At 31.3% G+C, this 144,179-nt stretch overlaps 11 protein-coding genes, 1 long non-coding RNA gene, 1 other non-coding gene and 3 pseudogenes across 21 annotated transcripts; 9 read left to right on the plus strand and 7 right to left on the minus strand.

Annotated features, from left to right (window-relative positions):
• Positions 1-10,573: 10,573 nt before the first annotated feature.
• LOC137828941 (putative methyltransferase PMT16) lies at positions 10,574-14,509 on the plus strand. Its single transcript, XM_068635709.2, has 6 exons — positions 10,574-11,234; positions 12,750-12,960; positions 13,054-13,342; positions 13,439-13,828; positions 13,943-14,020; positions 14,117-14,509. The coding sequence occupies exons 1-6, from the start codon at positions 10,593-10,595 to the stop codon at positions 14,346-14,348; spliced, it is 1,842 nt and encodes a 613-aa protein (XP_068491810.1). The 5' UTR covers positions 10,574-10,592; the 3' UTR covers positions 14,349-14,509.
• Positions 14,510-18,105: 3,596 nt separating this feature from the next.
• Positions 18,106-22,337, plus strand: LOC137829605 (protein FAR1-RELATED SEQUENCE 5). The gene is made up of 5 exons (XM_068636451.2): positions 18,106-18,592; positions 19,020-21,384; positions 21,580-21,732; positions 21,815-21,874; positions 21,994-22,337. Exons 2-5 carry the CDS (start codon positions 19,027-19,029, stop codon positions 22,075-22,077), a joined length of 2,655 nt encoding a protein of 884 aa, XP_068492552.2. The 5' UTR covers positions 18,106-18,592; positions 19,020-19,026; the 3' UTR covers positions 22,078-22,337.
• Positions 22,338-22,785: 448 nt separating this feature from the next.
• LOC137829609 (uncharacterized) lies at positions 22,786-23,743 on the plus strand. Its single transcript, XR_011084042.2, has 2 exons — positions 22,786-22,893; positions 23,302-23,743. It is a non-coding gene; the product is annotated as an uncharacterized LOC137829609 (long non-coding RNA).
• A 1,539-nt stretch (positions 23,744-25,282) lies between these two features.
• On the plus strand, positions 25,283-29,974 carry LOC137829606 (protein IQ-DOMAIN 23). Of its 2 annotated transcripts, XM_068636452.2 has the most exons (4): positions 25,283-25,929; positions 27,953-28,150; positions 28,486-28,554; positions 29,016-29,974. In XM_068636452.2, exons 1-4 carry the CDS (start codon positions 25,534-25,536, stop codon positions 29,748-29,750), a joined length of 1,398 nt encoding a protein of 465 aa, XP_068492553.1. In that variant the 5' UTR covers positions 25,283-25,533; the 3' UTR covers positions 29,751-29,974. The 2 variants fall into 2 exon arrangements, with proteins under 2 accessions (XP_068492553.1, XP_068492554.1); XM_068636453.2 differs by lacking the exon at positions 28,486-28,554.
• Positions 29,975-31,528: 1,554 nt separating this feature from the next.
• LOC137828624 (Bifunctional inhibitor/lipid-transfer protein/seed storage 2S albumin superfamily protein) lies at positions 31,529-32,262 on the minus strand. Its single transcript, XM_068635271.2, has one exon. The coding sequence runs from the start codon at positions 32,189-32,191 to the stop codon at positions 31,829-31,831; it is 363 nt and encodes a 120-aa protein (XP_068491372.1). The 5' UTR covers positions 32,192-32,262; the 3' UTR covers positions 31,529-31,828.
• A 197-nt stretch (positions 32,263-32,459) lies between these two features.
• On the plus strand, positions 32,460-32,533 carry TRNAV-AAC (transfer RNA valine (anticodon AAC)). The gene has a single exon. It is a non-coding gene; the product is annotated as a tRNA-Val (tRNA).
• Positions 32,534-33,008: 475 nt separating this feature from the next.
• Positions 33,009-36,276, minus strand: LOC137829608 (RHOMBOID-like protein 2). Its single transcript, XM_068636454.2, has 5 exons — positions 35,748-36,276; positions 34,336-34,499; positions 34,005-34,168; positions 33,568-33,818; positions 33,009-33,379 (listed from the first exon to the last, which is right to left on the minus strand). Exons 1-5 carry the CDS (start codon positions 36,038-36,040, stop codon positions 33,262-33,264), a joined length of 990 nt encoding a protein of 329 aa, XP_068492555.1. The 5' UTR covers positions 36,041-36,276; the 3' UTR covers positions 33,009-33,261.
• A 10,736-nt stretch (positions 36,277-47,012) lies between these two features.
• LOC137828030 (syntaxin-132 pseudogene) lies at positions 47,013-49,051 on the plus strand (annotated as a pseudogene).
• On the minus strand, positions 47,776-48,399 carry LOC137828340 (syntaxin-132 pseudogene; annotated as a pseudogene).
• Positions 49,052-58,853: 9,802 nt separating the features above from the next.
• LOC137828106 (homeobox-leucine zipper protein ANTHOCYANINLESS 2) lies at positions 58,854-65,027 on the plus strand. 5 transcript variants are annotated; one of them, XM_068634541.1, is made up of 10 exons: positions 58,854-59,183; positions 60,625-60,842; positions 60,965-61,082; positions 61,182-61,871; positions 62,099-62,200; positions 62,279-62,491; positions 63,401-63,575; positions 63,668-64,035; positions 64,211-64,625; positions 64,716-65,027. In XM_068634541.1, exons 2-9 carry the CDS (start codon positions 60,634-60,636, stop codon positions 64,592-64,594), a joined length of 2,259 nt encoding a protein of 752 aa, XP_068490642.1. In that variant the 5' UTR covers positions 58,854-59,183; positions 60,625-60,633; the 3' UTR covers positions 64,595-64,625; positions 64,716-65,027. The 5 variants fall into 5 exon arrangements, with proteins under 5 accessions (XP_068490642.1, XP_068490639.1, XP_068490640.1 ...); XM_068634537.1 differs by lacking the exon at positions 58,854-59,183 and adding an exon at positions 59,556-60,490; XM_068634538.1 differs by having other exon boundaries at positions 64,211-65,027.
• Positions 65,028-73,757: 8,730 nt separating this feature from the next.
• On the plus strand, positions 73,758-79,129 carry LOC137828029 (E3 ubiquitin-protein ligase XBAT33). Of its 3 annotated transcripts, none has more exons than XM_068634428.2 (10): positions 73,758-74,474; positions 74,596-74,655; positions 75,012-75,083; positions 75,299-75,483; positions 75,909-76,069; positions 76,150-76,208; positions 76,290-76,336; positions 76,421-76,564; positions 77,676-77,767; positions 78,111-79,129. In XM_068634428.2, the coding sequence occupies exons 1-10, from the start codon at positions 74,298-74,300 to the stop codon at positions 78,650-78,652; spliced, it is 1,539 nt and encodes a 512-aa protein (XP_068490529.1). In that variant the 5' UTR covers positions 73,758-74,297; the 3' UTR covers positions 78,653-79,129. The 3 variants fall into 3 exon arrangements, with proteins under 3 accessions (XP_068490529.1, XP_090161050.1, XP_090161051.1); XM_090304924.1 differs by having other exon boundaries at positions 73,843-74,474; positions 78,098-79,129; XM_090304925.1 differs by lacking the exons at positions 73,758-74,474; positions 74,596-74,655; positions 75,012-75,083 and having other exon boundaries at positions 75,344-75,483; positions 75,904-76,069.
• A 17,243-nt stretch (positions 79,130-96,372) lies between these two features.
• Positions 96,373-100,668, plus strand: EMS1 (Leucine-rich repeat transmembrane protein kinase). Its single transcript, XM_068635316.2, has one exon. The coding sequence runs from the start codon at positions 96,570-96,572 to the stop codon at positions 100,440-100,442; it is 3,873 nt and encodes a 1,290-aa protein (XP_068491417.1). The 5' UTR covers positions 96,373-96,569; the 3' UTR covers positions 100,443-100,668.
• Positions 100,669-104,331: 3,663 nt separating this feature from the next.
• LOC150025754 (secreted RxLR effector protein 161 pseudogene) lies at positions 104,332-105,309 on the minus strand (annotated as a pseudogene).
• A 6,863-nt stretch (positions 105,310-112,172) lies between these two features.
• Positions 112,173-113,717, minus strand: LOC137828426 (heat stress transcription factor B-2b). Of its 2 annotated transcripts, XM_068635003.2 has the most exons (3): positions 113,579-113,717; positions 113,173-113,462; positions 112,173-113,089 (listed from the first exon to the last, which is right to left on the minus strand). In XM_068635003.2, exons 2-3 carry the CDS (start codon positions 113,416-113,418, stop codon positions 112,421-112,423), a joined length of 915 nt encoding a protein of 304 aa, XP_068491104.1. In that variant the 5' UTR covers positions 113,419-113,462; positions 113,579-113,717; the 3' UTR covers positions 112,173-112,420. The 2 variants fall into 2 exon arrangements, with proteins under 2 accessions (XP_068491104.1, XP_068491103.1); XM_068635002.2 differs by lacking the exon at positions 113,579-113,717 and having other exon boundaries at positions 113,173-113,554.
• A 14,182-nt stretch (positions 113,718-127,899) lies between these two features.
• Positions 127,900-129,748, minus strand: LOC137828353 (transmembrane protein 161AB protein). Its single transcript, XM_068634883.1, has one exon. It carries the CDS (start codon positions 129,668-129,670, stop codon positions 128,294-128,296), a length of 1,377 nt encoding a protein of 458 aa, XP_068490984.1. The 5' UTR covers positions 129,671-129,748; the 3' UTR covers positions 127,900-128,293.
• Positions 129,749-140,697: 10,949 nt separating this feature from the next.
• On the minus strand, positions 140,698-141,683 carry LOC150025755 (uncharacterized). Its single transcript, XM_090305215.1, has 3 exons — positions 141,369-141,683; positions 141,083-141,171; positions 140,698-140,951 (listed from the first exon to the last, which is right to left on the minus strand). Exons 1-3 carry the CDS (start codon positions 141,592-141,594, stop codon positions 140,871-140,873), a joined length of 396 nt encoding a protein of 131 aa, XP_090161341.1. The 5' UTR covers positions 141,595-141,683; the 3' UTR covers positions 140,698-140,870.
• Positions 141,684-144,179: the final 2,496 nt, after the last annotated feature.

Here is a 144,179-nt window from a genome sequence, read left to right on the forward strand (position 1 = left end):
GTAAACCTCAACATCGGTTAATGGAGTTGGTGGACCACTACCCTCTTGGTGTCCATTAAAGGCTTTTTTCAACCTCTGGTAAGGATGATGGCTTCTAAGAAACCTCTGATGCCGAAGATATACTGTTTTCCTTCCATGTTTCAATTGTTGAGAAGCAGTGTCTTCTTCGCATATTGGACACGCTTTGTGACCCTTAACACTATAACCTGATAAGTTACCATATGCCGGAAAGTCATTGATGGTGCAAAATAACATGGCATGAAGCTTGAAAGTTTCATTAGCAAACCCGTCAAATACTTCAACACCCTGGTCCCACATTAACTTCAAATCTTCAATTAGGGGACTTAGATAAACATCAATATCATCCCTGGTTGTTTCGGACCGGATATCATCATAGACAACATCATGTATTTTCGCTTCATGCACAATCCAGGAGGTAAGTTGTAAATAACTAGTAATACAGGCCATGAACTGTGATTTGTACTCATATTACCAAACGAATTCATTCCGTCTGTAGCTAAACCAAGTCGGATATTTCTTGATTCTTTACCAAACTCTGGAAATTCATCATCAAATTTCTTCCACTAAATAGAATCAACTGGATGTCGGTACATGCCATCACATTTCCTCTCATCTGCATGTTATCTAAGATTCTTAGCATCGTCTGGGTTTGCAAACAAACGCTTCATCCTTGGAATGATGGGAAGATACCACATAACCTTCATTGGGGGTCCATGCTTTTCCATCTCATCAATAGAATCATCATCTTTTTGTTTCAACTTATAACGTGATAACCCACACCTCGGACAACTTTTCAACAATTCAAAATCTTTCCGGTATAATATACAATCATTAGGACATGCATGTATCTTTTTGTACTCCATACCCATTGGACAAAGAATCTTTTTGGCCTCGTAATTACGATTAGGTAGAGTATTTCCCTTTGGAAGCATATCCTTCAATAGCTGGAGCAATTTTGTGAAGCTTTTATCAGTCCATCCGTTTATTGCCTTCAAATTCATCAATCTTAACACCGCCGACAACCGTGTGAAGTTAGTTGATCCAAGATACAAAGGAGTCTCTGCATCTCTTGACATACTTCCATATTCATGCGCTTTTGCAAAACACTCAATTCCCACATCACGAATCATGTCCTCCAATCGATCATCATCTCCATCATCGTGTACTGCTTCATCCATGGTAGAACCCACATATTCTTCAGTTACGGAAACACGTGGTAAATTTAATAATTCACCATGCCATGTCCAAGTTGTATAAGATCGAAGAAACCCATCACATAGCAGGTGTTCCCTCATGATATTCACATCTAGTATCCTTCCATTCAAACAGTTAACGCACGGACACCTGATCTTTGCTCCATCATGACCACTAATAATCGCGTTACGTTGCGCAAATTGTATAAATTCTTCTACTCCCCTTTCGTAATCATCACTTATACGAACAACATTAATCCAACCTCGATCCATTATATATTCTGGAATAGTTAGGATTTTCTAATAATTAGTATTCTATCTCACACATTTTCCGAGGGTCGAACACCCCCGGACTCAATCCAAACACGATAATTCTATTCTAAAAGTAACAACTAACATAACATAAAACTTTTATTAAAACGTAATTAACAACTAACTAAATATATAATATAAATTTAAGAAAATACAAATTATATAATACAAATTGATATATAATAATATATAAATTATAATACACAAAAATATAAATTCAAAATATTAAATAAAAATTCAAAAAAATTTAAATAGAACACCAACCTTTCCGTGAACCAAGGTTGCTGGTGATCGGAGTGGCAGAGGCACGCGACAACGGCGGCGGAAGCCGAAGCGGTGGCGGAGCAACGACAGACCAGCGAAGACCAAATATGAAGGAGCAATTCCAATGGATGTTGTAACCTAAAATGCCAATGCGCCAACAAAAACTAGCAAGGGACGAAAATGTCAATGCCAACGAAAACTAGTAAGGAATGAAAATGCCAATGAAAAGATTCGCGAAACTTACAATGGTGAAAAGGAACGAAAATGCAGAGAAGACGCGAGCGCAAGAACAGTGAAAACGAAGGCCAGAGCGGAGAAGAAAGTGAAAGTGTGAAACTAGAGTGGCGCGCTTCAAATTTTTAGGGTAATTTGATTTACAAATGCGGTTCTAGAGTAAAATCGCATTTGTAAATATAACCGCATTTGTAGATCATTGGCATTGATTTACAAATGCGGTTTTACTCTAGAACCGCATTTGTAAATCAAATTAATTTTAAAAATGTCACCGCGTTTTTAAAAAATACATTTAAGCGCAAACCCGCACTTAATAAGGAGTATTCTTTTAATTTTTTTGCACTAGTGATAATTTTATAGTGAACCTCTCACTCATTTAAGTGCATATTTCCACTCATTTATAAAATTGCAATATAATATTTCCTTGTTGATAGATGCAATAGAATAATATATATATATATATATATATATATATATAAAATTCCAGCAAAACAATCACTGTGATGAGAAACATTATAATGATGGTTGGTAGAAAGTGAATATAGGAATGAGGTGGGACATATAAAAATGAATTATGCTGTAAACAAAATTTTACAACTTAGAGTAAAAAAAGCAAGGAAAATGAAGCAGCAAAGACAAAGTCCAATAAAGTCAATAAACAGAGTAATATTTAATAAAGTAATAAATATAATAATTAATTTTTAATAATTATTTAATAATTAATTTATTAAAATAATAAATTTTGTCAATATAATAATTTATTTATTATTTTGTCTTTTAGTTTCTAACTTATCAATTCATTGATGTTTTTTTCCCTTTAATGCTATTAAAAAAACAAATTTAAAAATATTAATATTTAATATTTAAAATCCAAAGTTTTATTTAAAAGTGAAGTCATCACTATACACGGAAAGAAGAATAAATTTTTTCGAGTCCAATAGCTATCAAAATTCAGCAAGACTTTAGTGTCGGCTATACACAACAAAAAAATTATGTGTCCACATATCCAAGACTAAGCTCACACTTTATTCTAATTTCATTGTTCCCCTACCTAAGTCCTCATTTTATTTCTAATTTTATTGTCTCCCTATCCGCGACTAAGCCTACACTTTATTTCTAATTTCATTATCCATTTCTTCACAGTTAAGCCTACACTTGAGTGAATAAATAATATAAATTATAATTTTGTGTGAGCAACTTATAGACTAGGTCGACGCAAAACCTATTGTGACGCTTATGTGACTGTCTAGCCAACGGCAATTGTGTCCCACACACCCGCCAATTTTTTGCGTCGAGGATATTAGCTTCCAAAGTTTGGTGAACGCAAAGTTCACGCTAATTACATTTTTGTGTCCACTATTTATAACTAGTGTCTACTTTTGACCCATTCTAATAAGCATATTTTTTGTAGTGGAACTCAATATATTATTTTATTGAAAAGGATTAATATGAAGCTCAACCCTCTCAATCAAATGATAGATTGTTAATCATTCATGTCCCTCTAGTTCAAAAACATGTTAGACAACTAGTGAACTAAGTTCCATAAGTTGTTAAAGATTATAATGTAGACCAAGTTGTTAAGGAGGAACAATAAGTCAACATTGGACAACATGTTGAACAACCAGGTGAACTACATGTTCCTCATAAAGGTAATGAGACAACATTAAGAACATCTATTGAAATAAAATTTTTGACAATTCCTAATGATTTTGAAATGTATTTACAAAAATCATATAACATTGGAGTTAAAAATGATCTCATAACTTTTTCGCAAGCCATGAGTTCTAAGGAGACATATTTGTGGTATAATGTTATGAAAGATGAGATATGATTTATGGCATCTAACCAAGTATTGGATCTTGTTGAGTTGCCTAATAATGTAAAATTAATTGGATGTAGATGAGTCTTTAAAACTAAGAAAGACTCACAAGATAACATTGAGAGAAATAAGACAAAACTTGATGTCAAAGGGTTCACTTAGAGAAAATAAACTATACAAAGAAATTTTATCTTGTGTGTAAGTAAGGATGACAATGACAAAGGATGAATGCATGTTTAACAATCTCATCCCCATTACCAAAGTAAAAATTCATCCATATCCTCGTACCCTTACATGATGGATATAAATTTTTTTGTTTCATCCTCATCACCAACAGGGAACAAACATACACATATTAGTGTTCGTACTCGTCCCTTATTATTTCAAATATTAAATATTTTTTATAAAAAAAATCCAAAATAAAAGTAAACATGATATTATCAAGTATTCAATGTCAAAAGAATATACATTTTCTCTTCTCCAATATCAAATATTTAAAAAGAAATTATAATTGTATAAATATCAAATGAGAGTATCAAATAATTATAGAAACGAGTAAAAATGATCAAATGTATAACCTAGAAATAAGTTACAAAACTAAGAATGAAAGAAAAGTTAATATATGTTTTTTAGGTTACAAAATAAACTAGAGACGTTTTAGTAATTTAAAACGAGGGCGGGAATGAGAACAGGGCGAATATGTACATACATATCCTTATCTCCATAATCAGTTTAAAAAGTTGGGTGTTACTCATATCCATACCAATACCAGACAATGCGCGGATTCACCATCAAAATCAAGACGTGTTTGTATAATATCTACAAAGGCAAGTTCATTTGACATCCCTATGTGTAAGAAATATTATTGTTTTTTATTAAGAAAGATTTATTCCCAAATTTGTATTATTTTCAAGGTTCTAGGGAAGAATGGAGATATTTGGACAAAATAAAAATATACAAAGCTAAAAAGAGAAAGTTGGAATGCATCAACACTCACCAAAGCTGCCCAAATTCGCAAAAATCCAAGATGTCACTAGTGGATCTCGCTTGAGCGAGATAGTGCCAGTAACGTTGGACCTTTTTATGTTTTATTCGCCCAAGCAAGCATTAGCGACCAAACGAGAAATCACTTAAGCCCAAGAAAATTAGGTTAAATAGGAGGCTTGAGGCACAACCCTAGTATGCAAGATTGAGAGGAAAGCACCATTGAGTGACTTGTAACACAATTGGGAGAATAGAAGGTGTGGGAAACATTAAAGGATGTTGCCATCAAGGAGAAACATCATGGATCTTCTTTTCATGTCATCCTTGCGTGTAATAATCATCATGAGTGGCTAATTCTACCATTTGGGATTGTGAGTAATCTGTTCAAACTCTTATGTATTAAGGTGATATCTAAATATAATGTTTTGTTCTTAATTGATTATTGGTATTATTGTTTTCCTTCTAATTCTTGATCTAGAATCTTAAATTTGATTTGAAAGTATTTTTAGGGTTCTGACCTAATCAATAATACTTAACTTATTTGAGTGTTATGAATAGACTTGAAATGTTAATTGTTATCAACATCTGAACTGAATACTAAGTTGTTTTTATAAATATGCGAGAAATCGATATTTAGGAAACATCTTTAAAACTTTAAATGCGAGAAATCGATATAAATAAATTTTATACGAACATCAATATCAATCAAAGGACATAATGTTACCATACTAATCAAAATACAAAAGATTTGAAGCAACAAATTCTTTCCATGTTTTCTGATTAATCATTGCCAACACAACAACTTTCAACACACTTGTGGATTCGATATCCGTCCTTTAGGATACATTATTACTTCTGACAACGTAGTGCACTTGCCGTAAAAAGTCATCATTTACATGAAACAACTAGAAGAATTTTTTTTTATAGTAATGGAGATCATTTAGTTTGCAAGCTTAATAAATTCGTATCTGGATTAAAATAAACTCTCGTGGTGGTATTTAAAATATCATAGTTATATCTTAAATTGATTTTTGAAGAAAAACATAATGAATCAATGTATATAAAGGTTAGTAGGAGTAGAATTTGTTTTCTTATTTTAGACGTGGTTGACATCTTTGCTTGCTATAAATGATAAGGGTATGTCATATGAGGAAAAATAGTTTCTCTCAAAGAGTTTTAATACTAAGGTTATATGTCATAGGCATTAAGATCCATATAGAAATAAATAATTTGTCTTAAGAGACCTATATTAAAAAAGTTTGAGGTTTAACATTCAATATTGTTCACCAAGTGTGGCTCTCATTGTGATGGGTGATAAATTTGAATTGAGTTAGTGCTCAACAAATGGCTTAGAGTAAGATCACATAAAAAAAATATATTTAATATGTGTCAACTTTTGAGTGTTTAAAGTTGTTCTAAACTTAATATTGCATTTGCACTTGGAGTTTTGGAAAGATATGCTTATGTATAAATACATTTATGATTGACTACTATAATTCAGAATTTATTTATTGATTGGACTAATACTAAGTTATCTACATTTAGTTATATTTTTATGCTAGTTTGTGGAGTTGTATCTTGGAGTAGTAAAAAACAAAAAATTGATTGTTACTTTCACTTTAGAAGTTGAGTTTATTTCTTTGTTTTGATGTTACCTCTTGTACCGGTATGGCCGAGATGCCGAGGCCTGAGAAGACTTGGCCGAGAGGCCGAGACCTTAGAAGACTTGGCCGAGAGGCCGAGACCTTAGAAGACTTGGCCGAGAGGCCGAGACCTTAGAAGACTTGGCCGAGAGGCCGAGACCTGAGAAGACTTGGCTGAGAGGCCGAGACCTTAGAAGACTTGGCCGAGAGGCCGAGGGGCCGAGACCTTAGAAGACTTGCCCGAGGGGCCGAAACCTTAGAAGACTTGGCCGAGAGGCCGAGACTACTGAGAGGCCGAGACCTTAGAAGACTTGGCCGAGACGACCGAGACCACTGGAACATGGCCGATGGCCGACCCATGCCATGATGATTTGGCCGATGGCCGACCCCTATTACAGTTAACGCTCAAACCAAGATCAGTGAAGCTAATCTATCATTAAGAATTAGGTAATGCAAACCTAAGAGGTGTCCACCTCGATAAATGGGCCCAACAAGGTAGGCCCAAAAGAATAATATAAATAGTACGCATCCCAAGGAGTAAGGTATGTCATTTATCACTCTGAGAGCTGACCACCCGCTTTACTGACTTGAGCGTCGGAGTGCCTTCGCAGGTACCCCCACCATCCGGTGTTCAGCCGAGGCCGAGGGCCGAAGGAGAAGAAGGAGGGCGAAGAGAACCCAAGTTCACTACCCAGTCACCTGACCAACCGAAGGAAGGAGAAGAAGACTTCAATAGTTCTCTAGGTCCCATCTCCCTAGCAGGAACACCTCTGTAAAGAAATATTTATCCCTTTACAACCTCACATGTCGAAGAGTTTTATATTTAAGCTAATATTTATGGATTCAATTGTATGTTATTGAAATTGTATTATATTAACTTTATTATGATATTTATGATTAAGAATAATAAAAATATAAGTTGAAGTAAACACATCTACAACCAAAAGAATGTAAGAAAAATAAAGTGATCATTGAGTACATTACCACGTTGATCATTGTTGATCATTTAACTAAAGCAAGTAGATAATTTTAAGAATCTTGTACACATCTCAGAATTATGTTTATTTTTAGAAATTGTTGAGTTTGATATATTTTTTTTTTTCATTTATCTTTATACATGTATATGTTTATTTATTTTCAGGAATATAATATAATTTTGACAGATGATAAAAATACAGTTTATTCATTAAAAGCTTAAATTGAGAGACTTGATATACTCTGTTACATGGGATAACACTCATTATTAAAAGAATTTGTCATCATGATTCATGTATTTCGTTTCTTGTTAACAATTGAGAAGAGAACATTGTTGAATGTGGTCCATTTTGTCAATTATATTCAACCCATTACCATATAAGACAATATTTCTCAAGTTAAAAATATCTTTTAACATTAAAACTTTATGATGGATAAAGCTTAAAAAAAATCACATATGCTCTATGTTTCATGTTATTAAACATATTATTCTTTTCATCATACAATACCATTGTATAATAGAATAAATATTTAAAAATGAGAAGTGAGTGGACTACAAATTAAAATGACAAGAAATTGTTTATTTTACTGTCATATTAGATCATTTAAATATATTTTCTTACAATTCTTTGAGATGCTTTCATTGTTAGCTAATCATCGTGAAAAATTTAAAACATATATTTAAAATTTGTGTACTTTGTTTTTTTTATTTTTATATACATGAATTTAGTATCTTACTTTTAGATTTGTTGTAAAGTATTATCTCATATTGGCTAGCTTTTTAATGTTTCATTCCATTTTTATCCTCTCGTCACTCTAGGTTTTATTCAAAGAAATATTCTTCATTTTTATGATAGTAATTATTTTTTATTTTAAAAATAATTTCCTCATCTACTACTGTCTTATGTCTTTATTTCAAATTGTATGATGCAGGTTCCAAACTATGTAGCACATATAATGATACATATACTGATACGACACGAACACGGATACGGATACTGAAATATGTATAATTTCTAAAATGTAGGACACAGAAACACGGATCTATATATTGTATAATTATGAATTATATAAATTGACAATAAAGATTTATGTGTACAAGTATGTTTCATATATGTTTTTGGAGGAAAAAGATGTATTTTATAACTGATTCAAGAGGATTTATTTCTTATTTTCATAATCATAATAAAAATTCATACAATAAATTTGAGTTTTACAAAATTAATGTATTTTTTTTAAATTGTGTTAAAATCGTGTTAGAATTGTTAAAAATTCAACAAATATTTTTTGAATTAGATACTTCAGAGATACGTGTGCTATAAGTGTCATACAAGTAGTAGTGTTCAATACGTATATCCGACATCGACACACCATTTAGTAGGAGAAGTGTTCATAGTTTCCGAATGATCCACAAAATGATTAAAAGTGCGTTGTTGTATTAATTAATCAATTCTCTTCTTTAACCAACATTTATGACTCCCCTCTCAACTACCGTTTCAAAGTTATGTAAAATGAGGCAGTCGTATGATGTTTGGTATTAACGAGGATGCATAAAAAAAAATTTATTACTTTTTCCTAAACAATGCCAATGACGCGTTTTATATGAAACTATTAAATTTAATTGGACTTATATGAGATTGTGTGATTTCAGTCACAACACAAACGTATCCATTTCATCCTTTCTTTTAATGTCATTTAAGGTTTTTTTAATAAACTAAAACTATAATACATTTTTTTACTTTAATAAAATCTTACAAAATTTTAATTTTTTCTTTTCACTTCAATATTACAATAATATACAGATATAAACTAATCACAAATTAAGTGGATGATAAAGCTATAATTAACAAAAAAATAATTAATATTATTTCTAACTTAATAACAGTTAATTTTTTAATAAATACTATACTTAAAAAGAAACTAAAGAAGCGTGAGTTACCTATTTTTATTTTTGTGGAGTAATCAGTATTTATCTTTTAACATTAATTTGGAATCGTGGTTAACAAAAATATTAAAAGTAGTAAAACATTTTCTTTCATAAGAGTAAGCATTGATAATTTACATTTTCTTATGTAATAAATGTATTTACATTTTCAGTTTGTACTTAAGATCGATGTTACGAAATATTTTATTTATGTTAAAATAATTAGTTATATTTAATATATACGATACTAATCAATAAAAACTTTCCAAAAAAATATTACGCATAAAGTAATAAAAATCTCAATTTTTATAAACCAACAAGATTTTTCACTAGAATAATTATAGATAATAAATTTTTCCTTAAGAATATTTTTCACTCTAGTATATATATAAATTATCAATTCGATTACTTTCTTCTTCTTCTTTTCAAAAACTATCTTATAAAATGTATATTCCAAAGTGATACCGATTGACTAATAATCTAAAAGAATATTAGTTAGTCTTCCCACAAAAATACTCCCATATTAACCATCTAATTTACCAAACAAGAGTTATCACTTTTCAGTCAATATTTTCTTTATTATTATTTTAAATATCAATTAAAAATATATATATATATATATATATATTAAATTTTAATTTTAATTTGCTTTGAACTCTGATAATTCTGATCCTTCTAATTGTATTTTTACCATTTTAATATTTTAATTTTAAAAAACTAATATTTTTAATATACTTTTAATTATGCTTTGTTTTAGTTCAATTAACTACAAATGTACATGTATACTGTTAAAGTATGAATAAACAAGTGGTCCCAAGTTAAAAATTCTGACAGTGTTCATTCAAAATATCTAATGGTATCAGTGATTTCTTTTAGTAGTATTATGATTAGAAAAAAAATAATTAGTTAAAATATGAAAATTAAAAATTGGACTAAAATATAGATTTTCATTTATTTTAGAGAGTAAAATTGTGAATAAAAAATAAAAAATTTAGATTTAAAAAGGTGAATTTATAATTTAGTCATGAATATATATATAAAAAAAAACTCATAACACATAGGTTCAAAGACAAATATTACCATTTCTCCTCCAAAAAAGAAAGTAAAAAAGAAAGTAATTTTAATAACTGAAGAGATGATCTGAGCTGTCTTGTGTCACACAGAAAGATACATACAAAAAGTGAATGAAATCTTGTTTTTTAGTGAGCTTGCTTGCATTATAAATGCACATCATAACCATCTTCTCTATTACAAGAATCCAAACAGCCATGGCTAATATTGATTCTTCTTCCCCCACCATTTTCAACGTAAGAAAAACGCCAATCTTCGTCCTCATCATTCTTCTCTGCATCGCCTCCTACTTCCTCGCCGCGTACCACCAAGGAGCGCCCCTCCTCACCACCGCCACCACCGCCGCTCTCTCCCTCTCCCTCTCCACACCCTGCGACCACCTCACTGCCGAATATTCTAGAACCTTCCCACGCTGCAGCGCCAACTTCAGCGAGTACACGCCCTGCCAGGATCCTCAACGGTCTCTAGGGTACAAGCGGCACAGAATGATATATCGAGAGAGGCACTGTCCCGAGGAGCCCTTGAAATGTAGGGTTCCTGCCCCTCACGGATATCGAAACCCCTTTCCCTGGCCCGCGAGTAGAGACCGCGCGTGGTTCGCTAACGTCCCCCACCGTGAGCTCACCGTGGAGAAGGCCGTGCAGAACTGGATCCGCTTCGAGGGCGAGCGCTTCGTTTTCCCCGGCGGCGGAACCACCTTCCCCAACGGCGCCGACGCCTACATTGAGGACATCGGAAAGTTGATTAATCTTAGAGACGGCTCCATCAGAACTGCTTTGGACACTGGCTGTGGGGTAATTAACCTTCTCTCACTCTCACTGTTTTCTCCCTAAAAATAATTTTTTAATTTTAATAAATCAATTCAATTAAGATTAACTTTCCTTGTATTTTTTAAAGTAATTATTATAAACATTTATGATTATTAGCCATCTTTTTTATTTTTGGACAATAGCTTCAATTTTGTATAAAGTTACACATGTCCACACAGGTTACATTTGTTAATGGAAATCAAGAAATTCAGATCTTATATACCTATTTTAAATTTCATTTATCTTCATCATACAATTCAACCTATTTATTTAATTTTTTTTATATCGGTTAAGGTCTACCTAATGAATAAAATAATTCATTAGAATATTTTTATACTCTTCTTTATTTTACCCTTCATAATTATTGCATGTTTAAACATACAATAATTAATTTTTTTATAAACACACTTAATAAGACATATTTTTATAAATATTTGATGAACTCGAATAATTCTTTTAGGAAATAGCTTTACAGAATGTGATGCATCATGTAATTAGTAATAAAGAATTTAATTTAGTTTGAGTATTTATTGAGAATAATATTAAAACAGTAAACATCATTATATTAAAAATAGTAAATAACAGATAATCTGAAGAGTTAAAAAAAAGTTTAAGCGTGTACGTTACAAATTGAAATAGGAAATAGGAAATAGGAAATAGGAAAATAGAAAAGGGAGATGACATTTGTTTATATGTGGAGTACGCGTTGATTATTGTGTAAAAGTAAGGCATGTTGACATCACACGTCACAAAATGGAGTTCGTTATAAATTATTTTCAACCAAGGAGTCAAATAAAACCAATTCTAACTGCCTGTCTGCTTCCTTCTCTGTCGATTCTTTTACCTCAACTGTTTGTATTAAATATTAAATTTCTGACCAAACCTTCCACACTTCAGTTTTTTAAGCTGCATTAGTATCTTAAGTTGCACCTCAAAATATATAGTCAATTTTAATTTGAGTTCAGTTGTATTCACCGTTTTCTTTTTATTATTTATTTATTTTAATATTAATAAAAGCTTTAATTTTTAATATTTATTTAATGAATTATTATTGACTATTTTAATTTATACCTAATACATTTTATAGTCAATGTACAAATTTTAAAATTAAAGTTTTCAACTTATAAAACAGTTTCATTGTTTAAATGTGTAAAAAACTTTACATTGACCCGTGAATACAATTTCATTATTGTTTTACTTATCCATGAACTAAGAAAGTAGAAGTCAAAACCAATTGGAAAGAGTTGAGTTGTTTTTGCTTGGTTGTTTTCTTAAAGGGTGGTGATATCTTGATACACACAATAAACATGTATTTTACTTTTTGGATGTGAAGCAAATCTTTTCCTTCTTAAAGGCATATAACAATGCGGCAAAAATGGGTTGGAGCCCATGGTTGTAGTTGACCTATTTTGGTTCTTTAAAAACATTTTAAAATGATAGTATAAATTTTGAAGTGTTACAAGATAATCTTACGCTCTTACTAATGAATATTGTATACAGGTGGCTAGTTGGGGAGCGTATCTTCTATCACGCAATATACTAACATTGTCAATTGCACCAAGGGACACCCATGAAGCACAAGTTCAATTTGCCCTTGAGCGTGGAGTTCCTGCACTCATTGGAATTCTTGCCTCCAAGAGGCTACCTTTCCCTTCAAGAGCTTTTGACATGTCCCATTGCTCTCGCTGCCTCATCCCATGGGCTGAATATGGTATTGTGTAACCACAAACTATATAATATATATTTGAGACCTTGGGCTAAGTCATGACTTGTATTCACTCTTAATTTGGACTTGTTGAAATAGATGGAATTTTTCTCAACGAAGTGGATCGAGTTCTACGCCCTGGCGGGTATTGGATTCTATCTGGGCCACCAATCAACTGGAAGAAATACTGGAAAGGGTGGCAAAGAACAGAGAAGGATTTGAACGAAGAGCAGACCAAAATTGAGGAGGTAGCCAAAAGCCTTTGCTGGAGCAAGCTAGTGGAGAAGGATGATATTGCTATCTGGCAGAAACCCAAAAACCATTTTGATTGTAAGCTTACCCAAAACCGGTCTTTTTGCAGTGCACAAAACGACCCTGACAAAGCCTGGTTAGTTCAACCTCCTTGCACGTGTTCTGCTTACTGTTGACGTGACGTGCCAAGTATTTTTACATTTTCTTTTATAATTATTTTGGTCATCTTCAGGTATACCGATATGCAGACATGTTTGACTCCTGTTCCTGAAGTGTCAAACAAAGAAGAAACTTCGGGTGGGATGGTGGAGGATTGGCCAAAGAGATTAAAATCCATCCCACCAAGGATTTATAGGAGTACCATAGAAGGGGTAACAGATGAAGCCTTTTCAAAAGATTATGAGCTGTGGAAGAAAAGGGTATCATATTATAAGACAGTGAACAAACTACTAGGAACCGGGAGATACCGCAATCTTTTGGATATGAATGCTCACTTGGGTGGATTTGCTGCTGCACTGATTGAGGACCCTGTTTGGGTCATGAATGTGGTTCCTGTTCAGGCTAAGGTTGACACACTTGGATCAATATATGAACGTGGGTTGATTGGAGTATATCATGACTGGTAATTAGCAGAATAATATATCTCTTCACATATATCATGACTGGTATCATTTCTCTTTGCTGAATCTCTCTATATATAATATGCATGAATGAATTTTGTTTGGTTCTCGTGCAGGTGTGAAGCAATGTCTACTTATCCTAGAACTTATGATCTAATTCATGCTGATTCAGTGTTAAGTCTTTACAGTAACAGGTAATATGTTGGTTAAGTTATATTTTTTCAAGACAAAAGTTTAATGTAGATTAAGACAAGACAGTGTAATGCAACTAACGAAATTGTATGTTGTAGATGTGGGTTGGAAGACATTCTGCTAGAAATGGATAGGATTCTTCGACCAGAAGGATGTGTTATCATAAGAGACGATGTTGATATGTTGGTCAAAGTAAAGAGCATTGTGAATGGATTGGAATGGGACAGTATAATTGTAGACCATGAAGATGAGCATCTTAAGAGGGAGAAACTGCTATTTGCTGTGAAGAAGTATTGGACAACTCCACCAGCTTCCGACAACACAAATTAATCATTATTTTTTATTAATCTTTCTCTTTTCTGCTTTTAGTTTCCTTTTTAACTTTTTTAAATTTATTTATTTTTCGTTTTTACTTCTATTTTTTGGGAAGGTAGGTAGGGACACATACAAGTACTTCTTGGCAATGCAAATTGTAACTGTAAACAGCTCAAGTTCGGATTTTGACTATTTTTTTAAAAAAGTGACAAAATATTTTAAAAACCATTCACCATTTACATATTTAAAATTGAGAAATAAAATAATATTTTTGTGATTATTGAAAAAGATTTTTAAAAAAAAAAACTAAATATATGTTATGATTCACTACAAGAGGTGTTCTTCCACCAAAAGGCAGTAGAGTCAGCTGTCTTTAATCCAACACAAAAGTTGTGAGCTGAAATCCCATAAAAAAGCATCAAACCTTCTATTCAAACTTCTCATTATAAATAAATCCTAACAAACATAATATACCCAAAAAGAACATCTAGAACAAGAATTTTCAAAGTCATGATAGGTGTAAAGTCTCTCTTTTATTTTAAAAGTTACACTGAATATATTATATAATTTAATAGGAAAAGACAACCTATTATAATAATATAAGAATACTTTAACTTTAAAAATAAATTAAATATGATTAAAATATTAATTTGTTGGATTGTTGAGTGAATGATTTTCATTGTGTATTAACCTATCAGCACCCAATTTAATGTTTATGAATAATAATAGTTAGACAATAAAATATATGGACAAAAGGAATAATGATATTTTGCCACCAGTAAAAAAATAAAAAATATTCACTTGACACCTTAAAATGACAATATTTTAATTATATTTATTTTAATGACAGTCTTTTTAGGGTCGTCAAATTATTGTTATTCATTTTGTATTTGAAAACATATGTTTTATTTTAAAACAAATTGAATAACTCGTGATACATCTGGTCTATTAAAATTGAAACAAAAAGGTTATGCAAATTTATAATGTTATTTAAGTACAAATTTTTATGTATAATAAATATTTTAAAACTGATATCAGTAATATACTTTATTTAACGATGATGACTGTTAAGAACTATATTTTTCCTTCAATTTATTTATAATTACTAAGATATTATAACTATTATTTTAGTTTATAATTATAAATATTTAAAACATCCAATATTTTCATAAATTTAGATCTGATACCATCCTTTTGATAAAAAAAGTTTTATAAAATAAAAAATTATTAATTTATTATCATAATTTAATTATTATATATAACTTACCTTTAATAAAAACTTTTTTTTTCAATTTTATTCTTTATAATATTAAAGTATAATAGTTGTTTTTCTACATTAATGATTATTTATCATTATATAATAGCATTTGGTAATTTTATCTGATGTCATCTTCTAATTAAACAATTTTATTTTTTAATAAATAATTTTTATTTATTTAATAAAATATATAACTAAATATTTTTTTTTAATTTCAAAATAGATAAACAAATTTTTAAATAATAGCTACATAATATTTTAGTATTATTTTATATATAAATTTATATATATTTATTTAAAAATATTAAAATATTTATTATAATCGATTATGTATTCACTTAATCGATTATAATCAGTTATGAGTTTGGATGCTATTAAAAATTTAATTTACAAAACAATTTCTATTATTTTATTTTTCATAATCTAGATAATTTGTAAGATTTACAGTCCAATGTAAGTTATCAAAATATAACAAAAATTTATAATAAAATAAATTTTGAGAAATAAACTTTTCAACTATCTCTCAAAATTGATAACTAAATTCTAAAAAAAATAAAGAAGAAAAAATCTTTAGAACGAAAATAAATTTATTCTATTTAAAAAATCAAGAGATGGAAAGAGAAATAAGAAAGAGGAAGAAAACCTGGTGCAGAGTCTTCACTTACATCTTCCAATCCATCTTCTTTACATTTACTTCTGAATTTAATTTTAAAATATAAAAATATGAATTCTTATCTATTCCTCAAAATACAGAAGAACAGTAAGTAAACTTAGAATAATTTTTATATAATTCTTTAAAAGCAATTATTTTCACTTTAATAATAAAATATCCTTCTTCAAATTACGAATTTCAATCATCCTTTTCTTTTTTCAACTTATTTTAGACAGTATTTTTTCTAATGTGCTTTAAAATGAACTTGGTTGAATCGGTATGTTAGTTTGTAGATAAATATATTTTCTTCTTCATTCATAAAGTATTCAAATTTTTGTTGATGGATATTATAAAACATAATTAAGGTGATAGTATGTTTCTGTTTAAGGAAATAAATTATGTATAAGAAGGTGGGTGAGATAACCTGGACTTTTTGTGAGTGACCTTGCAGTATTGAACAGGGAAAAAAGTGGAGAAAGGGAGAGAAAAGATTGATCTTTAATTTCCTTTTCATGTAATAGAATACAAATTTAAAGTTTACATTAATATACAAGGGTTTTTCGTTTTTTATATTTAAGTCATATACGGTATAATTTGATTGATTTTTCCTCGTTAATTAAATTTTTTATTTTATAGTAATTTTAAATTAAATTCACATATCATACTTCCTTCTTATTATTTGTTTCTTTCTACAAAACTGTCAAATTTTTGTTTAGTCTACCATTATTTTTTATTTTATATCCTTTGAATTTTTTCTAATCTAATTTTAATTTTTATAATCGTTTTTATTTCTTAGTTTTAGTCCTATGATATTATTATTCAAATAACAGTGTTGCTGATAAAACTTGACATCATATTTTATGATATGGTAAATGATGACATCGTATCAATATCATCTTAACATTTTTTATAACAACAGATTTGGTAGTATGTATACAAAATAAAACGTTTGGAAATATTAAATAAAACAATTACCAAAAATCAAACTCGAATAGATTAGACAAATTATAAATGGTATTTTTTATTACACATTTATTGAATAGAATTTGTATAATTGAATAATATTTTCTTATATATAATATGAGAGAAAAAAATCAAATTACATTTGTATAATTTTAATCAAATAATGATTCAATACCTTTTGATTGAATTACCTTTTTTTACAATCAGAAAATTCATTTCAAATATATTATACATACAAAATTCTATACTAATATAAAATTATTTAATACTTATAAAGATGAAAATCTACCTAGTTCTAAAAACATATTAAAATATAAATAATTTGATAATTTTATTTATATTTAACAAAATAAAAAGTTACATCTATATGAATTGAAAAAAAATCAATTATTAACAACCTGATATTTTTTTTATAAATTTTTTTGTGTTAGCATCATAATGCGGAAAAAAATAACTTTATTTTTTCCATTATATCACTTTAAGATTATTATAAACTATCAACTTAATATTTAATAAAAGTTATACTGATATAATTTAAATATTTAACAAAAGGTATATTAATATTATTATAGTTTTCTGCTATAATAAATATGTAAATGAATTTCTATTTTAATTATGTAAAATATGTAATTTAATGTTTAGATTATTAATTTTTTTTAACAAATTTGTACATAAAAATTATCTTTCTATGTATGCTATATCATTCTAATATTTATATAAATAAACCAATACTTTGTTAAATTATATTTGTTATTGTATTTATTAAATATAGAATATACTTGTTATAAACATGTACTTTTAAATTAATTATGTAAGAATCATTTCAATGATATATTTTAAATGAAAAATACATTCCAAAAAATTAGAATATATATATATATATATATATATGTTTATATGACATATGACATTACGTAGGAAATATACATTTAATTTAAGAAGAGAGGAGATGAGAGAAAATAATGTAAGAAAGTGATATTTCAGAAAAGGGAAAAATAATTTACTTTAGCACATTAGTTATTCTAATTACTCTTAAAAATATTTTAACTGTCACTGTGGGTTTTAACTGTTAGTTTTGTATGAAGAGGATCAGAAGCCTTTCAACAGTAGTCTTCTCCAATCTCCATCTTGTTAGGGTTTGCAGAGTTGCCATTTTCTGTCTTTCTTCGCACTCACAGACTATCTTTTTTCGCAATTATCTCTATTCGAATGCGTCCTACGATTCAACACATCGCAGTTCTTCAATTTGATTGTATCCCAAAGATTATGGACAGTGTCGTGCGTCCATTGCACGATATCTTGTTCCTTTCCATCGATCACTTCCTCTGCCTCCAACCCTAATTCGTCTTACATCCTCGACTACTTTGTTCCTCTCGATAACTACCGGTAAGGTTGTTTGCACTGGAAAACCAATAACTGCATAATGTTTTATGAGCATGATTGATAATAAATTGATATCCAGTAAAAAACCAAAGTGTTCTCCCTTTCTATCTTGACGCACGATAAAGCTCCATTTGATTGTAATTCTCACAGTGGAATGTCATTTTGCGAATTGCAAAGTGAAACTAAGTGGATTTTGAAACAATTATTTGTTGGTTTTGCATGGACTTACTTCTAGCCAATGTTGGGTTTAACTGGTGATCCGTATTTTTTTTTTAGCTAAGCAAAAAATTGAGTTAAAAATAAATTATATATGCATTTTTCACACTCTCATTCAATCAGTATGTGTGAGGTATGGTAAGTTAGTTGACTTTTATAAATGTCTATAAATGCGTTTTAAATTAATTTGCTCCTCTCTCCCAATTTGGTGAAGGTTATCAATGGATGGGGATCGAAAAGAGTTGGGTATTGTGCATGAAGGTAGTTTTGATGTTGAACCTCAGATGTTGAATAACTTGGACTTGAATGTCGAGCAGAACTGTTGTAGTCCAAACATGGCTCATGCTAGTGACAATCAATCCTGTCCTCCTTCAAAAAATGTACTCAGCGCCAATTCTGTATTGGGAATTGGTACAGAATTTGAGTCTGATGATCATGCATACCGATTCTACAACAAGTATGCCAGATTGGTAGGTTTCAATGTTAGAAAAGATTGGATAAACAGGAGTAAGGTGCATGGTCAGGTGGTGTCTAGGAAGTTTACCTGCTCCAAAGAGGGATACCGTAGGAAAGACAAAAGAGATGTCAATGTGAAGAAACATCGGAAGGAAACTAGAACTGGCTGCTTGGCACATATGATAGTCACTCGGCAGCCAAACGGTAGATACCAGGTCACCCATTTTGAAGCACAGCATAATCATGACCATGTAAACCCTAACAATGCTAACGTGTTAAACTTGCTAAATGAATTCAGTGTTGCTCAAGCTGTGGAAGCTGAATCAAACAATAGTTTGGGACCTAAATCAAAGTCAGCATTAGATACGTTGAATAAAAAAATAAGTGCACACGAATCCATTGATCTACTTTCAATGAATTATGATAATTATCTTCATTGTGCAAGGGAAAGAGATATGAAGGAAGGAGAAGCAGGGCGTTTGTTTGGTTACTTCCAAAGGCAGCACTTTGAAAATCCAACATTTTTTTATGCCATACAGCTTGACGTTGATGACAAGGTTAGCAATATTTTTTGGGCTGAGGACAATATGGTGGTGGATTATGATCACTTTGGTGATGTCATTTGTTTGGATACAATTTGCAGAACAAATGAAGATCTTCGGCCATTTGTACAGTTTTTAGGTGTTAACCATCACAAACAAGTGTTAGTATTTGCTGCTGCTTTTTTGTATGATGATTCCATTGAATCATTTAATTGGTTATTTCGAACTTTCATTAATGCAATGTCCGGTAAAAAGCCCAAGGCCATTCTCACAGAACAAGAAGCTGTAATCATTGAAGCAGTCAATACAGTTTTACCTGACACAAACCATTGTACATGTGTATGGCAGTTGTATGAGAACACTTTGAAACACCTCAGCCATGTTGTCAAGGATGCTGAATCTTTTGCAAATGTTCTACGGAGCAGTATTTATGACCCCAAGGATGAGGAAGAATTTACTCATTCTTGGGAGACTATGCTGGAGAGGTATAATCTGCAGCAAAATGAATGGCTGAGATGGATGTATAGAGAAAGAGAGAAATGGGCTGTTGTCTTTGGCCAGAATACATTTTTTGTAGACATCAAAGGCTTTCATTTAGCTGAGATTTTGTCTCATAAGTTTAGAAGTTATCTAAATCCTGACACTGATGTAGTTCAATTTTTTAAGCATTTTGAAAGGGTAGTAGGTGAACAGCGTCATAAAGAAATAGAAGCTGGTGATGAAATGAGCAGGTGTTTGCCAAGGCTAATGGGTAATATGGTTTTGTTGAAGCATGCAAGTAACATTTATACTCCAAGAGCATTTGAAGTATTTCAGCAAGCATATGAGAAGTCTTTAAATGTTATTGTTAATCAACACAGTAGAAATGGATCATTGTTTGAGTACAAAGCAAATACATTTGGGCATAATAGACAATACAGTGTCACCTTCAATTCCTCTGACGACACAGTTGTCTGCAGTTGTATGAAGTTTGACCGTGTTGGATTTCTATGTGGCCACGCGCTTAAAGTTCTTGATCAAAGAAACATAAAAGTAGTTCCATCTCAGTACATCTTAGAGAGATGGACTGGAGATGCAAGGATGGGCAATCTTAGGGAGATTAAGCAATGTAAAATGCAAGATAATCCTAAAAGGGTTCCTGCTAGCTGTTACAAAGATTTGTGCCACAGACTGCTGAAGTGTTCAGCAAGAGCGTCTGAATCGGAGGAAGCCTATCAATTTGCCATGAGGCAACTTGATGAAATGATGGTTGGAGTGGAGAAAATCTTGACACTGAAAGCTGAAGGTCAAGTTATCACCTCACGTAATATTGATGCAGATGCTTCAGAAAGTGAGCCTTCAAAGATCTTTCTGAATGGGCATGTAATTGACGCCCAGGATGAAAGTAACAGCGCAAATGGTGGAAAAGACAGGAGAGCCACGTCAGACAGGGGGCACTTAACAACCATGACATGTAATGGAACTGATTCTGATAGAATTTTGAATGTAGAAGAATCTCCACAAAATACCGTTGTCTGTATTTCGAGCGCCCCCTCCACATATGTTTCATCTCAGCCTGCAGCACCAAATCTCATTCTGCAGGTCATCTTCTATCATTTATCAGATATGACAGTTTATACTGTGATCATGTTATTTATTTACAATTATCAACAAACTCAATGCTCATAACATAACTTTTTAAGATAATAAGTTCTCTCTTTTTATATCTATGAATATACATACATACACACACGCCAAAGAGACTGACATTTATTGATTCTTTCATTTGTGATACAGGGTTTGTACAGTTTTGAAGCCAATCAAGTGGTTCACTGCATGTATGAGCAGACTAATCTTGTTCTGGACAATCAATCTAATTCTAGCATGTTGCAACCGCAAAACATCTTTTCTAACCCACAGGATTCTCCGGGTCAATCTCAACTATTACAGGTGTTTATTTTTCTAGTCATCGAGTGTTTTTATCATATGTGGAATATGCATTTATATAACATTTTAAGAATTTTTTACTCAGGAGCCTATAATCCAGAGCGCATACCTTGAGTCCTTGCCAAGCAATAATCAGATGCGCCAGGTAAACACTTGGTCAAAAACACTCACTACCACCCCCACCCTGAAAAAATAGAAAGATTTTTGGTGGGTAGATTCATGTCAGCTAACTTTTTAAATCTGCTCTGGGTATATTGGTTGCAGGGAATGGATCTTGACATCCAAAATCCACATTCGTCTTCGTTCTTGCTGTATGACCATAGATACAGAAGTTCTGAGTCTGCATGAAGTACAACGGAATAAAATGGTTAAATCATTTTCCTCTAATACTCTTCTGGTTGTATCAATATGTTTTACTGTACAGTGCGGATTGATGCAGTCATTAGCATTGAAAACAGAATCATCCTTCTCTCCTTGTAAATAACCAAACATTTACCATACAATATTGTGTAGCTCATATGAACATTACATAATTGAATGCGATGGGTACACAACTTTTTGGAATGAAAGTTAACATAAATCTACAAATACATCCATATTTTTTGGTAGATAATGCATTCCTTTTTATCGTCTTATTACTTGAAATGAATTATTTTTGCTCTGTTGTTGCTTTTACAAGGAATGCAATTCAAAATATTTCCTTGCTAATCTGAGAAAAACTTTTGGAAGCCCTAGAGATTTTCAGGTTGGCAAGTTGTGCTTGAGAAGATTCTGAAAATTCTTGATACATTTTTGTTTTAAGAAACTTCTGATACACTGTTAAGTTGATATATAATGAGAATAATTATTATTTTCATAGTGAGAAGTATAAATTTAGACTATATAACAAAAATATACAGATGCAAAATATTAAAAGTTAATTGTGATCATATGATCATTTTAAAAAGTTGCATGGCTTTATATTTGTTTATCTTGGTAATCCAGTGTTCTTAGTGGGATAACACTATACTTGGAAATTTTAGTTGCACGATATAGTTATATTACTTGTGGATCTGGATCCTCTCGTTCTCGCTTGTAACATGAGCACATGATTTTGTTATTTTAAGCGATACAAGTTCAACGGTGGGACATTGCGCCGAAATTCGGGACCCTGTCCAAATATAGGTAATTTCGATCATGGACTTGTGTCTTTAGTGATATTTCTTTCATGGAAACCATGATTTTTTCTGATTATTTGTCCCCTCACCCCTTTATCTTTTAGAAATTTGATGTTGGACTCCGATATCCATGTGTCAGTCCCCCCTCCCATAATTTGACGTATGAAAAGTGTATTGATTTTTATATTAATTATTTTTAAAGTTAATGTTATATATATTTTTATATTGATATTGTATAGAAATGTCATTCTTTTTCAATGATTTTACAGTGGTGTGAATTTTGATATGATTTTAATGAATTAATTCATGACCTTTCTGGTGTTGTATTTTCCTGCTTCCACGCATGTGTTAATCTAATTTGACTACTTTTTAGTTCTATGGTACACTACCTTATTTAATTTTGTTGACTTTCCAGGTATAGAATTTCCCTATCGTCAAGCCACATTCATTGACTTCGATGCTTATTGTGTCTTTTTATAGCTTTTCCATTTGCTGACTTTTCATTAATGCACTTAACCAGTATCATAATTAAACGGTGAACTGGTATTTGCAAAATTCAACCTCCATATCGACCATATTAACCAAAATGTCTTGTGATCACGACCTGCATGGCCACATGATCGCCTGAATTTGCTTTGCAAAGAATGTTTTTTTCTTTGATAAAGAACTAAAAAAGATAAACAAAAACAAGGTAGCACCAAGTTGCATGATGGCTTCCCAAGTAGTTGGGAGGTTGGATAATTTTAGAGAAGCAAGATGTTATCATGCCTGTCTCCTTCCTTGAATTGATAGGATAATTATTTGCCAAAACATATATGTTTATGAAGTAGAAAATAAAATACAGATGTACCTTTATATTTATTATTCATGGACCTTTCCTATTTTGGTTAGATTAACTGTTTTAAAGTTTTTTTTTTCTTCATTCGATCAAGTGTCACACAAATAAGTTTTAGCCAATATTTATTCAGAGTGAGCAGAGACAACGATAATTCTTATCCATGTATCTTGTTTAAAACTTACAAGACATCAGAAAATATAAAATAACCTTAGTTTTTTTTTCTTGTTTGAATATATTATATAAATTTTATTAATATCTAGAAGCTTAGAATGGCCATGCTTATACATTAATGCATGTAGATCATTTGACAACCGGCACAGCAATTTTTCTCAAATCACGACATAGGTTTTAGTTTTTTTGTTTGACACTGGGAAATTCTTAACCATATACCAACTTTTTTCTCTCCATTCATTGTCCAAAATGCAAATCTAGATTGATAAAAGAAGAAAAAACTGCAAATTTTTATAAAAAGTATTATTATCCATTTCTACTCTTTTTCTTAAAGAATAGAAATATATTGATAACATTTTTAATTTGTAATGCTAAAAGAATTTGGACTCAACGTTTCAAAATCCTTCATCTTCTTCCACGGTCATACTCAAAAGTTAGCTGGCTAGATTATTAAGATATTAAATTCCACGCGTCTACTATGAATGTACAAGTGAATATACATTAATGTCTCACAGTATTTATATACGATCCCATTCAATAAATACTTCTGTTAGGAATTAAAAACCTTAATATTAGATGGTTAGATACATTTCACAAAAGTAATGAAATCATATGATTCATTCATTCTTAGATACACTCACCTAAATAGTTTTTTTTTTGTACTAGTCTATGAAATCAAACAATGGGTTAAACTTTACCTTTCCCGGTTTATATTTCATTTTAATTTATTTTCTACTATAATATTTTTTTAGTACAATAATTTTACTACGAGATTTCTTACCACTATTAATGCATATATGTATATATATAAAAAGTTATAATATGTAGTAAAAGTTAAATCGTGGTAACTTGATCCTTATATTTTATTTCTACGAGAATATCCATTTCATTTCTCGACTTATTCTTTTAAATTGGTATCTGTTTCTTTTATAGATACAGTGTATGCTTGAAAAAGGTGCCTATATAGTATAGTACTTACATTCAATTCATAGGAAAAATGTTAGAGGAGTTCTCAACAACTTCTAGGATAGAAAAGTAAAATAAATAATTTTTTTTTTATAAATTAAAATTAGTTTATAGTCGCAATTTATGAAAAAATTAATATTTTTTATTAGAAGACGTTGTCAAAAAATTCGTCCAAACAACCTTAATTTCAAAGGAAATATTCTAATATAAAGTTTACTGATACAGAAAAATTCTCATTAGTTAAATTTCAAAAGATACTTCTATTATTCCATAAACAAAATTTTAATTTTGAACCAATATCTGGAATTCAATTCTTACCAACTCCACCAACTGATTTGGAGGTATACTACATAGTATTAAGAAAATAATAATTATCAATTATTATTTTCTTAATACATAGCATGCAAGAAGGTTTGAGCGAGGAAATGAAAAAAATTATAAGACAATTGCGAGTGGGTGAAAAAACAAAAATGGGAATTGCGAGTGAAGAAGAAGGTGTTGCAAAGGCGCGTGAAGTTGAATGGGGAACAAAATGAGACGTCCAAATCTCCGACACTCTAACTACAAAATCCAACTATTCCACACTTCTTCAGCAACTTCCATTATCATTCCCTCTCTTTCTCTAACTAAACTCACTTCACTTCTCTCTCTACCCATGACTTGACTTCACCAATGGGCTTTCTCCGGCGAATTTTCGGCGCCAAAAAGCCCTCAGACTCCAAATCCCCCAAGAAAAGATGGGCCTTCCTCAAGCCCACCGCCCGGAACAAGTCACTCCCGCCGCCACCGCCCCCCTCTGCCATTAACACCCACTTTGATTCCTCCGCTCCCTTGGACGCCAACAAGCATGCCATCGCCGTTGCCGCCGCCACCGCAGCCGTCGCCGAGGCCGCTCTTGCCGCCGCACACGCCGCAGCCGAGGTTGTCAGACTCACTAGCGGCGCCGCCGCCGCCACAAGTAACAGCACCAGCACAAGACCCGCCGCGGCGGCGGCGCGTGTTAGCCAGCTGCGGTTGCCGGAGCTTACTGCCGCCGTTACGATACAATCGGCCTTCCGTGGTTACTTGGTAAGTTAAAAAAAATACCAAAAACTTGAAATTGTTTTCTTCATGGTCACACTTTGTTCCGAAGTTTATCCGAGTCAATTAAAAATATTCTTCCATGGTCATAGCGTGTCAGGTAATTTCAATTTATTTGACTATTTTTTTTATTGAAATGGAATTTTTTCAATGGATTTTCTCTGGAACAAACGATGGTCAAATATTGCTAATTTTTCAATAATGAGAATATTTTTTTTTAATTTTTAAATAATATTTTGCACTGAAAGCAACCTGTTCCGGGGACATAGGTATTGGTCCCCTTCCACCACCACACCCCACCTTTACTTCCTTCCAAAATCCTATATGAATTCTTTGCTAAATAATTAATTAAAGACTTTTTTTATTTTATTATAGTAAGATTCTGGAAACTATTTGTTTTCTCTTTCCTCTCAGAGTTGGATACTGCTAGTGCTGACTATTTGCTATATGCATATCATCTCCTCATATTCAAGTTACAGATTCCTTTTATTTTTCTATTCTAAGCTTTTCGAAGCACAGTTTACGTTTGACTAATTAACTCATTATAATTTATATACTTATATTTTACAAGGAAATTCATTTTTTCCTTGTCTCCGCATGACATGATTTTTTGTCTTAAATTATATTTTATAGTTATGCTGTTCGTGTTTGAGAATTGTTATTACTTCTTCGTATCACGTGCTGTGTGCAAAATTTAATTCAATTTATTGCTTTGAGCCATATCTTCCATGTGCGTTTGAGTGACTTATCTCATAAACTTGGGCTCTACATTTCGAGAATGTAAAATTTCCATCAGAAAATGTTGTTCTCTATTCAATGTATTTTTTCCTTATTTATGAGTTTGATTGACAACAACGAACAACGTTTTAGATAAAATTAATGGAATTATAATTAGGAATAGCATAGGAAGGGAAATAGAGAGTCTGAAGTTCCCTACCCATTTGAGATGCTTGTTAGGGGTAAAGATTTACAAGTGGGGGAAGCAAGGTTCAACTTTTTTAAGGAAAAGTTCCGTTTTTGGAATTGGAGTGTGAGTATGTGGGGGACTGTAAAGAGGAAAATGGGACGTGTGTGAATAGCATAAGAGAGGCCCACATAGTTGGTGAATGGTGAGTTATGATAGTTACCTTTGCAGGAGGCAAAGTAGAAAGACCCTCTGCCCAAAAAACATCAAAGGTTAGTGGCCCTGTGCCAGCCCATCTTCAACCACATCTAAGGTCATGACCCTAACTACTCATTGGTGGGGTTAGCTATTAATGTATTGTAATAGGAGAGAGAAGAGCAAGTTGGTAACCACTAATCTTGTTTTTGCCTTTCTATGAGGGTAGCATTTCTGATCATGTCATTTTCTTGCCATATCAGAACAGCAAAATACCATTCCTTACTGAGAAAAAAGGCGTTTTTCACCTTACTTTAAGATAAACACATTCTAGCTTTAATGAGAAAGAAGTAACTCTAGTTAAGGTCACTGACCGACCATAATGCGTTCTTTTGTTTGAAATGGTTGGAGAGAGAGGAATGAGGTTACCATATTCATTGAGCCAAGGAACTTAACTCTTTTCACCTTTTTCTGCTGGCTATGCTAACCAAACTAAAGGGGAAATGTAGCATAGGAAGGTTCAAGGAATAAAGAGTAATGATGATGCAATTAATTATCACAATAATTTGTACACAAGGATGGTTTTCACACGAAGAAAATTAAAAAAAAAAAAAAAAACAACATGCCTTTAGATTGAATTCAACAGTAAACTTTTGTTTTGAAAGAAAGGAACATTATAAGATGGCTTTTCACTGTGTGTTTGTTTAATGATGATTCCTTGCTTAGAAGGTCCTAAATTAAACATGTAGCAAACATGTTCTCTTGGCTTTGGATTTTCTCCTTCACGGAAATTGATTTTGTTATTGGTCCTCAAGTGTGAATTGGGTGAATGTGGTTGTTATAGGATAGTGTGTATAAGAATATGATGGGAAATATTTGAGAAAATAATGTCTTTTTGGATGAAATTGGAAGGCAAGGAGGGCATTGAGAGCACTAAAAGCATTGGTGAAGCTGCAAGCATTGGTTAGGGGCCACATTGTGAGAAAGCAAAGTGCTGATATGCTGAGGCGCATGCAAACATTGGTGAAACTTCAGGCCCAGGCACGTGCAAGCCGTGCGCACTTGTCATATTATACGCCTTCTTTCAAGTCTTCCCTTTCTCACTACCCTGTAAGCAAACACTTTCTCTTTTTCCACTTTTTTGTTATTCTGAAGCCAACTTTTTGGTCTGAATACCAAGTTGAATGCTACTATGTATTTCTTCAAACCTGTCACTTTTATAACCTAACTTTACGAAATTGTTTTCCACCTTGTAGTAAAAGCTGAGCAACCGAAATTGTAAAGTATGAAGGTGCATCTTTAGGTTGAATTGTGATTGGGATTGAAATGTGGATTATTTGTTTAAAAGATTGGGTATTGTTATTGCTTACTCAGCAAAGAATGGCTCCTCAACCATTAACTTGTCTGATTCATTATTTTTTATTATTATCTATACTTACTTGTAGGTCCCAGAAGAATATGAACACCCACCTCGTGCCCTGAATACAAAATTTGATGGATCTTCTATCCTTAAGGTGCACGATTTTTCCCCATTTAATAGATAAATAATATTCACTTATTATGAAACACCATTTTCTTTTCAAAGGCCCCCCAATCTTACTGTGATTTTATTTCTTCTCATAAAAAGGGCTGCATTACTTCTCTTAATCCCTTCAGCAATGTTCTTTCTCTCTCCTTCACACTATTAAATCAACACACAAATGTATTTCTTCTTTCTTTCTTTCTTTTCTTTTGTTAGGCACTAAGCTTGATCATGCTCCTTAGGATTGAAAAGAAATGTTAAATGAATTTAAAATAAAATCATCATAAATTATTGACGACTTATAATAAGTTTGCTTTAAGCTTAGATTGTCACATTGGACCGGCCTGAAGAGCACACGGGTATTTGAATCAGTTAGGTGTTGACATAACTTGAAGAAAAGTGTTCCTCTCTTAATTCTCCCCACTTCAATACCATTTTCTTTAAAACTTGCAGAGATGTAGTTCCAATGCCAATTGTAGGAACGTTGACTCAGAACGAGCCCGGTTTGATTCGAATTGGTTAAACCGTTGGATGGAATTAGATAACAAGTGCAGGCAAACGGGAGATGCTTCATTGAAAACTGGACGCCCTGATGATGATAAAAGTGACAAGATTCTCGAAGTAGATACTTGGAGGCCACACTTCAAGCCTCACCACAGTAGCAGCTCCTTACAGACAGCACATTGTTATTTGAGTTCTGACTACAATAATGATAACTTTATGGCACATGAGTCTCCGTCAAAACGTTCAGCAAAAGCTCTAAACCAAAGTTTCTCATCATCACGGGAGGTATTGCAGCTAAACTCTTTGAAGTTTCACAGAGGGAAAGAAGAAGCAACTTCAAGAACTGCCGACAATAGTCCACAATCATTTTCAGCCAATTCTAGAAATGGAAGTGGTGCAAAGAGGGGTCCCTTCACACCTACCAGGAGTGAGTGTTCATGGGGTTTCTTCAGTGGCTACTCGGGTCACCCCAATTACATGGCAAACACTGAATCTTTTCAAGCTAAGGTTAGATCACAAAGTGCACCCAGACAAAGGCTGGAGTTTGACAGATACGGTTCCACTAGGAGGCCTGTTCATGTGGTGGGGCCTAATTCAGACCAGGATTCAGATTTAAGAAACAAAGTCTTACCTGCTTCTAACAGTGTCAACAGAATTGGGAGTAGTAATTTAAGGTCACGTTGAGTGTTTTTATAAGACAATCCCCACTTTCTTCCATAAAATGAAGAGACATACTTTCTCTTGTTTGAGTTTCTTGTGTGTGGTAGTTGAGAATGTAATTATATTTTACCTGTATTCATATAGTCCATACACAATTATTCTCTCATTGTTGACGTTTTCAGTGTGTGGATTTGTAAATCATGACTTGGTTTGACTGTGTTTCTTAGTGGAGTGCATGTTTTGAATCATACCTTACATGGAATTAGCCCTTCATGCGAATAATTAATGATGGATCCAAGCAATCATTTATCGTTAAGGACAAATGCTTGGCAGTTGGCACATCATTATGTGTACGACGAAGACTTCAGTTTTTTTAATTCAAAAAGGGAAAATGTCTAGGTTGATCTTCTAATAACAAATTTTCATAAACTTTACTTCTTTTTTATTAATGTTACTATTTTGAGATAAATACACTAATTGTTTTATAACACGGCTTTTAATTGTCTGCTGTGCAGTTAATTTTGACATAGTAACAGGTCTTCAACCTTTAGAATGTGTATATTTAAGTTAATTCTAATCATATTTCTGTGTTGAAAGTCACGCCCACACTATGGGAGGAAATAATTTGTTGGTACAACACAATTTTTCTCACTACTTTAGGACTAAATATGCACTGCTCACTTAGTGACTTTGATATAAATAATTCAAATTACATTTACTTTCTTAAATTACTTTTGATATGATAGTATGTATACAAAGAATAATATTATAATCTCACTATTAACTGAATTAAGTTTGCAAAATCAAAGTCGTTTCAAACTCTCAAACATACCTACTTAGTAATGCATCTAAGTGATCTTACCCCAGAAATTTTGGGGTAGATGTTGGCCTGTGGGGTATGCACTTTTTCCTTTGAACACTAAAGCTGTTATCAAAATCCACTAAACTGGTTTTGCTTCTTTTGATGACTTCATCACTATATTCCAGAAAACGGGTTCAGGTACCAAGCACATACTAACACACATTAACTATTATACATTCCATTTTTACTATCAACTTGTAAAGGTCTTCATCTTTTTATAATATATATAACTTGCAATATAGCTTTGTCTTCCCTTTAAACGTGAGATGATGTATCTTAATGGAACTACACCAACCATCTTATTTTCTCTATCTAATTTGCATAGGTGCAAGTTTGACTCATTGTGCAGAAAAAAGAATAAGTTATTGTTTCATTACAAAACCTTGCCTTAGGGTTATTTAAAGAAAATCTGTTTTACTTTTACTTATTAGTATTCCCATTTTGATTTATTCGCTGTGAATTCACGGAGATTAGATCTAAGCTTGCTCAGTAGTTTAGTCTTTCGGTGGTTCATTTTGTCAGACAGGGACAAGAAACAAAAGGACAAAATAATTCATATATGACAGCATTACTCACACCTTTGGATCTTTCCCTTTATCTTGTTCTGTTCTAGTTTTTGTTTTTGATGAGACTCCGAATTGGAACTGTGTCCTTGGATGCTCACCTTAGGCCATGCAGTTGAATCAAGCGATTATATGGAGCTGTTTGTGAGAATAATTAATCTACAACTAATCTCATTAAGACACCCTACTTGTCCTTTTGTAAACGCTTTTATCAAATGCATACTTACAATGCACACGCACTTTTCTTTTCCTGCTTTTATAAAGTATGATGATGACCTTCATTATGCCAAAATCATTAGCTTTTTCCCAGTCATGCAAAAGTTGCAAACGAGTAACAATAAAGAAGTCAGATTTAGTGTTAGCGAAATTCTCCTGAATTAAAAGAAAGCAAGGGGTGACATTGGTCATTATGAATTAGTTGAACTGATTTCACTCAAACATAAAATACTAAAAAAATGGGGCAATAAAAGATGGGAGAGACCTTGGCTTGAGGTATCCAACGACAACCACCACACCAGACATATTAGTGTGGGGACATAGCATTGTCACTAACATGGCTATGAAATATCTGCCATAGGCATTCATATATTTCTAGAGACTAGTAATGGTGGTAGATGAAAACCTTCTATCTTATTTAAACTTGAACTCTAAATATGGTATAAAAGTATATTAAAAACTTATAAACTACAGTCTGTATTAGGATCCATTTTGAAGCCCAAAGAGATACCACATAAGCCTGGTAAGATACCTATGGCTGAGGCATTTGAACTGAAAGTGTCAATCAGGTCCATTAAGCACCTACAAACATATTGCCTATTATCAGCAGTGTTAGCAATGTTGTTCACCCCAAACATAGCATCACAGCAAGGGGACCCTGGAATGGGGTCTGGGGAGCCATTGGTGATGAACATGGAGCATGCTGAGAAAAGTTGAGTAATTGTGGAGCATTCTATAAATGCAGATACAATTGTAGCTGAGGAAAACAAGATCACCAACCCAATTATTCTTAAAGCCTTGTTTCTTCCCACACAAAGTTCCATCACAATATGCTTCTAAGAAAGGCTCTCTTTTACCCCTTTTTGTCTCCTTAAACAAACTTTTAAACTAGTTAGTTAAGCGGAGTTCCTTCACTACATTATAATGTTATATGGTATATATAATAGGAAAATGATGGTTTGGTGTGCAATGTGAAGCATGTGGTTTTACATGAATTTTTTATGAGCTTTGAGACATGCATGATGTAACCATTTCAAAAGGTATCAGAGGTACATTGTTAGGTATTATTTACACAATCAATTGTCATCCAATGGTGTCGTGGTGTAGTTGGTTATCACGTCAGTCTAACACACTGAAGGTCTCCGGTTCGAGTCCGGGCGACGCCATTTTAACTTAGTTTTTTGAACTTTTTAATTATACTTCTGACATAAGAACAAAGCAGATGGGCTAAATTAGAAGTGTTCTAGAGGAGAACCCAATTGAACGTGTTAAGAAGAAATCCTCGTTTGTACCCAAATAAATGGGTGAGGCCAACCAAGTGTGTACAGTAGAAGCAATGAACAGCTACTAGTTTTTCAAATACAAACACAAATTAGGTGAAGCCAAAAGGGTATAGTTAAAGGAATGAGTGGTGATTCTGGTGAGACGTCCAACCTATGTGTTTTCACCAATTGCTTTACTACCTAATTTGTCTTTTTCTTAACACATTATCTGTTGGATGTTCCGGTCTTAACCCACGGATAATTTTTTTTCTGCTTATTGCTTCTTATAAGAAATTGATTGTTGGCGATAGTTTGAATTCTACAATGCTTCTTCCAAAAATTGTCTTCCTTCCAATGATAATTGCTTCAGAATTCCTTATTTAAATTTGAAGTCCAAGATTGCTTTATATTCATATAGAAGATAGAAACTGAATTCATATACAAGTTTCTTTATATATCAGTATATACTATATAAAAACGAAAGAAGTTAGCATATATCCGTAAAGCCAAACCAATTATTTAAAGCAAAAATGAAAAAGAAAGAAGGAAATGCACAAAACAACTAAGTTTCTAGGAGCTATGGCTATACACATAAAAGAACAAGCAAGTGAACATCATGTGCCCACTCTCATTTAACTGCCATTGCTGCATTCCCATTTAGAAGTCGGGACACATGTTAGGTAGCGACACCAATGACAGTGATCATACCCTTTCTCACCCCGAAATAGCATCACCAATGCAATTGTTAACCTGCCATTGAATAAAAAATCATTGATTTTTAGCATTTATGAGACTATATGTAACAAAGAGAAAGGAAAATTGCCTATAAGACCCTATATTGTAGTTAAATAGCAAATTAAAACAATTAGTTCTATCTCCTCTAGCAAAATCCTTATCAAAATAACAACATTCCTGATGGATTTAAGGAAGGAACTAACCCTGCAGTCAACAGAACAAGAGACACGATCCATAGAACATATTGGTAAGCCTTGTACTTTGACTTCAAACGAACACCAGCAGGAAGACGACGCTGCTCTAACCATCCAAACTGAGGACGAGGCAACAAAATAAAACCAAGGAGAAATCCCACCAGGAATCCTCCAATGTGAGCAAAGTTATCTACGTGTGGCAAAATGCCAATGCCAAGGTTGATCACAATGATCACTAGAAGGGTGAGTAATGCCATTGCCTACAAAAAAAGGCACAAGAATGTGTCAAAACTAAAAGTTGACACTTCCCATATTAATTTAATTTAAAGGAATGGCAGGTACTAATTGATGACAATGAGCCAAATTGTAGGAAGATTTTATGTGTCTCTCATATTGAAGAAAACTAATAAACATCCAGAAAACCATAAAGAATTAACTACACTCACTTTGTTGGAATATATAGTCCAGTTTGTGATAAGTTCAGACAGCATTGCGCCAAGAAGTCCAAAAAGGGCACCAGAAGCACCAACCGAGATATGGTCTATGATAAACAGAGATGACAGTACACTTCCACCAAACCCAGACACCAGGTATATAATTCCAATCCTCACTGACATGAATTTAACAAAGGAAAGTGTTAGGTTTAGGTCCATTTACTACGTAAACATTGACCAAAAGAGAAACTAAATTAAGTTTCGTAGGAAGCAAATGATAAACTCAGAAGTTCTGTTTTCCTGATTTTGCGTGACATTTTACTAGTCTGCAAGAAAAACATACCAAACCCGAATTGCTGTTCCAGACGAATCCCAATGAATATCAGGCTCAACATGTTAGCAAGCAAATGAATAATCCCAGCGTGTAACCAAATGCAAGTGACAAGTCTCCATCCCTGATGCCCGTTCACAACATTATCCCATCGAAGGGCTCCCATCTTGGTCAATCTTCATATGTCAATAAAACATTTCAAATCAATAAATTTTCTTCACGAACAAAATAGGCTATCATTTAAACTGTTACAAGAATTGTGCATGCAAGTTACAATTACAAGATTGGAAAAGCCACACCCTCATTGCTGGATAGGTAAATATTTTGCTTTGGCCCTTTCGGTAGAAGTGTATAACCAAGTCAAGAACCCAAATGAAACATGTCAGCTACAACTACAACCATTTATAGTTCAATACGTATCTAATAAAATTGAAATGTCAATGAATGTAAAACTTATTTCACATTTCTTATGAATGACAACATGAAACCAGCCAATAAACCAAACTGAGATACAAAAGGAAAAATAAAAAAGCCTTTCCTGAAGCATTCAACCTGAAACAAAGTACAGGTCAATACACCAGTAAAGAATCATTGAACCTTTCATTGTTTGGCCCTTGTAAAGGGTGATGGAGAAAGCAGAATAAAAAAACTTATACTGCCATATCATACAATAATAAACAATGAAATTTAAAAGAATATAACTCCATAGCGTTGTGCATTGCGGCTAATTTTTTAAGACCCAAAAATTGACATAATGCGTCAGTTCAGTTAAGGCACTTAAGCACGCAAAGAACCTTTACGTTTCAACCTACTTGGCTTTCTTTTCTTTCTTTCCAATGCATTAGTAATTATAAAATATCCCATTAAAGTGTTACTCTGTCCATAAAGGGTCTTATTAAGGATACGATGGTTTGAACATCAAAATGATTACCCAAAAGGAATTTATATTTATCTCTTACATTACTTTATGTAGAATTACATCTTATAATCAGCAATAAGATAAAAAATCAAGTGAGAAATATGGATATTCATCGCAAAAACAAGAAAATGATGCCATCGAGTTCACCAATATCTACCAAGGCAGACAATTGAAAAGGCCATGAAGAGTGAGTCGTTTTGAAATTTAAAATTCATCTCATAGAGTAAACACAAAAACTACCATAAAGCAATCCCTTAGCATTCACAACATATTTAAGGACACACCTAATTCAGTAAATTGAGCAAAATTTTCCAAAACAAAGAAGCTAAAACCAAAAACACCCGGAAAAAAAAAATCCCAAATTGGGTTCTATCCAAAGCGAGACCCCCGATAAAAGCGTATCAAAATCCCCTAAAAGAAAGGAATAATAGCTAACAAAACCAGAAACGAAAAGAATCAAATAAACAGCACATAGTATTGAATAAAAACAAGTCAGTGAACTTACGTTGAAGAAGAAGGACCAAGCAACGGATTCTCCTGCATAGGTTGGAAGGAGAACCTTCCAAGGAACTTGGCCACGCAGCCACCTTGGAGACCGATGTTATTCTTCGGACAATTGTTGATGTACATGGTAATAACAAAAACAGCAATATTAGCAACCACAAACATAGGAACGAGCCATGATGTCCAATGGGTCTCAGCTTCGTAAAAATGAGAAGATTCATGCGCAGTGTAGTTTTCCTCTGTTCTGTTGTTCTTGGTTCCCCCACCGCCACTCTCAAGATCTCTCCTGGCCATAATTTCTGTCTCTCAATCAAACCCAATATCCAAGTCTCAAACTTTATTCTGTAAGGGTGCTTTATAGGAAAGAAGAAAGAGGTGGAGTTGGTGAATGGGTATAAATTGGGAATGAGAGAAAAAAAAAGTACAAAAAGTTAGTGGGGTGAGCCATTTCACTCTGTCATTCGTTGCTAACCGCCACAGTAAGAACTTCTTGTTACTCACATCAAACTGTTTATTTGAGTTTCTAATCTGTTCCAAATTTGTATATTTTCGTTAGATAATGATTCGATCATTTCTTTAAAAAAGAATATTATTCCATAATAATCTTTCATGTTTCTCATCTAAAAAAAATGCATGCAGCTCTCTATCTTTGTATTTATATTCGTACTTTACTTTTGAATAAAATCAGTAGAAACTATTAATTTTTTTTATATAAAATTTTTTATGTTACTAACTTAACATCTCAGCCACGTCTCAATTGAAAAAAATATTATTAAAAAAAAAATACAAAATATGAAAAACTAGATTAAAGTTTACATGTTAACAAAAATTATAGATAAGTAAACTGTACTTATTCATAAAAAATTTTAAGAACAGACTAGATGAAAGTCTATTATACAATATTAAATTAACCAACTTATCATGTAAATACTACAAAATTTCACTAAAAAAAATATAATATTTTTTGTGTTATATGTAATAACAATAATGATATTCATCAATAAACTGAATTAGTCTTTTGAGAAATTCATCCAGAATTATTTTTTTTAAAAAAGACAAATTGAACTACCATGTTCTTCACGTGCGTCTAGACATTTTGATATCTAAGACAGATTTTTATTTGAATAATATTCCAATATAATTCGTCAACTTTTCACTTGATTCTTCTAAACATAAATTGAACACTTTTGAAAACTCAAAAATCAAACAATTTCAATGTTTCATCTAATATAACTCACTCATTCGGTCTCGTAACATATTTGATATCAAATTGAATCTAACAAACTTTTATTACGCAAATTTTCTCTTTACACAATAACAATAATAATAATTAAAAGTAGTCTTAATAATATTTTTTATAAATATTTCATATATTTATGGAAATAACAAATAAACACGTTCTTTAATATATTTATAATAAATCATCTTTTGCCCTGTCCCTACCTATAGTGTAAAGAAAGGTCAGAAAGAATGTAGGCAATTGGTGCCTAATAAAACAGTCAGAAGAATAATCCAGACACTTATTGAGGCCAATTAGGACATTCAATCTAAAATCCTTCTCAGGTTAACTACTCTAGCCTCTTAAAAAGTAGGATTTAGACATTTTGGGCCGACTCATCTCATATGTTAAAAAGGGTTACGCTTTTATCAAAATTATACGGACCGAAATTAATGATATATCTATATGATAGGTTAGTGAATTAATTCATTATTTTCTAATTTTCTTTTTTATTATTTTATTTTAAATCTATTTATTTAATTATTGTTATTAATATAATTTTTTGGATAATAAAAATTTAAGTAAAAACGATAAAATTGAATAAAAAATTAATATTTTAATAAAAAAATGTTTAATGACTAATAAAATAAAATAAATATCAACAATAATTTAATTAATCAAATCACGTGTAAAAAAATTAATATAAATAAAATTTTATATAAAACATTGACTACCACCAATTTTAATTAAAAAAACATAAAGTTCCTCTTTAAAATGTTAAAAATAAAAAAGGATGGGTTGGACCGATACAGCCTGACAGGCCAAACCAATACAGACTAACGGGTCCAAAAGATTGACTGGGCCCGACCCACTTTGTCATCTCTACTACAAAGTTCAAGCCCACATGTTAATTGCAAATTTATAATTAGGAATACCACAAGCTAACAAATGTATAAACAAATATTCTATAAAGAAACATGCTCAATTCGGCCCATCATAACTCAATGTTATAAATATGCTCTTTATAATGGAGTAAGATACGTTTTTTTATCAGTTTCACTAAACACTCTTAACACAAAGTACTTACTTGATCGTCAGAGTACCTTTTGCAGGTTAACTCCCAACCGAGTCCTAAAGAATTAAGAAGAAGGAGTATTGAAGTCTGAAGGAGTGAAGAAGTATTGAAGAACAAGGGAGTGACCGTGCGACTGACAGCCGCAACAATTGTTACAACCAACCTCAGGTACTATTTAAACTCACTTTGTCTATACAAGTACATTTTTCTTTTTTCTTTTATTTGTGTCTCCTGTACATTTTATAAAATCACAATTATGCTATGTTAAATCTTACGACTTTGATTCTATTATCTCTAACCCCCACTCAAACAATGGTTTCAATTTTAATTAAATTTAAATGATGGAAATTTTCTTGCATGAAAAAAAAAGTAAATCACACCATTTAATCTCACAAATTCATAGATTTTCTTTTTATCAATAATCAAAAGGAGAAATATCAAAGAAATACAAAGATAATGAATATGGTAACTGATACCTATGATTTTTAGTATCAACAAGATCAAGTAATCTTTACATGTCTTCTAGCATCCATGTCACCGAATCTACATACAAGAATGGTAGGGTATCGTCATACTTTTTTAATTTCGAATACCTTGTATATTTACTTTGAATTTCAAACTCGTACAAAAGTTAGTAAACTCAAAACACTCCTATTTGTAAGAAAAATATTGATATTTTGATCTTTATTAGCTCTTCTGTTGATACTTATGTGCATATTTTCTTCATTCATGATGCTTTATTTAATGAATAGAATCTCTAGTTACATCAATTATTTCTATAATTGATCCTTACACGGTGGCTAACAGAGTCTCAATCTCAGTCAAAAGAAAGAAGAACAAAATGTCCTTGCAATGTAAAACGTACAAGTTAATATTGATCATATGTAATACATGTTTAATACAAATCACTAGTGCAAAATTAGTCTTTCGCGTCACACTTTTACACCAGATCCAAATAAAAATAATGAAAAAGTACACGGTGACATTTTTGTAAATAATTGGAACTTGTTTACTTTAAACTGTTAGGGGTTCAACATAAAACTCAATATTTACTTCGGGTTATATGTTGTCTAATGTTAATGTCGAGTTTTGCGTTGGACCCTACCAGTCTGACAAAATTGTTTTAAGTTAGGACTCCAAGTTTCTTCTTCCTTGCGATTTCGATACAATTTCCCCCTCATTTTATTTCTTCGATAACAGCAATTGCATGGGTGTTTGTGGATGTTTTAGAGGTCATTTCGGTGGTTTGAATTGGTGGATGTGGGTGTTTTGTGGGGATGGGTGTTTTTCTCCATTTGCATTAGAGTTTTGTGCGTTCAAGTGTGTCATTAAGGTAGGTGCTTGATAAGTGTCTAATTTCAGTAATATTTCATATTAAAATATAGACACTTATGAGGATTTATTGCTAATTTACATATAAAATAATTCCTAATTTATGAATTTATACCTTTTTACATTTTTTATGATCTTTATTTGAATAAGAGTATTTTATTCTCAAATTTGGTGTTAATTGCAGATTTCTAAGGAAGATTGGAGATTTGGATTAAAGATGAATGATTTGAGCTAAAAAGATAAAGATAGAAGGTCCCAGAATGGAAAAAATGCAAAGAAAGATTGGGCCTTTTTTATGTTTTATCATTTAGCCCATTAGCGCGACACAATAAACAACCTAACCCTAGAAAACTAGGATAAATAGAGGGCTAGAGGCTCAACCTTAGGGTGCCAGATTGAGAGGAAAACACCATAAAGTGAATTGTAACCCAATTGGGAGAATGGAAGGAGATAGAAGTATGAGTGGCTAATTCTACCTTTGGGATTGGGAGTAATCTGCTCAAACTCTTATGTATTGAGGTGATATTTTATATATTAATATTCAGTTCTTGATTGATTATTGGTATTGTTGTTTTACTTTTAATTTTCTGTGACAAATTGAGAATCTTAAATCTGACCGGGAGGTATTTTTAGGGTTCGGACCTAAACAACAATACTTAACATATTTGAGTGCTAGGAATAGACTTGAAATGTTAATTGCTATTAAACGTCATTGTTCTTATAATTATGCGAGAGATCGATAGTTAGGGGACATTCTTAAGGATTTTATATGTGAGGAATCGATATAAATGATTTTTATACGGGCATCAATTTCAATCAAAGAACTTGATATTGACATGATAATCAAAATACGAGAGAGATGAAACTAATCCTTATTTTTCCAATTGAAACAACTAATTATTTGTTTGTTTTCTTATTGATCAGTCCCAACACAATTAATTCAAAACTCTTTTAATTGTTCTGTTTTTATATTTAGCGATTATTATAATTCACTGTTCCTTCTGGGATCGATATTCGTCCTTAGGGACAATTATTACTTTTGACAAACGCGGTGCACTTGCCGTAAAAAGTCATCAGTTCTCTATATCTCCATGATTGTTTTTGGCGATCTCAATCACGATAATGCATGAATGTCTCCATTGATTGTGTTTCTATTTTTTTCATATTCACTTTGTATGATGAATTTTGTCCTTTTTTTTTTGTGTGTATTTTTGTGTTTCTACTATTCACTTGATTTTGTAAAAATTACTAAAAATAAGTAAAAGTTGATTTTTGACCCAATTTTTGTTGTAGTAACTTCTTTTAATGTATATTTGATAGTATATTCCTCCATTTATTACAATTTTTTTTTTAAGTACATTTTAGCCAATTTTCCAAATTTAAGACATTTAGCTTACATATCTATTCTTATTAAGAAAATTTTAAAAAAAAATTGCGGTGTTTCCTTATACCAAATAGAAATTTATTAAACCTTTACATTTCAGATATTTTCTACTTCCATGTTCAAAAAAATTATTTTGTGATTATGTCATTTTGCATATTGTTGTCATTTGTGTTTGATGTAGGTAGAATAAACACTACAAAAAAATCATTAAATAGAAACTAATTTTAGAGACTAAAATAATTAGTCACTATATTTATTAAATTAGAGACCATTTTATAAACTAAAAAAATATTGGTATTAAAGTAGTTTCTATTAATAATAAAAAATTATAAAGTAGTTTCTAAATTGATATCTAATATTTAGCTACTAACTACTTATGTTATAAATTAGTCTATATTAGTCTTTTAGAGACTAATTTAGAATCTAAAATATTAATAGCTAAAACTTTGGTAGTTAATTTAGATACAAATTTAGAAACTATTTTATAATATTTTTATTAATAATAGAAACTACTTTAGATATCAATATTTTTTTAGTCTCTAAATTAATATCTAATTTAGTCAATATAATAACTAAGTATTTTTTGTCTCTAAATTTAATTACTATTTAATATTGTAGTGAAAGTCATTGCAATTGGTATTATTTTTTTTTTTTTTATTTCGAGTTTTGGTTTTAAGCCAAAACTAATTAATTTAAAAAAAAATGTAAAAAATTTACGTTGCATATTTTGTTCGACATAAATTTATGTATTTTGCTTCTACATTGGACATACAACAAATGTAAATGGTCTTAAATATCATAAGTAAAAGGTCTCTTTTGTACAAGTGAATCAAAATGGCATGTTTTAAGGATAGTGAACACTCATTTTAGAGGGACAAGTTGACAAGTTTAACGGACTATGATAAAGATTTAGGGAGAAACAACAAAAATAAAAGCATATTTTACAATAAATCTCAAGTTTGTGACAAGGCTAGTCACACGACTCTAACATGTTATTATAAATAAAATTTTCATTATCAAGACATTGTTCCATCCAATACTCCATCTTCATGACATGAGAGTCACAATACGTCATTTGATTCACAATCTAACATTAAGATAAAATGTCATATATAATGGTGACATAAAGATGAAAATGACTTATGGTGAATCTCCTTTTATAAGAAATATATGTAAATCTTTTCCGCCTTTTACTTTGTCTCACCTCTTTTTATGAACAAATTACTATAAAATCACCAAGAATTATTTACTGTTTCACAATTTCCTAAAGAAAACAATATTTTATTTGACTTATTTTTCCTAATAGGTGTTGTATCAAATCTCATAAACCAATGAACTACTTCTCAAGGACATGGTCTTTATGTTGTTGATGATATCTCTCTCCTTACTCTTATAAATCTTTTTATACTTCCATGAAAAATTGTAACTTTGTTTATAATTGTAACAAAAATACTTCTAGTACTAATAATTATCAAAATTTAATTTGTACAAGTTCGTGTAAATTTTTAAATTATTCAATATGTTATCCATGTCTAATGATTTTGTTCAAAAGAATTTTCTACTTTCAGCATATGTAAGGTATGTAATTATAAAAAAACAAACAATTTACCTTTTTTCCTTGTATGATAATATTTATAACCATTATAGTCAGTTTTTTCTTATACATGGGAACCTTCTCCTATCCCTTCATTCAATGGCATAAAAAAGGTATTACATGCATATTCCAAATATACCTAAATAATTTAATATAACACAAGTCTCAGACTCTTTCATGTTTTATACAATTTAAGAAATTAGTTATAAATTAAATTGATTTAAAAATAACATGCTTATAGACTAATGACAGTAAATAATTTAATTTTTTTTATGGTTTTTTCAAAGATCACGAGATCGTTCATAGATTCAATGGTTTATATATTCATGAAAAAAAGTAGGTCTTTGGAAGAAAACATAAATAGATCTTTCAATACTGGCTAATGCTTTTATACCTCTGGAATTTTGGAGAAAGACCTTTGTTGTTTATATCATAAACCAATTGTCTTCTCCAACTCTAGGATTTTCATCTCATATAGAAACTTATTTTTCATCTTTGATGCCTTTTAAACTCAAGTAATTTTTCATTTATTATTCTTAATACAATCCCTTTCCTAGCCCATGTATTGATGCATAAGCTTTCAGAAAAATGTGATTTGAAGGTCTTTGATAGTCTAACATTAAACCAATCAAAGAACCTTAAAATAAGTGATTTCAAAACCACATCCTTCACATCACAACTCAAAGCTCAAAGGAACATACTCAAAAACTAAACCTAAATGTATATATAATTGGATATATGGATAACGTTTTGCACCTTCATCATAATTGCACACATAAATAGCTAGAAAAGTTAGGAATGAGTCATATTACAAAACACTATTGCAAATGCGTTCATATTTGAAATAGACTTTTTTATGCAAACATTGATTCGAAAAAAAAAATATTAACTTGATTTCTTTAATCAAATAGTCTAATATTAGAATCTTCATAATGGTAATTTAAACAAAATTCATAATGTTAATTTAAACATGAAATAAATTTTGTTAAAGGAAAAATTATGTAATTTTATTGTAGCACAAAAAGTAAACTTCTTCATGCATACAAATTAAAGAAATTAATTGAATGTCTACATACTAAATTAAAATATAATTACCTATGAGTAGAAAACATAGGTATTTGTAAATAAAATATGAAATAACATAATAAACTAAACTTTTATATTTATTTTAGTTAATATCCTTGAATATTTTTTTTTCTTGTATCAATTACAATCACTGTGAAATCAAATCATCGCAAAAAAAAAAGTGAGTTATTTAATATAAATCAATATACAATATAATATACTCATCATAAAATTAAACAATCACTTTGACCAAACATAAAAAAATAGAAAAATAGAGTCTAACATAGAAACATCTTTTAGAATACTCATATTAAACATGATTTGTTTGATATTAACAATTAACTCATTCAAAATACTTTAGTTCTATAAATTTCAGCTCCATAAGTCATGAAATTCATTACACAAAATTGTACACCAATGACATATTCCAATGCAATCAATAACTCTCTTTTGACTTCTCACAAAATAATATTTTAATTTATACGATTTCGACAATTATTGAAGTAAAAATATCTCTTTTCAATAATAGATTTTGTGCTTAATAATTTAAATAAATGACGATTATAGTATCATATAATCTCGGATACATGATTTCAAATTATTCAGATCAATATATAATTCATCATTTATCTTAAGAAAATATTAATGTTGATAATTTAACATATATGCATGAGCATTTAAAATAAATTTATAATCATACATGTATATTAAGCATGTATATATGAACAAGGTGTAATTAATGAGCATGATAAAATTTATTGAAAGAATTGTAATTTTATAAGTCCTTATTATTGCTTTAAGGTTAAAAATTATTGGACAAATTCTAATTCACTAAACGTATAAGAATTTACTAAGCAAATTAAGACTGAGAGTAAGGTTAGTCTAATAACACAATTCAATCTTAAAGTTCCTCAAACATGCTAATCACTTTAAAACCCTTGTGTCACGTCTCTACTCTCATCTCAATTTTTTTTTTTTCAAAACTTAACATGCTTATATCACTATCTAAATCAATTTTTTCAATTCAATACTCATATAGACCAACAAACTTAACAATTTGTTTATCTTTAAACTAAACATTTGCTCCACTTTAAAAAATATCGTAACACACTAACACAATTTTATAATCATAATAGGTTTGTTATTTTAAATAAATTATTAAAATAACCTTACACAAAATTTACTTGTAGTCCAACAGTCACTGTTAAAACTAATTAAGAGTATCATTTTTATTAATTGATCAAACCAGTAAGGAGCTCAAACACAAGCAAAATAAGGAATTGAGAAATTTCTTCGAATAAAAAAACAATTATTTTAAACTAAATGTGACCTAATACTGATATTTTAAGCATGATACAACACCTTGAATTACTCATCCTTTGTTTATATGTTCAAATGCAATAATGTGTTAAAAAAGATTAAGGTTATCTAACTAAATGAAGAAATACAAATCTAAGTCATACATACTTAAATACGACTACATATAAGTGTGTTAGTTATATTAAAGTTTAAACTTAGTGTATAAAACTCAAGCAATAATTTTATAGAAAATAGCAAAATATATTATTTCATTAATTCTTATATTTCTTAGCGTTTTTATTAAAATTAAACAAAGAAAAAGACAAAAGAACATATATGCAAATCCATAGTAAATTAGTATGAAAAGTGAGGAGAAAATGAAGTAAAAGAGGTTAATGAACACCTTTAGATAATTTATAAACGAGAACTTAAAATGTTGTTTTAAAAAAGTGAAGTCCTCTTTTTGAGTTGTGCAAAGATAGTAAGAAAGATATAAAGTTTTGGGGGGTTGAGAAGTCAAAATAATCTTTAAGAAGGTTATTCTCTAAGCAGAAGCAACCTGAAAGGAAAGAAACACACAGAAATTGAATATCTTAGAGGAATCCTTAAATGTATCCAAAAGAGTGAAGAAAGAAAAAAGTGAATATGCCAAAAAGAGATGGTTTTGAACCAAAACTTATGAAACAATCAATGTAGAAACCCAAAAGTCATAATAAACCCATAATATGACAATCATCAATTTTGGTTGGTGCCTTCTCAATTCTCATCATCCCTCAATCACAAAAACTACACACTTTTTTACTTTTACTACATAGTTTTGTCTATGAAAATGAAGGAAGCTGATCACCACCTTTCTAGTCACAACTTATAATAATTAATCTCTTTTAGCTCAAAAGCCTTTTGAAATGTTCTTTCAAACACACATTTTTTCCTTCGAAATATTCTTCGAAATGTTAAGAAACTGAAAATTTCAAACCTTTTCTTTATTTTTTATGTTTCAGAAATTATTTTTAAAAATGTTAAAAAATAAGATGTATTTTGGATAGTAGCTTTTGAAATGTTAATGTATTCTAGAAATCACATTTGGGGATGAAAATATGAAAATGAAAGATTTTCTCAATACATTTCAAAATGTAAAGAGAGTGTTTCGAAAAGTACATTCTACAAAAAAAATCTCTTTTTACATTTTGAATTGTAATTTTAAGAGAAAACTTTATATATTTTTTATAAAAAAATGGAAATAAAAGAAGGAAAATGTAAAAGTGAAAATGTCATTTTAAATAAAAGAAACAAAGGAAGTGTAATTAGAGAAACTTGGAAATGTAAATAGTAGGAGGCCGTGATGTAGCACTCAAAGCCCAAATTTAAGCAGGCCCGAAATCTAGAAGGCCCAAATTCATAACTGAGACTTTTGACTCTTCTTAAAAATACTTGTTATCTACATAATACAGATAGTTTTGATCGCAGATAATCTTTAGATCCACTAATTATTTAAAAAAATTCATTTATAAGCTTCGCAATGATTAAGATATTAGTACTCAGTATTTTTTTATAGTGTCTGTCATAACTTATTGAATGAACTATTTTTGACAAATTAAAATTAAAATTTGATATCATATTGAGTATAATGATTAATATTTTGATAAGATAATTATTATGAAATGATTCATTATCTTAAATGCATTATATTTTTTATTAATTGGAAACAAGAGATGGTTGATTAAAGTATCAATAATATTGGTGGTGTATGTCATAACTTTTTGAATGAACTATTTTTGACAAATTAAAAATTAAAAGTTGATATCATATTCAGTACAATAATAAATATTAATATTTTGATAAGATAATTGATTATGAAATGATTCATTATCTTAAATCTTAAATACATCATATTTTTCATTAATCGGAAACCAAGACTAGTTGATTAAAGTATCAATTTAACTATTGGTGTACTTAAACTTATTAAGAAGTGGATTTTAAGTATAACTCAACCTCATGCAATCTGCTAATGAGATGAGGTTTGTATCTACTTATATAAAATGAAATGTTCTCATTTCTAGTCGATGTGGGATCTCCAACACATCCCTCACGCACAGAGTGACAGCTTGTGCTTGGGACAATATATTATGGGTGGTCCGATAACCGATAACGACACGATAGCGGGTGACTTGATAAACCCACCAAACACTCGCTAGAATAGGCTTTAAATGACTCTGATACCATATTAAGAAGTGGGCATTAAGCCTAACTCAACCTCATAAAAATGGCTTTAAAAAAAATTGTGTAAGTTATGCAATCATGCACAGAAAAGAAAGTGGGAAGTAAAGTGAGTATGTGAGTTTTATGCATAATGAAGATATTCAAATCCAATAGGGATTAAAGACGGCTTCTTAAATCAATTTGAAAACTATTCTAACATACATTTTCATAAAATATTATTTGGTTTCCAATTTTTTACCTAATATCTTTAAAATATTTTAAAAATTTGAAAATTTAAAATTTTTGAAAATTTGAAAATTTGAAATTTTTTGAAATTTAAAATTTTGAGAATTTAAACATTTTAATTTTTTTTGAAATTTTAAAAATTGAAGTGTTTCGAAAAGGTTTTAGGGTTTGAAAATTTGAACAATTTAAAATTAATATTTTTATTAAAAAAAAATTAAATTTTATATTTAAATTTTTTGACAAAATAGGAAATGACGCAATGTCCATAATAATGAAATAAAATCAAATATTTATATAAGGATAAAATAGGAAAAAATTGAGAAAGTTAAAGAGGGAAATCCTATTTATATATATAGGTGTAGATGAGAAGTAACAAGATTGCAACACATCCATTTTCTAGAGTTCTTTTGATGTTTCTTGGTCGTTATGAGGGCTTTGTTACCTTGTTGCACGTGATTGATTGCTACGGTATTTTTTATTTTATTTTTTTTTGCTTTCTTTTGTGTTTGTCCAATGTTCCTTCTTTCAAGTAATATGAAAGTGAAAGAATGTTTTTACAACATGACAAAGCAAAATAATGGATCGGGGTAAAAAAATCATGGTGTAAGTTATGCGATTATGCACAGTTTTTGTTAACCCATGGTTTGATGACAGAGAGAACAATGATTATAATAAAGATGAGAAGTATCAAGATTGCAACACACATCTATTTTCTAGAGTTCTTTTGACGTTTCTGGGCCGTTATGAGGGTTTTGTTACCTTGCTGCACGTGATCGACTGCACTTGAAACCTGTGTTTCGATGTTATCAAGCATGTCTCCTTGTGCATCCACTAACACCGTAATATCAAGAAATATTTGTTGTAGCTCAAGAAGCTTTCTCTCAACATCTCTAACTGCTTCATGACGCTCTTGTATTTCAGCCAAGGCGTCCATTATTTGGCCTCACCCTTGTCTCTGAACTTCCTTTTGAAAAATATGTTCACTATCTCAAGTTTCAATTAATCTGTCAATAGTCTCCTCATCAGCTCTTGTGCCAGTAACGGTAAAAACTCATCTCTCAACAAACTCACAATACTCTTGATGGATGACCTCTTTTAGGGTCTGAAATTCTGCCATTTTATCTTTTAGTTTCTTTTTTAAAGAAATGGTTGTTGCTCTTCTTGAGCAGTCAACACCTGATCCTTTTCCACATCCAGACTTCTGCATGTTTGCCAAATTCTTTTTGTACAATTATTCAATTTTTATGTTATATGTAGTTTCATAAAGACCAGAATTGAAGAATTGTACAAATAGAATTTCACAAACATGCAAAAGTCTGGATGTGGAAAAGGATCAGGTGTTGACCGCTCAAGAAGAGCAACAACCATTTCTTTAAAAAAGAAACTAAAAGATAAAATGGCATAATTTCAGACCCTAAGAGAGGTAATCCATTAAGAGTATCACGAGGTTGTTGAGAGATGAGTTTTTACAGTTACTGGCACAAGAGCTGATGAGGAGACAATTGATAGATTAATTGAAACTTGAGATAGTGAACATATTTTCCAAAAGGCAGTTCAGGGACAAGGGCGAAGCCAGATAATGGACGCCTTGGCTGAAATACAAGAGCGTCATGAAGCAGTTAGAGATGTTGAGAGAAAGCTTCTTGAGCTACAACAGATATTTCTTAATATTGCGGTGTTAGTGAATGCACAAGGAGACATGCTTGATAATATCGAAACACAGGTTTCAAGTGCAGTCAATCACGTGCAGCAAGGTAACAAAGGCCTCATAACGGCCAAGAAACATCAAAAGAACTCTAGAAAATAGATGTGTGATCTTGATACTTCTCATCTTTATTATAATCATTGTTCTCTCTGTCATCAAACCATGGGTTAACAAAAACTGTGCATAATTGCATAACTTACACCATGATTTTTTTACCCTGATCCATTTTTTTGCTTTGTCATGTTGTAAAAACATTCTTTCACTTTCATATTACTTGAAATAAGAAACATTGGACAAACATAAAAAGAAAAAAAAGGTAACAAGGTAACAATACCGTAGCAATCGATCAAGTGCAACAAGGTAACAAAGCCCTTATAACGACCAAGAAACATCAAAAGAACTCTAGAAAATGGATGTGTGTTGTAATCTTGTTACTTCTCATATATACCTATATATAAAGAGAATTTCCCTCTTTAACTTCCTCAATTTTTTTCCTATTTTATCCTTATATAAATATTTGATTTTATTTCATCATTATGGACATTGCGTCATTTCCTATTTTGTCAAAAAAAAAATTAAAAAATTTAATTTTAAATTTTTCAAATTTTCAAACCCTAAAACCTTTTCGAAACACTTCAAATTTTGAAAAATTTTCAATTTTTAATTTTTTATTTTAAAATTCTCAAAATTTTAAATTTCAAATTTTAAATTTTCAAATTTTTAAAGATATTAGGTAAAAAATTGTAAACAAAATTTTTATTTGAAGTATTTTATGAAAATGTATGTAAGAATAGTTTTCAAATTGATTTAAGAAGTCGTTTTTAATCCCTATTGGATTTGAATATCTTCATTATGCCTAAAATTCACATACTCACTCTACTTCCCACTTTCTTTTCTCTACCCTACTTTTCATTTTCTTTTTTCTTTCATTTCCTTTTTTATGTAAAAGCATACTTTCATTCTCACTTCTCTTTTTATGTTTGGATTAATCTTTGTGAAACCCTAATCGAAATTATAATGGAATTATGAAATTATGAAATTATAATGGAAGCTTGTGACTAGATGGAGGGGAAGGACTTAACAAAAGGAGTTGTGAGCACTATCACAACAATCGGTAATTCTCTTTATGTGCATTTCAATTTGTAAAACACTAATTTGACATTGAAATTGTGATTAAAACATGTGACTATAGGTACAAGTAGGACTCAACCAGAGGAGACAGAGGGTAAGTGATGAAAGTCCTTTATTATAAGACGTTTTCTGAAAACAATTTTATGGATTTAAATAAAATCATACAGGACAGTGACTAAAATATATTTTCATTTCCTCATGTTTTACGAAAAAGTTACGTTCAATCTGATATACTTATTCACAATCTTCAAACAAAGAGCAAGACATTGAAACTCAAGGCACTATTTCTCGTGCGTGTTCCTATCATTGTCATGCTTACCCCCAAGCGCAAGGTTCTAATGCAAAGGAACATTGTTAAGAGTGGTGTGTAATCTGGATTCGGTGTGTGCTGCATCATCGAAAAAAAGTTGCATGCGCTTCTACATCCACGGAAGAATGTAGGTAAAGATTGGTAGTTTTTTTTGTGAATAGAAAAAAAAATGGTTTGTTTTGGGATTTGATAGTGAGGGTTAAGAATAAGGAGGTGGTGGTGATGGAGGATATGGAGGGGAAGTGGTTGACGGTGGTGGTAAAGGATAAGAACAATTTAACTAAGTCTCTCTACAGGTCCAAGACAAAGAAAAAAGAAGCATATTTTAATATATTTTATTCTTTTATATATAATATTTTTCATTATTAATGTTGATTAAATTGATGATGAATTTTTGGTTTATTGCTTAATGATGTCACGTGTATTGTAATGATAAAAAGAAAAAAATGTGGATATATATGCTAGTATATACATTTATATATATATATATATATACATTTATATATATATATATATATATTAAAATTTGAAAATATCAGAATTAAATTATATAAATTTGAAAATAAATATTTATATTTCATTTAAATCTTTTTATGTCCAACCACCTTTGAGATTTAATGAATTTTGTCCCTCCTCGTTAGGAGACCTCGTGTATTTCCTATTTTTTTAAGCATGAAAAATCTAGAAAATAAATTATTATAATTATATAAAACTAATTGAAACAAAACACGATTTTCTAAGCATATAATTTTAAAAATAATTTATGTTTTAACTTCATGGCTATTACACGGTTAAATTTATTGTATCTTCCAGTATTATCTATTTTTGCTGTAAAAGAAAAATATTTTTAACTAGTAAAATTTATTTATTTTCTTAAATTGTTTAATAAAATACTCATCCAAATATGATGTTATATAATTAGAGATTGTGATTGGTCTGGTATTGCCAAACTCTCACCAGCACCTTGAGACACTATATTTCTAAAAGGTGAAAGTTGAATAAACTTAAAAGGGAAAAATATTATAAAAAGACTTGAAGACAGAAATAGATTCATATACATAATCATATATTAATTATATTTCATTGCTTTTCTATAATAAAATCACTGTATGTATAGTAATTATTTGTGTCTAATGTTGGGCATAAAATATCTATAAAAAAAATGAATTAATGTATGAATAGAAATAATTAATGTATATGTATTTAGTTGGATTATGCAAATAAATTAAAAAGTGGTGTGGGCTCATGAACTACATTATATACTGTACTAGTTTCTTAATTATATAACACCTGTGAAATTAAAGCTATTTAATCATCATATATCTATCATTTAACCCCATTAATTAATCATCAAAAACCCCATTATACATCCTCTTCTTCGAACTTTAATTCCTTATTGTCTCACTTATGTCCAATGTGGAAAGTCATAATAATTTTATAGTTTTACAATCTACTTCTGCAAATATCTATTTAAAAAATGCACTTAATATAATGCAATAGAATTAACTAACTAAAATTCTCATTCCTTAACTAACTTTTTAATTATCAATTTGTAAAGATTGGCTTGATGGAAAATTTGTGCAAAGTAAAAAAGAAAAAAACTCAAATGTTTCTTATGGAATATTGATCGTATGAGTTTTTGTTTTCGAAGTTAAATAACTTGAATATATTATTGGAATAAAATAAACATTTAAGTCAAAATGGATGTTTTTGCGTAAATAGATAAAATTAAATAAACTCGTTAAATACATGCTTAATAAAAAAGATGCAGTTTTTTGTTTTGATTTTTATGTTCTCTGGAGATTGCCTTTTTCGTACTTGGCCAGAAAATACCTTAATTCACATGAAAAATTTCATGGAAATGATTTTCACGGTTTTCTAAGATCTCTCTTTTTTCACATTTTTTTAAGAAAAAAAAAATCAGTTTTTCGAAAAATTGTGATAATGTTTTCTAATTCTTTAATTGTGAAAATAAATAAAAATTAAAAACTTTTTTTAAGTATTTATTAAAAATAAAACTTTTTTTTTCTCAAAACGTATAACTACTTTTTTAATTTTTTTTTTGTGATCTTTTACTGTACGTAGTTACATTTACAGGAACTTAAATATATTGAAGGAGAATAATTTACTTTAGATTGATCGTAATATAATATTAAATTTAGTTCAGGTTGAATTTGATTTATTTTAGTTTGGATTGAGTCAATTTATTTAATTTAAAAATAGAAGTAAATAAATTTATGTAAAAGGAAAAAGGAAAATGTTATAACGTTTTTTCAGTCCATGCACGAGATTCAGTTTTACTTACAGATCTAGATAAAATATAAAATATTTGTTAAATAGTCAAGGATTTTGATTATTTTTAATTAGTAGTTTAAAACATTTTGTATGAAAAATGTGATAATTTTCAGTCTAGTAATAAAAAAAATATATATCTAACTAGTTCTACGTATTTTTTTATACGAACTTAAAGTTTTTTAAAACATTTTTAATATATGAGTACAACTTATAGAAATACAAATATTTATAATATAAATTTTAAACTATATTTTAAAGTTCTTCAAATCTTTTGATACCGAATGATTACTGTCATCGCAGTTCAGACATAAAAAAATAAAAATAAAAATAAAATAGTGATAATAAAATTTTATAATATACATAATTAAATAAAAAAATCAAATTAAATAATAATTTTTCAATTATTCAATTTTTTTTTGAAATTCCAACATAAAACTAGCTAAGAAAGAAAACTTCTATGCATACACGGATACTTTAGTAGCCGGTTGAAACAAAATTAATAGAACTTTCTTAATTTAATTCTCTATAAAAAAAATTGAAAAATAAGTATCAGTATATATGTAGATTGTTTTATATATATATATATATATATATATATAATAATTTTTTAAGAAAAATAAGTTTATAATAGTTATACTTTAATCATTTACTTAATTATTTTTGTCTTGTTATGATTACTTTTTTTCAACTGTATCCAGGTTTCCGTTATAACTGCCACACAAAATTAATAAATATTAAATATCCAAAATTACAATTAAACACAGAATTAATGAATATTAAGCATCCAAAATTAATAAATATTAAATATCCAAAATTACAATTAAACACAAAATTGATGAACATTAAATATCCAAAAATTACAATTAAACACAAAATTAATAAATATTAAATATCCAAAATTACAATTTAATTCAGAGTGAAAAATACATTAATGATTTTAACTTGATTTATTTAAAGAGATGATTGATATCACTCCCATCATTCACTTTAATACATATTAAATAAAAAGTTTGATACATTATTAAATACTACAATAAAATTATTAAATATCCAAATAATTAATATTAAACTTATTAAAAAAATTATTAAATACAAATTAATTTCAAAAACCAAAATAAATAATTACTATTTGACTAAATTAAAAATTATTCTATAAACTAAAAAAATTATTGGTATCTAAAACAATTTTTATAATTAATATAAATTTATAAAGTAGTTTTTAAATTTATATATTAGCTACAAAGTTTTTAAGCTAATTATTCCTTTATATTCTAAATTAGTTTTTATTAATATTTTAGATATTAATTTAAAATTTAAAATATTAGTAGATAAAATTTTGCTAGTTAATTTAAATACCAATAAAATAATTTTATAAACTTTTATTAATAATAGAACTCACTTGATATATAATTTTTTAGTCTCTAAAATAATATTTAATTTAGTCGAGACTAATTATTTTTTATATCTAAATTTAGTTGTTATTAATATTTTTTTATCGTAATTAATTAAGTTAGATACTATTCTATAAAGAACTATTAATATCTAAAATAATTTTTATTACCAATACAAATTTATAAAGTTATTTCTAAATTAGTATCTAACATCAATTACCAATATTTTAGTTATTAACTACTTTAAATTTGGAATTAGTCTTTTCTTAAATTAATAACTAATTTATAATATAAAATAATTAATAACAAAATTTTAATAACTAATGTAAATATTGATTTAAAAATTATTTTATAAAGTTTTAATAATAATATAAATTATTTTAGATATCAATAATTTTTAAATTATAAAATAATATCTAACTTAATAATATAATGATTAATTATTTTTTAAAAAATTAATTAATATTTAATTTATAAAATAATGATTAATTAATTTTTATTTTTAAATTAATTAATATTTAATTATCTTCTCGTAATAAATCGAGTATGTAATACTTTATTAAAAATATTTTTATTGATTTAGAGTATATAATAAAAACATTTTTATATTATTAGAGAATAAAAAAACCCTTATAGTTCTAGTGCACTCAATTACTTTTTCACACATTTGTATCCTTTTCCCATTAGTTAAAAGATATTAGAAAGAAATGGTATTTTGATATTTACGTTGAAGACATGCTGGCGTGAAGAAAAGTAATTGAGATAAATGCAAATGAAAAATAAAAATAAATACAGTCTGAATTTTTTTAATGCCGTGATTGTCTAAAATTGTATTTTACGCAACTACAAAAATAAGCTAACAGTAGCCCATTCTCCTTTTCACATTCCTTTTAATTATTTACTTTTATACATATCACGTGAAGATTTGATAAATAAAAAAGTCTTTACATATATAACATTACTACATACTGAATCTTCAAAATCAATATCATTAATTCCATTTTCAATAATTTAAATATTTTTTTTTAAGGTTATGAACTATGTAAAAAAGCTAAAGAGACAAATCCAATCCAAGAATGGATAAAAGGTTAGATTTGCTGTGACACAAAATCCAAACCCTTTAAGAGAACAAAATACCCCACTATACTATATAAAAGCAAAATAATAAGAGTAGAATCCAAGAATAGTAATAGTAATATTAATGTGGAAAAGCTTAATGTAAAAAAGATGGAAATATGAATAATAAGTAGTTATTCTTTTTTAAGATGATCTCTTGTATAATTTTTTAGCATTATAACTCTTTTACTTAATTAGATATAATGAAATTAAATAATGTTTTTATAAAGAATTAAAAAACATCTATACATGATGAGGCATAATTTATATCTAAAAGATATGACTCATGATAAAGATAACTATTTTTTATAAAAAAAATATGTAATTTTTCAATATGATCAGTTTTCACATAAATCTTTCATTAATTGAAGAAATGGTTTTTAATGTATTCTCCTTTTGTGTGTGTTAATTATAGATCACCGTTATATTAACTTTTTTTATAGGATTCTTTAAATTTCTTGATTAATACTATTTTAGTCATCACAATATACTAACTAACATTTGTATGAATTTTTTACCTTTATTCTTTTTTTTTACTTAACATTGTTCATATATGATGAATATTGGATGTCAATATTTTAAAAGATGAATGTAACGGAGTTCTTAGCTAGATGTATAGCACTCTAATTATTATATTCCACCACATAATCATCTTAATTGGTATTATATCACAACTTATTTGGGATATTCTTGTTGATAAAAATATATTTATAAAGTTTAAATTACGAATAAACAAATTCACCTACAAAAGTAATATCATAACAACTTTCACCAATTTTCCTTGAATTCCTTTGTATTCATTTTACAACGTCGTAATGCTCTTTTGGCAATTACCTCACTCACAACTCCTACAATACAAACAATGTTTGACATGTTACAAATCATTTCATACATTAAACTACCTGTAATAGATGAATAAGACATGTTACTCATTTTTTTTCTTCTTGTTTTTTTGGATATTGAGACTTGCTTAGTTTGAAATGTTCAAATAAGGGAAACCACACAATCGCATATTAATTTTTTTCATAATTTTCTTAATGTAGTTTTTTTGAGATATTCATAACATTCTTCTATAATGATTTTTAACAATCTATATTCTAAGAATCCTCTTCAGTGCACCTAGATTCTTCATGGTAAAAGTCTTTCTTTTAGAGAAACTATTTTGTTTTGTCAATGTATAATCATCGTACAATAGAGGTACGATGAAATCACCATTTTTCATATTTATTCTCACTCACACAACAATATGTGAAGTATTTTTGAATTTGTGTTGGATTATGAAGATATCAAAATTTAATTTTACTAATGTCTTAGCTTGTTTGAGAGTGTAAAGATTTTTCTTCGTGAGACATACAAAGTGTTCTTTGCAAGGTTCTTAAAAATATTTTGGTTGCTCTAAATATATTTTCTCATATATGTTTTGGTGTAGGAAAGCAATTTTAACATAAATTTATTTAATATTAAAGTCTAGTTTAGTAGTCAAGCCAACAATTGCCCTAATTCATGTCTTTCTTCTAATTGCAATCATTCATGATAATTCATGTTTTTTATTTAGAACTGGGGTTGTTCTATTGAGTCTTAGGCTTAATCATCCATATGTTTTTGCAATGTTTTTCTTCCTTTTAACATTTGCACCAAATTGTAAGTTTGATTTTTGAGATTGTCTGTTCATTTGAGAAGTGCCCTTTTATGATTTTCTAATTTATGTGGATCATCTTAATTTAGATTCTTTATCTATGTAAATATTATTTAACGCTTGATCCTCAATTGTTTGATTGTCTAATAAGTGGTTCATTTATCTCTTCATATTCTATCATTTGATAAAGTTACTCAATTTGATCAAGTTATTATGCCCACTGTTCCATTTAAAATTTTTCTTCCCCTGAATTAATAAAACTTTGACCAATCCACATCCAAACTTGATTTTCAAATTTTATATATTATATTTTTTATCCTTAAATAATATCACATTTCTCTTTCAAACAATATATGTTTGCAATATCCCATCTGAAACCAAGTTCTTATTCCTTCCTCTTTGCATCACTTTGTCCTTTGTTTTCAATAGTTTTGGCCTCAAAATAGTTATTTGAATATTTTTCTTTTCATTTAGCAAGTACTACGCAACAATATTAAAGTTAAGTTTTTTGTATGGAGCAAAATTGCTTTGAGTGATAGCAAATTTCTTAACTTCTAGGAAAAGAATAAAATAGTAGACGTGTTTGGAAATCATCTTCAAAAGTTTTGTTTCTATCTAACATTGTCTTTTCAAGATGTTAGAGTTTTATTTTTTTATCATATTACAACTTTTTGAGTACTCCAACTTTCTCAATTTTGTTCCTAAATATCTTATTCCCAATCATATATTCAAGTTTTATTGGCACAAGTTGATACATGAACAAAATTTAGTTAATAAATTTCTTAATTAATAATTTTGTGACTTAGAAGTTCATAATCTTTATTAATCTTTCTCACTAGGTTTATTTGATTTATAATTGACTTTTATATTTGATAATTTTCTATCATTGATTTTCAATGGAAACATCTGTGTGCATTTAGCTTGAACATTGGTTTTACCATGATTGATAGCTTCCACCAAGTTCATTAATTGAAAATTTATAAGATAAGTTGTGATATCACTTTTGAAAATTAGTATAACAATTTTTTTTATAAATTTATGAACGTAAAGTAGCCACTATGAGGAAACAAAATAATAAGACTACTAACATCAATCATTTTAACAATATAAACAAGAAATAATTACAACATTTAATTTAATAAAAAAATACAAATAATTTATATTTAGATTTTTCAAATTACAGGTCATGTCTCACTTTTCATAAATTATAGTGAAAGTAATTTTTTCTTTATTTTAAAGAAAATTCTTAACCTATATATTAAATAAAACAATTTTTTTTAAGTATTTATTTATTGATAGATGAAAAATTCTTATTAAGTAAGAAAGACAACTCTTCTTATTCATAGAATAGATATATATATATATATATATAACTATAGTTTAACTAAATGTTTGATTTTGGATAATCTCTAAAGTTCTTTCTGCTTGTTTTTTATTTTCTGCATGATGTATCTCCTCGTTTGTATGTATTCAATTGAATATAATTGACTTATTTAGGTTTGTGATATTTTATTTGTTCTAGTAGAAAGTTAGTGACAAGCTTCTAGTACAAGGGTTGTTAGTTTATGTACGATTTTATACATTAGTTAGATCATCTTAAAAAGATTCTTATTTATTTATTTTTTATTACTTATAAAAAACTGATTTTGTAAGGTTGTGTTGCATTTAAAGTCTATTTTTTAACATTGTACTATAATTATTTTAAAAATTCTTATTAAATAAGAAATATAACTCTTGTTATTCATAGAATATATATATATATATATATATATATATATAACTCTTCAAAAATATATATTATTATTTTTATAAAAAATAATTTTGAAAATTTTGCATCAATTAAAAATAAAAGTATTTTATAATATATAAAAATTTACATTTATCTTATTAGTTAATTTAATTTTATTAAGTTAAATTTAAAGTATAAAAAGTGAGAAATTCTATCTCATTCATATGTTAGCCTCTTTATACTTTAAGAATCCTAATTTTTTTGAAATGACCTTACTGTCCTTAATCGTAGACAGTTTATTGGCTGTTCTCGGATCTTACGGTGGAGCATCACAGAGTGGAAAGAAACCATTCAAAAGGACAAAGCGAGTAGATTGTAGTTGACAACAGTAATAGCGGACGCAGGCGCGTGTGGACGCGCTCCATGTTGATTGGTGGCGGACATCACGAACCCCTCTTTCTAGCATGGACCCCACTCTCTTATGCTATACATTGAAGATGGAAAAATAATAAGTGTGTGCAGAGAGTAACCAGAGAGAAAGATCTGGTTGAAGAAGCAGCTATGTTATTAACAGGAACAGCCACAAAGGGGTTTGGAATCTAACTTGGATTCGACTTCAAAGCAAAATCCGAAAGGGTTTGTTTCATTTAGGGAAAACACAATTATCTTTCAGCAGAAAACCATTGACTTCTCATTACCCTCATAGTCACTGTAAGTCAGCTCCATCTTTTTTTTTATTGTTAATCAATCAACATTTTATATAAATATAAACTATTTTATTTTATCTGTCCCTTTCTCTTCCACCAATCTCAATAGACGCAGCATGCATCAATCTTTAAGAAAAAAATAATAGCAAGAGAAAGAGATTTTTACCTTTTAAGATTTAATGTTTTTGCTGTCAAATTTATCAACCACGAATTGGATTATTTAATTTAAAAGAGAAATCATAACTTTCTAGGCTGTGGAACCCAGCGGCTCTGTTTGTTATTTTGGCTCTTTTACTTTGCACACTGTCAAATTAAAAGGTATCGTTTTCTCCGTACCATGGTTGGTTTGTATACCATCTAACTTTCTCCATTTCTCAGTTTCTCACTTATATCATCAGTGCCGGGGTGGAGAGAGAAGAGAGAGAATGGCGGGGGTGGTGTCAACCTGTATTTTTTAGCTTAGATTTGGTGTGATGCATTTGAAAAGTCAGGGTGGTGTGTGTGAATATGACTGAGATAAGATACTTATGAGAGAAGGTTTTGTATTTGTTGTTGTCTTTTTTATATTTGTGTGAAAAGATTCTCAATCTTTGTTTTTTATTCTTTTTTCCTGAGGGAAGTTTTGGCTTAGACTTCTTTGGATTTTCTTCTTGCTGGGGTCTTTTTCAAAATTATCGATACTGACAAAGAATCGGTCAAGTGTGAAATATAGAAAAACAAGGGTTCTCCTTCTCATGTCACTGTTTTGTGTTTTTTCTGCTGTTGGGGGTTGCAGACATGAGATGCAGGTGTGAACCTTGGATCAGAAAGGAAGGGGATTTTTCTTTGTCTTATTGCTCTTTCCATCTGTTTTAGGAATAGCCTTTTAGCTTTCTGCTGGAGAGAGAAAGGGGTGTCGACAAGGAAACAACTTTTTGGCCTTGTCTACTTTTTCACACAAAAAAAAATTCAATCTTGTCAGTGCTTAGCTCAATCTGTTTTAAAGGTCAAAAGTTAAGCGTATTAAGGAGTCAAAAAACTGAAAAAGCTCCTTGACAAAAGTGACAGTGACAATTTCGGGTATAAAATAGAAACAAAAAAAAGAGAAGAACATGAGAGTCAGCTAGAGCGTGGGAGGAATAGAATCACAGAAATTTTTGGTCCATAAAAAGGAGAGGGTCAATCCATTTTTTTAAAACCTTTTCTGGGGATTGAGCCTTGAGAGTTTGATTAACAGTTGCAGTTGGGGTGCAAGAGTTGTTGTGACTGATAATTATTTCTCAATCCGTTTCCTCTTCAATGCAAAATTCATCTTCCTTCTCCTACTCAAATGTATGATTTTGGTCTCTATAGCTAGACATCTTATTTTATTGTTTGTTTCTCTGTTGGCATTGAATTTCATTTATGCATCTTATTGTTCATCCCTTATCTTGTTTCTGATGAAGCTATTATTATGTTGTATACAGCAAAGGAAGATGGAGGGCCCCAGTGAGATAGGTCTCATTGGGGAAAATTTTGATGCTGGTTTGATGGGGAGGATGAGGGACGATGAGTATGAAAGCCGCTCTGGAAGTGATAACTTCGATGGTGTATCTGGTGATGATCAGGATGGTGGTGATGATCAGCCACAGAGGAAGAAAAGATATCACAGACATACTCCTCACCAAATTCAAGAGCTCGAGTCGTACGACTTTATGAAACTTAGTGATTTTTAATTTATTTACTTTTTGCTAATTTTCTTCCGTGATTGAGTAACGTGGTAAGATTGGTTTTTGGTTTTTGGGTTTTGCTTTTATTGGTTTTTAGTTTCTTCAAGGAGTGTCCTCATCCTGATGAGAAGCAAAGGTTGGATCTCAGTAAGAGGCTTGGCTTGGAGAATAAGCAAGTGAAATTCTGGTTTCAGAATCGACGAACCCAAATGAAGGTGAATTTAAGGACAATAATATAGAATTATTGCACTTGAATGCAGTTTCATGATTCAATTTAGGTACTGTGCTAATTGAAGTGATTTTTCTTGAATCAGACCCAACTGGAACGCCATGAGAACATAATGCTCAGGCAGGAGAATGATAAGCTCAGAGCTGAGAACAGTCTGATGAAGGAAGCAATGTCAAATCCAGTGTGCAACAGCTGTGGTGGCCCAGCTATTCCTGGGCAGATTTCATTTGAGGAGCACCAGATTAGAATCGAGAATGCTAGACTAAAAGATGAGTTGAACCGTATATGTGCCTTAGCAAACAAGTTCCTTGGCAAGCCAATCTCATCAATGACCAGTCCCATGGCTCTACCAAACTCAAATTCTGGTCTGGAACTTGGTATTGGAAGGAACGGGCTTGGTGGTTCAAGCACTCTTGGCACTCCTTTGCCAATGGGACTTGACTTGGGAGATGGAGTGTTGGGCACTCAAACTGCAATGCCCGGGATTAGACCATCATTGGGGTTGATGGGAAATGAAGTTCAGCTTGAGCGATCTATGCTTATAGATCTTGCATTGGCTGCTATGGAGGAATTGCTAAAGATGACTCAGGCAGAGAGCCCTCTTTGGATTAAGAGTTTGGATGGTGAGAAGGAGGTGTTTAATCATGAGGAGTATGCAAGGTTGTTTTCTCCTTGTATTGGTCCAAAACCCACTGGTTATGTAACTGAAGCTACAAGAGAAACCGGGATAGTAATCATCAACAGTTTAGCCCTTGTGGAAACTTTGATGGACGCGGTATGTCTATGATGATCAACTTCCTAGCTACTCTTCAGTGAAGCAAACCAATTTTAGTTTTCTGTTGAGAATTGCCAGTGATGCAGGGATCAAAGCAATATTACTTTTTAGGATAACACTTTGATTTAGTGCTTTTGATCTTAAATAATGGACCGTGACTATTATTTAATCTAGAATTGAGCAGGTATGTTTAATATCTTGTTTTAATTTTTTATTTCTTTGAATAGAATCGATGGGCAGAGATGTTTCCTTCTATGATTGCTAGAGCTATCAACCTGGATGTTATATCCAATGGCATGGGTGGAACACGTAATGGTGCTCTACAAGTGGTATGTTTCTTTGTTGTATATTTGCTTCACTTTGTCTTAGTAGTTGGTGGAACTGATGACTAGGATTATGCATTTCAGATGCATGCTGAGGTACAATTGCTTTCACCACTAGTCCCTGTTCGTCAAGTGAGATTCATCCGGTTCTGTAAGCAGCATGCAGAAGGTGTATGGGCTGTGGTTGATGTTTCTATTGATATTGTTCATGATTCTGCTAATGCACAGCCATTCATGAGCTGTAGGAGGCTTCCTTCTGGCTGTATTGTGCAGGATATGCCCAATGGTTACTCCAAGGTAAGTCCTCATCTAAGTTCTTTTTAAGTCTATTTTCTTTTCTCTTAAATCTTTGCTTGAGAATATCCTTGATATATCTGATGATGTAATAGTTTTGCAAGAAGTTTCACTTGACTTCTTTGTATTTTATTTGTCCAGTGCTACTCCTAGAAAATAGTGAATCAAGGCTTATATTGTTTAGCAATATTTTGAAACTTCGTTTCTGTTTAGCATCTTTTACTATTTAAAAGTGCGTGAAAATTTTAAATCTTGGATTCTTCAGTCTTTGTCGTATAAACAAATACACTTGATGCTTCTATTCCTATCTCCTTTGATAAGAACGTACTATTTTTTTTACTGCATACGAGACCATAATGACCTGGATCCAGTCATATGCTGCTATATTATAATGTTGACAGGTGATGTGTTAATCCGTGCCCTTTAATATATTGATATAGGTTTTATAATATTAAAATAATTCCATAATCTGCTAATGGTGTTGGGATTTGTCTCTATCGCGTTGACATCTGCTCCGATATTGACATTTTACATAATCCTTTCTTAGTTGAGGTATTAATTTATAATTAGCCTAGGGTTTTATGTCAAACACTTTTTATGTATGTGGAGTTTTACGTAAAATCAGTAATAACCCTTCTAGTTTTATCTATGACCACGTAAACAAAAGTTTGATTATTCTAGTTATGTTCGGATAAAAGTTAGGAACGTATTTTATGAATTGCAATGCACATCAGAATTCTAAAACACAAAATAAAGAAAATATGGTTATTTTTTGTTTTGTACTCCTCGACTAGCATGCAAACATTTACTACATTGCCTGGGGATTCATTCTTTACATAGCTGCCTCTGCTAGTTTTAAAATATTTCTTTTTGTTTGTTTGTTTGATAGAAGATAAGTTGCACTCTTTGTAGGTTACTTGGCTTGAGCATTGGGAGTATGATGAGAGTGTTGTTCACCAACTTTATCGCCCATTGCTTAGTTCTGGTGTTGGATTTGGTGCTCATAGATGGATCGCCACTCTCCAAAGGCAATGTGAATGCTTGGCCATCCTCATGTCCTCTTCCATTTCAAGTGATGATCACACAGGTACACATGCATGCCATGTTTTGTTTACCCTTTCATCACATGTAATGTAATGATGTGACACTATCATTGTGTAAACTTTGGCACTTTTGCAGCATTGAGCCAAGCTGGTCGGAGGAGCATGTTGAAATTGGCACAACGCATGACTGGTAACTTCTGTTCGGGGGTTTGTGCTTCGTCTGCTCGTAAGTGGGACATGCTTCACATAGGGACTCTCGGTGATGACATGAAAGTGATGACTAGGAAAAACGTGGACGACCCTGGTGAGCCTCCTGGGATCGTGCTTAGTGCTGCAACTTCTGTTTGGATGCCAGTGTCACGGCAAAGGGTGTTTGATTTTCTGCGTGATGAACGGCTGAGAAGTGAGTGGGACATCTTGTCCAACGGTGGACCAATGCAGGAGATGGTACATATTGCCAAAGGACAAGGACATGGAAACTGCGTTTCCCTTCTCCGTGCTAATGTAAGTTGTTTTCTCAGGCACACAAGATGAAACATTAAGGCTTAATAATAGTATCCTTAACACGGGTTAAGGCTTAAGGAAACAGAAATAAATAATCATCATATGAGTGATAGAAAAAAGTCATTTTGTTTTTTTGTCATTGATATCAGTGTATGGTGTCTGATTTGCATTGCAGGCTGTTAATGCGAACGATAGCAGCATGCTGATTCTGCAAGAGACATGGATGGACGCTTCGTGCTCAGTGGTGGTATATGCGCCAGTTGACGTGCAATCACTGAACGTGGTGATGAGTGGGGGAGATTCTGCATACGTTGCACTCTTGCCTTCAGGCTTCGCCATTCTCCCGGATGGTCACTGCAACAACAACAGCAGTTGCAATGGCACAATGCAGAAGGGCGGCGGTGGCGAAGAGAGCGGGGGAAGCCTTCTGACAGTGGGGTTCCAAATTCTGGTGAACAGTCTCCCAACAGCAAAACTCACAGTGGAGTCAGTGGACACTGTGAATAACCTCATTTCATGCACCATTCAGAAGATCAAAGGCGCTCTCAGAGTTGCATAAACATGACAAGACAACCATTTTGTTAATGCAAGTTAAGTTACCTTACCTTAGTATTTTGTGGTAATTTTTTCTTCTAAGGAGAGGGAGGGATTATATGATTTATATTTGGTTGGGTGTATAGGATTTAAATTATATAGAGTAGTGGACGAGGCTGAGGCAGAAAGGGTCGCAAAGAAGGTTTCGAGTCAAGAACGAACCGCGATGGAGGAACTTCATTCTGCTGCATTGCTTGCACTGCACATTCTGCTCATAGTGGTTCGGGTATTGACTCGTTGACCTGCGAGTTAGTCTCAGCATCTTCTTTCGATAAAAAAAAATGTATCTGTCTTTCTATTTAATTATTACTAGTACCCTCCCATCTCCCCCATATACACTTCCAAATTGCTGAACTAATCTATTTTACTTCCGAATGCATTTTCACATTTTCTGATAATTCATTTCGCTCAATTGCCTTCTCTTTTTTTCATTATCATCTTATTATTACACCATCATTACTTACTGTTTAACATTATTTCTGATTTCTCAATTCATGAAACATCCTTAAGTCCTAGAATTATTACACCTTGGTACGAACAGACTTTTATTTGTTACCTAAATATTAAGGCATCATTTTGATGGTTATATCTTCTCAAATCGGTATGAAAAATCTATGATCAACAATATAAACATTACAAAAAGATTTTAAACCCACGTGCTTAGGAAAAAGGCGAAACTTGGAAAATAATGGTAAATGCTAGTATTTGGTCTGAGAATTATTCTAATCGAGGGAGAATAAATTTGTAGGACGACGATGATGCATCAGTGCAGCATAAATTAAACTTTTAGACTCTTAAGTATTTTATATATATTAGCATACTTTTATTTTTCACTGAATATTATCAACTACTTGTTCAGTTAGCTATTAATCGTTTTATAAAAGCTTGTAATGTTGCTTTTCTTCGTATATATAGAGTTTTTGGTTATTTTTCTTTTATGAGATGTTAAATTTTTTTTCTTGTCTTTTATGGGTTTTGCAAGTTTCATTATGGGATTAGAACTCTTAAATTGATGAGCTCTCATACACTATTTCATTTATCTTCATTTTCATGTTTTTCCTAATCTTGTTTTAGTTTTTTTTTGTTCAGTTTCATTATGAATGAATTGAATTATGGTATTAGAACTCTTACTATTTAATTTATCTTTCTTCTTCATTTTCATGTTTTTTCCTAATCTTGTTTTACCTTTTTAAGTTAGTTTCATTATGAGTGAATTGCATATTCAAGATAAAACATTTAATGTGCATAGTAAATACTACCTTAAGCTTGGAGAAAATTTTATTACTTCGTTTATCGCTCTAAGAACAATTTGGAAACCAATTTTAAATCACTTCTTCATTCACTTTAAAAAAATTTAAGAATATAATTGCATCATGATGACTTGTACACTTCGGCATAACATCTTCATAATGATACTTATAATATATGAAAATATTTGAAGTCCCAATATTCACAAGGGAATTTGTAAAGAATCTCATAATTGTAGCAAAATATGGTAACAATTCTATTACTTGTTATTTGATCAAATTACACATAAATGTCTCATCCTATTTGTACATGTAATTCAAAAGGATCATGTAATGATCTCACTTGTGTAAGGGAAATAAAGGACCAAAATCATGTGATGCAATTCTTCTTTATAGTTTAAATGATCAATAAATAATGTTACATCAAACATTTTCTTGATGGATCATTTGTTTTTATAGCCAAAGTTTTTTTTATGGAATTAAACAAGAAATAAAATTTGTTACGACAAATTTATTTGAAAAAAATATAAGTATAATTAATACAATCACTTTAATTAGTCTCAATTTCTAGTGTGTTTTGTAATTATTATGATAGAAATAATCACACTATATTCTTCAACCATTTCATAATAAAGGAAATTCTTATGAATATATAAAGGAAAGTCAACATGTAAAGATAATATTGATAATAATGAACTATATACTAAAATATTATTAGTCAGACTATTGAAGAATGTTATATGAAACATAAATAACCTTCTCACCATTAATTCTACATTTCAGAAGGAGTCATCATCAATAATATAGTTGCAAAGTGATGTATATAAAGAAAAAAAATTGTTAGGTTTTTTACAACCAATATCAACGATATAATTTATTGATGGATGTTAGATATTTTTCCAATAAAAGTTTATAGTGATTTTTGGTTATCAATATTTTTAAAATTGTTTTTCGGTCACTATTGCTAATGTTATTCGATAATAATTACTATATTTGATGATAAATTTAAATAGAATATTTAAAATATAAAAAATTTAAATTTAATATTTTTAATTTTCTAAAAATGATAAAATTCTCTATCCGAAATTTGACTATTGCAAATTCAGGAAAGGTTACACTCAAAATGACAAGTGCTCATATTCATTCAATCTACTTTTTACTTTGATCTTTGCCAAGTAATATTTATAGGTTTCAGGTTTCAACAAACAAAAATCATAAGATGCATCATTTAAAATTGGAATACCATTGTATTAATTTTCAAAACAAAAAATACCATATTTTAAAACAATTAAATTCATCAAAATTAAACGGAGTGTTTGCAATATTGTATTTGCTATTACTCCTTGATAGGGCCTCCAGATATATACACATAAAACTCAAGCCCATGATATATATTTATAAAGGCACCACCAATATTCATATAATTTCTTAATTGCCCGTCTTTTTGTGCTTATTTACCCAAATCCCCCTTCCATGTGAGTATTCCCCGTAGAGCGTAGACAACGACCCAGTTTAGCAGCAAACCCAAAGTACGAATCTTGTTTGTACAGATGAAATTTATAGATGCATCTACACTATATTTTACTTTCTTTTTTCGGTAGAAGGTTAAATTACTGTGTAAAAAGAAATGGTAATTAATTTCAATGCTCAAAATATTGTTTTGTTTCATGCAGTCATATACTATGTGCAAACACTGGCATGGAAAGAATTATAATAAATATGATCTTATATTTCATATCAGATCCATAGTATCACACGAGTTAATAGTCTTATAGCGTGTATTGAAGATCTTACATTCACTAGAAATTAAGACTTTTTGTAACATATAAATACGTGCAAACTTTTTCTTATAAATCGGTTTTATAAAATTGAATTAAACTTAAATGTGAATTTCTTAATAAAGTAGTTTTTTTTTGCAGCTGTTATAATTGAGCTGTCAATGCTCTCGTTATTGTATATTCTTAACACAACACATCTGTATGCTCAATATTTGAACTCTTGTGACATATTCAATTTCATACAAAACAGTATTGTCTGAATTATGTTGGGTGGAAAATCTGTACCACAACCAACCCTCCTGGTCATTGCTAAATCAATTGTTCAGGGTGTTAACCTTTTAAAAATTGACTTTTTTGGTCACTAAAAAACCAGGTATTATTGCACTTGGTCATCATGTCAAAAATGTCTTTTTCTGGTTTAAATTGTCCATCTTCCAGATTGGTTGACATATTTATTTCAGTTGACACAAACTAGTGCTGGTTTTGCCAGCCGAGACAGTAAAATTGATTCAACAAGCATATAAAGCTGTCATGTGACGAACTCAATAGTAGCAGACTTATACACTCTTGAATGATATTGGGTGAGTTCGGTGTATGCCAAAATATGAGAGGTGGAAAATGGCAATGATGTGAATAATATGATCGTATATTCCCTTCAAAATTAAAATAAATTGCCTTTTGTTACCTGTCTATTTTAATTCCTACCCAACACACTAGTGCTTGTGATGTACAGCTTGATATATTAAGAGATATGCAATCACAAAAAATGCAGACATGCAGATTTGACATTGATGATGTTCCATTGATCAACTACAGGCGAACAAAGTACAAGTAACTACTATGGTTGATGTTAAAATATTTGGAAGGGTTGGTGAATTAGCCGCGTTGTGACATTGAAGTTCCCAAAAAGGTATACGTATAATACAACATCGAGTCTGCTTTAAGTGAATCATGTTCATCTGTTTCTGATGAAAAGCACAGGTTAAAACAAAGGAGTATGATTTCATCGAAATTGTCACGTGGTAGAAATTGTAAAGGCACTGTACATGAATAAAACAATTACAATTTAGTGTAACTTCTTTTCTTAGGTTCCTGTTTAAAAATTTACATTTGGGTATCCACATACTCGGGAAAAAAATGTATTTATCTACATTCTTTATTTTGGGTGAGAGTGAGTAATAGAACACTTTCGGTGTTTTCCACTTAGTACAATCCTAAGTTGTACAACAGGATAGTTGTTTTTGGTGGATTGTTTAATGGGCAACTGTTTTAGGAGTGATAGCATAGCAATCACAACGTCACAAATTGAAGTGTGGAAGATTTGATTAAGGGTAGATGGCTTCACAGGTACACAAAATAAAAATCTGTCCTATTAGACAGAAATAAAAGACTGTGAACTGTTTGCAATCATCACTATTCACTACCCTTGTTGAATAATTTTTCCCACTTGAGATAAGAGGATTAATGTTTTTCCCTACACCCAGACTGACATATGGTGTTGCAAGTCAATAGTAACCCATGGAAGGGGCATCAAGTTTCCATCTGCAACAAAATAATGTGTGCTTGAGTGGTTGATTGTCCTTTGAAAAGTCTCGTCTGATGTCTTTTATGTGGACCATATAATCTGCAACAAGTTGAACGTTAGCATTCAAAGGGATGGAACCATAGCTTTATTTGTTGGGACGCTGAGATATTATGATCCTTAAATGCACTAATTAACCTGTCATCTAAAACCCAGCTACCCCGTGTGCTTTGTGTTTTCAATTCATTGCCTTCATCTTTCATTGCCTACTCTTAATGTCATCATCTTTTCATAATATGCCTATTTAATTGTGGAACTTAATAGATAACTCTTCTTGTCTACATATAAACTTTACATTTATGATTTCAATTTTCGTTACTGATTTAAGGGTGAGAACTCTTCACAGATATACCACTTGCAGATCAAGAAGGACATATGTTGATAACAGTCAAATATCTGCGAATTCTTAGAAGTACAAAATTTTAGTGAAAATTAAGTATATGACAATGCAGATTGCAGTATATGCATCCTGAATAAATACCCCACAACTCATGGTTTATAACTTTTTATATACACTACACACTCCTATCTACATCTTCTTTGTCGGAGTCCATATTATGATGCTATTTATTGTTTTAACTGTATTTTGATACAGTGTCAATTAAATTTGTGATCATTTTAATGTCAAATGTAAGCCACTTTAATAAGAATGTGGGAAATGTATAGCAGAATTCAACGCGCTTTAAACTCAAACTAAAGCAACATAACCCATGTTTGGAGTTGTACTTAAAATCATATTTTTTCCTAAGTCAGACACGCACTTGCTGGGCACTATGTAGCAGTTGAGATATATAGCAGACAACTATGGAGTCCCTTTTCCCATAGAATCAGACGTAGTGGGCAAAAGCAAGTAGATGATTTCTTTAATGAAACGTTATTCATAGGATCTTTGAATGCAATAGTAGTTTGGGAAATAATGTTGCCGTGATTATTACTTCCCCATACCAACTACTGTATTCGTAAGAAAAGACTCGTTGAAGAATTTAATTACAATTACAAGGAACATCACAAGTGTGTTCATACGAAGTGAAGATGTGTGTGAATGATTGACTTCTATATACTTCACACTGGTTCCTATAGGTATATTTTTCAAAAGTCTTGCCTCCAAAACTTCCACCACACATTTGATACTCATAACATTCCAAATAATCTAATTACTAATTTAAAACCTTGGATGTTACGAAACTCTATTTCAACTAATTTTGAGGTAATAGCTTGATTGCGTATGTAGCAGGTTAGGGTAAAATCCTTACCAAGTAAGATAAGGTTCAATTTTATGGTACTTCCTGTAACTCAGATATCATGAGCTTTAAAGTTATTCTACGTGTTTCACTCATTTAATTAAAATCTTAGTTGTTGACTTAAACAGAGTTACATTTAACTGTGTAGAATCAAATTGAATCATTTCAAATTATTTTAAAACTATTTGTATAGTTTGAACTATTGGTAATAAACAGGTCATGGAACAAAACAAATTATTATTTAGCTATTATAATAAGACGTAGAAGTCACTCTCAATAATAACTCTAAATCGCTGTTTAACACAAGGATGATTTTTTAACACTTAATAAATGGACCATAATCTCTAATAAGTTTGGAACAATTTGGTTACGCAAGCGATGATAAAGCCATTACTAATTTTTTGGTATTACGAGTTGAATAAAGAAGTGATTACATAATTGTGGACTGACATGTTTGTTCATTAAGTGTGAAGGCCAACAACACACCACATTTTCTTTCAAGACTCTTCTTATGGAAAATTGGTGATGTCACGAAACCTAAAAAGAAGACCAAAATCAGTCATTGCTAAAATATCTTCATTTTCTTTAGTGCTTAATTAATTATACATTGATTAATGTGATTAGGTTTTGTAGGCATGACTCACGTTATCATCCTTACCTTTGCCTTTGAAATATTAGAAAGGGACAACTGGCACGTGCCGTGAACTTGAGAAGTACGTGGTGGAAAAAAAATATATAATTGAATTAAAAATGTTATCAACTTGAATTAAGAATGTTCACAATTTATGTTTGTGGTTGATTTTTTTTAACATGCTCAATTTGACTTATAATATATATTAAAAAGCAAAGTAGAGTAGAGAGAGAGTAAATGAAATCTTAGCCCTTTATTCTGCCTTCAGAAATCTACCCGTCAGCTTTCTCTCTTCGTGATTGGGTCCACTTATCACGGGGTTTGATAGAATAATGCCTATGCTTTCCGTAGGATCCAGCGAACATGTTATCTTTTTGTGGTCCGGGAAGTAGCAGATCTTCTTTTTGTTTTACCAGATACACTGACACAGTGGCACGCGCTTTGACTCCACTATTGATTTTATTTATCTATTCTTTATATGTATTCAACTCAATCAACGGTGTTTATAGATCTATCTTCATATCCCCATATTTTAAACTTCACTGAAAGTACACCTGAATATGGTTTCACTTTGTTTATGTTAATAAAATATTTATAATAGTTGGTAAAGATATAAAAATTTACCCCAAAAAAATAATTATGAAAATAAATTAGTTTTAATAATTTTTCTTATTAGTAGTTCCTTTTATTGTGAGTAGACAATTAAATTTAAAAAATGTTACAAAACTTAAAAAATATAAATATAAAGATTTTACTAAATAAAATCATTAAATAATAATTAATTCAGAGATAAAAAAATAATTAGACTATTTTATAAATTAAAAAGATATTAATATATAAATAGTTTTTATTGTTAATAAAAAGTTATAAAGTAATTTTTAAATTGATATTGAATATTAATTACTATAATTTCAAATACTAATTATTTTAATTTTAAATTAATATTTAATTAAATTAATAAATAATTAATAACTAAAATATTTTGATAATTTATTATCAATTTAATTTATGAACTTTTATTACTAATAATAATTATTTTAAATATCATTTTATCTATAAATAATATGTAATTTAATTAATACAATAATTAATTATTTATGGTCTTTAAATTAGTTATTATTTGATGATTTTCTTTTAGTGTTTGTTGATAAATATTTATATTTTTTCATTTTTTATTATATTTTTTCATTCTTTATTATATTTTTAATATGTATATATATTATCTTTTATTTTATTTTTATTAAAAAAATATAATATTTATTATATATTATATTGAAATCGTGTTGTTATAATTTAATTATATCTATACCTGAGGTGTGAATAATCAATTTTAGTTTTTCTAATTTATGGTGAATTTCTTCCCACTAACAGTTAGTTATCTTTTGTTTTATTTATTCTACTGTAATTTAATATATTTTTTAACTGGTGTTTTTGTAAATTTTATATCGTAATTTAAAAATATCATTAACATATATGATATAGCTAAACAATTTGTGGTCACCAAATGCAGAATCTCTTTTATACATTATTATAAATTAAATGAAAAATATTATTAAAATAATAAAATTGTGCCTTTAAAATATAGTTTTAAAAATTATTTTTTATTAATTTTTATAATTTTATTATGGATATTTTTTTTTAATATGTGTGGTTAATTGAATTTAAAAAGACATTCTCAAAACTAAAAAAGTAAAAGTGTAAGGATCTTTGTAGTTATAAATAAAAATATCTCTATTAATAATATAGAAGTGTAGATGATAATAATAATAATAAAAATGAATAAATATTAAATTTAAATTTATTAGTATTATATTAATAAAAGAGTGTTCTAACTGGTTGTATTTTAAAAAGAGATTTTTGTATAAATTATAAGAGAAACACCGGCAAATTTTAAATTATTGGCTAAAGTTTTCTATTAATTCGATTTTATTACAATTTTGAAATAACAATTATTCATTTATTCTTTAACAAATATGTGAAGTATAGTAATTAACAAAATTCATTTTAGAAAAATTGTACAAAAGCTACTATGAAGATAATAACTACTAAAATAGCTGATTATAGCTAAAGATAAACAAGTAAGTGACTAATTGGAAAGGGAAAACCAATATGACTAATTTGAGGAAATGTATTACATAGACAAATCACATCGTCTATAATTATTTCAAATTATTAAAGCATGTGAAGTTTTAGCAGGTTTCATACCATGTTTGTTTAAAGTCAAGAGACAATTTCCTTTCACCAAAATGCAATTATAGCCTCTGATGCAGTAAATGAATCAAATATAAATAAAATGCATGCAAGACAAGAGCTGGTTTTGGCAAAGCCTCTGTGTTTTTCTCTGCTCACTTTTTGCCTAATGCTCTCGAAAAATTCTTAAACAACAAAAAGAAGAAGAAAGTGGCATAATTGAATAATGGTTAGGTTCAAATATTTAGAAATTGGACAAAACATTGAAATATGATTAAACATTTGAAACCCCATACAATGAAAAAGCTTTGGAATCACACAACTTTCAAATTGCTTGCCACAAGTAGTTCTTATTAGCCCAAATTATTATGTTAATTTCAGAACATTCAAATGACATAAATCCTTATCCCTTTAATTGACCACAACTTTAAGTTGAGAAGATAATTCCTTTAGAAAATGAAAGCAATCAGAATAAAGAAAAAAAATATGATTGAGCACAGAAAAGGGGTCATATATTATCATTTATGAGTGTGATGGGCCATCCACTTTAAGTCCCCAGAAACCAGAACTCTCTAACAATTAAAATTAAAAAAAAAAAATACTTTGATTTTTTTGTTTTGTGTTGAGAACCAATATTGTTAAACTTTCTTTACTCAATTAAATAAAATTGATTAACCCTTTGTTGATAAATTTCAAATTTGTTAATGAAGAACTATTGAATTGTATTAATTTGATTAAAGAGAAAAAGGAGAACAAAGGTGGTTGTGGATCCAACAATGTAAAAGAAAAGTAGAGAGGAAGAGAAGGTAAAGTTTAGAAGCAAGCGTATTGATTGCAAACTGTGTATGTTCATTTATTTATTTTTTGCTGATTTGGGTGTTGAGACAAAACAAAAGCAAGAACAAGAAAGAAGCACGAACACAACAGCAAACACAACACAACACAAGTTGGTTGAACCTTCCACGTCAGCTTAGTGAAACGTTGCGTGTTGGTTGAGAGATGGGAAATTCATTCGGGTGTTCGGCCTCCGGCGAGAGGCTGGTGTCGGCGGCGAGGGACGGCGACTTGGTGGAGGCGAAGATGCTTTTGAAATGCAACCCCTGTCTTGCCAAGTATTCAACATTCGGTGGCCTCAATTCCCCTCTCCATTTTGCAGCAGCCAAAGGCCATAACGAGGTCTCCTAATTTCACTATCCACACATATCAAATCTACTGTGACCCTTTTACTTTCTTTATTTATTGAATTTTGTTTTCTCTTTATTTGTTTGTTTATTATTCTCTGTTGGGGTTCCGTTAGATTGTGGCATTGTTGCTGGAGAATGGAGCTGACGTGAATTCCAGAAATTATTGTGGCCAGGTGAGATTTTCTTAATTTTGTGAATATTGGTTTTGATTTGCAAACAAAAAATAAATAAAAAAGCATCATGTGATTACAGATTGGTCAGATGGTTATACTTAGTTTAGTGTAGAATTTTTCGATATTGGAGTATTCCATTTTGGGTAGGATTCTGTTCAGTGAGGCGAGTTGCTGTCTGTAAGGAAGCATAGATAGAGTCTTCATTGTAATAAGCAATTAGATTGATGGATCTGGTGTCAATGCAATAGAAGAATGATAACATAATTTCTTTGGATATGTTCACCCTCCCCCTATATGTTTACATTTATATCTTTACTAATTTGATAGTATGGTTTACCTTGGTTCTTGATTTGAAGACGGCCTTGATGCAAGCTTGTAGATATGGGCACTGGGAAGTTGTACAGACACTTCTACTCTTCAGATGCAATGTGAGTCCGATTTTATTTTATTTTTCCCCTCTAAACTTTTCTAGGTTACACCATATGTTTGTATTTACTATACCACTTAGATAGCTAGGCATAGCGTTGATTTAAGAAACTACCTGCTAAGTGGGACTTCATTACTTTGTTTGTGTGTAATTTCTTCTTTTTACATGGTAAAAGTTGATTTCAAAATCACTTGGTTGTTGTCTATTACATAACAGGTTATGAGGGCTGATTACCTTAGTGGGAGGACAGCTCTTCACTTTGCAGCTGTGCATGGGCATGTAAGATGTATTAGACTTGTTGTGGCTGACTTTGTACCAAGTGCACCTTATCAAGCTATACATGCTTGCACAAATATTGACAAGGATGGTGGATCAAATGTGAAAGGCAAACATGAGCATAGGTACTGTTTCCTTTTCATCATTATCTATTTCCCAAAACAAGATGTCTTTTTTTTTGTATTAAACCCTAAACCCAAAACAAGATGTCATTGTAGTGAATTTTGTATGGTATAATTTCCATTTGGCTAATAGGGTTGAATGATTGGTTTGACAGTATGTAATATGCTTTTATTTATTATCTTTGTATATTTCATTTGTTAGTTTGATTTTTCTCAAGTGTCTTTCATATGCAAGTACATGATTAGTTCCATATGAATAAACATATCTTAGACAAAAAAATTTGCAAAATTATGCATTTATTGGGGGAATGATGACAATGAGATTTTGTTTGGTGCTTGCTGTTATGAGTGATTTAAGGCCTGACTTTACAAGAGCTTTCTTTTAGGTTTGTTATATTCTTGCATTTATTTACTTTATTCCAGTGCAGTGCCCTGTCCAAGTTTGTAAATAAGACTGCTGATGGTGGTATCACTGCACTTCACATGGCTGCGTTAAATGGGTACTTTGATTGTGTACAACTTCTGCTTGATCTTAACGCAAATGTGTCTGCTGTGACATTTCATTACGGAACATCAATGGATTTAATCGGTATGTCTTTTATTAAATGTGCTAAATATCTCTTAAGGTTGCTTTCCCCCCTTCAACATAACTTATGTGATTTGATCTAGGGGCTGGAAGTACTCCATTGCATTATGCTGCTTGTGGAGGCAATTTAAAATGCTGTCAGGCAAGAGTTGATTTAGCTTCGATTTTAATATGCCTTGTGGCCTTTTCCTTTTGAAATTGGAACTAATGTTATTCTTTTCAGATTCTTGTTGCACGAGGTGCAAGCCGGATGGCCTTAAATTGCAATGGGTAAGATGTTGTAAATGTTTATTTAGTGCAAACTTTCATTTGCTTGATATCATATTGATACAAATTTGGGCCTTTTCCCCCTAGGTGGCTTCCTCTTGATATTGCTAGGATGTGGGGGCGTCATTGGCTTGAACAATTACTGGCACCCAGTTCTGATACCACTGTACCTACATTCTCTCATTCAAATTACTTGTCCTTGCCTCTTATGAGTGTGCTCAACATAGCTAGGTATTTTGCAATCCTCTGTTTCTGTTTCTCCAAGTCAACCCAACTGTTTTTCATGTGGAATGGAAACCTATATAGGTAATGAAAATAACAGACAGCTAGTGAAAGATTTGTGTATATTTTTTGCAGATTATTTGGGACCATAATTCCATTGAAAAAAAAAGTAAAGTAATTTAGGTAAGGCATGTATAACATCGATCATCCCTCATTTAGATAAGAAAAGGAGAACTTGTGACCCATCAGTGTGGAACCTTGATTTACACATAATTAAAAAATGAATTATATATTACAAGACAACCTTAAACTTTGGTTCACTTTGTAAGATTACATAAAGAGAAACCACACCTTTTGAATATCCACGACTATTTGAAATTATGAATGGGCACCTATATTTGCTCTTTGATCGGTTTCTCTATCCAATGTCAATTTTCAACTTTGTGTAAATGCCCCAGAAAATTTAGATTCTCGAATTATCATTAAAAATGGTAAACGAGTGAAGTCAGGTGCAATTAATGTTGATGGGAAAGGATTTAGATTCTAAAAGTTTCACAGAGAAAAGAACTTTGTAGATTTTTCTGTGGTTAGCATAGGGAATTCTATTGAAATGGAAATTGAAGGGTCGATGGAAGTATTTGAAAATAAAAGAATGTTGGACTGGTTATATAATGTAAATGACAATGGAATTGGGTTAAATAATCTATGAAAAATAAATTCCGGTGAATTTTAAACAAAATAAGGCAATGCAAATGAGTTGACTATTACATTATGAGAAGTTGAATATTATATCAGAACTGTGTTGACTGCCATAGTTGGCATTTGATGCACCTTCAATGTTGATTGATAATATAAAAATATACAAGTGGAATGAAAATTTGGAATGTCTATGGACATGAACCGATATTTTGAAAGTAAATTTTATCTTGCATTTTGTGTTTACTGCAAAAATTTATTTATAAAATCTGCTGTAACTAAATCTAAATTGTTGTCTAACCTAGCCTCACGGATTTGTCAATTTATGTTAGCTCAAAGATATTTTTGTTGTTAAATATTAACGATAGTGGAAGACTCGTTCCTATAATGAAAAATGGCTAAGATTGATTTGAAATAACTGCAGAGAGTATGGATTACAATCATCTACAGGCTCCTCTGATGAGATTGACTTTTGTGCTGTATGTCTGGAGAGACCTTGTTCAGTGGCTGCTGAAGGTATTATTTTCTTTATCTTTTGAATATATGTTGCATGCCTTCTCTTTGTAAACATCTAATAAACTGCATCAGTTAAAAGTGAACCCAGTTCCTAATTCCTAAGGCAGTGACTATGCGAGGAAGTAAGGACTACTTTCCAGAATCCAAAAAATACAGTCTGAAATATCATTCAGAGTATAATAAGCTACTATATATACCTCTCTGTGTAACGGGTTCTCATCTTCTGATACCATATTTTCTTCCTTTTTCCTTGACAAATTTTCAAGATTCTGGTATTAGAGTTTGAAAAACGTATTCATTTTTGCATAACAGCTTAAGTGATATCATTAGACCATACTTGCAGGATGTGGGCATGAGCTTTGTGTAAGATGTGCTCTTTATCTTTGCTCAACAAACAATGCTTCTTCTGAAATGGTTGGCCCTTCGGGCTCTATCCCTTGCCCTCTTTGCAGACATGGAGTTGTCTCTTTTGTCAAGTTACCAGGTTCCCAAGCAAAAGAAAATAAGTTACACATGTCTCTGGGTCTGTGTACCCCTTGCATGCTACATCCACGTGACCTAGATCAACCATCCCTCTCTCATACACCGGATATTGGAAGAAATCGTGTAGCTTCTGTTCCTTCAGAAATACTATGCCCCGTCACTTGTAGTCCATTCCCATCTATGGCAATTCCCCTATGTACCTGCAATGATGGTCCATGTCCATCATTTGAACCCCGAGAAGTAGAAACACGAGATGAATCACCTCATCACTCTCAAGCATCAACAATGGATCAGGATAAAATTGAAGGGCCAAGATTGGATAAAACAACTTGCTCTAGCATGTTTTGGGGTAGAAGAAGTTGCAGCAGGGAGAACCAATGCAATTCAGAGATAAATGCTTGACTCGTATGGTGCTTGTATGATCCACTCTTGTGTTGTGGATGCATGGTATGGTACGCTTAGACCAACACTGTAATCCACAGTTGCCTTATTAACTAGCCTCAAACAGTGGAACTCGGGATATCCCTAGAAGAGAAAAACTGCCCTGCAGATCTGCTTGGCTGCATAGGCTCTATGCTATAGGTGATACATATAATTCTGGTGTTTCAGCAACACAGCCACCCTCTGGATATTCTTTTCTGATATTTAGAGAGAGTGTGTAATTAGTTTCGGTTTCTTAAGATTGTTATTGTGATTTATTGTAATTGGATACCAAAAAAGAAAAAAGTGTCTATTAAGGGAATACCGTATGCTTTTTATAGCATGTATCACATTTGGAGCATCTGTATATTATGTTTGTGATGAATTTTATAAGTTTACAGAGAGCGAAGTTGGGGACTGAAACTTGGTGATGAACTTATGAAAACCTGTTTCTGTGGAGTTTAGGGTTTATCTCATTGATATTGCGCTGGTGAAATAGTATTTAAAGCTTGCTAGTTTAGTTATTTGTTTGACAAACTTATCAGATTTACCACAAAGGAGGGAGAGACGATGAAAAAATAAATAAAAGAAAAAAGAAGAGTATGGTTATTTAGTTTGAAAGAAAATAGATTTAAGAAGAAAAAGATGAAGTGGAACTCACATTATTTTTTTTCGTGCTATAATGCGAATAAATATGTGGAAATTTTGTTTGTGCTGCATGTCCCTCCAAATGCATTTCCATATTTTACTTTGCACATTATGCTTTTATGTTTTTTTAATTGTCAATGATAATAAATATAAACTCTTAAAAAATAATATTATTTAACATAAAATTTCCAAAACAAAATTTCTGAAACATGCTTATAAGAATACATTAAATGCATTCTAAAACGAGATATTTGAAACCGAATTCTAAAATATACATAGATACTTTTCAGAATAAATTTTCCAAAACATAAAATACTTTATAGAATTTATATTCTATAATTAACTTTTTATAATAGAATTTTCATAATAATTTTTTCAAAATATATATAATAGCTTTTGGAATAGAATTTATATTCTATAATTAATTTTCAGAATAAAATTTTCAAAATATATATAATAGCTTTTTAAATGAACTTGTTTTGAAAAAGCCTTTTTTTTAATTGAGTTATTCTTCTTCCTTTCAAAAAGTGCATTGGAGAATATGGCTACAGTAGGGATAGTACAGTGGCGGTGATGAAAGGAGTCACGGTGGGAGAGGGTATTTTTGTCTTTTCAATTATTATTGGAGGCCGTTAGTAATAATGAGGGTGGAAAGAGAAATAACCTATCATGATCTATGTGGACCGACAATTTTGAAACTGCTGAGAATTGCAAGGCCCAACCAGAAAATAAAAAACCTGGGCCTCACTTTATTTTGTGAAATTTGTTTTCGTTTCACCCTTTCATTCCTTCATTTGTTTTTTTATTGAAATTTATAATGTATTTTATTATTAATTAAAATTTATTAAAAAATAGAAATTTATGAGAGCTAATAATTGAAGAGAAAAATTATCATTTGAAATAAATTTTAGTGAAAAATAGATAATATAAAAGAGAATGTGTCACTAATATTTCTCTTTTCAAAAAACCTCCCTACCAGTCCACTCCACCATCTCCTAATTCACAAGTTTTCCATTTTCACCTTCTCACAATTCTTTTAAAAAAAATTATAAATATTTTTTGTACTATTTCTCTATTATGCTTCCAAGTTATACTGTTTTTAGTATATTAAAAATATTTTGACTATATTAAAAATAATAATAATTTAAAATGTGTTTATCCATATGATGATAATAATGGAGAGCTAATTTTGTTGTCGTGAAAGCTAGTGTTGTAGTAGATATTAGAAGGTTTGAAGATGATTGCTAAGTAACCATGCTTCTCTATTAATTAATTGAGTCTAGTAATTGTTAGCCAATTATTAACACTTCACTCACATCACATGTTTCAATGAGCAATCAACTTTTTCTTTGAAGAATTTGTTGATGCTCAAATCTCACAACACTCTTCCTCTACTCTACATTATAGGCCCAACACAAGTGTCAACACACATGTTATTTAAAATTCATTTCTACAATTAAGAACAAAACAAAGTAGGCTTCAATGTTTTTCTTTCTTTCTTTTTAACCACAACACATTACCTTGTCTTTTTTCTTTACTTATATTTTAAAAAATGAAAAGCTACAGGCATTTTCTTAAACTAAATAATCTATATTTTATTTAGTTGATAAAAAATATACTATCATATTATTTATCTTTATTTTGTTGCTTATGTTTCATACATTTATTATAATAAGAATGTATTGTACAATATTATATTGATATAGTGTGATTATTATAAAAAAAAGTTTAACGACAGTTAATATAATTCATTTAATTAACAGATATTTTTTTAATTTTTGTTAAATTTTAAAATTTTAAAATTTTATTCTTAAATATTAATTAAATAATGAAAGTAAGTTTTTTAATTCTTATTAAATTCTAAAAAATTATTCTAAAACTTTAGTAAAATAATGATTTTTTTTAATGTTTTACAAAAATTTATTCTAATATTTGAGTAAAATAATGAAGGTTTTTAATAGTTAAGTAATGGTTGTGTTTTATTTTGTTTGGATTTATTTTATTTTTGTCATGCATATTATTTGTCGCTTATTATTCTCATTTTTATTTAGAAAACTAAGAAAACACTAATCACTTTAGAAACATTTTTATTTATATTTGATGAGAAAATTTAAATTATTAAAATATTTTTAGTTATTCTAACAAGAAAATTCCTATCAAGGAAAAATATTTTATCATGCCAATTTTTATTTTTTTTTAAGTATAGATGATGTAGAAAGACGTAACTGTTTTATGGTATCATTCAAAACGGTAGTAAACCAAAAAAACTAAATCAGAATTAAATGTTACTGTTTTAATATTTTTAATGGCATGATTTTTTGGGAAGTGTAGTTAATGAATTAGTGAGATATTATTTATGTAAATGAACATATTAATTGATTTATTAATCTTACAAGTTACACTTATGGGTGAGAAATAATTTATTCGATTCTAAAAAAAATTAAAATATATTTTAATTCAATAATATTGATAACTAGATTAATTAATCTAGCTAATTTCCCTAGTTTAAAAAGTGTAAACAAAGATCATATATAGTACTATTTGGTAGTAAATGAATAAAAGTTTTGAAAGCACCAAAATGGTATAAGAAGAATAATAATGAGGGGTGAGTAAAAATGAAGAAGAGTAATAATGAGGGGTGTGAGTAAAAATGATGAAATGATGATTGCATTGTGTGGTGTGTGGTGTGTAGGTTGATGATTAATGAAAAAGATAGGGAAAATAATGAAATGGTAGGAGCGGTGCATATAGTAATACCGGTGGTACAGTAACAATTTACAACAACTTCAGAATAAAACAAAATAATAAGTGCGGTGCCATCAAATTTCCGACAAGCAGTGCGGCGTAGCTTCTACTTAGGGTGGCTGTAAAAGTGTTATGCTCCAAATTTCTATCATTGTTTTTTTTATTAAAAATAAATTAAACACCTCCATTTCTTAATATTTTTTTTATTCTATTTACTTTTATTTTATTTTTCTTATTTCTTTTCATACCAAATATATTAATAGAGATCTAATAGTTATTAAATAAGTGAATATTTATGGGTCTAACATATTTTTGCATTTTAAAATAAATTTAATGTAAATTTATTAAATAATAGGAACATTTAAAAATTAATTATTAATTTATAAAAATGTAGATTGTTAGAGTTTTCGTATAATATTATACAATGCTTTCATTAATGTTTTTATATTAATTTGTCATCCTAATTCATGGAAGATTTTACTCCTTTCATGTTGTACCCATCCAGACAAAATTTTAAATGCATATTTCTGAAATAGGAGAAATCGATCGTAACGGAGAAGAAAACATTATATATGTCTTGATATTGCTATGACATGTACTTGTATTTTGTATATTAAAAAAATATATCTTTATTTTCCAATTAATGAATATGTTTCCTAAATAGCTCTTTTTGTACGTTATTTTTTATAAGAAATACTTTTACTATTTTATTCCTAAATAACTATTTAACAACTGTATTATATAATTGCAACCTGTATATCAGGAAAATAGCGTGCCTCCAACTATTAAACAACATGATAATTTTTTTCCTCTTCATACGATTATGTTATGTTATATATAAGAGTTTATTACCGTTTATTTTAATCTATTGCCAATTAGCTTGTAAATTATTTAATACCATTTTCTACATGGTTTCGAAACTTTTAAAAAAAAAATTGTGATGACTAGATCTATATAAATTAGACACATACTCTATATTTTCAGAACACTAGTGTGTACTGAATCAAGGTTCCGAACAAAAAGCAACAAAAATCATAAATTATTTGATGAAAATGAGAAATTATTTTGAAAGATAAAGACAACTGCACTTCATTGAAACTGTGATGTAGAAAACACGCAAATATAGAAAGCTTTTTGACTAAGAGTAAATAAAGGAGTATTATATATGGACTTTGTCTAATACTTCCAATATATTTTTATACTGTTTTACAGTTTTATAGGAATTAAAATGAATAACAGTCAATCTTAGGGTGATTGGTGATGAGACTTAGAAAATTATTTATTAAAGAATTATTGAAGTTTTCGTCTTCTTCCTTCGTTTGGGCAGATTGTTTGGTGTTTGATTGGGGGTCTTTCTCGGGTACCTGCAGAAGGCACTCCAACGCTCAAGTCAGTAAAGCGGGGTGATCAGTATTCAGATAGGTACACAATAATAAATGACGTACATTTCTCATTGAAATGTGTGTTATTTATATTATTTTAATAAACTTACCTTATTGAGTCTGATTAATTAAATGAATCTCACTTATAAATGTATTACCTAATCCTTAATGATGGATTAATTTCATTGACTTTGGTTTCGGTCAAGCAAGCCAGAGGCTCTGAGTGACCGAACATACCAGTATGGTTTATATTTTTTTTTTCCTTAACTCATAGAATCCTGATGGAGCTTAGTTACCCAGTACTATCTCAATAAATTTGAGTTGATATGTAAAAAAAATTAAAATTATATTTTATTTAAGAAACCTTTTTACCTAATAAAATAACTTCTCAACTGCAAATAAGTACAGTTTATTATGATAACTAAAACAATAAAGTATTGCAGTCTAACAAAAGAGTAGCATAGAGACGTACATTTGATTATGTTTGAACAGGAAGAGCCGAGTAGTTGCAATGTTAGCCAGCGATTCATCATATACGAATGTACGCATAAAGTGTCAGAAAAATGGCAGTGTCTATTGATTCCGGATTCCAGAAAACGTTTGCAATTGATTTGGGTTTATAAGAGATAGTTTTGCATACCAAAACGATAAAGATTCGAATTGAACTGCTAAGGGCCCCAACACATTACTGCGCAGTGGCTGGCACTACTGCATGATCTTATTTCCAACCTTTTAAGTACTCTGCTTCAACCAATTTCTCATCCTTCCCACTTCAGTGCTCACTACCTAACCAATGGTCCCTTGTGAAGAGATTGGAGTGTGAAAAACGAAGAGCCTTCACTTGAGGACAAGAAAAGAAGCTCAAACCAAAATTGCATGTACATAATAAAAAAGTGATTGTGATATTCAAAACCCGTGCCTCGAGGAATTCATATTTTGGGTACATCAGATACCCATCAATCAACTGTGAAAAAGAGAAGAAAATAGAATAAGAATCTCGCTTTCTTTCTCACTCTATTGGCATTAAAGCCGATAGAGAAGCAGTCAAAATCAGAGACTTAATTTGGTCTCGCTTAATTGGCTTTTGTCACGCAATGTCATATCACAATCTTTCTCAATTTTCCAGTTTTAGGACCATTTTTTCATTCAGTTGAAAAATCCTCAGTCACCAAACTGAGGAAATTTTTTACAAGTTTTGAGACACTATTAGCGTACACGCTTCCATGAATAGCATGACTCTCTCAATCAATCCCATGGGATCATAATTATAACGCAGCACCAAACTCACTCTACCCCATTTTTGAGAATGCCTTTATTTTGGTTTCTTTTGGTGCTTTAGCTGACGAATGCAAACTGTGTGTGCACAGAACATAGTCACATAGCAGTGAAAATGTGAGTTGTAAGTGGTTGGAGCTTATGTCTTTTGGCTTTTGGGAGGGCCCTGCATGCATCTGCATGCCTTCTTTTTTTTTTCTATTGCCTTGCCCGTTTTCATCACTGCTTCTTTCCTTTCCCTAGAAAATTACCCACTAATGGGAATTCACTTTTCAGCATGCACTAAGGGTAATTAAAAGCATGGCTATTCTAAATTCTGATCTAAACAACATCCACAGAAAGTGCTCCTGAAACTGTTTTCTTCATGTTGAGTGTGGTCTTCTATCTTCACCACCATCATCATCATATATATAAATCCCCTATGATGTGTCTCTTCTAGTTATAAAATATGCAGCCATATAATGAAAAAGTGACAAAGGTTCAACCTATAGGTAGATCATAATGAAAACAATGCTTGCAAAACAAAACAGGGGGTTGTATTAGAAAAAGGGAAAATCCAGTATAATTTAAATAAAGGAACTGAAAATTCACTACTTGATAATTTCAAATTAAGCTGTTTAAATCTCAAATTAAGCAGGAAAATGTTAAAAAAAGAATGAACTTACTATTTCTATTAGCGGCTTCTTCTTAATTGATAAAGACCAATTTTTTAGATCAGTTTTTTTTTTTAATTGAGAAAAATTGTTATGCTTTTATTTGTTTTTATTTAAGTTTTGTAATGGGTTAAACTTATAAAAGAGAGAAGAAAGTCATAAAGAGTGTTTAACTTTAATTTTGTTATTCTTAAAATCTACTTTAAAGCTAAACTTTGAAAAGAAAAAGAGAGGTTTAAAAAAGTTATTAGATAACTTTTTAGTTTTAGCTTCTCTTTTATATTCGGATGAGTGTTGTTTATCTTGATAGAAAAAAATGTGTCAATTGTATTTGGATCAAGGTGTGTATGATGAATTGTCGGTGTAAATTTGTAGGGGTGACAATTGATACTTGCGCTCGTGTTTGTTGTACGTTAATCTTTCATTTTCGATGATTTGAGATAAATAATCAATGTTTAAAACTTTCGATTATGCATGGTTTTGTTTATGAGTGTTGATTATCTCCTTCTCATAATCGATTATGAATTTCTTTTAGTGTGTAATTGATTATATGGTTGGAAACATGGATTATGCAATGTTTAATTATTTTTTTCATTTTCCTTTGCATGTTTTGTTGTTGTATTGTGTGGATATACGTGGATACCATTTTGTTGTATCAATAAATGTATTGCAACTTCATACTCCTATAATTTAGGATTTGTATTTATTTCAGATTTTAAATGAATTTGAAATTTTATTTATTGATGACTTTTATTTAAGTATGACATTGAATAGTTTAAAATTTATATTTATTTATAATTTGAAAAAAATAGGAATTTTATTTATTTCATGTTTTTATTTAAATAAGACATTAAATAATTTAAAATTTATATTTATTTTCTATTTTGATTAATTTAGAAATTTTATTTATTGGTGATTTTCATTTAAGTAGGACATTGAATATTTTAAGATTTATATTTATTTAGAATTTTCAATAACTTAGGAATTTTATTTATTTCATATTTTATTTAAATAGAGCATTAAATAATTTAGAATTTGCATTTATTTTATATTTTGACTGATTTAGAAATTTTATTTATTGATGATTTTTATTTAATTAGGACATTGAATATTTTAAGATTTGTATTTATTTAGAATCTTTAATAACTTAGGAATTTTATTTATTACATATTTTATTTAGATAGAACATTAAATAATTTAGAGTTTGTATTTATTTTGAATTTTGACTAATTTAAAAATTTTATCTATCGATGATTTTTATTTAAATAGGATATTGAATAATTTAGAATTTGTATTTATTTAGAATTTCCAATAATTTAGGAATTTTATTCATTTCATATTTTTATTTAATTGGAGATTAAATAATTTATGATTTGTATTTATTTTGGATTTTGAATATTTTAGGAATTTTATATATTTCAATTTTTTTAAAATAAGATATTAAATAATCTCGGATTTGTATTTATTAATAATTTAAGAATTTTATTTATTTCATATTTTTATTTAAGTAGGATATTGAATAATTTAGGATTTGTATTTATTTAGAATTTTCAATAGTTTAGGAATTATATTTATATCATATTTTTTAAGTAGGACATTAAATAATATAAGATTTTTATTTATTTAAGATTTTGAATACTTTAAAATTTTTATATATTTAATATTATTTAAAATAAAAAATTAAGTAATTAATTTTAGAGATAAAAATAATTGATCATTATATTAACTAAATTATAAACTATTTTAAAAACTCGGTATGTTTTGAATTTATAAACCATTTATTAATAATAGAAATTAATTACTAATAATTTTTTTAATCTCTAAAATACACTACTAAAAAATCATTACATAGAAACCAATTTTAGATATTAAAAATAATTATTTATTATATTAATTAAATTAGAAACTATTTTAAAGACTAAAAAAAATGTTGGTTTCTAAATTAGTTTTTATTATTGATAAATAGTTTTAAAATTGGTATGTAAATAGATACCAATGTTTTAACTATCAATTATTTAGATTCTAAATTTGGTAGCAAAAATCATGGTAGCTAATTAGATACCAATATAGAAACTATTTATCAATAATAGAAACTAATAATCTTTTAATTTATAAAATATTATCTAATTTAGTTAATATAACAACTAATTATTTTTTATCTCTAAAATTTGTTTCTATTTAATAATTTTCTCGTGATAATGTATATTTTTGTTAATAACATTATTAATTATTTTTTATCTAAAATTAATCAATATATAATGATTATTTTTTTTATCTAAAATTAATCAATATATAATGATTTTTTTTTGGTAGTAATTTTGTTTCAACATAAAATAATTATGTACATTTTCTAATTTTCCATGGACATTTTTGTTTTTTACAAAATAAAAAATTTATTTAGTTTAACCAATCTTCTGAAAGTTAGTTTACACCACAAATAATGTTTTAATTTAAATGAATTATAATTTATATGAATCAAAACAATTTTTCAATAATTTTTAAATATAAGATCAAATTTGTAAAGTTTGAAATTAATTTATTTTCCATTTATTATTTTAATTTACTTTCGTATTACTTAGCTTTTTGTGGTAAAAGGTCTTGATGGTAATTCGCCCTATTTTCGTCGTTACACTGCCTGACATCTTTTATTATAACGTGACCATAAAAACATCTTAATTTCGTACCATCAGTTGATCTGGACAAAAAATTGTTCAGATTTCAGATTCACATATTATCCGCTGCAACTTCCTTTAACAGATTTGTACCAAGTCCAACACAACCATTTCAAAACTGGAAACAAATTGGATAATTGATGAAAATCAAGTTAGGTTTCATAAATCAAAATTCATTACTAAATTTAATAAGTGTGCTCACCAATAAAATATAAAATCTGTAGAACGCAATAAATAAATTTATAATTATTGTTAAATTGTAATACACTTGTGAAGCATATAAAATAACATAAGTTGATCTATTAGCTCATTAAAAAAACTTAGAAGCACTTAGACAGGTAAAATTATTTTTTGAGTAATTTTGTTAAATGGTATTTACTTTCACAGTTAAATGTTATGCTTAAATTTTTCTCTTATTATCAATTAATATTTCTTATCATCGAAGTTAAAAACGTTAGAAAATATGGTTCTTTTACAATCGTGGGGTTATTTTTTTTCTTTTTTATTAAAATGGGGTGTGTTTTAAAAAAATTATAAAAATGGGGTAAGTCGTGTCAATTTTTTTTAAATAAATATATATTATAATTATTTAATTATAATTATAATTAGAATTATAATTATAAGTTATGTAATATTTGAAATTAAATTGATAAATAATTTTTTTACGAAGGAATAAATAAATAGATAAAGAAAATTAGAAAATTAATAATCAAACTTGAAATTGAATTTTATTATTAAACTTGTCTGTGCGGACAATTGTTTTTATTGTGACATTCAGTTTTATAATGTGAACATATTTTTAGCTTATTTGAAATTGAATCATCCACAAAAATAATTCTCTATTTATTTTCCAAATAAAATAACACTTCTCAAATAAATATATTAAGTTACCGTCAATCATGATCCATACACAATTACTTAAAACTAACAAACACCCTTAAGAAATTATGTATCAAATTAATTTTAAATATTACATAACTCACTACTTAATATAAAAAAAATAACGTGGACAAAATCGTGACAAATTGGCTCGCATTCAGGTTAACGTGTCAAAGTCGTGTCAATTTGACACGATTTCTGCATATGAAGTCGTGCCAAATTGACACGACTTGCACTATTTTTGTAATTTTTTTGAAACGAACCCATTTTGGTAAAAAAGAAAAAAAAATCCTTTATATATATATATATATATATATTTAATCTAAATGACACGATTCGAATGGCTAAAAGTAAATAATTTGAAATATGAGTCACATGCAGCAGTAAATTGAAGGTGGCAAAAAGATATCAGCAGAAGCTGAGGTCTAGAAAACAGTAAAACTGATCCTGAGAAAAGTACACTACCTGATACTCGCTTATTAGTCTGTGTTAAAACATCCAGAAAGACTCAACGTTCCAGTTAATATCATTTTACCACAGTTTAACAAAACAAAACACTTTTCTTTGCAAATCAAAGTTTTGTTTTAGAGAAACACGTGGGGGAGATATATATATATACATATGATCAAAGTGGCATGTGAGTAAATCGCAGAAACGGGTAGCTCCCTGTCAAAACAATTCAATGCAGTGACAGTGACAACCATCAAGAGCATACATGAAATAATCCCGCTGCATCAAGAGCATATATATATTTTAGGTGAAAAAAAAAGTGAATTGAGATGTGGACGGATGCATGGAGCCAGGTAGGGTAGATTTTGCATTGGTTATAGGAATGTTGGAAGTTGATTAGTACAAGAAACTATTTTGGATCTGATTATATTGGATTGAAAGTGATAGTTGTTGTAAATGTTTCTGCCTAGTTTGAGTTGCCACAATCAGGACCACTGCTAACTGAAGCTGGTATTGTTGTTCAAGGTTTGGACCATTTGTTGTCTCTGCTCTGAACATAGGAACTGTGGTTTTGGAAAATTTCTTAGTTAGCTGAAGAACATTTGAAATGCACGAGATTTTGATGAGTAGGAAATTGAAAATATGGTTTATTACAATGATCGAAAATAGGTAAATGAATGGTAGCATGGAGGTAAGTGATTGGTTTGTGTAGTGAGTATTGAGTTGGGTCACAAGCAAAGAGTGAAACGGGGAAAAGGGTTGGAGCAAGATTGCTTTATGCAGCAGAGAAAAGTTTTGTTAGAAGGACCACACAGGCATGGGGTGGGGCTGCACATGATATTCTTGATATGGTACGGTTCAGCAATGAGTAAAGTGTAGATTTGGTCTTCAACCTTTTTTCTGGGTTTCTTGCATCTCCAATCTGCAACACATCACAGGTTATTAGTCACAGTCAATTTCTTATAAACCTTTTAAATAAATTCAACTACACTTTTTAGCCTTTGCCTCATTTCATTCTATTTCACTTTTTTTTTTCCTTCTTACATCTCAGACAAAACTTCCCTTCTAAACACCAATTCGTACTCAAACACATACATTTATGTCTCACCATAATTTCTTACTCATAACATGCAAATAGGCTTTATCTTCTTTATAAAAAGGACAATTTGCAACACTAAAGACCACCTTTTCTCAGTGGAAAGAGTGCACAAAATAATTGAATATTGAAATATTTAAGAAGCCTTCCACTGTCTCTTAATTAGTTGCACAATAATATAAATATAAACATCTTTTGTATATATTTATATACATCTTATAAATTTATTATTTTCTCTTCTTTAAATATACATGAGATTTTAAGTGTCAACAAAATACTTATATTAATTTTCACAATATAAATAAATTTATATATATATATATATTATTTTATTTTCAGCAAAAACAATATTCCGGGTCTATTTAACAAAATTAATTGATAAATTAACTAAGTTTTGAATTGATAAAGTAGTTTATTAGAATATAAGTGGTTGTCCTACAAGAAAATTATGAAATAAAAATTAATTTTAGATATAAAAAATAATTAGTTACTATATATAGTAACTAAATTAGAGATCATTTTAAAAACTAAAAAAAATTAGTTAAATAGTTTCTATATTGATATTTAATTAGCAACCAAAGTTTTTGCTACCAAATTTAGAATCTAAATAATTGGTAGTTAAAATCCTGGTAGCTAATTAGATATCAATTTATAAACTATTTAACAATAATATAAACTAATTTAGAAACCAAAAATATTTTTAGTTTTTAAATTAGTTTCTAAAATGTATCTAATTTAGTCACTATAGAAACTAATTTTTTTTCTTCTAAAATTAGTTTCTATTTCATGAATTTTTTTTAGTGTTGATAAACTAACTAATAAAATAGTTGATAAGTGTAAATGATTTAAGATGACATATTATAGAAAATTTATTATATAAATGAAATTTATGTTTCTAAGAAAAATATATTATTATTTAATTATAATTTTAGATTTTTCTAAAATAATAAAATTCATATTAATTTTTTTAGTATTTTTATTTATTTTTTAAAAGTTATATATCAATTTTTAATTTAGACTAATTATTATATTTAAATGAGTATATCCAATAAGTGTTTAATAAGATTTAATATTTGTTTACCTTTTAATAAATTTAAACTTGTTTATTAATTTGAATGATTGAATTACTTTTTGTAATTTTCATTGTGTGTAATTTTTATATAATATCATGTAATTAAATATTTGTTACTTCAATTTATAATGCTAAACTTTGTAAATTTGAACTACAAATAAGTTACTTTGGAGTAGTTATAAAACACTTCTAATAGTCAAGTCAAGAATGTAAAAGAACTAAAACTAAAAGTAATAGAACATTACTCAAGGTTAAGATATTTTAAAACCTTTGTTATGGAACAAATCTTCTTCTTTACCTTATTGCATTACCTCTCTGTTTAATTGTCAAGATAGGAAAAACATGTATTTATATATTATCATTTTTCTATAATATTAGCCAATTAAAAAAATACTTCAATATGACGGTAATAAATTATGTAATTTCTTCCCCAAACTTCACCTAACACATAGTACACTAAATAAAATGTTATCAGTACATGCAACTCACAAATTTTCTTTATTCTTTGTTTGACTAAGAGGGTGAAAATTGAAAGATTGATTTTGAATGATTTGAGAAAAAAAAGAGAATTTAATGGAAAGACAGTAGATTTTAGTAGAGAATTTATTAATATATATGATTGATTTGATTAAATTAATGAAGATTGATAGGTTATTTTACAGTGTAATATCAAAATTGTCTCCTTAGATATGTTTTTTAAAAATATAAATATTTTTGTTGAAAAAAATATTTTTATTAATTACCAAAAATAATTATAAAAAATAAAGAAAATTCACTAAATATAATTGTTTAAAAACAATAAAATGTTATAGATATAAGAGTAAATTAATAATTTATCAAACAATCTCCATAAATCCACCTTTTTCTCCTCTTTTTAAACTTAATTTTGTATTTTTGTTTAGAAATTATTACGAATAATCTAAATTAAATACGTATAATTCATAATTCACCTCATATCAATTCTTACAAATTTCTACAAATAGTACATGATCTAAACCAAACAATTCACTAATGATGGAAAATTTGAATTGATGTAGCAGAGTCTATTATTCATGAGTTATAAGCAGAGTCTATTATTCATGATCAGTATCTTACTATTAACCGGTATCCAAAGTTAAAATATGTTTTTAGGAAGGGATGATAGACCGAAAATTCACAGGTTAAAATCCAATTTATTGTTGTAATTCTTTAGTATTTGAGAATAAGTACCTTTTACTATTTTTTCTATTTGAATAAAAATATGATCTAATGAAAAAAAAAACATTGTAAGTATATATCATATACATATTATAAAATTTAAATTTAAGACAGTTAACTAAAGAAGAAAGTTTGTTTAACCGTGAAAATATCATTGTCCTAAATTAAAATAACTTTATATTAATTGATCTACATATTTCATTTGCATAATATCATTTTTTTATTTAAAACTTCAAAATAATTTTTTTAATAAGTAACTAGTATAAATATGTTAGTGTACTGGTATGGTCGACCGACACATTGACGTGACTCGGTATTCCTGATCAAGCTGACCGAGACACTCTTGGACTGCCAGGCCGACCGACACATCAAACCATTAACGCTCAAACTAATATCAGTGAAGCTAAACTACCACTAAGAATTAGGTAATGCAACCATAAGTGTGATCCATTGCACTAATCAAACCCAATATAAATAACACACATTCCAATGAACAAGGCATATCATTATCACTGTATACATATCTGAGTGTCGAACACCCTCTTTACTGACTTGAACGTCGGAGTGTCTTCTGCAGGTACCTCTCCCATTTGGTATTCACTCGAGACTGAGAGCCGAAGGAGTAACATGAAGGCGAAAATGATCCAGTAAAACCCTAGCAACCTGTCTGAGAAAAGAAAGAAGACGAAAACTTTAATAATTCTTTAGGTCCATCTCTCTAGTAGAAATAATTAGCTTTCCAAGATATTGTTGTAATCATAAAAAAAAATCTTAAACTCAAACTATTGTTGTAATATTAAAACAATCAAATATAACTTATTTAAACTCAAACTCGTGTTATATTCCCTTGATTATTACAACAATCAAATGTAACTTATTTGGGAGTGATGTCGAAATAAGGTGAAAAAAAAATTAAGGTTAAAAAAAAGAGAAAATTACATACGATATATTTTTAATATTGTTATTTTATTATATGTAGTATGTTAAATAAAATATATTGAATTGAATTAAAAAATATAGAAATAATGTTGTGTTTGTTTTTATAGGATTTATAGTTTAGGGTTTGGAATTAGAATTTGAATGGTACTAATGATATTTCTTACACAGTTTTATAAACTTTTAATTTACTCTGTTTATCTGACCTCACTTTTGTCTTACTTTGTTTTTACATGAATGATTCTTCAGTGGCTGAAATCCTTTCTCTAATGCAGTGAAAGAGTAGACATGAGAAAAAGGGGAAAAAACTGGAATGGCAAAGGAGTTGCAGGGTTTGAAAATATTGGGAAAGTGGAGATGCTTCCGGGGAAGAGACAGGTGAGAGAGTGAGAGAGACAGTGTTCGGTTTGAACACTCATATCATCTGTCACTCACTAATGTCCCTTCAAATCACTTACCCCACAACTCATTTCTCCATTGCTTCATAATCACCAAAACAATCTCACTTTCACTCATTCTTACAAAACTATTCTATATATATATATATATATATATATATATATATATATTTAAACAAAAATAGCATTATATATATATATAAACTCTGAATTAGAAATATTAATAAATAAATTTTAAATTTTACTTATTTTTATAAGACTAATTTATTAAATTAATATATATATATATATTATAAAATATTATTAATTTTAGTGAATGTTAGATTTATAACATATTTCTTAGATCAACAATTCATGTATAAAATGTATAACTCTACATAATAAATGTATTGATAAATGTTTAATATATTAAAAAATAATTTTAAATTTAATTCAATTTTATAAAATTCACTTATAGAATGATATTTACATCTATTTATATTAATTTTTTATTAAATAAGATGACATATAAGTAATATTAATTAATAATAATTATTAAAAAAATTATAAACTTTAAAAAATATTTATTTACTTTAACAAAAATAAGATGAAAAGTATTTTAGTTTGTGGGATAAACATAATGATTTTTGTATAATTAAAAATAAACATTTAAAATATATATGTCATATAATTAGATTTCACAATAAGTAAACAGTGATCAGTATTTTCCATTTTCTATAAACAATTTATATTGAGAACGTGGTTTTGTATTTATACTTTTATAAATAATTGATTTTCCATTAGTTATCTATCTTGTCTAGTTGCATCTTTATTTCCCAAGAGGATGACAACAAGATTTAAAATATGCAAAGTACACTACAAAATTCTTTATTGTCACTATTTTGATTGATATTTAGTTGTAGTACTTTATGGAAGAAAAAATAAATGAAGTAATAAAAAAAAGTGATAAAAAAGAGAGTTAAAATATTAAAGGAAACTTAGCTGACATGACATGTAAAGGTGGAAACAAACAAAAAGAGTGCAAATTGCAGAAGCCTTTGATGCCAAAGCAATGAAGATAAAAGAAAGTGTATTAAGTTTAATGTAAAGAAAAGTTAGAATATTTTTGGACTTTTTCTATTAGGAATGTAACTATAGCCGTGCAATGTGCAAATCCCACAAGCTTCTCCATAAATTTTTTTATTATTGAAACAAAGTGAATAGCCTAAGAACACAACCCCTGTTTTCTGAAGAGCTTAGCCAATAGCTTAGCTATGTTCAAACCTACTACGATCTTAGAAAGGAAGGTGCAGTTATTAACTGTTTGAGGAGTTTTGAGGAACACTGATTAAGTCTTCAAAATAATACAAAACTAGATTAAAAACAAATACCTGGATTCACTTTGATATTTTTACTGTTTAAGGTGAAAAAACAAAGATAATGAATTGAAAGATTCATTCTGAACTTCCATTAATAAATAGAAAGCAGTACTAAAGTAACAGTCAAGTGGTTGATCACAAATACTTTTTACTTTTTATTTAAAATTGAAATTGAGTTGGATTACCAATTCCATGGTTAAAAAAATTAAGTTGGGTCACATAAATTGTATTAGAAACTCTTTTTCTTCATATGGAAAATCACAAAATATTAATTTTATAATTTTTAAATAAATAAAGTAAAAAAGATAAAAAAAAACATAAAAAAGTTAAAACAAATATGAATTAAATATTTATCCATAAAATATAATTTATTACTCCTTAAACACATTAATAAAATCTTAGGAGGATAATCTTGTCTGATTTTATCATGCATTTAGATTTTTAATGTTACCATTAGGTGACAACCGTCATACACTTTAAAATTTATAGATAAACATGCATTAAACCTTTATTGATAAATTTTCATGTATTTAAAAAATTAATAAAATCGTAAAAGAATAATCTTTCTTCAGAAATTAATTTTATTTATTAAAAATCAATAATTTTTCCTTAGGTAACAACTGTCATACATTTGAATAATGTATTAATGTATCTCTAATGTGTCTTAATCAATAACTATCTACCATATTTACCATCTTCTATCTTTTAAAATACTTTAAAACTTATCTCTTCCTTTCTTTGAACTCACATTCATTATTTTACTTGTTTTCTTTCCATCATTTTGCTCTTTCTTAAAATAGCACAATTTAAAAAATGTAATATTTAATCGTACAGTTTACTTGAATGGTCAATAATTATGACTAGAAGTATACAAAATTATAAATAATAATTTAATTTTGTGGTGTAAAAGATGAGGGTGTTAGGAGGTTAGTTTTAAAGGCAAAGTAATATTTGGCATTAGGGAAGATAGAAGTCACGTGCTATGCGTGCTGGAGTCTGACAAATAACCTCTTTTGGCATTGCTACTGTTGCTCCTCTCTCTCTCAAACCAACAACTCCTTCATTTCATGGCAATGCCTGGCTTTCGAGCTCCTTCTACTGCTACCCATTATCTTCAACCTTCTCCAACGCTATTTGCATGCTCCATATTCCTCTAAACAAACCTAGCCCTTCTCTCATTCTTACCTCTCCCACTCTCTTCATGGCTCTTCCCTTCAACCTCGTACTCTGCTACCTCGTCCTGTTCTTGTTGCGTTTTCTGCATGCCACCGCTGACCAAAACAACGACAAGCTTTACCTTCTTTCCTTCAAAGAGGGTCTCCAAAATCCTCACCTCCTCCCCTCCTGGCACCCGGCCACCCCGCACTGCAACTGGGTCGGCGTCACGTGCCAACTCGGCCGGGTCACCTCGCTCACTCTTCCCAACCGCAACCTCAGAGGAACACTTTCTTCGTCGCTCTTCTCTCTCTCTTCACTCTCTCTACTCAACCTACGTGAAAACCAGCTCTCAGGCGAGATCCCCGGCGAGCTCGGTGGGTTGCTTCAGCTCGAAACTCTTCGACTAGGTTCCAACTCACTCACCGGGAATATCCCGCCGGAGGTGGGGCTCTTGACGAAGTTATGCACTCTCGACCTCTCCGGGAACTCGCTCGTTGGAGAAGTTCCGGACAGTGTCGGGAATTTGACTCGGCTTGAGTTTCTCGACCTCAGTAACAACTTTTTATCTGGTTCTCTTCCGGTTAGTCTCTTCTCCGGAGCGAGGTCTTTGATTTCCGTTGATATATCGAACAACTCGTTTTCCGGCGTAATCCCGCCGGAAATCGGGAACTTGCGGAATATCAGTGCTCTTTACGTGGGGATTAACAAGCTGTCTGGGACTTTGCCGAGAGAGATTGGGTTGCTTTCAAAACTTGAAATTTTCTACTCTCCTTCCTGTTCCATCGAAGGTCCTTTGCCTGAGGAAATGGCGAAGCTGAAAGCGTTGACCAAGCTTGACCTTTCTTACAACCCCTTGAGGTGTTCGATTCCCAAGTTCATTGGGGAGCTGGAGAGTTTGAAAATTTTAGACCTTGTGTTTTCCCAGCTTAATGGGTCGGTGCCTGCTGAGCTTGGGAAATGCAAGAATTTGAGGTCTGTGATGCTTTCTTTCAATTCACTCTCTGGGTCTCTGCCTGAGGAGCTTTCTGAGCTTCCCATGTTAACCTTTTCTGCTGAAAAGAATCAGCTTCATGGGCCTTTGCCTTCTTGGCTAGGGAAGTGGAGCAATATCGATTCTCTTTTGCTCTCTGCTAACCGTTTTTCTGGGGCTATTCCTCCTGAACTTGGGAATTGTTCTGTGATGGAGCACCTCAGTTTAAGTAGTAATTTGTTGACGGGTCCTATTCCTGAGGAGCTTTGTAATGCTGCCTCACTTTTGGAGGTTGATCTTGATGACAACTTTCTCTCTGGTACTGTTGAGAAAGTTTTCGTCAAGTGTAAGAACCTTACGCAGTTGGTTTTGATGAATAATCGGATTTTTGGTTCTATACCTGAGTATCTTTCTGAGTTATCCTTGATGGTGCTGGACCTTGATTCTAACAATTTTAGTGGGAAAATACCTTCTGGGTTGTGGAACTCATTGGCTCTGATGGAATTCTCCGTTGCTAATAACCGTTTGGAGGGTTCTCTTCCTGTGGAGATTGGGAATGCGATTATGCTGGAGAGGCTTGTTCTTAGCAATAATCGTCTGACAGGTACTATTCCAAAGGAAATTGGGAGACTCTCAAATCTTTCAGTTCTTAATTTGAATGGGAATATGCTTGAAGGGAGTATCCCAAATGAGCTTGGTGGTTGCACTTCTCTAACTACACTGGACCTTGGAAATAATCAGCTGAACGGATCTATTCCTGAGAAACTGGTTGAACTGAGCCAATTGCAGTGCCTGGTTCTTTCTCACAATAATCTATCTGGGTCCATTCCTGCCAAAAAGTCTTCATATTTTCGACAGCGTAGCATCCCTGATCTGAGCTTTGTTCAGCATCTTGGTGTGTTCGATCTCTCTCACAATAGATTGTCTGGCCCCATACCCGATGAACTTGGGTTTTGTGTAGGGGTTGTGAATCTCTTAGTTAGCAACAACATGCTTTCTGGTAGCATTCCTAAATCACTGTCACGCTTGACGAATCTTACAACTTTGGATTTGTCTGGCAACTTGTTGTCAGGTTCCATTCCACCAGAGCTTGGAGATGTGCTCAAGCTCCAGGGTTTGTATTTGGGACAGAATCAGCTTTCAGGTACCATCCCTCAAAGCTTCGGAAAGTTGAGTAATTTGGTGAAGCTGAATTTGACAGGAAATAAGTTGTCTGGTCCAATTCCGGTCAGTTTTGAGAACATGAAAGGGTTTACTCACTTGGACCTGAGCTCTAATGAGCTCAGTGGCGAGCTTCCTTCCTCTCTTTCAGGAGTGCAAAGCCTTGTTGGGATTTACGTGCAGAATAACAGGCTTTCAGGCCAAGTAGGGGAACTTTTCTCAAACTCCATGACATGGAGGATTGAGACAGTGAATTTAAGTGACAATTGCTTCACTGGGAACTTGCCGCGGGCTTTGGGAAATCTTTCTTACTTGACAAATTTGGATCTTCATGGAAATGTGTTGACTGGAGATATTCCTTTAGACCTTGGGGATCTTATGCAACTGGAATATTTTGATGTTTCAGGTAATAAACTATCTGGAAGGATTCCAGACAAGTTGTGCGGCCTAGTTAATCTGATTTACCTAGATGTATCTCGAAACAGGTTGGAAGGGCCCATACCAAGTAATGGTATTTGCCTGAACCTACCCATAGTTAGAGTTGCAGGGAACAGAAACCTTTGTGGCCAGATGTTGGGTATAAATTGTCAGGATAAAAGTATTGGAAGATCAGTATTGTATAATACATGGCGGCTTGCTGCAATTGCGTTTACCATTTTACTGCTAACTCTGAGCATTGCTTTTGTGCTGCATAAATGGATTACTAGGAGGCAAAATAATCCTGAGGAGCTTAAGGAGCGCAAACTAAACAGTTATGTTGATCACAATCTTTATTTTTTGAGCAGTAGCAGATCAAAGGAGCCATTGAGTATCAATGTTGCAATGTTTGAGCAGCCTCTGCTGAAATTAACTTTGGTGGACATCCTTGAAGCAACTGACAACTTCAGCAAGACAAATATAATTGGAGATGGAGGTTTTGGAACTGTGTACAAGGCCACTCTGCCTAATGGAAAAACAGTTGCTGTGAAGAAACTTAGTGAGGCAAAAACGCAAGGTCATCGTGAGTTCATGGCTGAAATGGAAACCCTGGGCAAGGTGAAGCATCAAAATCTCGTTGAATTGCTTGGATATTGCTCAATCGGCGAGGAGAAACTCCTTGTTTACGAATATATGGTAAATGGGAGCTTAGATCTTTGGTTGAGAAATAGGACTGGTGCACTTGAAATCCTGGACTGGAACAAACGTTACAAAATCGCAACTGACGCAGCCCGAGGGTTAGCTTTCCTTCATCATGGTTTTATACCCCACATCATTCACAGGGATGTTAAAGCTAGCAACATCTTGCTCAATGAAGATTTTGAGCCAAAGGTTGCAGACTTTGGACTGGCAAGACTTATCAGTGCTTGTGAGACTCATATCACCACTGATATTGCTGGAACATTTGGTTACATTCCACCTGAGTATGGGCAGAGTGGGAGATCCACAACAAGAGGAGATGTTTACAGTTTTGGTGTCATTTTGCTTGAACTTGTGACTGGGAAAGAGCCCACAGGACCAGATTTTAAGGAGATTGAAGGTGGTAACTTGGTTGGATGGGTTTGTCAGAAGATCAAGAAGGGGCAGGCTGCTGATGTTCTTGATCCATCTGTTCTTGATGCTGATTCAAAGCAGATGATGCTTCAAACGCTGCAAATTGCTTGTGTGTGCATATCTGATAATCCTGCAAACAGGCCTACCATGCTTCAAGTGCACAAATTCTTGAAGGGGATGAAGGAAGAGTAATTCACTAGTATTTACAACAACAGTTAACTGCAATCTTTTCTAACAGAAGGTAGATGAGTAATTTAATGTTAAGTATGTAGACTATGGTTTATCAATATATATGTGTATAAAAGCTCTTTGTTATCCCTATGATTTCATGGCTTGACAAGTTGCCAGAGATGTCTATTGATTGAACTCCTGCATCTTTCATATATGCTCATAATATGACTCTGACATTGTCTGATCATGTATTTTGCTTTTTATCATACTCATACCAATAAATAAAACAAAAATAAAAGCAGCAATTACAGCTCAAACCATTATGTATTGTATGTGGACTCATGGACTTAACCACTATGTAAAAAATTTAAATTTAAGACTTTGAGTTTTATAAAATTTATCCATTAGAATACATTTAGATGATATAAAATTTAAGATATTAAGTTAAAAGGATAATAAAATATGCTATTATCTTAAAAATATATATCCTTACTAATAATTAAACAAAATATTAATTAAACTGTGAGTCCTATAAAATCTATATATTAAAGTAAAAATTATAAAAAAAATGTTAAAAGTCTCACAAAAATGGAGATAACTTTAAATTCTAATTCACATGTGAGTTTGGCATGTGTAAACAAAAAAACTGATGACTTTTCCTTGTGATAATTTCTTTTTCTAAAATGCAACACTTTAGAAGGATCAAGAATAAAATATATAACTACACAACTAAATGTAGTTGAAGATCATGAGTGTGAATTATGATGGTGAATGGAGGAGTGTTGACAACATCATAGATCAATGAAGGAAGACAAACCATAAAAAAGATTTGACCCATTCAATATAAATCATTGGAGATAAAGCACAAGGAAATCATTCAATATAAGGCAGTGGTTGACTCCACTTAAAAACTGCATTCTTCTGGACTTGGTGATAAGGTCATAAGTTAATGCAACTTAGCTTTTGGTAGCTTCCTCATCAATATATTGCATAATTTACCTTGTTATTCCAAGGTATAATGCAGTCTGATATCTGCATTTGGAGATCATTATGACAGAAGGAAACAGATGGAAGAGTATATATGTGTGTATTGTCCTATAACAAGTGTGAAAAACATTGGTGATAAAAAAAATGAAGTGTGACAAACATGGTGGGAGAGGAAGCATATCTGGGAGGGACATGTATGACTGGTTTTGGTAATATCATTTCTCTGCATTCACACTACTTAAGACTTGTCTTCTTGTATTGGGTACATGTCTATTTTGAAATTTATAACAACTAAAATCCACTTTTACTTTTTATTTAATTATCCAACTGAATGCAAAATTCAGAACCATAACCATTTACTTTTTTTTTCACATTATGAGTTAAAATATATTTACAAAATTACTCTTTAAATAGTATTTTAATTTTTTTTAGATTTTTCAAAATTAAAAAAACTAAATACCCTTGTCTATATACTTTCATTACTTATTAAATGACTATATATTTTCAATTTTAATGTCTATAAAGATAATATTTTTTTACCTGAACAGGTAAGAAAACTGGAATTAAATTGAAATAAGTAAAAATTAATTACAAAGAATTTGTAAGTAATAAAGTTAAAATATCTTCATTCATAGTTACTAATAAAAGTTTCATTGAGAATTAGTTATAAAAGTTACTTAAAAAATATAAATATTATCTTAATATAGGGTTAAGACATATTAGTAGTTTAAAATTGAAGAAAATATAGTATGTAACAATATTTACATTTCACAATATTTATTTGCTTATATTTTTAATTTTACTCTTATTAGTCTTTTTCATGAAGGTATGACATATAACTATGATAGAGTTGAAAATATTTATCGACGATTTTTGAACATGTTCTTCTACTTCTTCCGAACCAATTTCCTTTCGCTTGCAATCCTTTAGTTTTACTAGAAAGATCTCCTTCATTTCCTTTTCCATTTTTGTTGCTTCTTGGTCATTACCTCCTTGAATTCAATATAATATGCCACTCTGCTAAATCTTTTATAAAAATTTTCTTGCCAAGATGAGTCTGGATGATCCGATGTGGCTTCAAGATGATGTCTTTGTGAATTGCAATTCTTGATGCTAGAAGTCACAAAACGATGAACGGGTTTCTTCTACAAATTTTTTTCTGATGTTCAAGTTAGTGAGAACATAAATATATGATAAGGATTCATTTAGAGTCGGATCTCCTTAAGGCAACGAGCCAACTCCTACGGAGTTGGTTTTGAAGCCGCTCTTAAGCAGGTTGCCATCACCCAACCCACTATTGATTTATTCGAGATAAATCTTCTCAAGATGGTGGTTGACGGGAAATTGATGGAGGATGTTTGATGTTGATGTTGGGATTGTGTTGGAATTAACCCATCTTTGAATAGACCATAAACGCCCCTAATCCCTTCAAAATCAATGTCAAATCAAACTCACCCTTTAATCTCTTTTTACATTTGTGATTGTGTTGTGTTTACAAATACGAACAACTAACAAAACAACAACATAATTTGTATTCTCTATACCCATAAAATACTAACAACACATCAACACATTTTTATGTCTCACCTGCTATGCTAAAGGTTGGGGGACTGTGTACCATGTCGGTCAAAAAAGATATATGCCGATGTGACCTTAATCGGGTATAAAACCAACCTGATCTTAATCAGGTCCATACAAACCTTGGTCAAGTAGACTTTGAATTTAGAAAAGTAGATATGTGTTGATCAAAAAAGTATATTCGTCCCAAAGTGGAGATTTTATCAGCAGAAAATCAGAATATCACTAGTAGTTCGAGATCGAAGGCGAGTATCAATTTTACTAAACAAATCGACTTCTCGAAAATCTCTAGACTCCCCTGTCTTGGTTGATGTTGAACATATCATTGGTACTAAGTGTAGTATGATAGGCTTTAAAACGAACAAAAATGGTTTTCCGAGGCGTGAGTAATCACTGTCCGTAAGGACTTATCCGCGGTATATTGCGCAAGTCCCCTAGGATACAACATGAACTTCCCGGAGATTTCCGAGGATCAGAACTAGCAAGTTACTCTTGATAGAGTAAGAACCCAATGTATTCAGAAAATTAAATATAATAAAGTAATATAATGAATGAAGAGAGAGAAAGAGAAAAGGTGAATAAGGGGAGGAAGAAGAAAGGTTGCAACTTTTAGTTGCTGAAAAAAGAGAGGCAAAGAAGGTGAAGAACCGTGAGTGAGAGTGGTATCAAGCAAGAGGATGGAATGCGGTATTTATAGATGAAGAAATCCAAAGCTACCGCATCTTCAAACCCTAACGGAGCCGTGACCGTCGCCGGAGTTGGAGGAAGACCCACGGGAAAGGAGGAGCCAACCACCCACGAATCTCGCAACGTTCTCCAACGTTCTCAAGATTCCACACGATCAGCAGAGCGAAGGCGTGAGCGTTCCCAGTCGTGCGGCTACGATTCTGGGTGGAAGGGGCAACGTCGCGCGATAACCTCGGAGCAAATCCGGTCTTCGTTGAACCTCCGTGATCTCCTCCAACGGTCACTGAAGAAAACTAGGGTTTTACCACTTACTCTGTTTTCGTTTCACACACCTTGTTTTTCGTTTTTATTTTGCTATATTAGGTTCTTGTTTTACAACAATCCCCTACATATTGCAAAAGATAAAACATAGAAATATTGAAAGAAATTAATATTGGGTTTATCTAAGATGTAATGCATCAGAACTGGTATAGCAAGCTATATGAACCAGTCTTAGATTGATGAACGTAACACACAGTGTAGTTGGTATAGCAAGCTATATGAACCAAGACACTTAGTATGTGTTAGAGGTTTATCAATCACAATACACCCCCACATTACTTGCTGTTATCGCTGTGTTGCGCTACTAGGCCATGCGCGTGCCCGGTATTCATGAGTGCTATAGAGATCTTGCCAAGATCTTATGCAAGCGGCCCCACTTGACACTCATATAGGTGATTTCATCAAGTGTATGCTGCAAATCACACACCACCCATAAGGGATATGAAAATCATTAAAACTTTGTAAATCGTTAAAACTCTTTTACCTCTAATTTTTAACCACAAAGTTTATCCTCTCGATAATGCAGTAACTAGCACTTTCACACACACCATAAGAATGGACAAAATTGAATTAAAATCAATATGAGTGCTAGCAAAACTAACAAGTGACTTGTTTTTACCCATATGAACCTTATTCATGGGATCTCCAATCACAAAGGTTGGGTTTCCATCACTTGTTTGTTTGCAAGTGGCTTAAGTCCCATTCCCCTCGATGTTTCTAAAATCATTTTTCTCCCTATGGGTTTTGTCAGAGGATCTGCTAGATTCCGTTCTGACTTGACATAGTCAATAGAAATCGTTCCACTCTTTAACAGTTGTTTCACCAAATTGTGTCTCAATTGTATATGTCTATTCTTTCCATTATAGCTTTTATTTTTAGCTATAGCTATTGCCGATTGACAATCACAATGCATTGATACAGATGGGGTTGGTTTCATTCCTAAAGGAATGTTTGCTAAGAAGTTTTTCAACCACTCAGCTTCACTACCAGCCATTTCTAGAGCAACAAACTCAGATTCCATTGTTGATCTTGCAATAATAGTTTGCCTAGCTGATCTCCATGTAACTGCACCACCCCCAAGTGTAAATACATAACCACTAGTGGATTTTGTCTCATCTGAATCAGAGATCCAGTTAGCATCACTGTACCCTTCTAGCACAGCGGGAAATCCACTATATTTAATGACATAATCCATTGTACCTCTCAAGTATTTCATGAGTCTCGCAAGTGCTTCCCAATGATCCTGACTAGGACATTGAGTGTATCTACTCAATCTCCCTACTGCATAAGCAATATCTGGTCTAGAAAAGCTCATTAAATGCAATAAGCTCCCAATTATCTGGGCATATTGAGTTTGAGAAATAGATTCTCCTCTGTTCTTCTTTAATTTAGAGTTAGCATCATAACGGGTACTCAATGACTTAAAGTCATAGTAACCAAACTTCTTTAGAAGTTTCTCAATGTATTTTTCTTGGGATAGTAATATACTATCTCCCTTCCTTATGATTTTAACTCATAGAATCACACCTGCTTCACCCATGTCTTTCATCTCAAACTTAGATCCAAGAAACAATTTTGTTTTAAAAACTATATCATTGCATGTACCAAATATTAGCATGTCATCCACATACAAACATATAATGACATATTCACCATTTTCAAATCTAGAATACACACATTTATCAGCATCATTGGTAGAAAAACCTTCACAAAGTAAAACATTATCAAGTTTTTCATGCCATTGTTTTGGTGCTTGTTTCAAACCATACAAAGATTTTAAAAGTTTGCATACCTTTTCCTTTTGACCTGAGACTACACAACCTTCAGGTTGAGTCATATAAATTTCCTCTTCTAATTCACCATTCAGAAAAGCTGTTTTAACATCCATTTGCTGAATTACTAACTTATGGATAGATGCTAAGGCTAGCAATACACGGATAGAGGAAATCCTAGTAACTGGTGCAAAAGTATCAAAGTAATCTATGTTATGTTTTTGAGTAAACCCTTTAGCTACTAATCTTGCCTTATATTTCTCTATGGATCCATCAGGATGGTACTTCTTCTTAAAGATCCAAACCAATGGGTTTTGCTCCTTTAGGCAGATCTACTAAGGTCCACATATTATTTTTCTTAATTGAATCAAGCTCAGTTTAATGGCCTTATCCCAATGTTTAGCATCAGGAGCACTAGTAGCTTCTACAAAACTTATTGGATCATTCTCAACTAGATAAGTATAAAAGTCATCTCCAAAAGATGTTTCCTTCCTCTGTCTTTTACTTCTCCTAACATCTTCACTCAAGGTATCACTAACACTATCTATAGGTTGTTCAGATGTACCACTACTCTTTAGAGGAAAGATGTGTTCAAAGAACTCAGCGTTTTTTGTCTCTACTATAGTGTTGCGTTCAATTATATCACTATTAAGAACTAGAAACCTATAGGCAACACTATGTTCTGCATATCCTAAGAACATATAATCAGATGTTTTAGAGCCTATTTTCCTTTTTTTAGGATCAGGTAACATCACTTTAGCTAAACTCCCCCACACTCTTAGGTATTTCAAATTAGGTTGATAACCTTTCCACAACTCATAGGGTGTTTTACCAGTTTTCCTATGTGGTATCCTATTTTGCAAAAAACACACAGTAAGCAAAGATTCACCCCATAAATTATCAGGAGCATTAGAACTAATAAGCATGACATTCATCATTTCTTTAAGAGTCCTATTTTTCCTTTCAGCTACTCCATTAGACTCAGGTGAATATGGTGGGGTTACTTCATGAATAATACCTTCTTTTACACAATAATCATTAAATAAAACATATTCACCACCTCTATCTGATCTAATTCTCTTAATTTTCTTATTAAGTTGATTTTCTACTTCCGCTTTATAAGTTAAAAACATGTCAAAAGCTTCATCCTTATGTTTAATTAAATACACTTTGGTGTATCTAGAAAAATCATCTATAAAAGTTACAAAATAATTTTTACCACCTCTAGACATGGTTTGTTTTAAATCAGCAAGGTCGGTATGAATTAAACCAAGAATTTCAGTTTGACGTTCTACAGAGTGACATGTTTTCTTCGTTATTTTAGATTCTACGCATACATCACATTTACTACTTTGTTTGTCATGCATGTTGATTAATCCTAATCGTTGCAATTTTATAACATACGAAGAATTCACATGTCCTAATCTAGCATGCCATATATCATACGAGTCAACAATATAAGTAGAAGATTTAGATTCATTCATAATTTCAAAAATGTTTAATACAAAAAGGCCTTGATCATAATATCCCTTTCCCACAAAAACATTGTTTTTTGTCATAACAATCTTGTCAGATTCAAATGACACTTTAACCCCAACTTTGCTTAGTAATGCCACAGAAACCAAATTAACTCTAATTGATGGCACATGTAGCACATCATTCAAAGCTAGAGTTTTACCAGATATGAGCTTCAGAAGAACTTTTCCTTTTCCTAGGACAGGAGTTGTCCTGGAGTCACCGAGATATACTTGTTCTTCTCCATCCCTCACACTTGTGTAGGAGGTGAACACATTTCTGTTTGCACAGATGTGTCTGGTAGCCCCAGAGTCTACCACCCATTTGCTCACATTTGTCACAAGGTTTACTTGTGAAACGACTGCCACAATAGTATCTTCCCCTTCGGCTAGATTTGCCTTAGGAGGATAGTCGTTTTTAGCCCTATGTCTGCACTGAGGTGCATGATGGCCTGACTTTCCACAGACAAAGCAATTAGCTTTTTTCTTGAAAGTGGGGTTAGTTCCACTGGGACGAGAGAATTTGTTATTAGGTTTCTTTTTGTGATCAAATTTTTTCTCGTACCTTTTTGGAACTGGTTTGTCTTCTATCACGTTTGCTTTGGCAGACAAAGCTTTGGCCTTTGCAGCAGCGCACTCCTTCTTGTTTGCGTCTTCGATGATGATGTGGGTGATCAAATCTGATAGAGACATATGTTTCTGTCTGTGCTTCAGTTGTTGTTTGTAATCTGTCCAAGACTGCGGAAGCTTTTCGATCAAGAGTTCGGACACGAATTCATCTGGCAATTTTATGCTTTCAGTTTTGATATCTTCAATCAGCTTGTGATATTCGTTTATTTGGATTTTGATATCTTTGCCTTCGATCATCTCCCAGCGGTAGTAATTTGCAATTACGAACCTTTGTCTGACGATGTCTTCGGCAGTATATTTGAGGATAAGAGAATCCCAAATATCTTTCGCATTCTTATAAGAAGCATAAACATCGAATAGATCGTTAGATAACACACTGAGTAAAGTGTGACGGCATACCTTATTCGCATGGATCCAGTCGTCAACTTGTTTCGCAGCCGTGGTTGAGTCGGGTTTGGCAGTTGTAAGTGCATGAGCAACTCCGTACATGTCCAATAGGGTGGACACGCGTTCTTGCCAACGTCGGAAGTTTTGACCGGTGAAGACTTCAATTTTGGAGACGTCCAGAAATGGTTTCGCAAAAATGGTTTGCGTTGCGGAAGCAACATTTGATGTTCCCGTAGCGGTGTTGTCGTTGTTGTTCGGATTTTCAGCCATAAGTCCTTACGAATGTAGTATGATAGGCTTTAAAACGAACAAAAATGGTTTCCCGAGGCGTGAGTAATCACTGTCTGTAAGGACTTATCCGCGGTGTATTGCGCAAGTCCCCCAGGATACAACAGGAACTTCCCAGAGATTTCCGAGGATCAGAACTAGCAAGTTACTCTTGATAGAGTAAGAACCCAATGTATTCTGAAAATTAAATATAATAAAGTAATATAATGAATGAAGAGAGAGAAAGAGAAAAGGTGAATAAGGGGAGGAAGAAGAAAGGTTGCAGCTTTTAGTTGCTGAAAAAAGAGAGGCAAAGAAGGTGAAGAACCGTGAGTGAGAGTGGTATCAAGTAAGAGGATGGAATGTGGTATTTATAGATGAAGAAATCCAAAGTTACCGCATCTTCAAACCCTAACGGAGCCGTGACCGTCGCCGGAGTTGGAGGAAGACCCACGGGAAAGGAGGAGCCAACCACCCACGAATCTCGCAAAGTTCTCCAACGTTCTCAAGATTCCACACGATCAGCAGAGCGAAGGCGTGAGCGTTCCCAGTCGTGCGGCTACGATTCTGGGTGGAAGGGGCAACGTCGCGCGATAACCTCGGAGCAAATCCGGTCTTCGTTGAACCTCTGCGATCTCCTCCAACGGTCACTGAAGAAAACTAGGGTTTTACCACTTACTCTGTTTTCGTTTCACACACTCTGTTTTTCGTTTTTATTTTGCTATATTAGGTTCTTGTTTTACAACACTAAGTGGATTGAGTTTGTTTGCGATGGACTAATTTATAAACAACTTGGAAACATTTCAAAAAAGTGAATGAATTGGTTTGAAAGGTTGTTAAACTAGTCCAAAGCCATAATAAACATTTTACATCAAATACCATCTAAATTGCAATTAACCATTTAAGTGAAACATTTTACATTGGATCTTAAATTTTTATAAATGGACTGACCTTGGGTATGACGTAATGCGAGGGTATTGGTTCGTTAAAGACTTTTTCCTAACATAACTAAAAATGTTGCTTTAAATTTGTCTTTGTCCTAAGTCCTAATCGCTACGACTTTATGTTTATTGTACTTCTCCATTCTTCTAATAATATTGATCTTGTAGAAGTAGTGATTCCTCCAACATCTGACGAGACTCTTCATTTTTCTCTACAATTCTCTTGTACATGTTGAGATTCTTTCGCTTTCTGGCTTGTTTCTTCATTATGCTTTCGTAGTTCATCCATTATGATCATGAGATGTTGAACATTGAGAGCCTCACTCTCATTTCATTTTTGAGATAACGTATTCCTTATACTCCTCATTCTTCCGTCATTTCTCATTCTCTTGTAATGGTACAAGGTATGTTTTCACCGTCTTCACATTAATTTTCAAAATATTCTATTTAAAAGTTTATGACCTATTGAAATAATATTTTTATTATAATAAATTTTTGTATGTTAAACAACATCTAATAAAAGTGTTGTAAATAATGATTAAATATGTCACATAATTTGATCCTGATTAATGATGAACTTGTGAATGCAACTTTTATGTTTAAACTTAAAGAAAGAAATTGGTGGAACATAAATTATATTTTTTATTATGTGTAGAAAATACACTCTAGATTTACTTAAAGAAATTGATATGTTTGCATGTGCTCCATCTTTCTTGACACACAATACTCGTCTTACTGCTGATAAAGGAGACAAGTTTAATGAAAACGAAACATTCTCTTATAAAAGACTTCATAAGGCGTTTCATCTATCTTACCAACCTACATCTAGACATTGCTTACATCGTCAACCATCTCCATCATTTTGTTTATGCACTTATAAGTATCCATTATCAAGTAGCCATGCAAGTTATTAGATATTTGAAAGCTTCCCCTAGTGTTGGTGTTTTCCTTAACAACAATACCTCTATTCATCTCAGCATACAATAACTCGGATTGGACAGCCTGTCATGAAACCAAAGTCAATCACTAGATTTTGTATCTATTTAGGAGAAACTTTGATATCTTGAAAGTCTAAGAAATAGAAAACCATCTTTAGAAGTTCTTCTAAAGTCGAGTACAAAGCTTTAGCTGCTGCTACTTGTGAAATTTAGTGGCTTGTTTATTTGCTGCAAGATATTCGAGTACATTTCACTAACCAACCCTCTTATATTGTGACAATCACTCAGTAATTCAAATTACCAACAATTAAGTCTGCTATGAGAAAACAAAACATATAGAGATTGACTATTACGTGATTAAAATAAATCATCAAAAGATTGATCAAACTTTTTCCCATATCATCTTCTATACAAATTATTAACATCTTTACCAAACTTCATCAACTTAGCTAAGGTAAAACATAAGTTTTTCGTCAACATTAACTAATTTTGTGTGAATATAAATTGAAGAAATTTAAAAAAACAAATAAAAAGATAAAGAAAGTCCACGTCATTAATATTGTAAAAATATATCGACTTATATAAGTCTAGATAGTTATGTGTAAGATTAATTAAAAATAACGAGTCAGTATGAATAGAGAAAAAACTTTGTTAATGACAATTAAAGTTATTTTTGACAAAGTTTAACATAAAAATAATATTAATATATTTATCTTTCCTCATTAAGTGGCTGCACAGACATGTTTCCATACTCTTTTTAGATTCATCTTGATTGGATTTGTCTCGAAACCTTTCATTACCTTTTATTAAAACAAATTATTTAATAATTTTGGAATTATTGAACAATTCCTTACATAAAAAAATAAAATTTCATAAGTTTATATTGTTTTATTAAAATAAAATATTAAAAAAATAAAATAATTCGAGACAATGTTAGATTGAATTTAATGTCCTTAAGGTGGAAAATATGAAGAGTAGGGTGGCGGGAACCTGAATGAAAATGGTGTTCTTACTTTGTTGAAATGTCTTCTACTCGACCTAAAAGGCTCTTCCACTCTATAGAAACTTCAATCCAACAACATCCACCATGTGGGGTTTTATATTATTATACTCTTCAACTAAATCTTCATTCAAACAAGAAAGCTCACCTACTTCTACCATTCTTTTATCAATCGGAAATAAGAATAATCAATTGTACGTTTTTGGTTCTGTTGGAAAAACTCCACACCTTTGTTTTAATCTTGTTTGGTCTCTCTTCAAATCACGATTTTAGACGTTTCAACTGCCACTAGTCATGGATGTCCTTTAAGCTAAGTTTTTTATTTTAAATTTTATCTTACTTTTTAACCCTCATTTATTATGCATGTTTTTTTATAAATTTTATTTATATTATCTTTATTTTCCTTATTTGAACCAAACACATAATTAATTTTCAGATACTTAGTACATTTTCAATCGTAAAAGACGTATTAACCTTTTGATCTATGTAAGTTGTAAGGATAATTTGTTTCAATAATTGTTTTTTTTTAGTTAAAAATGATTTTCAATTTAAATGATAGGCAAATAAATATTGATATAAAAAAAAGCTAAATAAGTAACTCTAACCTAAAATAGATTGTTCCAATACATTTTAAGATTAATAACTTACATGATATATTAAGTATGAATAGCATTGCCTAATACATTGAATATTTTTTTATATTATATATTTAGCTAAAAAAACAAAATATTAAAGATAACTTATTATAATTAATTGATATAATTTTCTTGCATGCAAATCGACACCCCTAGTCCAACCTAAGCCACCAACTTAAAGAATAAAAAAAAAACAGAGATGGAAATGTTCTTTCTGAGAAAAAAAGTGCGATCGGTTAACCACGTACATTGGACACGTGCGTCTCCGTTTTACTGATTCTGATTATCTACGACGCCCCTAACTTAACCTAAAATGTTACCTAGCTTGTACAACGTCGTGTGTCAATTACACACTCTCTCATTTGCTGTGCGATAGTGATTTAGCCACGAAGTAATTCTGTTTTCTCCATGTCTTTCGAAATCTAACGGTTCAGATTTCATGTCCTCGTGGAACTGATGAAGACTCAAAACCGTATCGTATTCCGCTCCACGTCCTTCCTCTCTCGATCGCTTCGTACCGATCGCCACTCCAAATAGCTTTGGATTCATCTCCTTCACCGCGCCCTCACCGGAGCACCGCTTCGACGGCATCAAACCAAGCATTTTCCCCGCCTCGGCGCCACCGTCCGCTCTAGCGGTTGCGTAATTCGACATGAGATTGAATATATTGTTGCAGAGGGATCTCATCTCTTCCAATTCCTTCGTCAAAAGAATGTTCTCCTTTTTCAGCCGCTCGTTCTCGTCCAACAGCTCTGCCGGCGCTCTCGACGGCGACGAGTTCGACGAGATCACCTGCTCCTCCGTTGAGTTCGACGGCGACACAATCGACTTCGCTATCGGAATCGCGGAGGGCGTCGGCAGCGACGGAACCGCCACGCTACCAGTTGCTCCGGCTGGCGGCGACGAGGAGAGGATCTTCCGTCGTTGAATTTCGCAGAGAAGCCGCTTCTGGCCTCTTCGGAAACACTCGTTGGAGAATTCCCACCGATCAGGAACAACTTTTCTGAATCCCTAAAAATCAAGCAAGATTAAAAAAAAATTGAAAAATAGGAAAGAAACAAGGAAAAGAAATTGATAGAGAGAAAAATAATTACATAGGTGTTGAGTTGGCGAACGAAGCTGGAAAAGTTGTTGTGCTTGAAATATTTAGGAAGCAAATCCCTGGCAAAAACGGTGGTGTTCCAAACGATGAAGGATGATCCAGAATCGTTCCAGGAAATGACATCATCGATAGCGGGATCGTCGACGAGCTGGTAGGTTTTGGTGAGAAACGGCGTCGGAATGGATCTCTGAGACTCGGCGCTGGTGGAGTCGCTGTTGTGTTCCAGCGGCGGAGCCATGGAATGGAAATGGCGAAGGACGGGTTTCCTCTATGGTGATGGTTCTAGAAGGTTCACGTAGAATGTGGAAATATAAGAGAAAGGAATGAGAAAGAGCGGAGAGAGAGGGAGACAGAAGTAGTAAAGGAATTGAAAGAAAGAAGAAGCTCTTCTACGTTACCTCTCTTTTTTTCTCTCGCGAAACTTCCTTCCCATGTGGGTTGGGTTGGTAACTTACGTTAATGGATCAAGAAACTTCTACATTCATTTCTTACTTTAAAATAAATATTTAAAACAAAAACATAAAGTGGGGAATGAATGATTAAATTTTGTCTGCATCTATATTTGGAAACCATGAAAAATTAAAAATATCTCCTATCTAATGCATATCAAAAGATTCCCGACAAACCCATATATATAATTCATCTCAATATTTCAATATTTTATTTCTTTTTTTCTTAAGCACAAAATACATATCATCTAATACATTTTTCTTGTGATCCTATCCATCCTAACAAATGTGCTAGAAGCTTCATAGAAGGAGGAAGTTTCATCTTATCACCAAATAGGCATGAGTTCATTGTTAAAGCCAACATGCAATAATATGGTTTAATATATTTTTATTTATTTTTAATATGAAAGTTTGAAATAACCTTTCCTATATAAGATGACTTATAAAAATGGTAAATAATTTAGATCATATAATAATGTATAATGGGTTAACATTATCAGTTGAATGATGTTCACATAATGAATTAAAAAAATCAAGGCATTTTTTAAATCTTAATTTAATTGTGATCGGTTCCCAATCCCACTTAATTTGAAACTCTTACAAATGTTTAATTTTTTCTCACACACTATCAAATAATAAAAGCTATGTTAGAGTGTAGTTTCAAAGTAGTTATTATAAATAAAAATAAAAATTATGTGATGTAGTCCATAGATGGTTTCAGTCTTTTTAAACTAAACAAACACTTTCTGTTTCTAATTTTCCACAAAATTCCACTTTGAAATTATTAAAAAACAAAAAAGAAGATTATATTGTCGTTTCGTGAAATTGAACTCAAGATGAAACGAGAAATCAAGAAAGATAAACATATACCAAATTGATAGTTGCATTAAGAATTGTTGTTGTGGCGTTCATAGAAGTCATTCTTTTACAAAGCAAAAATTAAGAGCTGAAAATGATATAATATCTTGAATGAAAAAAAGGAGAAGAATCTTGATGTAATTTCAAAATCTTTTGGATACTTGTTGGGTTCATGATGTCAGACATTTATCATTTATGAAGGGATGAATAAGTATGTTGGTGTTTTGATCAGATGAAGATAGTTTCACATACGCAAGTATAAGAAGACAACCAACTCACACTGCCAACTCTTGTCTCATACAAATTGGGAAGCAAAATAAGTTTACTATCTTTTTTTCCCTAAACTTATCTAAATTTTCTTATGGTTTCTAATATTAAGTTTAGAGTATGAAAGTGTATAATTTTTTTTTCTATTGATAACTTTGTTAACGATGCTCATCACCTATGAAACGGCACTAATGGTCTATTGAGGTTGTCACGTTATAAAAGAGTTTCATAGAATAACGATATATAATTTTTTAAATGTACTTTAACTATGAACTAATATGAAAATTTTAAGTTCATATAACATTTTATTATTAGTGTTATTAAATAAATTATCTAAATTTAATTTCGAAAGCAAGAGATATATAGTAACCCTTTTTTGCTTCTTAGAGCACTCAATTAATGTGTCCTCCTTTTATACAGTAACTTATAGCTAAATATTCTCTTGGCTTTATAATTCTCTGGGTAAAAATAAGATCTACATTCCTTTTTTTTTCATATTATTTTTTTTAATTAAATATTTGTTTACTATAGTTATAGATTTATCATATTATTTAACAGATTTATTCTATATTATATTTTTATTCTGATTTTATTATGATAAAATTCTTCTATATTTAAGTGAGATGAATATTTTTTAACTTATTTATTAGTAATCGGATTCTAATTTTGAGCATTAATCTCGAGCGGATAAATAAGAATTCTACTACACAGTCTTTTAAATTTGAACGAAAATTTATTAATAATAAAGATCACATATATATATATTGAAAGGAATATAAAATTAAGAATATGAAATAAGGTTTTAGGTTATGACCGAGTCCAATAATAAAATGAAAGTTGATCTGATATCGATCTCTGTAAATGATGAAAAACTATCTCACTTACTTTTTATAAAGAGGGAAAGACGTTAATTACGGAGATTGACTAGATTTGTAAGATTGTAATTGATTTGGAAATATAGCTCAAAATAACACTAGATACAAAGAGAAGGGAGGGAGAACACTACTCTATATAAGGGAAAGAAGATGACCTGATCAAGAAGAGAACAACAACTCACATGGAAAATGGGCATATCGCTTAAAAACTTTAGATGGAGGTTGTGGTGTCATGGGTTGAGCCCGATATTGTCATGAACAAATCGGGTGCGATCTATGTAATTAAGGACATTAATACCATATGTGCAAATCAATGACATTAATTACTAACTCGTAAAATCAGTATTAAACAAAGATTTATACCAAGAAGAACATAGATCAGTGCTAGCTAACCTTCATTATTTTTATTAATTATTTTCGAAACTTGTTATTTCAGTTCGTCTATAAGTTGTAATCAACTATTGTTTTTGATTATTTAAATGATGAATTACAGTGTATTTTTATGCATATTAACATATTATATTAAAGTTACGAACTACAGATTTGAAGAAAAAATCATGCACAAGTCCTAACTTGGTGCGGTGTCGACCTCGTTCGGTCCAATTTATTGAAGACCGTGTACAGGTCTTAACTTGACGTGAAGAAAAATCATACACAAGTCTAATAAGGGTTGCTAGTAGTTAAACAGTTGTTGCTATCGGATAGTAGGCATTTAGCCGGTAAGGGTCACTTTAAGTACTCTTGTAACTGTTGTTGTCATCATTTATTAAGCACTTTAAGTATGCTTTTGCGTGGTCGGTCGGTCACCGAGGTCGAGAGACTGGCTCATCCGGTACAATAATTATACTTGATTGTTTTCCATTAAAATCAAGTTGTCTATTGAGATTTTATTAGGGGTGACACTAAAACAAAATATTTTTTACATTTTAAGAATTTCATCAAAATTTCAACACAAATTGACCACAAAACTATTGCTGGAGAACCCAGATCGATCAAAGATAAGAACATTTCTTAGTATATAGGTGGGTGAAAATCTCACCTTATAAGTCGGTTTTATGAAATTGAGTTAGGCTTAAAGTCCACTTCTTAATATGATATCAAAGTCATTTAGAGTCTATCCTAACGAGAGTTTGTTGGATTTATCAAACCACCTGCTATAGATTATCTATAATATATAGTCTCACAGACGAGTAATCACCAAAGGCTAATCCAAACACATGTTTTAAACTTTTTTTTCTCTCCTTACAATTAGTTAAACTTTGGAATCTCATACACTTGGCTAAAAAAATATCTCAAAAGTATTGTTATTTCGACCTCTCGACATCTTGACTTTAAGAAACTTAGGAATAACCTTACAAAATTAAAAATGCTAACAAGGAATACTATGTTAAGAAACAAGGTTAAGTATGGATCAATGTAAAAGTTGAACTTGAACAACGTAGATAAACAATTTTTTTACCTAAAGTAGTATAAATATGAGGTAAATTCGTGTAAAAGGATTATTCTTTTCTACAAAATCATTAGTGTTCTTACAATTATCCGATACCGAATGTCCCTTATTGAATTCCTCTTGTCTTCTCTTCAATTCCGACCACTCTTCTAGGATGTCTGAGAGGGAGGTACTTGCAAAGACACTCTGATGCTCAAGTCAGTTGAGGTCAATTTTAATGATCCAGTTTAAGGTTCATAGTAACATTACCTTTCACCATGGGGGTCTCCTCTTATTTATACTATTCTCGTGGGCATTGTCATGTCACAACGATTTAGACAGACTCAATGGGTGCATAACCATGCTTTGTTGTTTCTAATTGGGATTAACGCACTTAACCTGGAATGTGACGTGAATCCTTTTTCTGACCGAGAGGCCAATAGGGTGTGTGAATGCTATCGGGCATCTGATATATTGGTTTGTACAGAGAGGTTGATGTTGGGAAAAACGGGTAATTTTCCCACTAAAACAGAACCCTAACAGAGCTACCCGACAAATAATATTTGAATAAATAAAGCGGAATAATAAAAGAGATAAAGAGGAAAAGCACACCAGAAAATTGTTAACGGAGTTCGGCCAATTTAGCCTAATCTCCGAGCACAGCAAAAACAGCTCACTTTTATTATTATGGGAGAAGATATTACAAATTGAGATATCTAACAGTGAAGGAGGAGAGTTTAATTTATAACCCTCAAACCTCCTTCCCAAACAATGAACCCACCGATGTGGGACTTGAGATTAAGCCAAAATCAACAAATCTCCACCTTGGCTTAATTTCAAGTCCCACCTAAAACAAATCTTCTCAAAACATAACAAAAACAAACTTTGCAGTGCTTCAAATTTGCGCCTACGGGCGCCAACTTCAAATGTGCAAGATATTAACCAAGTCTAAACAGTGTTCAAACTTGGTCCTTGTAACCACCTTGGTGAGCATATCTGCAGGATTCTTCGTAGTGTGAATCTTCTGGAGAACAATCTCCTCTTCTTCGAGAATCTCACGCACAAAGCGATAACGAACATCAATGTGCTTCGTCCGTGCATGAAAGACTTGATTCTTTGCTAAATGAATAGCACTCTGACTGTCAAAATATAACTCAAGTTGTTTCTGACCAACTCCCAAGTCTTTAAGCAACCCATGAAGCCAAATTGCTTCCTTCACAGCCTCTGTAATCGCCATATACTCTACCTCTGTCGTAGACAAAGCCACCGTAGACTGCAAGGTAGACTTCCGACTAACTGGCGTTTTTGCTAAAGTGAACAAATAGCCAGTTGTAGACCGTCGCTTATCCAAATCACCTGCATAATCAGAATCACAATATCCAACTATGCATTGACCAAGTGATTCATCTTGCTCAAATGTCAATCCAACATCTAAGGTATTTTGGAGGTACCGTAGAATCCATCTCACAGCTTGCCAATGTCCCTTGCCCAGATTATGCATGTACCTGCTAACAACACTCATAGCCTGTGAAATATCTGGTCTTGTACACCATTGCATACATCAAGCTTCCAACTGCATTTGCATATGGGACTTTCGCCATGTATTCTCGTTCTTCATCAGTCGTCGGAGATAAACGGCTACTCAATTTCAAATGAGGAGCAAGTGGGGTACTTACAGGTTTTGTATCTTCGTGTATACCAAAACGTTGTAGTACCTTCTGCAAATACTGCTTCTGTGACAGCCAAAGCTTTCCCTTCTCTCTGTCTCTGTTTATCTCCATGCCGAGAATCTTCTTGGCTTCCCCCAAATCCTTCATCTCGAACTCTTTACTCAACTGAGCCTTTAACCTGTCAATCTCAACTTGGCTCTTTGCTGCAATCAGCATATCATCAACATATAAGAGTAAGTAAATGTAGGAACCATCTTCAAGTCTGCGCAAATACACACAGTGATCATATTTGCTTCTCTTGTACTTCTGATCCTTCATGAACTTATCAAATCGTTTGTACCACTGTCTCAGAGATTGTTTCAGTCCGTACAACGATTTGCTAAGTTTACAAACCCAATCTTATTTACCATCAACCTTGTATCCTTCTGCTTGAGTCATATAGATTTCCTCATTCAAATCACCGTGTAGGAACGCGGTCTTTACATCAAGTTGAGCAAGCTCCAAATTCAACTGTGCTACCAAGGCCAACAAAATTCGAATGGAGGAATGTTTAACAACTGGAGAAAATACCTCATTATAATCAATTCCCTCCCTCTGAGCAAAGCCTTTAGCAACCAACCTTGCCTTGTAGCGAACATCTTCTTTATTAGGAAATCCTTCTTTCTTTGCAAATACCCATTTGCACCCAATTGCCTTCTTACCTTTTGGTAATTGTGCCAGCTTCCACGTCTTGTTCTTCTTCAAAGACTGCATCTCCTCTTCCATCGCACCTGCCCAATTACCACTCTCTGAACTCAGAATGGCTTATGGATAAGTGGATGGAATGTCATCAACAACTGGAAGTGCATAGGCAACCATATCCATGAAACGAGCAGGCTTCTAAATATCTCGTCTCTGTCTTCTAACTGCAATTGGCGCTGATTGCTGTTGAGATTCTTGGGTAGGAACCTCTTCCTCATCTGACTCTTCTTCTACCATAGGAGAGTCACTTGTGGTATTTCGTGTTGGGATCACCACTGTCGGCTCAAACTCCACCTGCTTCCGAGCATACTCCACCTGTTGCGGAGTACTATCAGCTCCTTCTGGATTTACCTTCTTTAACATGGCAGATTCATCAAAGGTAACATCCCTGCTGATAATCGTCTTCTTTGCCTCTAGACACCACAAACGGTATCCCTTCACTCCAGGACTAAAGCCCATGAAAAGAGCTTTCTTTGCCCGTGGATCCAACTTTGATTCAATCACATGATAATATGCAATAGAACCAAAAACATGCAAACAATCATAATCAGTTGCAGGTTTTCCAGACCATACCTCTAACGGGATTTTTCCATCTATAGCAGATGATGGCAAACGATTGACGAGATGTTGAGCGTATGTCACAGCCTCAGCCCAAAACTCTCTACATAACTCAGCATTAGACAACATACAACAAACTTTCTCCACAAGTGTCTTGTTCATACGCTCCGAAACCCCATTCTGCTGTGGTGTTTTTCTAACAGTGAAGTGTCGAACTATGCCACAATCTTGGCATACCTTCAGGAACGGATCACTCTTGTATTCTCCTCCATTGTCTGTTCAGAGAACCTTAATCTTCCTTCCTGTCTGGTTTTCAACTTGAGCTTTCCACTTAAGGAAAATTTCAAGCACATCATTTTTGTTCTTCATAGTAAACACCCAAACTCTCCTAGAAAAATCATCAACAAAAGTGACAAAATAATGCCTACCTCCGATTGACGGAGTCTTGGCAGGTCCCCACACATCTGAATGCACATAATCCAAAATACCCTTGGTATTGTGAATTGCAGTGCCAAACTTCACTCTTCATTGTTTTCCCATAACACAATGCTCACAAAATTCAAGTTTGCAAGCCTTCGTACCTTTCAACAGTCCCTGCTTGGTAAGAATTTGCAAGGATTTCTCTCCAGCATGTCCCAACCTCATATGCCACAACTTTGTTGCCTCAGCATCCTTCTTAGAGCTAGAAGTTGTTGTCGCTACTGTCCCCACCACTGTACTACCTTGATAGTAATACAAATTGTTCTTCCTCACGCCTTTCAACATCACCAGTGCTCCTGAAGTTGCTTTAAGAATTCCATCTCGCATCGTCACAACTAGGCCTTTAGATTCTAAAGCCCCCAATGAGATGCGATTCTTCTTCAACTTTGGCACGTACCATACATCCCGCAAAATTCTGGTGGATCCATCATGATTCCGCAACTTGATTGAACCTATCCCAGCTGTCTTACATGGATTATCATTACCCATGTAAACAACCCCACCATCAAGTTCTTGAAATTCAAAGAACCAATCTTGAATGGGACACATATGAAAGGTACAACCTGAATCCAATATCCACTCATCTGGATACGATGATGCTGAAAGCGAGACAATTAAAGAGATATCTGATTCCACATCACTTTTGCATTCTGCAACATTTGCATCTTGTGGAGTCTTCCCTTTCTTCTGCAGTTTTGGACAGTCTTTCTTCCAGTGTCCTTTCTCATGACAGAAAGCACACTCATCTTTGGCAACGACTCGACCTTTAGACTTAGACCTCCCTCTTCTCCCCTTTGTATGGCTTTGTTGACGACCTCTTGCCACCAATGCTTCTTCTTCTTGATTTGCCATTACAAACTCAAAATATAATATTCAATATTACAAATAATTTCAAACAACCCAAGGCGAACCTTCGGCTCTTGATACCACTTGTTAGGAAAAACGAGTAATTTTTCCACTAAAACAGAACCCTAACAGAGCTACCCGACAAATAATATTGAATAAATAAAGCGGAATAATAAAAGAGATAAAGAGGAAAAGCACACCAAAAAATTGTTAACGGAGTTCGGCCAATTTAGCCTAATCTCCGAGCACAGCAAAAACAGCTCACTTTTATTATCATGGGAGAAGATACTACAAATTGAGATATCTAACAGTGAAGGAGGAGAGTTTAATTTATAACCCTCAAACCTCCTTCCCAAACAATGAACCCACCGATGTGGGACTTGGAATTAAGGCAAAATCAACCGTTGATCACTAGTACCTCTATGGATTGACTTACCTGTTAATCCATAAAGACGGGAAATCGGACTACCGCTGACTCTTGATATAACTATTAGTAAACATACATCATAAACCTATAACTTGTGTAAGGGTATCTTTGTAAATATCTGAACCAAGATTCTGAAAGCAAAAAAGTATAAATATCGAAAAACCGAAAAACAAAAAGAATCAACCAACATATAGATCCGTTTAAATACTAAGGGTGTGTTTGCTTCCAAGTGGGAGGAGGGAGGGGTGTTTTTTGTGTTTGTTTCCATGGTTTTGAGAGTGGGGAAGAGGGTGGAGGATTTTTTTCATTCTTCACAAAATGAAGAGATTTGTGGGGATTAGTAGGATTATTGCATTTTACCAAAATACCCTTGTGCATGCATTTTATTTTAATATATAAAATTAAATATTACATAAATTTATTTATTATTTATAATTTCAAAAATATTTAATTATACTATTAATAACAACATATAATTATAAATAATAAAATAATAAAATAAAATTATAATATCATCAATATATATAGTTATATAAATTAACAAATGAATATTATTTTCATAAATTTTAATGTATTTAATAAATTTATTTCAATTTAACACCAAAATATTTTATATTATATTTTTTAATTTTTTATTAAAAATATAAATAATGTGGATATTATATATTAAAAATATTTAATTAATTCAAACCTAAAAAAAACCATAATTCATTATTTAAATATTTTTTAATAAGAAGGATCATTTTGTAAACTTACAATAAACCATCCTCACAAATCAACTCTATCATCCCTCAATCCAAACAACCTCACATATCCTCACACATCCTCTCCAATCCTATCCTCACAAATCCACTCCCTCCCCTGCTTACAAATCTCCTCCTCAATCCAAACAAAGCCTAGGTAGTTGATGTAGAATTTATGTGTAAGAACGCAATCTAAGCAAACTCTCACATGAATAATGCGATGGTTAAACAACTATGAAGAAGTTTTCTGTGTGATACATAATTTTGAAACCATGAATATATTATTGTAAAAAATAAGACTACATAAAAATCAGTAAGAGTGTGAGTTTCATATTAACCTATTATCAGATTTCATACCTCTATAGGCATGTGGAGGTATGAAATCCATGAGTACAGCGAGTGCGTCTGATCCAGATTATGAAGAATGGTAGAAATGCGCATGCCAATATAATAAAAGTTAAAACAGAAAAATCTAGGGAAGGAGAATTAAAAAGTCAATTAAAAGAGAAAGTTCTATATAAATTAACATTAACCCTCACTCTAAACGTGAAAGTATATTTGACGTACAACACAATTATATAATACATTTTTAATATCTAAATTATATATACATATATATAATTAAAAATATTTTTATTTATTTCCTTATCATATTTAAATATTGTGAAATTTTTTAAATTGTTAACTTCTTTTTAGATGAATTAAGTTAAAGGATATATTTTTCAATAATGATAATAAACAAATGAAATGACTTAAATAAATATTTTTGTACTTTTTTTAGGAACTAATTGAAGAAAATAAGAAAAGACAAAAAGTTATAGCAACTGATTAAACGTAATTGCACAAAATTTGTGCAATTACAAAACTGATCTTATTCATTTTTATTTACTCAATCATATATATAATAAAATTACAATTACTAGAACCTATAAAATAGGAATACTAACAAGCCTATAAACTGACAATTAATGCAATATAACGCTAAAATAGTTTAAGGCTAATAAAATCAGAATTAATAATAATAAAATCAGAATTAATAACCAACATTCTCCCTTAATTTTGATTTGGAACAACCTTCCCAATTTGAGTCATGATATTGTTTTTCTCAATCGCCATCAATTCTTCATTCATAGTCTTTTGCCATTTGGAGTGTTGAATGGCATCAGCAAGTCTCACAGGTTCTGATTCTGCAAGAAAAGAAAAGTGAACCAAATCTCCATTGTCATCAACTTCATCATCAAGATTTACTTCAATCTTGAAGATGTACAGGTTGTCGCTGCTGCCTTCCTGGTCGCTCCATCATAGTTACAATTGGAGTTGCAACTTCATGTTGAATTACAACTTCAGGTTGAACTGCAGCTTCAGGTTGAACTGCAGGTGCTTCAAGAGTGACTCCATCTTCCATATCATCGTTCAAAACATAAATATATCATTTTTTTGAATCTATTTCAGCTGCTGCATTCCATTGCCATTCCTCATCTTCGGCAAATGTAACATCACGACTAACAATCACCTTTTTTGTCAGTGGATTGTAAAGTTTGTATCCCCCATGCTTATATCCAATGAAAATGGTCTTCACTGCCTTATCATCCAACTTTGATCTTGTTGCCTTGGGGACATGAGCATAAGTGTTGCACATTGGGTTTGAATCCACTCCATGCCTCAATCGGAGTTGTGTTAGGAACACTCCGAGTGGGTGATCTGTTTATCAAATATACCGCACATGTTACGGCCTCCGCCCAAAAATAATTTGACATACCTTTCGCTTTAAGCATGCTCCTCGTCATGTCCATGATTGTTCTATTCTTTCTCTCAGCAACTCCGTTGTGTTGAGGTGTGTAGGGGCAAGTTATGTTATGTTGCAACCCAAGTTCTTCACAGTCCCTCTTGAATTCATTAGACTTGTACTCACCTCCTCCATCATTACGCACCATCTTGATTTGTCTGCCACTCTCTCTTTCAACAAATGCTTTAAATATTTTAAAGCAGTGGAATACCTCATCCTTGTTTTTCAATACATAAATCCAGGTTTTCCTTGAAAAATCATCAATAAAGATTAAAAAATACTTATTACCTCCAACTGATGATATGTTCATCGGGCCACAAACATCTGTATGAACAAGTTCCAAAGGAAATTTTGCATGTCAAGGCTCCTTAACAAATGGTATCCTGTGATTCTTTCCAAAAATGCAAGCCTCACACAATTGATCAGGGTGATGAATATGGGGTAAATCATTCACTAAATTTCTTTTGGAAAGATTTTCCAAACTCTGAAAATTTAAGTGCCCAAAGCGTAAATGCCATAACCACGATTCATTATTCACTATTGCATTCAAGCACTTGAAATCACCCATATGAATATCTACTGGAAACATGCGGTTTTTTGATAAAAAGGATTTAAGAATCAAACTACCTTTTTATCAAAAATTGATAATTTATTTTCAACTATGTGCATCACATAACCCTTCTCGGCCAGCTGCCCCATACTCAACAAATTACTTTTCATATCAGGTACATAGAAAACATCATAGATGTACCTGTGATCACCATTCTTCAATGTGATAAGAATTCGCCATTTTCCAGTCACCGGAACGAACCTGCCATCATCGAATTTCACTTTTGTGTGAAATGAGTCATCCAAATCTGCAAACAACTCCTTCTTACCACACATATGATTCGTGCAACCTATATCCAAATACCAAGTCTGATTGTTTGGGGTTTCATTTGATGTGGCTGCCATTAGTATTGTATGATCCTCTTCATCTTGTACGTGATTACTCTCTTCTTGAGCACAATTGACAGCATGATTATCACCTTTTGATCTGCACTCATTTGCATAATGGCCATGTTTATGGCAATTATAACACTCAACATTTGATTTATTATAAATGTCTTCTCGTCCTCCACGACCACGTTCCCCGCGCCAAGCGCCTCCATGATTCTAGCCACCACGACCTTTGTTGAAATAGCTACCATGTTTATGATAAGAGCTATGCTTGTGCTTGTAAAGCCTGTTCAATTGGTTTTTCAATCTTATTGTCATTCATCCGCTGCTCATGCGCTCGTAGAGAACCAGACAATAACCTTACTGTCATTTTTGAAATGTCATTGGCCTCTTCAATTGCGGCAACAACATGTTCAAATCTAGGAGTTAAAGATCTCAAAATCTTTTCCACCTTTGCCTGCTCCGAATGTGTTTCACCATTGGTCTTCATCTGATTTGTCAAGGCAATAACTTTATTTATATAGACATCAATAGTCTTTGTGATTTCCATCTGCAGCAGTTCATATTGGCGTCTTAGGGTTTGAAGACGCACCCTCGATCTTGTCATCACCTTTATAATTTGTTGACAAAATTGTCCAAGATACAAAGCCTTATTGTCCTTCTTCTGATCACGATGCGCTACTCGTTGCGCCTCAGTTGCATTAGCCGCTAATGCAGACACTTCACTCTCAACGACATCCCATAACTCATGATAATCAAACAAAACTCTCATTTGCATACACCACCGATTGTAATTTTTTCCATCAATGATAGAGACTGATAATTGGATAGAGTTCATGATAACAACCTAACTCTGATACAAAGTTGTAGGAACTAATTGAAGGAAATAAGAAAAGACAAAAAGTTATAGCAACTGATTAAAAGTAATTGCAGAAGATCTTATTCATTTTGATTTACTCAATCATATATATAATAAAATTACAATTACTAGAAGCTATAAAATAGGAATACTAACAAGCCTACAAATAACGGTAAAATAGTTTAAGGATAATAAAATCAGAATTAATAATAATAAAATCAGAATTAATAACCAACACTTTTTAAATTTTAAATAAATTAAATTAGTTTTCTTTTTGTACAAAATAAAAATATTTTCATATTATATTTACTGACTTTTTTCTATAAATAATTGTAAATATATAAATTTTAATGATCAATTTAAATAATTTATATTAATATTTGATATATTTATACACACATTTTGAAACTTATAAATGTCCCCATAAGAGTGTGTCTATTAACTTTTTCTTCGAATAACATATTTTCATTTTTATTTCTTTATCCAACACCCTTTTGGTTTTATTTTTTTATCTAGTACCATTTTGACTTTTTTTTTATCAAATAGCACTATTTTTACTTTTAAATATTTATAAAATTGTGTAAATTAAAATAGAAGAAAATTTAAAAAGATATCAAAATAATTAATAGTAAAAATTAAATAAAATTGTTTGGATATTTTATAAAAAAAATTATTAACTGAATGGTTTAAAAAATTATAAATAAAAATTTAGTTATTCATATGAATATAATAATAAAAAAAAATTAAGTGAATAAATTTATTATTAGATTTAATAAAAAAAATAAATGTATAAATTGTCATTTTTAAATAAAAATTAAGGAAATTTTTTTAAAATTGATGTAAATAATGAGTTATATATAAATATATATAATAATTTATAATAACAAATATGATTATATAATATTTCTTATAATTTCTTAGGATTTAAGATTTACATTTATTTTACCCATAATATTTACTTACATCAAAATACCTATCAAATATTTTATTTCATTCTTTTTGCATTGATATCTTTTCATTAATTTTTATATATTTAATTTTTAATTTTCAATTTTCAAATTTCAAATTTTCTTATATTTCAATTTTATAAATATTTAAATTCATTATAATTTTATAAATATTTAAAAATGGAAATAGTATTATATGAAGAGAAAAATAAGAAGATAGAAAAATAAAAACCAAAATGAATGGAGAAATACAAGTGGAAATAGTGTCATGTATCTATAGTATCATTTATAGATCTTAAAACACTCTTTAATACTTTAGAGCCAGAATTTGGACTAAAAGAAGCCTCGAGCTCTAGTTTCCTGTGATAGTTACTAGATGTAGTGAAGCTCATATTGGAGGGTTGAGTTGAACAGATAAAGTAATGTCCAGCCAAGTTGTATTTCTACTCAAAGAAAAAGTCATTTATGAACAGAAAGCATATTGCAAAGACCTCAAAATGTTTAAATTTACAGTCTCCATTTACAGATGGACATTCTAATAGCAGAGAATGATGGGTAGTTTTAACCAAATTGTGATTTATTTCTTAATTTATTTAACACATCCCAAAAGGACCAAAACTATGCATAAATTATGGGGTGTTACACTTTACATGTTCACAATTATGCATAAATGCACCACAGTAAGTATTGATCTTGAAACACTAAGGAGAGTTTGAAATTGTCATAGCAAACAAGATTTGTACTTTGCTTTAGGCATATTAAACAACTCTTAAGTATTCGTAAATGTTTCCAACAGAAATAAGTATGAAGCACAGGCCACAACAAAGTGTCATACCACAAAAGGATGATGAACAAGCACGATAACATTTACTTCAAAGGAAAAATACACGGATGGCTAATCCAGTGCTAGACTTTCGCACTATATCGAAATAAAATCATGTCAAGTGTTTCAGCCTGTATACACAGATACCTCTTAAGTTACAAACTATGACACATGTAAGTCTGCATGATATTTGAAGGGAGTGTGTACTTTGATATAACTTTGGCCTTTCTATAGTCAGTTTATTGTGTATGATTCCAACAATAACAACATACAACAACTTGAAACCTCATATCTGCTAAAGAATGATACCGTGTCAACTAACCTGCAAAACTTCGGTTACAAGTCCAACACTCCTCTCAAAATGAAAGGCTCACCGAAAGGCCCACTAAATCGCACTCAGGAAAACAAAAGCTCAATCAAGAAACATATAAAACACAGTGACGATGTAGCATAAGGATCGCCGAGGAAAACAGTGCCCAGAGGAAGATTACCCACCAAGCCAAAAACAAAGTCACTTCCCTGATGAAAGCAAACCTGGGCAGTAAATCACTAAACATCGTAAAATTTCCAAAGGAACCACCATCAATCTGAGACAAGCCAAGAAAGATAAGCACCAGCACAGGAGGGGCAAGGAACTGCAAAACCACAAGGCACAAGTAGTGATTATGCAGAAACATCTTTGCCCTACTATAATCTAAGTCAGGAACCTTGCTAGCATGAAGCCTTTGGTACCAAGACAACAAAGCTTCATTCAGAAACATCTGCAGGTTAGGCCTCAAAGCCACAATCTGCAACAAACCAGACCCCAACAAGCACCATTTCCTAAAGCTAGCAAAATCAGAAGGCAAGAACCCCATGTTCCCCACCAATTTCTCCGCATTACCAAATCCACTCTTTGCCGCACCATCTCCACTATTCACAAAAATCTCAGCCAAGGGGGTTATCCACAAAAGAGCTACAAATATAACAAACACCTGATTTGCATAAAGGATCGCACGAGTAAACCACCCACAAGTTATCATCGACAAATTGCATCTTATCTGATCAGTCCCAAGCCAAAAACAACGTGCACTTCTAGAAGCAGGAATGAACAAACACCCTGCAAGGCAACCCATCAATGCAGCAACGAAAACCCTCCAAAACCCATCAATAGGAACCTCAAAATTGAACTCCAAAACTGAAGACACGCCCTCAGGAACAAACAAAAGCCCCAAGAAAAGCCCCAAAACCCCAAACACAACGCTTAATTGCTTCTCGGACCTCCTGGACGCGGATCTCTCGAACGTGACCTTAAAGAGCAGCGTCCCCCACATGTAAAGACTCAAAATTGATAAAAGAATGGGAACGAAAACGCCGTTGGCGAAGAACCCATTATCCGGGGGCGATTTGAGAAAGTTATGGAGCAAGAGGGAAAAAAGGGCAGTGAAGGAGAGAGTGAAAGCGACGCAGTACTGATCGACGAAGAGACGGGACTGGAGGTGGGCATGGTCGAGCGTGAGTCTGAAGATCTGGGCATTGTTTTCGTCAAAATCGGGCTTTTCCTTGTTGGACTTGCTCCTCTTCTTGATTTCGGCGGCGGTTTTGGAGGAGAGGGGCTGGTAACCGTCGATGCCGGGGCGACGGATGGCGGCTCTGACGCCATTGGATTGGGGTTGCGAATCGGGGTGGATGTAGGTCTGGAGAGCGTGAAGGAAAAGGAGGGGGATTTTGAAGAAGGCGAAGGTGAAGACGAGGATCAGGGAGAGTGATGCGTGGAGCAATGGGTTCTTGTACAACAACACCAACTCCACCATCCTTGTTCTTTGCTTCCTCTTTCTTCTTCTCCAACTCTCAAATGCTGCTGTCTGTCTTTCAATATTCCAGACATGTAGTTAACTGCTCAGTTAATGAGTTTCATTAATATTTTACATTTTTTATATTTTTTATAATTCAAAATAAAATTTAATAAATAAATAAAGTAAGTTTATAATTTAGTATCAATTCATTTTATGTTATTAATAATAAATAAATAAATAAATACATACATAATATAATTATAATTATATCGAAAAGTTAAAATAACACTTATTTTAATATTTAGTTTCTTCTTATACTACAATTATGAAACCAAAGCAATAATTTTTTTTATTATTCTATCTTTATATTTAATATCAAGAAATATCAATTAAACTACTGTCATTTAAGAAATATTTTCGTTCAATAAAATATATTTGGTTAAAATTTACTTATATTTAAAACTTATGTGCAAGTTTTTTGTGTTATATTTGAGAGTGGAGAAGTTGATGAAATAAAAGGGCAACCTTTCTATATTCTTTAAATAAATAAACTAAATTATAATAAATAATTTACAGATATAGTTATACAGGTAAAATAATGAGAAAAGGTAATAGTTATTAACGAAAACACATCCATTTTGCATCTATCCACATTTCTATTATAAAAAAAACTAATTATAGAAAATGTATATATTTTTTTACATAAAATAAAATTTTGTATTTACTTTTTTATTAACAAAGAATTATATACCTACTTTTAAATAAAGATGCGCATTTTATTAAATAAACATATTGTTTTAATTCATTAAAAAACTATTTAATTTAAAATAACATAAAAAATTTATATACTTTATATATTGATATAAGTAATTTAAAACTCATACAAAGGTGTGTATTGTAAATACTCATGTCTCTTTGTCTTGCATATCATTATTATATTTTAGCAATGAGAAAATGTTTTTAATAAATTTTTGTAACTTTCTTTTTAAAATGTACTTCTTCCCTTAACGCATTGTTTAGATTCGAATGATTATTGTTCATTTGAATTAAAAAGCAAATAGTATTTAGGTTTGGATTAAGGAGTTTGTACATATTGGATGATGTGGAAAGTAAGAAAAGGAAGAATTGGTTCTTTGTTGGTTTGAGAAGATTTGAAGAGAAACTTAATCATTTACTATGTTATCCCATTGTCAACTATCATAATTCATGTGTCATAACAGTGGAGATTCCTTGCACAACAATATGCAGTAGAGATTCTATTAAGTAAACCCACTAGACAAAAGAATAATCCCTCATGGATGAAAGGCTATATTTAGTAATAAATTAGGAATAATGTCATGTCTAATATTAGTTGTAGAGCCTTTGGGTCCAATGACTTGTATCAACCAAATCATCTCCTATTAAGGTGATGAGAAACGTAAATAAGGACATGAAGAAAATTTTCTTAACCTAGAGTGGAATATTCAGAGCTTAGTCTTTTTCTTGGTAGGCAACAATAGTCGTAACCTATTATTGGTGTTTTCATTCGTCTTGACCATGCCTCCCAAACCCCAATCAAGGACCTCAAAGAAATTCTGCACACCATCCAAGAACGTCTTTCGGCCATACAAGCACAAATGGAAACCACTAAAGCCCTGCAGACCAACATAGAGGCCAACAACGCGTTCCTTCAAACCTCACCCACATCCTTAGTTGACCGGGTCTCCTCTTGTCCACCTCCTACTTCTTCCCCACACCTTTCAGCACAAGACCAACCCCATACTCCACCCATCATACGACCACCAAAACTACACCTAGCTTCTTTGAAGGAATAGACCCTTTGGACGGGTTATTTCAAGTTAAACAATATTTTACATTCTACCAAATTTCCCCAGACCAAACATTATCCATGGTTCCCTTTCCCATGAAAGGGGATGCCCTTAGCTGGTTAAAGTGGATGCATCAAAATCACCTTCTCGCTGACGGACCCTCTTTTACTCGTGCCTTAGAATTGCATTTTGGCCCCTATTCCAATACCAACCATCAAGTTGAACTATTCAAATTGCAACAATAATCTTCGGTTGCAGAATACCAGACACGCTTTGAGAAAATATGTAATTGTGTCAGAGGTTTGTCCCCAGAAACCATTTTGAATTGTTTCACCTCAAGCTCCATCCTGAGATCCGACGGGAACTTGCTATACCAAATCCCTACTCCATTTCCCAAGCTATTGGCCTTACCAAACTCATTGAGGAAAAATCAGGGACTCCAAACCTAAAACCTTTCGTTCACCAAATCTTACCAATTTTCAGCACCTCACCACGAATAACATACGCCATCTTCCCCTTCCTCTAACAACCACTACTACCCAAACCAATAGGAATCACCATGTCGTACCCCATAACCCACAACCAGCTCCTAACCTACCCATTAAACGTTTCACAGCCGCACAACTTCAGGAAAGAAGAACATTAGGTTATGCTACAACTGCGATGAGAAAAATTCTAGCCAGGCCACAAGTGTGCTAGCTCCATATTTTTATTACTCCTAAACAACACCGACTGTACCTTCGACTCCACTGAAGAAACCCTAAAACCAACACATACAGATGACATGATCCATTTCCACCTTTCACCCCACGCTCTAAAAGACAACCTCTCACCACAAACCCTCAAATTCACAGGTCTCGTCCAAAACCTACCTGTCACGGTCCTAATACGCTCAAGTAGCTTACACAACATTTTACAACCCCGAATTGCCCATCACCTCCATCTACCCATTTCACCAAATCCTCCATTTACAGTCATGGTTGGAAATGGAGCATTTATCACATGTCAGGGAATTTGTCTCTCAGTTAATATCGTTCTTCAAGACACTACCTTCAGAATTCCTCTTTAACTCCTCCCTATTTAGGGAGCTGATATCGTTTAGAGATTGATTGGTTGTGCACCCTAGGCCGATTACAACTGATTTCTTTATCCCCAACATAACCTTCAATCACCTCAATCAACAAATCACTCTAAAAGCCACCACACCCACAACACCAACCCCAACTACCTATTATTAGTTCTACCAACTCCTTTCTACCAAAGCCATGGCATCCCTCCATATTCTATTCATTGACACACCATAACAATCCTCCTTGCCTTTAGAAATCAACATACAAACACCATCCTCCCCTTTATACTCTCTGCCATTTTCAATACAATTCATCCTACTTCAACATCAAACCATTTTTCAAATTCCTCAAGGCTTACCACCTCTCCGCCCACACGACCACCACATACCTCTCCTCAATATCACTTCCCCCATCAATGTTAAACCCTATCGTTACCCTCGCTCACAAAAAAATACCATCTCTACCCTCATTCAAGTAATGCTCCACAAAGGTATTATCAAACCAAGCACTAGCCCTTTCTCCTCCCCTATTCTTTTGATTAAAAAAAAGATGGTACATGACGTTTTTTCATAGACTATAGAGCCTTATGTAGCCACTATCTGTGATTGTTTCCCCATACCCACCATTGATTAATTGCTAGACGAATTGGGTTCAACTACTATTTTCACTAAGATTGACTTATATTCTAGATACCATCAAATTCGTCTCACCCCCACAGATGCTCACAAAACAGCTTTCAGAACAATGGATGGACACTATGAATTCCTAGTTATGCCCTTTGGCTTGACAAATGCACCATCGACTTTTCAAGCAATAGTGAATGATCTCCTAAGGTCCTATCTCAGAAAGTTTGTTCTTGTTTTTTTTATGATATTTTAGTCTACATTCCCACACTACAAGACCACCTAACTCATTTAGACCTTATTTTGGAATTATTAGAAAAACATAAGCTATTTAAATGTAGTTTTGCTACCACACAAGTTAGCTATTTTGGCCACCTGATTTCGTCTATAGATATGGCACCAAATCTAGAAAAAATTCAAGCAATCACAAGTTGACCACAACCATGTTCACTCATGGGTTTAAGAACTTTCCTCGACCTCACTGGTTTTTACATAAAATTCGTTCAACACTACGCCACTTTCGCCTCTCTACTTGATTTATTACAACACAAACAGTTTACATGGACACCAGCAGCACAACAGGCTTTTAAAATATTACAATCACTCATGGCAAAAATTTCTACACTACGCCTTCCAGACTTCCATTAACTCTTCACCGTGGGGACAAACGCCTCTGTAGTAGTCGGTACTAGAAAAGCCTCAATACCCTTTTATCCCAAACAATCCAAACTCCAGAATAGCAAAGGTGGACTTCCAAATTACAAGGATATAATTTTAATATAATTTACAAACCTAGCAAAACAAATGTCATGGTTGATGCCCTTTCCCACCAAGCTAGTGTTTTTGTCCATCTTTTATCCCATGTCAACCATCTTCCAAGACCTCCAACAATACCTCTCCACCACTGACGACTTCTAAATAATACAACAGTACTCCCAATCAACCTTCATCGTCCCTATTCCACATACGCAAAGGATTGTTATTTTTTCACAACAAAGATTTTCTTCCAGAGGCCAACAATTTTTGCCAACAGATCCTCCGTGATTGCCATGAATCCCCTACCATATGTCACTCATGTTTAAAACCCACATTGGTGCGAGTATTCGCATCCTTCTACTGGTCAGGATGGACGAATGATGTCAAGACCTTCATACAACAATGCTCCACATGCCAACGCAACAAGTACCTTCCAAAAAAAACTAATAGGTTAATCCAACCTCTTCCAATACTAGCTCAAGTTTGGAAAGACTTATCCATGGATTTATTACACACCTACCTTCATCCGTAGGGCACACCGTCATTTGGGTCATTTGTGATCGTCTCACAAAATACGTCCACTTCCTCGTGCTTCCAACCCACTACATAGCTCTTAGTATTGCACACAGATTCTCTAGTGAAATTTGTCGCCTTCATGGGATTCTGAAATCCATCGTTTTTTACTGTGACCCCATTTTTATTAACAGCTTCTGGAAAAACTTGTTTCAAGCACAAGGAACAACCCTTAAGTTCAGTTCATCATACCACCCCCAAACAGATGGTCAAACAGAAGTGATAAACAGAGGATTAGAAGCATACCTTCGTTATTTTACCAGTGACCACCCCAACTCGTGTTATCACTTTCTTCACCCTTACTGTGCTTTATGGATGTCCACCACCATCCATTGTGGAGTTGTTACATACCCCACGCTTCGGCACCACTGTCACCGAGTTCCTCCACCAATACACCATCATCTTACATGAATTGAAAAAGCATCTCCAGTGCACGCACCAACGCATGTGTGACAACATTGACTGACATCGCTCCAATGTGTCATTTAATGTTGACGAATGGGTGTGGCTCGGCCTCCAACCGTACCGGCAACACTCCATGGAACGCTGCTTTTCACCTAAGCTCGTGCCACGCTACTTTGACCTGTATCAAATCCTTCGTCGTATAGGCACGATGGAATATGAACTTCGACTGCCAACGACTTTAAAGATCCACCGTGTTTTCCATGCATCGTTACTTCGAAGCTACAAAGACCCCCCCACCCTCACACCCTTCAAACTCAAATGCAATATCTCTACCCACTGAAAATAACTTTAACTCAAACTCCCTCTCACCTAATTCCCTAATCGCACCACCCATTTTAGCCAATGGCCATTAGCCACGTCAAAAGTTGCACGTGGAAAGTCACCTCAAGCCTCTCTCCCACTCAATAATCGAGATCACTCCACTTAACCTAACCACTAACCCTAATATCAGCCCCACTAGCCCACAATTCCCAAGCCCAACCCAATATCCCTACCAACATTGAGGACAAAGCATCTCCACAAGCGGAAGGAAATGTTAAAGCATTGGGCCTCCAAGACTGCAAGCCCACTAGGCAAAAGAATCACCCCTCATGGATGAAAAACTATGTTTAGTAATAGATTAGGAGAAGTGTCATGTCTAATATTGGTTGTAGAGCCTTTGGGCCCAATGACTTGTATCAACCCAAATCATCCTATTAAAGTGACGAGAAACGTAAATAAAGACATGAAGAAAATTTTCTTAACCTATAGTAGAATATTCAGAGCTTAGTCTTTATCTTGGTATGCAACAATGGCCATAAACTATCATATTCGCATGAGATTCTTGAGTGTTTTGACCAGTAAAGATTCGTACAAGAATCCTACTTTGACCAATGCATGTTGGACTGTGGTGGGTGATGAGTTAATGAAGTGTAAATATGGGAGAGGAGAGGAGGTGAGTTGTATGCTTTGAGTTGTGGGAGGTGCTTAGAGGTTGTCGAAGGTGTGCGATCGTATGATGTGCACAGTTATCGGATGGGATAGTGATTGATAATGGTAATTAAGTTTAAAGACATAAATATTTTTACAATATCTCAATTAAAATATGATGATCGAGAAAATAGAATATACATTCACAATGTACATTATTTTACTACTGGTTATCCCATATAAATATCTTTATTTTTATAATAAGCATTTTAAAAATTAAAAATCGCATTCATTATAATGTATATTAATTGTACCAATCAGGTCATCGGGTGTGATGATGTGGACAGTAAGTGACTACGTGGGGCGTGCTTGGTGGGACACGTGGACAAGAGAAAGATGAGTGGTCAAGAAGTTAACATAGTCGCCATTTGTAGAAGTGTCGTTCTTCAGTGTACATAGTCGGTTGTCGCCAGGTTTTCATATCATCGTCGTGTTAGATAATGGAAGATCAGGTGGTCAGGAATCGCCACAAGAGGCACATCGTCGGATTTCCCAGTAAACTTAGTTGAAGTTGTTGGAGTTCAGGCGTGTAAGTTCAGTAAAGATGATTGTTACGTCAGCATGAAGGTTAAGTGAGTTGGAGGAAACAGCTTGCTCATCGACGACGGGATTCCCAGAGTGGACATTCGTTGATGGCGAGGTTTCCTTAGCTAGAACATGCATGGCGCGGCAGCGAGGAAGGTGGCACCTGCGACAAGCGATATCACATAGATGATGTACTTTGTTGCATCCGATACTCGCTTTGTCGGGTGGCGTTCCAGAGCGTGTTACGTGCTAGGTTACACCTTGAATAGGAGACTTGGCCGCGTAACGGGATGCTACATAGAAATGACGCTCAAGTTACCCCAGCCCAGATGATGACACGTGTAGAGTTGGATGCTATATAGAAATGACGCTCAAGTTACCCCAACCCAGATGATGACGCGTGTAGAGTTGGATGCGAACCACGCGTCCAAAGTGTAACTGTTTTGGAGAGAGAAAATACCTAGGTATAAAAGGTAAACTTAACAGAATTTGCGAGGTGCGTTCATTACGACTCATTTTTCCTTGTGGAGAACACTTAGCACGGTTCTACAGCACCTAGTTTTCTCTTAGTTTTTGGGTGTTCCTGTTGCTGACTGGAGCGTCGGAGCGCCACCGGCCGCAGAGGCGCCATATTGTGTTTTCAGGTTCTCAGAAAGACAATCCGTAGCGTGGACTTGAAGTGCACGTGGTGTTAAAGCTGGTGAGGAAAGATCGTGACGAGGCATCGTTCTTGCGCTTGGTTAACCGGCAGGATCATTAATATTATAAAGTGAGAAAAGAAATACAAATGTATGTAGAGGGAGAAGAGGATTTATAGTTTAAAAAATCAATATGTAAAAAGAGACGGAAAAAAAAAGTGAAAGAAAAACAAGAGAAGAAAAGAAGAGTGAAGAATGAGAATATTATGATGTAATATTACAATGTTTGGAAAGATGAAAATGAGAAAAGTAAGAGAATTATAATCAAAAAGAGATAGTAAAGGTGATATGTATACATGAAATGAAGATAGAAAATGTAGATTCTATATTCAACCCACTGAAAATTACATCTTGTCAATTCTTGTATGGGTCCTATCAATATCAGTTAATAATGAGATTAGTGGTCTTTATATTTTCTATAACTCATATGATTGTATTAAATATGATTCACACTACTATCAAATATCTCAATTAAAATAAAATATGAACTATCTCACATTATTGGTACATAAAAAATTACTAAATAAAATAAATAACATTTAAATATTCATAATTATTAAACAATATTTTTTATATTAAATGTAAATAATATTATAATATTTATATTTATCTTTATATTATATATTTAATATTATTATATAAAATTATTTTTTATTATAAATAACTATATATTTTTTATATTATAATTATAATAATAATTAAGTGAATGTATTTTAAAATGAATTCAATACTTAAACTTAATTTTTAAAATAATCATACTATATTTAAAAAATATTATAAAATTTGAATTAACAAAAAAAGTTATTTATTATATATATTTATAAATACTTAATTTATTAAAAAATAAAAGTTAAAAAAAATAATGTTGACTTTTAAAAAAAGTTAAAACTGATCTTGATTTGAATTTTAATAACCAGTTTCAAAATTTTCTAATATTTATAGAACTACTCTTTGGTGTAAGAGCATAATTGATTAGAAATGAAGAGGTATTTTGAGGATGTGATGTAAAGTTTGCAAATTCTTGTAGATAAAAGAGAAGATTTGGTCAATGTTGACTTTTCAAGGAATAAAGGTAAAATAGAAGCAAAATTATTCATAGAGCTCATACACCAACATTTCAAAAGATAACCTTAAGCTACTTGGACAATCATATCTCTTTTTTCTTGTTATATCACAAAATAACATCTAAAAGGGTGAAATATCATGTATTTATCTATAGTAATATTTGTTTTCTCTCCTCAAAATAAAAAAAAAATAGTATTACGAAGTGGACTTTAAGCCTAACTCAACCCCATAAAACCGGCTCATAGGGTTGAGGTTTGCACACACTTATATACAATGAAAGGCTCTAATCTCTAGTCGATGTGGGATCTCCAACACACCCCCTCACGCCGAGACTGCCAACTCGTGCGTGAGACTATATATTATGGATGGTCCGATAGCGGGTGGCACGATAGGCCCAACACAAATACTCGCTAGGATAGGCTCGAAATGGCTCTGATACCATATTACGAAGTGGACTTTAAGCCTAACTCAACCCCATAAAACCGGCACATAGGGTTGAGGTTTGCACACACTTATATACAATGAAAGGCTCTAATCTCTAGTCGATGTGGGATCTCCAACAAATAGGAAACTAAATATGAATTTTCATTGAATAAGAATGTTAATTGATCTCTTGATGAATTAAACTTAGAAGTTGTATTTTTTAATGAGGATGAACAACTGTGATAGTCAAACAATATACTTTACATAAATTTTTCTTTTGTTAGACATTTTTTTATAATTGTTTCTCGATTTTTTATATTATGAAGTATAATTACTAGTTTTTAATATATTTAGAAACACACACATACACTTATATTGTTGTGTCCCGTTATATTTTTCAATTTAATTGCATCTTTATGTTTTTGTTCCTGTCCGTGTTTGTGCTTCATAGGATGTAGGTGTTGTATTGAATTGGAGATTCGTGAAGAAGATATCACGCCTTTATTGGTATTAGAATCACATAGAGGAAAATATGAGGTGGTAAGAAGAAGATTATGTTGATCCAGTATGCAATGTTAATAAGGAACTCTGTTTGATGGCTCATAGGAATTTATTGTGTCACATAAGTGAAAAATTGTTCCGGATATGTAATTTTATTGTGGTGACAATTTAAAGAATATAATATGACATATATATATTTATGAGTTTAATTGAATGCATATGTCTTCTAGGGGTAGAATCGAAGTGTTTATAGTGGTTAAATAATATTTGACATGAGATGTAGTTAATAGGTTGATAATTGGATACTTGATTCTAATATTGATTAAAATAATAATTGAGATTGTATTTATTGTAACTGAAATATGAAGATAATATAATTCAATATATACTTATATGGTAGAGATTTTTTAACTCTAACTTATCACTGTGTGATTGTATTTTTATCAATTGTGATAATTAACGAAGTAACAAAAGATATTACAATAGGACAATTTCATGCTAATATAATTTGATGATAAAGAAAATGAAATATTTTTTATAGTTATTATTTCCTTTTCATAAAAGTTATATATAGTTTCTATAATGACGTAAGCTAGATGTTACACCATGTGCATGTGTTTAAAGAGATAGTATTTGGTTATGAAATTTTAATTTTTTAAAAAATAAATTTCAAAGTTTTAGTTATTTGAAACAGTTTTAGAAATTTTAAATTTTCAATTATTTTCTTCAAAGAACTTATTTTATGCTAAAAAATTAAAATTTACTAAATAAATAATTCTCAAATTTTCAAATCCAAATACTAGGTTTACCCTAAAATAAAAATTCACACCTAAAGTAGAAAAAAAGTTTCACTTTGAAGGTGCAATGATGTAAGGTGGGTGTGGGTGGACTCTTTGAATTTCTAAATAAAGATAATAGTACACACTGTATACTTCCCAACTTCGATTTGAAAGGGTTACCCCACCAACTACCTCTGTCATAGGGATTAATCCTATCCGTACTATAACCTAATATATATATATATATATATATATATATATATATATATATATATATATATATATCTGCAAGTATCAAAATATCTCAAAGAGTCACTTTAAAGTCTTATTCTATAATTCTATAATATCTATCATCTATGTCACAATTCTTCCGATCCTATAATCAATTGTAAGTTCATAATAATGATCAATAATGAAAAGAAAATAATGTTTGTAATAGTATAAAGTAGTTTTCCTTCCTACACGTTATTTTAATAAAATCATTTCTATATTCGCTTATTTTTTACAATCTATTTCTTTTCTTCTCTTTTTTCTGTTTCATTTCTACCAAGCATATCATAAAAAATAAAACACATTTAATAAAGAATAGAGAAGGTACGACACTTATATTCTCTCTAATCTTAAAATAAATATATGCTTTTTTATATATATTTAGTAAAATGATATTTATATTTTTGTAATTTGTAAAGAAACATTAATCTCTTTTACATATTTTTAAGTAAATAACGCTCACCTATTTTATATTTTTAATAAAGAAACAGTCACTTTTTCTATATTTAAAAATACAATATTGACTAAAACTTTTCAAGATAATCATTAGAAGAAAAAATACAATAGAAAGTTGAATAGAAGTTAAACAAGAGAAAAATTAGAAAGCATATAGAGAGGGAGGAATTTATAATATAAAGAAGAAAAAAAAGAAAAATCCAAGAATCTTTGTATGCTGGCATGTACCCCTAAGCATTAATTATTTCTTGGTTCTTCATGATCCTCTCCTACAACGCAACCACCACTTTCTCTTCCATTTTTTAGTTCTGCTACGGCCTGTGGGGGAGATGAACATTTCATATAAAAATAATTAATAAGAAGCAACGAACAGGGAGAAGAAAGAAAAGGTGCATTGAAGGGTCCATTAAAATGGAAGAAAGACATGCAAAGGTTGTTCAGAAACTGACCTGGTTCACCAATGAACTCTGTAGGTGAGATTGAGAATGAGATGATCTCCTCTTCGATCTTCTTCCCCTCGGAGTAGGACCCATTGAATCTGTGAGAAAGATTATAAAGAATAATTAATTAAAGGAAGATGGGTGGGGGAGAGAATATAAGAAAGGAAAGAAAGAAAAGAGAGTGGGAATAAAGAAAAATGAAATTCTACTTTATGTAGAAATATCTAAGGTTCCTTTGAATTTGTTTAGTTAATGTGAAAGCAGAAGAAAAAGGAAAAGAAGTGCATGGGGGAACCTGGGGGTGGATAGGGATGTTTCTTGGGCCTGCGAATGGGTTTGGAATCGACGGTTGATTCAGAGGTGTCGTGGAGGTAGCGGTCGAGGCGGAGAGGAGGGTGGGATGAGAGGGCGGCGTAGTGGTGGAGCATTCTGCGGACGAAGGAGGCTTCCATGGTGTTGAGGAAGTGAAGGTGCTTCTCGTCGGTCCAAACCGTCGTGGTTTGGGTGTGCGTAGATTCCATTGGGTGGTGGATCAAGAGAGAAGAGAAAAGAGGGTTGGGTTTGGTGAACACAATGAAAAATGGGATGCTTTATTTAAAACCAAAATATCTTCATACTTTCTTAAACTGCTAACTAAATCTATCACTTCTAACTCCTCTTAAGAAAATCATACTTTTAATAATTGAGAAAGAGAGTTGTATTGATTTGATGAATTTTAAAATAAATATATATAATAAAAAGTAAATTTAAAATTAAATGATATAAAAAATATTAAAATAATAGTATTAGGAGTTGGAATGTGATGGTATAAAAAATATAGATTAACACTCTTATACCTTTTACCAATTTTTTTATTTTAATATGAATTTTGATATTGCAGATAAAAAATTAAAAAAAATGAATTTTGATATTTTGACAACTGTTATTCATCCAACAACTAAAATAAATATTAATATTTATAAAAAAAAAAATATTTAATGAAAATAAACGTAAAATACAAAAAGTTAATTTTTTTTTTCAAAATTGATAAAATTATAAATTTTTTTATATAATTAAAATATTAATATTTATTGGATTATATGGTGGATCATGATTTGTGAAATGGGTGATGATATTTTAACACCCTGTTTCACCTTACACCTACAACAAAATATTAATATTTATAATAAAAGTATTTTAAAAAATTAAAAATTCTCTTTAATAAAATATAAACAAAATACAAAATATTAAAATAATTTTTAAAATTAAAAATAATTAAAATATTAATATCTGTTAGGGGTGTAGGGTGAAACATTGTTGTAAAAAAAACATTTCCCTTGTGAAATAAATTTTTTTATTTCTATTTAGATTTTTTTATGGAAAAAGTTTTGTTACACTCGCAAAGAGTGAGTAACACCAATTCACAACCCTTTAAACAATATTATAATATTTTAAATTAAAAACTCAAATAAAAATAATTAAAAATTGACTTAAATGTTGGTTAAAAATGTGTTTTCACTATATACACTATCAATATATCATGATTTTTTTTATTTATGAATATAAAAAAAATGTAAAAAAATTTATACTAAGATAGTTAAAGATAAAATATTTTATAATATATAAATATGAAAAAGTTATAAATAAATTTTAAAAATTAGTATTAAAATTTATTTCGTAGTTAAAAAATACATAAAATCAGAAAAGTATGTTATTAAACTTTCTTTCCAGTCATACAAAGATAAATTTACGAAAAAAAAGTAAGTTACAATAAATTATATGATTCAATATAATCAATATATTTTATATTTAAAAATTAAATAATTAAAATAAAAATAATAAAATAACTTAAACTTTGATTATTTATTTTGATATATTTTTGTTCAGAAATATAATTTTTTTATTAAAATTTTATAATAGTTTTTTCTTTTAATTTAAAAATTATTTTTTACATTAAATTTTACCCTTAAAATTTTATTTTATTAGTTTCTAAGTATATTAATATATAACTAAATCTTGTTGTAACACATCAATCAAATTTATTATAAATTTTTAATTATTTTTTACTTAAAATTTTCAATTCAAACAATTTTATTTTTAATTTTTTTTTCACTTCTTCTAATCCAAAATACATATAAAGAAGGAAATCATTACTATATAGGGTTCTTTTACCACCATGATAAGTAGGGTTGTTTTTTAAAAAAAACTATAGATTTGGGAAACTTGTGTAATTAACACGATTTTTGCCACATCAACCTAAATTCATGCTAAGTTGGCATGATTTCTCTCACGTCAACTTGGTATTAGGTTGATACAACTTTCTTCACGTCATAATTTTTATTCTTTATACTTAAAAAAATGTTTTTAAATAAATAAATATTATTAATTATTTAATTATAATTTAGTAGTAAGTTATGTAATATTTGAAATGAATTTGATAAATAATTTTTTTAAGGGTGTTAGTTTTTAGTGACAAAAATTTGGGTAATCATGTATAGATTATGTTTGACAATAATGTGATATATTAATTTGGTTATTTGATTAATAAAAAATATGAAGAAAATTATTATTGCGTTTGAAAATAAATACAGTAATTACATTTGGAAAATAAATAGAGAAGTGTTGTTGTGGATTTGAAAAATAAATACCTTGAAAAGTAACGGTTTTATAGAACTTTGATTATTAGTTTTCTTATTTTCTTTACCTACGTATTTATGTCTTCATTTATTTTATTCAACTAACAACCTAAATTAATTAATCAACAACAAATATTCCTTCATAAAAAAATATTTATCAAATTAATTTTAAATATTACATAACTTACTACTCAATTTTAATTAGTTTTAATTATAATTAAATAATTAATAATATATATTTATTTAAATATAAGGAAATTATAAAAAAATGTGACATGGACGAAGTCGTATCAAAATCGTGCCAGCTTGACACAAATTCAGGTTGACGTGCTAGAAATCGTGCCAACTTGACACTAGTTCAAGTTGATAGGGTCAAAATCTTTCATATGAAAAAAGTCGTGTCAACTTGATACGAATTTCCCAAATATATATATATATATATATATATATATATATATATATATATATATATATATATATATATAAACGAT

The sequence above is a fragment of the Phaseolus vulgaris genome, chromosome 7 (genome assembly GCF_051622355.1).
Source record: "Phaseolus vulgaris cultivar YP4 chromosome 7, ASM5162235v1, whole genome shotgun sequence".
NCBI classification, from domain to species: domain Eukaryota; kingdom Viridiplantae; phylum Streptophyta; class Magnoliopsida; order Fabales; family Fabaceae; genus Phaseolus; species Phaseolus vulgaris.

Bases quoted from the DNA above. Each gene is read 5' to 3' on its own strand.
- LOC137829605 (XM_068636451.2), top strand. From the start codon at position 19,027: ATGGATGGGGATCGAAAAGAGTTGGGTATTGTGCATGAAGGTAGTTTT. The intron at 21,385-21,579 runs GTCATCTTCTAT...TTTGTGATACAG, and splicing joins CACCAAATCTCATTCTGCAG to GGTTTGTACAGTTTTGAAGC. The intron at 21,875-21,993 runs GTAAACACTTGG...TATTGGTTGCAG, and splicing joins GCAATAATCAGATGCGCCAG to GGAATGGATCTTGACATCCA.
- LOC137828426 (XM_068635003.2), bottom strand. From the start codon at position 113,418: ATGGCTCCGCCGCTGGAACACAACAGCGACTCCACCAGCGCCGAGTCT. The intron at 113,090-113,172 runs GTAATTATTTTT...CTTGATTTTTAG, and splicing joins TTCGCCAACTCAACACCTAT to GGATTCAGAAAAGTTGTTCC.
- LOC150025755 (XM_090305215.1), bottom strand. From the start codon at position 141,594: ATGGAATCTACGCACACCCAAACCACGACGGTTTGGACCGACGAGAAG. The intron at 141,172-141,368 runs GTTCCCCCATGC...TCTTTCTCACAG, and splicing joins ACATCCCTATCCACCCCCAG to ATTCAATGGGTCCTACTCCG. The intron at 140,952-141,082 runs GTCAGTTTCTGA...TCTCCCCCACAG, and splicing joins AGAGTTCATTGGTGAACCAG to GCCGTAGCAGAACTAAAAAA.
- EMS1 (XM_068635316.2), top strand. From the start codon at position 96,570: ATGCTCCATATTCCTCTAAACAAACCTAGCCCTTCTCTCATTCTTACC.
- LOC137829608 (XM_068636454.2), bottom strand. From the start codon at position 36,040: ATGGCCAGGAGAGATCTTGAGAGTGGCGGTGGGGGAACCAAGAACAAC. The intron at 34,169-34,335 runs GTATGTTTTTCT...AATTCATGTCAG, and splicing joins GGAACAGCAATTCGGGTTTG to TGAGGATTGGAATTATATAC. The intron at 33,819-34,004 runs GTGAGTGTAGTT...CTTTTTTTGTAG, and splicing joins GGACTATATATTCCAACAAA to GCAATGGCATTACTCACCCT.
- LOC137828941 (XM_068635709.2), top strand. From the start codon at position 10,593: ATGCACATCATAACCATCTTCTCTATTACAAGAATCCAAACAGCCATG. The intron at 11,235-12,749 runs GTAATTAACCTT...TATTGTATACAG, and splicing joins CTTTGGACACTGGCTGTGGG to GTGGCTAGTTGGGGAGCGTA. The intron at 13,343-13,438 runs GTTAGTTCAACC...GGTCATCTTCAG, and splicing joins AACGACCCTGACAAAGCCTG to GTATACCGATATGCAGACAT.
- LOC137828353 (XM_068634883.1), bottom strand. From the start codon at position 129,670: ATGGTGGAGTTGGTGTTGTTGTACAAGAACCCATTGCTCCACGCATCA.
- LOC137828106 (XM_068634537.1), top strand. From the start codon at position 60,458: ATGCAAAATTCATCTTCCTTCTCCTACTCAAAT. The intron at 62,201-62,278 runs GTATGTTTCTTT...TATGCATTTCAG, and splicing joins GTAATGGTGCTCTACAAGTG to ATGCATGCTGAGGTACAATT. The intron at 64,036-64,210 runs GTAAGTTGTTTT...TTTGCATTGCAG, and splicing joins TTTCCCTTCTCCGTGCTAAT to GCTGTTAATGCGAACGATAG.
- LOC137828029 (XM_068634428.2), top strand. From the start codon at position 74,298: ATGGGAAATTCATTCGGGTGTTCGGCCTCCGGCGAGAGGCTGGTGTCG. The intron at 75,484-75,908 runs GTACTGTTTCCT...ATTCCAGTGCAG, and splicing joins AAAGGCAAACATGAGCATAG to TGCCCTGTCCAAGTTTGTAA. The intron at 76,209-76,289 runs GCAAGAGTTGAT...TATTCTTTTCAG, and splicing joins GCAATTTAAAATGCTGTCAG to ATTCTTGTTGCACGAGGTGC.
- LOC137828624 (XM_068635271.2), bottom strand. From the start codon at position 32,191: ATGGAACTTTGTGTGGGAAGAAACAAGGCTTTAAGAATAATTGGGTTG.
- LOC137829606 (XM_068636452.2), top strand. From the start codon at position 25,534: ATGGGCTTTCTCCGGCGAATTTTCGGCGCCAAAAAGCCCTCAGACTCC. The intron at 25,930-27,952 runs GTAAGTTAAAAA...TGAAATTGGAAG, and splicing joins CGGCCTTCCGTGGTTACTTG to GCAAGGAGGGCATTGAGAGC. The intron at 28,555-29,015 runs GTGCACGATTTT...TAAAACTTGCAG, and splicing joins ATGGATCTTCTATCCTTAAG to AGATGTAGTTCCAATGCCAA.